Genomic DNA, 134,665 nt, shown 5'->3' with positions numbered 1-134,665 from the left:
GCAGGGGTGGGTGCCCACAGCTCTTTAGCCTTCACCTACTGGCTCCTGTGCAGCTGCTGATTCTGCTCCCGTGCAGGTGATAGCCTGCCTCAGGGCCTTCGCACATGCTTCCCCTCTGTCCACAGACTGCCCACCCTAGAGGGCTCCTGCTCACAGGTGAAGCCCAAGCCAGTGGGGCCCCAAGTCCCCTCTGAGCCCCTTTGTGCCCTCCCCTATATGGGCACTGCCTCCCCACTAGCCTGGGTGCTGCTCTGGGGTTAGAGGTGTTTCTCAGCTGCACAAATCAGGTCTCAGACTGAGCTCTGACCCAGAGACCCCACCTCTGCAGGGGGCCAGCATCACCTTGCAGCCCTCTCTTGGTTGATGGGTGAATGGACTGGTCATCCCCCTCTGCTGTCATGCCTGGCTGGTTCCCGCCTTGGGACCCATTCTAAGGAGTATTTCCCGGTGCCTTCCGTGGCTCGTAGCTTTCAGAGTGCTAAGTGCTGTGCTGCTGTAAGTATCTTGGTCAGTCTCAGCAGTGTGCGAGGTTTGGGTCTCGGATGCCTTTGCCTTCTTCATGTGCAGGGGTATTCTTTCCCAAGGGTGGCTGGAGCCAGCTCAGACCAGCGCACAGGAGCCTGCTGACAGTAATTTTGTGAGCGTGTTGTTGAACAACCATTATTAAAATCAAATTAAACTAATTACATATGTAAAACATACAAATTACATAAAAACAAAGGTAATAAGCACTCACAGCGCAAGCCTTCCTCATGGTTTGCATCCTACTCTCATCTCTGGTCTTGTGTGCGTGTGACTCGGCTGTGTCTGAGCAGTGGAAATACTCTGCTCGCCTCTTCCCACTCGGGTCCAGCAGTCGAACGCTGATCCTCAGCTCCGGGAGCGGCAAAGGCACACCTCGGGGCTCCTCCCACAGGGCTGGCTGCTGGGTTGACTGGCCCACCTTGGTTATCTCGGATACCTACACATTAGAAAGCCCAGATGGAATTTAAGAACATTTATTTATGAAGCCTCGTTAAAAAATAATGCACAAATCCCATGTTAACATAATAACACATGCATCAACATTTTATAAAAAATAAACAGTTCTTGTTCAAAACTAAAAGCTAACTCAGTGCGAGTGACACGGCTGACGTTTCTGCACATCTCTCCAGCGTCTGGCGTGCAGGAACAGGTGGTCCCCCTGCCCTTCAGGCTCCCTCTCACGGCACAGTGTTTGGTTTGAGTGTCGGGAGACGTGGCTCCGCAGACCTGCCACCCTCCCACAGGGCAGTGGGTGTTCTTCCCGGGTGCTGCCCGCAGCAGGCCCTTGCCAGTCTCCCTTGTTCCTGTCCTCTCAGGAGGGATCGAACCCAGGGGCTCTACGCTGAGCCACACCCCCAGCCCTTTTTAACTTATCTTGAGACAGGGTCTCACTGAGTTGCCCACTCTGGCCTCAAACTTGGAATCCTCCCGCCTCAGCCTCTGGAGTTGCCGGGATCACAGGGTGAGTCACCGCACTCTGCACTCCTGCAGCGTGGAATCTGACACTATCGCAGGCTCTTTCTTAGGTTGCTACAGTAATGCACACTGGTCTGTTTTCCACCTCGAATGATCTTTCCCTATGTATGGTTTTTGGAATATGTCTGGTCGCCTGGAAAAGATTGGTTCACTGAATTACGAAGATTTTCCAAATGTCCACACATTTCATTATGTTATCCCAAAATCCTGTCAGCATTACCGCTGACCTCTGAGCAAAGCCTGGTTGCTTTGGAGCTGACAGTCACTGTGGTGGCCTCGAGTCTTGCAAAGTGCTCATTTTCACCTGAGCTTGAATCTGGAAGTCGGCCATGTCAGTTGTCACTTGCTCCTGTGGCTTCCCTGATTTTTGAGGGACAGCCTTGTTTTTTTTTTTTTTTTGAGACAGGGTCTCACTGTGTTGGCCAGGCTGGTCTGGAACTCTGAGCTCCTGGGGTGGCACCACCCCATCCCTGTGAATGTCCATACAAGCAGAAAGACAGCTCTTTTATTAGGAAAATGGTTTGGACCATATGGGTTCTGGGGACCGCAGGGTTCTGTGGGGGACACTTTGGGAAGCAGTGCTGTGTGGCCTGGGACCTGTGCAATGCTCTGATCTTTATCCTCTTCACTCGGCAACATGCTTTCAAGCTCTGTCCCTGTTTCTGTCCCTGACAGCTGCTCTCCCGCTCCAAGTGCCCGTGCCCCTGTGCACCCACTCCCCCTGCAGCAGGCCCAGGCTGCTGTGCATATCTTCCCTCCAAGCGCCCTCGGAAGCCCAGAGTGGCTTTCTCTCCACGCCTGTGCTCAGCCCAGTGACCTCCCTTGCCCAGGTCTTGCTTCCCTTGACAGATGCCCTTCTTCTGTCTCCAGAGATCTGGTGAGTGGAGCCAGCTCTGAGAGCCCCCACTGTCTGCATGGTCCCAGGGGCAGGGAGCTGGGTTCTCTGCTCATACATGCAGCTCGCTGAGCCGGGCAGTCAGGCTCCAACCTGGGCTCCTGCTGCTCGACCAGCTGGCACGAGGTGGCTGAGCTTGCCTGGGCCTGTGGCTTCTCAGGGCCGTCCCAGTCCTGTGTTCTCTGCACCCACTAAGTCCAGGGCTGGGCAGCAGGGCCTCACAGAGTGCCTCAGGATGGGGGAGGTGGGGAGGGCTCTGAGCAGCTGGTGGCTCCTGGGAGAGGGTCCAGCCCTGGGCTCACCCACTACGCCAAGGGCTCTGACTTGCCTCCTCAGTACTGGTTTATGGGCCGTGTTTCTCTGCGCCTTGAGACCAACTCCCAGCCTAGACATCATGGACGGGGTAGGGGTACAGGAAGAAATAGGCTCTGTGTGGGAGCAAGTATCGAGGGGCCCACTCAAGGCCGAGACCCTTCAGGGTGGGAGGGGGCTGGAGTGCGAGACCCTGGCTCCGGGGGCCCGGAGGGAGGTTGGGGAAGGCAGGCAGGCAGCCCTCTTGCTCTTGAAGAGGGTCAGTCCTTGGGGGCTTGAGGCAGCAGGTCAAGGGGGCCCTGCATCAGGGCTATCTGGGCCCCATTAGCCGCACCAGTTGGGTGGGGGTGGGGTCTTGCCGTTTCTGCACCTCAGTGTCTTTCTTTGGGGAATTGGATCTGTCCATGGCCTAGATACCTGGCAGGGCCTGGGCAGGAGGGAAAGGAGTCCTCTTTGACCTTCCCCTTCCCAGAGGCTGGGGCTTCCACCGCTGCCTTTCCCAGGGGGCTTCCCGAGCCAGGGATGCCAGTGAGGGTGTGTGGGTCTGCTTCCTGGGCGCTGACGCCGCAGGTGGGAGGCGGCAGGAGGAGGCTGCAGGAGGGCAGGCTGGGACCTGAGGTGGGCCTCCCTTGCACTCTTGGGGACGCTTCAGGTGCACTGGAAGCATCGGAAACGGTAGCAGCCAAGTGGCCGCCAGGACGGGGAGCCAGCTCAGGACCTGTGGCCTGAGCAGGCACATGTGTCCTCCCTGTGGGTGGAGCAGCGGGGGCCGCCTTAGAGGGGAGTCACTCCGTCCTTTAGGGGAGGGGTCAGCCAGTCTGCCGTGGGCTCACATCCTGGGCAGTAGCCAGGCTCTCAGGGCCTGGGCTGGTCTTCCTGGTTGAGCAAGGAAGGGTCAGGTGGACCTCTCCACCCTGTGCCCGGCTGGACCTGCGTGAGACCATCAGTGAGCAGTCGCCATGACAGGAGCCAGTTCCCCAGGGCTTGAGGTTGGCATCCGGGTCAGGATCCCAGAGGCCAGAGGCCGGAGACAGGAGGCACCCTCTCCTTAGCACAGGGGCCTGGGATCCTATGGGTTGGCCAGAACCTTGTGGTCAAGCAAGAGGAGCAGGCCTGGTCAGGAATGGCCCCGCAACAAGATCAACCAGAGATCCTCCTCCCTGGCCCCCTACCCACATGGGGCTAACCTGCTGTAGGGCCTGGGAGCCGTAGGGCATGGGTGGGAGTGAGGGGCACCACTGAAGCCTGGAATGGCTTGCGGGGCAGGTGGGTGAGGGGCTCCTGGTGCCAGGTGCATTGGGCCTGTGCCAATGGCTGACCTCATGGTCCTCACAGCCACACCTTGGCTTGTGGCGGCCGGCGTAGTGCAGTTGCCTAATTAGGTTCCCCAGTGCCAGCCCCGTGCAGCCCCACGCCTGGCCCGGGCTCTGGCAGGCGTGTCGAGGCACAGCTCCCGCTCCCACCGCAGCAGGAAGCTGACTCTCAGGCACCGGGCAGGCGCCAGTTTGGGACGGCGGCTGGAGGTGGTGCTGGCTGCACGGGCTGGTGGTCGAGGGGCTGCAGCAGTCCAGCTGCCTCAGGAGATCCTGGGTGGGGAGACCCAAACCTGTGGGTGAGCCTGGGACTGGTGCTGGGTCTGGGGAAGGAGGGAGGCCCTGGCAGGGGGCTGGCCTGGGCCTGTGGGAGGCCTGGTGCCCACTCGTTACGCTGCTGAGCCCAGGACCCCAGAGTGCGTGGCTGGCTAATCCCAGCTGACGCTGGAGGAGGGCAGCGTGGGCTGGAGGGCCTGGGGCCTGGAGCGTGTGGGTGAGGGAAGGCCCAGGGATCAGAGGGGAAGCAGGAGCCTGGCTTGAGGAGGGTGTGAGGCTGGGCTGGGAGCCTCCTTCCCACCTGGGCAGAGCATGACTCTGGGCATCTGGAGGGTCCAGGCCCCCGATGTTTGAAGCAAGGGCCAGAAAGCTCTGTCTTGGCAGGTGGGAGGGCTTCAGGCCCAGTGGCTAAGGCCTCTTCCTGGCCCCCGTCATTCTCTCTGTGGCTCTGGGTTGGGGGTAGAGAAGGAAGAAGAGATGGCCAGGAGGGCTCTGGAAGAAACTGGCCTGGGAGAGGCAGCAATGGCCAGGAGTGAGGAGGTAGAGAGGAAGGTCGGCGCGGGGGCGAGCGGGGCCTGGGGCTGGGGCCTGAGCAGGGCCTGGGGCTGGGGCCTGGGGCTGGGGCCTGGGGAGCAGGGTGAGAGGCTGTTTAGAGCCTGGGGTGCTCTGGAGGAGCAACAGAAGTTGGGTTCTGGAGCTCAGCCAAGCAGGCCGCCCTTGGCACATGGTTGCCTAGGAGACCCAGGATGGGGGTGGGGGCTTCGTGCACTGCAGGGGGGAGTGGTGACTGAAAGGGCCGAGACCGGACCTGAGTGACAGCAGAGGGCTGGAGAGAGGGCAGAGGGGCGCCCTCCAAGGGCTCCTGGGGTCTGGAGCCCAGTGGGGTCGTGGGTTTCAGGCAGCACAGGTACCTGAGCTTTGCAACCTTGCTTCTTTGAGGCTGGCTGGCCACTGTGAAGTGACCACTGTCTTGCTTTCCATTCTGGTCAAGCTCTGGGGAAAGTCCAAGCACCGAGAAACAGACTCTGGACACTGGGAGGAAGCGGGAGGCTTGGTCACTGGGGCTTTGTCTTCCTCTGCTACTCACCACCGATGTGAGGTCTTAGCAGGCACCCTGTGGGCCTTCAGGGGCCCTGCTCAGGGGCCTCCCCACTGGCCTGCACCCCTCCCAGGGGGCTTGGGAGGCGCAGTGGAGCTGGGCTGCCATCCAGCCCCCTCCAGCAGGGGCCGCCCTGGTCCACAGACTTCCCGTCCAGGGTTCTTCACCTGGCTGACCGCACTGACTGTTCCTCTTGCTCTCTCTAGGTGTGTGATGAGTGGCAGACCCAGACTCTACCAGACACCAGGGGCCCTGGGAGCAGAGGGTACTGAGAGCAGCTTCCCCTGCCTCCTGCTGACGGCCAGCTTCCTCTGCTAATCCAGGGCTGCAGCACCCCCACCGAGAGTCCTCCATCCCTCTAGGATGGCTCCCCCACCAGCTGGCCCCCTTGTCCCTGCTCCTCCACCTGAGGACCCAGGACCCAGTCTGGACAACAGGTGGCTTTTCCTGAATGCCAATGTCCTGCCTGTGGGTGAGTGAGGCCATGGGCCTAGGTGCTCTGCCCTGAGCTGGAGAGCACAGCTCTTTTCTGCCAAGGGACTGTCCTTATAGCCCAGAGATGATGTGATTCTTGTGATGTCAACTGGGAAGAAGGGGCCTCTGCCAGTTCCCCTAGAACAGGGGTGCTTCCCTGGGCGGGGTACACCGTGCAAGGGAGGCTGGTATGTACCTGGTGCTTCTTGAGGGCAGTCTATCTGGCTGGACACAGAGCACATGCTATGGCCCACCTGGGAGAAGGGTTTGCCTAGCTCCTGGGGTCAGCTCTCTGTCCGTTACGCATTGCCTGGTGCCTGGGCACAGGCAGAGGGCATCTGGCCCTGCGGTGGGGGGCTTCTGGTCAGGTGGATGCTCAGGAGGTGGCGGCCGGCCCTCTCTGCGCCCGAGTTTCTGTTTGCCTGATGCTCTGTGGAGGGGCAGGTCTGCCTCTGCCTGCTGGGTGTGTGCGTGTGTGTGCACCCTGCACCCTGTGCTTGCAGAGCCGGCTCCGGCTTGCTCGTCCCACATTCTCCAGATGTGCCTGGACAGGCCTCTGCACCGGGGGTGGGAATGTGTCTGCCCAGCTGCACAAAGTTCCTGTTGGGCTTGGGCCGTCACCACAGCTCTGCCTGCAACTGGACACCAAAGAAGGGGCAGCTGGATGGGGGAGGGAGGCAAGCAGAGCCCTCCCCATGGCCCTGTGGGGGAGCCAGAGGCCCTGGGTGCAGACATGGGGCCAGGTCCAGGTCCAGGTCCAGGAGGAGGCACTCCTGTCAGTACCACCTCGTCACTGCCCTGCCCCTGTCCCCTCCCCATGCCTGGTTGGCTACTCTGAGATCAGGTAGGTCTGCTGTTGGGTGCCTGGCCCTGGGGGGGGGGTACCCGATCTGGCCTGGAGGTCTTTCCAGAAGGCTCCCTGAGGTAGCCCCACTGAGCAGTGGAAAATTCCCAACTGAGAGGGCAGGACTGTCAGGTGCCCTGGCCGGCCCATGGGCAGGCCAGCTGCTGCCTGGAGGTCATCCTGGGCAGCGCAGCAGCTGCTGGCTTCTCTCTGCCAGTGTGGTCCCTTCTTGGTGCAGACTGAAGTGGGTCCTGGTCGTTGGACAGCACCTGTCCTACTGACGCAGGCTCAGTTTCTGGGCCATCAAAAGGCCCACGTGTGTGCCGGGTGGGGTGGGGTCCGCCAGGTGGGTTTAAATGGAGCCTCGCATGGCTGGGGGCCTGCCCCAGGCGCTCTTCTTGGACTCCTGGCTTCTCCATCCATGAGGGGTCCGGCTGAGGCGGCGAGGCCACTGAGAGGCAGGAGCTGGGCCTCCACCCTGGCCCCTGGCAGGCCACTCCAAGGGGAGAACTGAGCTCTGGGGCTGGGGCGGGGCAGGGGCAGTGCTGGAGGCTGCTCCGCGGTCCTTCAGGCCATGGCCGCCAGGCCCCATGCAATTTGTCCGACCTGGTTCTGGTGTGTGGTGGTCATGGGTTTCATTTAGAGGGGTTCATCCACTGCAGACCAACGGGTGGGGACGTGTGTGAGCTGCTGGCAGGTGGGCAGGTCTGGGGCTGGCAACCCTGCCGTGTGGCTATGGCCTCCTTGCCAGAGGAGCGGGGTGTGCTGCCCTAGGCGGGGTCCCTCCCTGGCCCTGACTGGTCACTCATCAGGCTCTGGGATCATCACCACCTCCTCCTGGCACCCACCCCCTGGTACCACTGGGGTGGTCAATGGCAGAGGCAAAAGTTTGGAACTGGGGGGTGCTGAGTTGCAGAGACATGGGGCACTCCCTGATGGGCGGTGGGTCCCCAGCTGACCTCCCAGGGAGCTGTCAGGGCAGCCACTCTCTTTCCAAGTGGCCTCCTTCCTCTTCCCCAGGGTGGCAGAGGTGGGTCGCCTCTAGGCAGCTGCCCCGCCTGCTGCCCCCTGCCTGTGTCTGCCTGTGTCTGCCCACCTTCCATGAGGTGGGGCTGCGTCCCTCTGAGAGGAGCTCACAGCTGGGTGGCTCTGCAGTGGACAGTGCCCGGTGGGCTGGCGGGGGCTCTTTAGGCTGCCCACATACTGAGCCAGCAACGCAGAGGGCTCCTTCTACTCAGGCCTGCCAGATGAGACCCTGCCTCAGCCGCTCCTGCGCTCCTGGTCGGTGGCAGGTAGGGCTGGCTAAAGCTGCAGAGCCGCCAGACAGTGGCCTCCACTAACCCAGGGGCACACAGCTGACCGGGAGGACCAGCACTCAGACTGCCACTGATGGGACAGTCTCCGGGGGTCGATGGCATGTGTGCCAGGAATGCTGGCCAGTGCCCTCCTCGCCCTGGAAGTGCCAGGGGAGGAGGCTCTGGCCATCAGGGCTGCGGGCCAGCTGGGGTGCGTCCCTCTGTTAGAGCTGGAGCTGGCCCTGAGGCTGGGGGAAGGGAGTCCACCCAGGACATGTGCCCCCAGGGACTTTCCCATTTCAAAGGTGCTCAGATCTGGGCTCCTCGGGCTTCACGGTGGGGCAGCGGCTCTCTCATGTTTGTTTTCTCACTATGAAAGCAAGACCAGCTCAGAGGAGCTGCTCTGGAAAGTACAGAAAAACATAAAGAGCAAATGAGAGCTGCCGGCAGGTCCCCGTTCCTCTGAGCCTTTGTGTGCGGGCCTCTGCTGTGATCTGCCCGGCTTTGCCCCCCTGTTCCCCCGCCCCAGTGCCGGGTCCGTGATGAGCCCCGCCTGGTGCTCAGGATAGGGCCTTGGGTTGCTTTCAACATTCGGGTTTTCTCCTGGAGTCTGACGTTAACAGCTGGCCCTCATCACCAAGCAGCTCAGGAGCTGGTTCTAAGGGAGGGTCCTGCGGGCGAACGGCCCTGCTGTGGTGCTGGCTGTTTCGTGAGCAGCGTTCAGTGCACCCAGGTTCCTTGAAGCTCCACCTTCAGCTTCTCACTGAGGAAGAGAGAGGCTCCTGGTCCAGCGACAGGTAGAGCTTGCTGGGAGGACTGGCCTGGAGCCCGGGGGGGAGCCCCAGCGCCTTTCCAGCGTCAGACCCACCTGGTGGGGTGTGAGAGGCTTTTCTAGAAGGAGGGGGGACACGTGGGTTGATCTGAGGGCCGTCCCAGGGGAAGGTGGCTCACTGCAGCTTTTCAAATTAGTGGCTCAAGGTTTCCTGAGGCTGGAGGCTGGAGGCCAGGCTGGAGGCTGGATGGATGTGTGTGAGGCGGGGGCCACATGTGGAGGGTCCCTGCAGGGACAGGGAAGGGCCTGGGGCCTCAGTGGGATTCTTTGTGCAGGACAGGGCTGGGAGCAGCCTGTGGGGTGCCCGTGTCAGATCACAGCTCAAGGGGCCTCAGCTGTGACCCTGAGGAGGGTCTCATAGCCCTTAGGGGGTGCTGAATAAGGCTGAGAAAGGGCAGAGGAGGCAACAAGCCATCTGGGGGACTGCGGTCCAGAGGCCACTGCAGCAGGAGGCCCGGTCCCTGCCCTGTGCAGCCCCAGCCCTGTGTGAACTCAGTGGAGCGCCATTCCAGGGGGACGGGGCTCACTTGCTGCCTGGGACTAGCGCTCTGAGCTTCTCTCCCTGTGGCCAGGAAGGGGCGAGGGGCGCTCATCCTCCGCTCCGGGCGCTCGCTGGGCTGAGATGGAGGAGGTGCGACTCCCATCCCCTGCTGCTCTGCACCTGGCTCTGGACCAGTGGGCACAGGTGGCTGCCTGCAGGGCACAGCTTCTCCTGACCTTGGCAAAAGGGGCAGGGCTGGCCTTCTGAGGGGTGGGGGGTGGGGGTCTGCTGAGGGGAGGCAGGGGCAGCATGACCATTCAGTTACAGAGCCCCAGAGGGTGCTCCTGGACCTCTACCAGAAGGCGGGGGGGGCTCTGGGGGGCAGGTGCACCTTAGGTGGGGGTGGGGGTGGGGGTGCAGTCCTGCTCAGGTCCCTCCCCAGGGGACCCAGAGCCCTGGGCTTGAGCAGGGCTGGCTGGGGCCTCTGGCCTCTCCCCTGAGGGCCAGGTACACTGTTGGTGCTCAGTGCTGGCTTGGGATTCTCAGGGGCTTAGATGGCTGGGCCCAGCTGGCAGAGGAGGGGCAGTGGGTGCAGACCTAGCTTGTGGATCAGGAGTCTTCAGGACATCTTCTTAGTTTTTGGCACTGGGGATTGAACCAGGTGCACTTAACCACTGAGCCACATCCCCAGCCCTTTTTATTTTTTATTTTGAGACAAGGTCTCACTGAGTTTCCTAGGGTCTCGCTAAGTTGCTGAGGCTGGCTCTGAACTCGCGATCCTCCTGCCTCGGCTCCTGAAGTCTCTGGGATTACAGGCGTGTGTCACCACACCTTGCTCAGGTCTTCTTTCTTTCCAGACTCTGCGGGGTGGTCAGGCGGTAGCCAGGTAGCAGGCTGCACCCCCTCTTCCCTTAGTGTGGTTTCCTGTTCCGCAGATCAGGTTCACCCCACCAGCCCAGCCCAGGAATGCCCAGCTCGGACTGGGAACTGCTGTGGCCAGTCAGATGGCTTTTCCCATCTCAAGCCCCTCGCCATGGGTTCAGACGCTGGCCAGGCAAACAGCACCCTCCCTGCTGATGTCCCCAAGCCGACACCCTGGGGTCAACCTCCCGCCAGGGCACCTGGAGCACTCCTTTGTCTGGCCTGCTTGGCTCCACCTCTGCAGTTGGCCCCATCCCAGCCACCCAGGCTTACACACCCCTCGTGTGTACAGGGACTCACCTTGGTCTCCGAGGCTCTCCATGGCCTGACCCCTGCCTGCCTCAGCAGCCTCCCCCAGCCCCTCCTCTGCCCCACAGCATCCAGGCCCTGCCCTTCTGAAGGTCCCCTGGTGTCTTCTGCCCCAGCTTTGAGGATGTGCTGGGTGCTTGTTTCACGCTGGTCACGGGGCCAAGGCCTCCTCCAGCAGGTCATGCTGAACTCTTAGCTGCCCAACCAAGAGCCCTGGGGACGCTCAGAGCGTACTTGTCAACAATCGCAGGGTGAGTGAGTGAACGGGTGAGTGAGCCCTGGGCCTGGCAGCCGGGCTGGCTGCTGCGTGTGGGCAACAGTTGGTTGATGACGGAGACGCCTCCAAGGGCCTGGCGCTTGGTGTGGGGTGAGGAGATGGGGCAGCCCAGTTGCTGGGTTCCAGGAAGTCTCTGCTCCCGGTGTCCCTGGGAGCAGCTCTGTGAGGCTGAAGGACCTGGGGTCAGCCAGAGGCCTGGGGGACCTGTCCTGGGGATTCCCTCCTGCCCCTGTCCTCAGCACCCCCTGGCAGGAAAGGCAGTACAGGCTCTGGGAGGGGATGTTTCTCTAAAGGATCCTGTCCCAACCAGGGCCCTGAGGTCCTGGCCCCAGTGCACGGGAAGAGGGTGCGCGGGCCACCCGTGGCTTGGGCAGGTGAAGAGCCCGTGCTCTGTCCCCTCTCTGAACCTAAGGTGGCCCCAGCACCACCCACACTCCCTCCCCACCAGCCTGGGTATTGACAGCTCGGTCCTGGACCCTGAGTTCTCTCCTACGTTGGCCTTGGGTTATTGGGTTGGGAGCTGGCCCACCTGCCTTCCACCCATCCTTGAGCTGGGGGGACCTGCCAGCTCTGGTCCCGTGGTCACCTCCTCTGCAGGTTCAGGGGATGGAGTGCCCAGCCCTGGGGCAGCTGGGCAGTTTGCCCAGGCCCAGGTGCCAGTGAGACCCAAGCTGGCCCACAGGAGTGGCCCTTACTGAAGCTGCCCTGTCCCTACTCGGGCTCCCTGTCCTGCAGAGCCCGTGTGGAAGTGTCGCTCTGACAATGAGAGGGCCATCTGGGTCCAGGATGCCCGGGCTCTGGGTACTCTGGGCAGGTCACTTTCTCTCTCTGTGCCTCAGTTTCCCTTTCAAAGAAAATGGGGTGTCAGGCACCAATATTTCCAAGGGCCCACAGCACCCAGAGACAGGGTATACCCACAGGTCCTCCCAGGGACCCTCACTCCTTCCGGGTGGCACCAGCTGGACACAGCAAGGTGCCTGGGGTCTTGGGTAGAAGGTCAGCCCTGCCTGGCTGGAGGCCTATCTCCTATCCCTCTGCTGGTCCCTACAAGGATGGCCAGTGCTGGCCAGGCCTGCCCCCTCCCCTGGTTCCACATGGTCTTGAGTTCTGATTGGGAACGGGACGTCTTAAGACCAGATGCTGCTGGGAAATGAGACACACACTTGCTAAATTCAGCCAGTTGGGAACTGCACACTTTCCCATTAGACTCATTGATTTGGTGGCGAGCACTCGCTCCTCTGCGGCGCCCTGGCTGTGCCACTCGCTGCCTCCCTGCAGACATCTCTGCAGCCTGTGGGTCCACGCTGGTGACCCTGGGCTGCGGAAAGGCCCCTGAGCCCGGCTCCTGCCCTGAGACATCTGTCACACCTGGGGCTGGAGCCTGCCCCCAGCAGGGGGGCGTGTGAGGGCACACAGGCAGGGGACCCGGTCTGGCTAGATCCCTCTGCACTAAGGAGACCATTCGTGAGGTCGCTGAGGCCAGGCCTATCTGCCCAGTTGGAGGAGCAGTGCTATGCACCTCCCTGCCTGTGGGCCTCACCTCAAACAAGGGCAGGTCAGGTCCGGACGAGGCAACCAGGAAAGATCCTCTGAAGGGGACGCCATGCTCCAGACCTTGGAAGCCAGGCAGGAAGGAGGGGGACCTGGAGCAGGGGGAGGCCCCAGGCCATGACAGGAGGGGAGGGGCACACCGCAGCGGGGAGCCAGCCAGTGGCGTGCCTGGGAGACCTGGGAAGGAACCCCTGGGACATGGGGGATGTGGAGGCTCACAGGCCAGGGAACAGTGGTGGCCTAGGAGAAGGCTGTCTGCCCTAGACAGGTCCCCAAGAGCACCTGGCCGACACAGTGGGCACATCCATACGCCACCCTCTGTGTGAGGTGGCTGGCCTCCTCTCCACCCTGGCCCCACCAGAGATCGGGGGATGCTCGGAGTCTCTGCTGGTGGAGATCTCTCTCGAGGTCCCCAACTTGCATTTCAGTTTTGGCTCTGGGTAGGAGGAAACCAGGTTTCTGTGTCTCGTTGCTCAGTTTCTGTCTCCCTGGGTCTCTGGCTCTTGGCTATGTCCCCTGGGGAGCCCAGGGCTTTGTGGGTCCTTTCTCCTGTTGCTGAGTCCCCCATGCTTCAGATCTGCTGTGCCCGAGGGTCTTGCTCCCAGGACCTGGCATTGCTATCCCTAATCCCAGCAGAGCCCCAGACTCTGAGAGGGGGCGCAGGTGGGCATGGCTTGGATGGTGCCACCTACTTGAAGTGCCCGGGAGGTGGAAGGGTCTGGGCTTTCTCTCCCTGCCTGCACCCAGCCCCAGCGGTCTCTAAGTCAGGAGGGAGTGCTTGGGGCTGTCACTTTGAGTAAAGTCTGTGGAGGGCTGGGAAAGTGCAGAAGTTCCCAGCCGCTGCCCGGCCAGTTCCATGCTGTTATCTCAAAGCCAAGAAGCTGCGGGTGGGATCATAGCCTGCCTGCCAGCTGCTGAGAGGGAATCCAGTCCTGGCTCTTGTTGCGTGTGGAAGTCACAGGGCTTCGTCCACTCACTCACGCCCTGCCCATCATCCAGCCGATGCACATTTCTGAGTACACTCACTCACTTTGGGGTCCTGGATCAGTTCATGCTGTCTGGTGGTGGGGGGTGGGAAAGAGGAGTAGGTAGCCCTGCTCTCGCTGGGAGGCGGCTTGAGAATTTGCTGGAGATAGCATTTGAGGACAAGGAGCTAGGGCAGTGTGGGTGCCACGGGGCCCTTCAAGGGGAGCCAAGAAGCAGCCTTCCAATCTGTCGCTGGAGTCTTGCAGAGGCTCCGCTGATCACCTCTGCTCGCCCCACAGCCCCTGTCAAGGCGGCCATAGCTCCTGGGACAAGGCTGTGACACTCCGCCACGATGACGGAGGCTAAGCAGGTGGCTGTGTGGGAATGCCCAATGCTACCAACCTTGGGCAGAGGCTGCCAGAGGAAGCATCCCAGAACCCACACCAGCAGGAGCTTTTGGAGCTTGCAGAGATGGAGCTGGGAGGGGCCCTGTGCTCTTGGAAAGCAGAGAGCCTTGTGTGTGAGGTGGCTGGCCTCCTCTCCACCCTGGCCCCACCCAGAGATCGGGGGATGCTCGGAACCTCTGCTGGTGGAGATCTCTCTCGAGGTCCCCAACTTGCATTTCAGTTTTGACTTTGGGCAGAAGGAGACCAGGATTCTTTGTCTTGTTGCTCAGTTCCTGTCTCCCTGGTCTCTGGCTCTTGGCTATGTCCCCTGGGGAGCCACAGGTGCAGGATTCAGTCCCTCTGGGTCAGCTTTGGTCCCAGGGTCTATGGCACAGCCGCGAGATCCACTGAGTGGCTTTCTGAAAGTCAGGAGTCTTGAAAGAACTTTGGAAACCTCGAATCTAGACCTGGGAAATGGCAGCCCAGGAAGGAGAGCCGAACTCCTCAAAGTCGGTGGAAGCAAAGACCTGAGCTTGTGTCTGGTGTGTCCTTTTAAGTCACTACAGGGCCAGAGTAGACAGGGTCTGCCATGGGGAAAATTGGGGACTTTGGTGACATTTGTCTGCAATGAAACACACCCCTCCCCGCCCGCCCCTCTTCCAGGAGTGTCTCCTCTTCTGTCTGCAGGAACCTAGGCCCTCACTCCAGACTCAGGCTTTCCTTCCCCTGATGGGCAGTGGACCACGTCCTCTTCTCGGGCCTGGCCAGGATTCCTCCTCCCGTTAAGGCCCACGTCAGACCTTAAAGGATGGAGTCCAGAGACCCCCCATCAGGGGCAGAAACATCAAGGTGTGGGTGGATGGGCTGCCTGGGCTAAGTGCTGTGGCTTCCCTAGCAGGCAGGCTCTGAGGGGCCTGGAGCAGGCTGCAGCCCTGCCTGCCCTGTAGCTGGCAAGGTGGCTGACCAGAAAGCTATTTCTTAGTCCTGGCCAAGACAGGCCCAGGAGGGAGTCTAGGCCTCCTGGACACCGGTGTGGGCTGAACATTTTCTCTTGGCTGGTCCCCCTGTCCTCTTCACGGTGGCCTGCTGCAGGTGGGTGATGAGGCAGTCGAGGGTCACTCTGAATAGAAGAACCAGGGCCTGCAGAGAGGCCTGGTTGGCAGGAAGGTTCCAGGAAGCTCTCTGGGGGCTAGGGCCTGTCTCTATTGCTGCTGTGGGCACCCTCCAGCACCTGACTATGGGGAAGGCTAGTGACTGTCCCGGCCCCTGCAGGTAGGGCTTGGTCTTGGTCCTCTTGCTGGGCCTGAGGGGTGGTTTCCAAGACATCCTCACCAAGCCCCTCTCTCAGACCCAACCCCATGGGGCTTCTCCATGAAGTGGGCTAAGAGGTGCTCCTGGATATCAGGGGAGCCCCTTGGGGCTGGGCAATCAACCCTCCCCAATCAGTTCAAGACACTAGTCTCCTGTCATCTTGGTGGGGAGGGGAGGGGGGAAGGTGGCCTAGGCCCCTCTTTTCAATCACCTTGGTGGCCAGGGTGGGGGTGGATTAGGCAGCAATGCCTGGCCCAGCGTCCAGCCTTGGCTGCACTGAGTTGCCTCAAGATGGGGAAGCTCGTCCCCGCCTCCGGGACCCGTCTGGGGCCACGCAGAGGCAGAGGAGGGAGTAGAGGGAACTGCTGGGAGCTGGGAGGCTGCGGGTGCATCTTTGCGCAAAAAGTACTTTGGCTGCAGCGAGAGTGGGGCGGGCGCTGGCCCAGCTGTGAGCTGTGCGCCTAGCCGGTTCCAGATCTGTGCATTGCGCTTGCCCTTGCACCCCGTTGCGCCCCGCTCAGCGCGCCGCAGAGCCCGCGCCCCTGCCCCCCTCCCGGAGCGGGGCGGGCAGGGGGTGTGGTGCGGGCGGCACGAGTGACAGCTAGCTCCTCGCGCGGCGCCTCCACGGGGCGCAGTGTCACTGCGCCCGAGCGCGCCGCGCGCACAGCCCGCCGCGGGCCGCCCGAACCCGCGGGCGATGCCGCCGGAGCCCGAGCCAGAGCCTGGACGCTGACTGCCCGTCTCCGCAGCCGCCGCACCCACCGCAGCCGCGGAGACAATGGACGCGGGAGCCGCCCCGCAGAAGCACAGTAGGTGCCGCTCCTGTTGCTGCGCTGCCGCCGCCGGGGCCGCGGCGGGTGGACGCGCGGGGGCGCCTCTGTCCCTGGCGCGGGTTGGGGCCGCGTCGGGGGAGGGGTCGCTTTTCGTTCCAGTGCGCCCCATGGGGCCGGGATGCTTACAGGGTTCTGATGGAGTGGAGGGCGCTGGTCTTGGTGGGCTTGGGAGAAGGTGCATGTGTGGGACAGCAGCGGGACAGACAGGCATCCAGGCTATCTTGGTGGCCTCAGGTGCTGGGTGAGGGCCACCCTCTGCAAACTTTCCTCCCCTGGTTTTACCTGAATATTTTACTGGGGCTGTGACCCTGTAAGGAGACTGACCCCTGGGAGCCATGCCAGCTCCCCTATGCCCCTGGGAGGGTGCGTCAGGGGCACACACAGATCCTGCTAGAGATGCCCAGTGGACATGCTACACATCTGCCCAAGCTGCAGGTGCTGCTCCTGGCCCTGGCCAGCCTCTCTAGCTGTGTGTGTGTGTGTGGGGGGGGGATGGTGCAGGTGCTGTGGTCACTGCTGGGGAAGGCAGGGATCCTAGGGCCCTGGGTGACCTGCCAGGCAGTGTGTAGGGTGGTGTGAGGTAGCATTTAGAGTCCCCTGCTGAGAGGCACTTCTAGAGGCTCTGGACCTTCGGGCAGAATGATGGGGCTTCCTGGGGGAAGGTGGGCACTCTGGAGCTGGAAGTAGTGAAACCAAGGAAATAGGAGGCCCCCCTCTGTCCTGCCTCTCCCCCCCGCCCCCCGCTTGCTTTCCTCCTACCCTCCCCCCCCACACTGCCTGGTGACCTTTGAGGCAGATGGGGTGATCACAGACTCCCCTGTGAAACAGGCCTTTCTTCCGCTGCCTTCTCCACTCCTCAGTGCACCTGGCTTGTATCTCCTGTCCCCTAAAGCCCTGGGCTCCTGAGGCAATGCCCAGCTGTCCCATGCCTGGGCAGGAGGGCTGGTGGCACTCATACGTGTCCTGCCAGGCCCCCCAGCTGAGGCCTAATCAGAGCTGCAGCCATGAAGGGTGTTTGGTACTGTGAGAAAGAGGAAAGTTCAGAGATCGCAGGTCACCGTCCCACCTCCTGCCCGGTTGGTGGGAACAGGAGCCAGCCCAGGTATCTCCCCTCACACTCTGGGCTTATGGAAGAAATTGGTCCCACAGCCTCCAACCCCATTGCCCATCACATTCCCTCTGGGCTTAACTCACAGCCACATTCTCTATGCAGCCCGTCGGGAGGGTCTGAGTTCTAGAAGGGATTGTGGGGACAGGATTATGGAGGCCACAGGTGCTGCTGGCTGTAATGAAGGTCCCCATGAACCCCTACCAGAGGCCAGCTGTCTAAGGGCCTGCTCTCTGTGCAGGGAGGGCTGGCCTTTCTTGTCATTGCCATTGCCTGGAACCAAGTCACCACTAGGGCTGTTTCCCCAGGGACAGGGGCAGTGAGAAGAGAGGCTGCAGCTGGCCTGGTAGTGGCCAGGGACTTGGTGGGCACTTCTGCTGGCAAGGGTGTGCTGTGTTTGGGGCTCTTGGGGCGTGGGCCTGGTGGTCTTGGTGTCTTGAACCCCTACCTGTTGAGGTGCATGGTGAATGTGAGACTGGGGGCAGGTCTGTCACCCAGGTCTGTAGAGCTGATACACAGCCAGGTGGGGTCCAGAGGTGTTGGGCAGCTGGCAGTGGCTCTTCTAGAGGTAACCAGACAGGGACCCCACTCCCAGCTGGAGCAGGGGCCAGGGCCCTCCTGCAGGTCTTGGTGCCACCCATGGGGCCAGAGGGTAGGGGAGATCCCCTGTAGATGGTCCTTGGGTGCTGCAGGGGGCAGGTGGCCCCGGTTCCTGAGGCTCTTTCCCCCCACTACAGAGAGTTCAGGTTACATAATCCCCCACCCCACACATGGATTGCTGTAAGCGGCAGCAGCCAGGTTTGACAATACGAGTTGTAATTGGATTTTAATTTTTAATGTTTGCAATAGATGAAGAGCTATGGGCCAATTTGTATATATTCTGTTACTCTGTGCCTAATAGGACGACTTCATTAGCCGCTAACTATTACGCCCGCCCCACCGCCTGCTCCCCAGAAGGGCAGGAGCCCGGCCTGGAGCGTGTGCCAGGGACCTGCAGGCTGCCTGCCACCTGCTCCAGTGGAGGGGCGTGCTGAAGGGATGGGATGCCTGCTGGCCTCAGTGGGCTGAGAACCAGCCCAGAGGGTCCTCTCTCTGTCTGACTGGCCTTCCTGTTACCCATCCTGCTCCTATATGGGCTCTAGCCCCTAACCTGTGTGCTGTGGGGTCCTGGCTGCCCCTGGCTGACTGAAGAGATAGCCATTCAGGGGACCCAGGCATCAGTACACCACCCCAAATCCAGCTTCCTGCAGCTGCCTGTTCTTGAGCCATTGAGACCTAGCTGGAACTCTTGACCCCCCAGGCCACTGGGCACAGGTAGCCCTGTATTCTCTGGGTTCCACTCACCACTCCTGGCTTGCCCTGTGAGCTTGGGGTGGGGACAGGAGTCAGGACTCTGCAGCCCAGTCTCCCAGGTGCTGGGAGTGGGGCAGCCCGAGGCGGGGAGGAGGGGCGCTTAGACTCCAGGCCGGCCAGGCTCTGAGCAGCACCAGGACCCTTTGCCCAGCAGTGTCTCACTCTGCCCCAGCTGTAGGGGTCCCAGGGGCGAGACAGCTCCGTCTGCGACCGCCCTCCAGATTATTCTTAGGTCTGTTGTGTAACAGGAAGCTTCGGAGGCAGAGGGAGGGAGGGCTCACGGAGACGTCTCCAGCGGCAGCAGCTAGCCAGCCGGGAGTCAGCTTTTGTCCTTTCTGCTGCCCAGCATAAAGGGACAAAGGAGGCTGCCTCACTCTCTAGCCAAGAGTAGGCCAGGCTGGGCTGTGGAGGGGGGCCCAAGGCCAGTGGGGTCTGGGTGCCCTTTCACCTCTGGGGCTCCCTGAGGATGAGGCTGAGCCTCCTGCCCCTGCACGTGTGTGCACGTGTGTGCATGTGTGTGCATGTGTGTGCACGTGTGTGCACATGCCAGTGCCCATCCCTCCTCCTGGGCCAGCTCCAGAGCAGAGTGGCCTGGGGATGGAGGTGAGGGCACCACCTTGACCTGGACTGCCCGCATGGCTCCTCTTCCTGCTTTCCTTTCCCATCCCCTTCTGTGCTCCCAGCAGCCTTTGGGCGACAGTTCCTGGGTCCCCACCCCCACAGAGCAGGCTCTTCACACCTGTTTTATGAGCTCTGCTCTCTACTAGGCCCCAGTGAGTGGGAAGCACCGGGAAGAGTCAGGCTCAGGGCAAACAAAGAGGGACCTTGGGGCATCTGAGAGCAGGGGACGCCGTCTGTTCTCTGCCAGAGTCTGCAAGGGAAGGATCCGCGTCCCCGCTCCCCTGGGTCCTGCAGCATCGGGCTCCTGTCAGCTCTTCCTCCTCCTTTACTGGACCCACAAAGACACACATGCCCTCAAACACCTGCACACATCCAGGTAGATACCTGTGGCACGTACACACGACCCCCTCCAAATGTCCAGGCTGCCTGGGAAAGGGGCCGGCTGGTCAGCGCTCATGGGACTCTTGTTTTCCCCCCGAGGCTCTGCTGGTGGGATCCAGCAGCGGGGATGGTGCAGGAGCAGAGGAGATGTGGGCGTGCTAGGGACCTGTGGCTCTGGGCTCTTTACAATTCATGACCACGACTGAGCTGCTGACCCTGGAGAGAACAGAAGGCAGGGGGCCTGGAGGATGTGAAGGGGAAGTGGCTGAAGCACCCTTGGTCTGGGGAGGGCCTCAGGAGGGCCCCAACCTGAGCCTCAGCCAAGCCTCCTCCCTGACGTGGCCCCTGGGCCCCAGTGGAGAGCACTGACAGATCTGGGCCCCAGGACTGGCACTGCAGCTCTGGGCAGCTGCCACATTTGTGTGGGCATGCCCTGCCTGATGGGAGGGTTATGCAGGGGGGCCTCTGAGGATGGGGCTCCAGAGCCCTTTGGGCAACCCCGGAGCCGGGGCCCCCTGGCTGGCTGTGGGACCTGGCAGGCCGCCTGACCATCTGCCCTTCCCTTCCTCTGCTGAGCAGCATCTGGAGCCTTGTGCTCCAAGGGGGCCGCGGGGCCTGACCAGATTGTTCAGAGGAAGCACACTGCTCTATGCTGGCCCCAGGGAAGGCCAGGGGTCCCTGTTCCCCTCCTTGTCCGAGAGCCTTCGCCTCCAGCTGGCTTGTCCTCTTCCTGAGCTCCAGGGCCATTCATTCCCTGGGGCTGCCGGGAAAGTGCCACCCACCGATGACTTGAGACACTAGGAATGTGTCTTTCACAGTTTGGGAGCCAGAAGTCTGTGATCCAGGTGTGAGCAGGGCCGCGCCCATCTGGAGGTGCCGGGAGGAGTGGCTGTCCTTGGCGGTCCTGGGCGCCTGGCTGAACGGCTCCTTCTGGGCCTGGGTCTTCACAGGGCTTCTCTGTCTCCTCCCGTCTGTGTGTCTCGAATCTTCTCCTTTCTCTCAGAGGCCACTGGTCATGGGATCAGGACCCACCTGAGTGACCCCCGTTGAGCTCCTCCTCTCAAGAGCCTTCACTTGGTGACACTGCAGAGCCACTTTCCCAGATGAGCTCAGCTCGCAGGGTGCAGGTGGGCCCTCGTGTATTTGGGGGGGCTACCACGCTGCCCCTCGAGGGTCTGCCTTCTCCGCTCTGCAGAGCTACCCAGCTGTGGGAGCCCCTGACTGGCCACATGCCAGGCTCTGCTTAGGCCCAACACTGTCTCCAGAGGGTGCTGGGGAGGGGAGGAGCCCCTGCCACCACTTTGGTCTCCCAGGTCTCCTTTTCGTCAAACCAATAGACACTGCTCCGTTTCCAGTGGCTCTAGAAGGCCCCCAGGACTGTTCTGATGAGGCTCAGATTGGGGCTGGACTCCTCTAAGACCCCTGCCCCCAGTACTGCCCTGCACTGTAGCTGCTTCACAAGTTTACCTCGAAGCAAGCAAAGTGTAGATCTGAACCCCTACCCTGCCAAAGCAGCCATTTCTTCTCTTTCTCTCTTTCATTCTCCCTCTCTCCCTCCCTCCCTCCCCCTCTCTTTCTGTCTTGTACTGGGGATTGAATCCAGAGGCACTTAACCACTGAGAAACATTCCCAGTTTTTTTTTTTTTTAATCTTTTATTTTGAGATAGGGCCTTGCTCAGTTGCTAAGGCTGGCTTTGAACTTGCAATCCTCCTGCCTCAGCCTCCAGAGCTGCTGGGATGACAGGTGTGGCCACCTGCCCAGCAGCCAGGGCTATTTTAATGGGAGCTATGCACTATCAACAGGTGTCCAAAGGACCCTGCAGTCATGCTGGGGCTGGGAGGGGATGTGGGGCTGGGGGAAGTCGGGTGGGGGCCAGCTCTCCGTGTGGCCTCTGCTGTTCCTGGGGCTGTCATCTAGGCTGGACAGTTGTTCTTCCTGGGTGATGGAGGTTCAGATTCTGTCCAGGTCAGTCAGTGGGAGAAGCCATAGCCCTGCCACTAAGCAGAAAGATTGGATCCCAGGTCCACAGCTGTGTGTTCTTAGGTAGTGGCTTGGCCTCAGCGTCCTCTCCTGTCCAGTGGGCTGGCAGTAGCAGGCTGTGGGCAGGACTGGAGGCTGTCATGAAGCTCTGCTCCAGCAGCCTCTACCAAAACGCACTGCCCATGTTCTGGCCTTTGAGTAAGGCGAGGACAGCAATGGAGGGTCTGATGCCCCCTCCTGGCCCCTGAGCCAGCCCTGCTCCTGCTGTCCCCCAGGGCTCAGCTGTTCTGAGACAGAGTTGAGGGGTAGCTGCAGGCGCCTTTGATGCCTAGACAGGGATTGGCACTGCTGGGGCTGCTGCTGGTAGGGTGGGCCTCAGTTTCCCCAATCAGCCTGTCGTCCATGCCATTTCTCAGGCAGTGGGTGAGGGAGGCTCTTGCTCATCAGGGTCTCTGCCCAGCAGAGCCCTACCCGACGCTGGTCCGGGCACAGGTGGGCCTGCCTGTGGCTGAGCTTCAGGACAGCAAATGCTGGGAGCCCCTCCTGGGAGGGATCTGGTCTTCGTTTGCCAAAGCCTCCAGTTCCTCTGGAGACGTTTCAAGTGCTTGCAGTGGCCCTTCACTGGGGGGCGGCCAGCCCTCTGAGTGCCTTGTTAAGGAACCATGAGATGCCCCACTTTCCGAGAGCTCCTGATTGCCTCCCTGAGCCTCCCGCACAAAGCCAAGATGCACCGGCCTTCTGGGATCCCTCCAGCAGCCTCAGCAAACATGAAAAAAGGCTCCCCCCAGGGCCTTCCGCCTACCCGGCTCCCCGACACGGGCTGCTTCCTGCTCTCCTGGGACCTCAGGACAGGCTTGTCGGAGGCTTTCCTGGGTCTGGGAGCTGCCAGCCCGCCTCGAACCATGCCTGTGCCTCTTGCCTACTGCTCCTGGCCTGTGGGTGCTTGGGCCAAATGCTGGCTTCTCTGAACCTCAGTCTCCTCATTTGTAGGAGGGGGTGGTGGTGGCTGAGAGTGCATGGTCACCAGCAGAGGTGACGAGCCTGTCGACAGGTGTGACGGGCCAGCAGTGCTCTCCCTGGCTCTGCAGGTGCATGGGCTCTGGGAGGCGATTTGGCTGGTGGCTTCCCTGGGGCCCACTGCTTGGCCCTTGTCCACCCCGCTGAAGCAGGTCTAGGTGCAATATGGGACACAGCCTGGCAGGGGGCAGCAGACAGCCTTGGCATGCCCTGGAGGGAGGACGCTGCCGTCTCCACCTCTCCCAGTTGAGGGCAGGTTGGTGTGGGCCTGCCCCAGTCCTCGCTGTGGGCTGTGGGGCCAGAACCAGGGGTGCCTGCCCTCCCCTTGCAATGTGCCCCAGTGTCCTCGAGGATCTCTACCTGCAGTGACAGGTGAGAAATTGTAGCTGAGAATGCGGCTAATGAAGATGGATCTCAGGGCTGTGCGGATCAATGCTGGCTCCCAGCAGCTCCAGGGGTAACTTCCATGCACCCCACTTTTAGATCTGGCTCCCTACCTGCTCTTTATTCTCCCCTCAGCCCCAGGTACTAGCTGCAAGGGCCACTGCTAGACCAGGGAGCCTCGACCCCATCACAGGCCATCACCGTGGACAGCAGCCCTATGGGTCTGATACGGGCATGCTGTGGACCCTCCTGGTGCAGAGGAAGCCTGCACACCCCGGAGGTCAGCTGCAGATGGGGTAGACAGCGATCCAGAACTGCAGCCTGGTGTCTATGGTCGCGGCCCCTCCCTGGGGGTCGGGGATGGACCTCAGCCCCTGGAGTCCCCCCAGCCCCGGACGTGGCGTGTTCTGGCTCTCCTCTTGGCTGCCAGGGGAGGCAGTGATTCAGGCCGGAGCTGCAGAGGAGGACTCAGTCTGCTGGTGCGGAACTGTCTGTTCACACGTAGAGCATGTTCCAAGCCCGGGCCTTTGTCCTTCCTTAGTAACGCCAAGCTTGTGGAGTGCGGCTTGTATTCCGCCTCAGGCCCGTAGGGGCTGGGGCTGAGCAGAGCCTTCCATCTGGCCCCTGGTGGCCTGCCTGTGGGCAGCAAAGGTAAAGATCTCGAGGTTTTCTGGGGGTGAGGGTGATGGGCAGCCCTGGCTGCACAGCTGAGCTGGTATCACTCTGCACTTGCCCCCACACTGTGGGGGACCACATGTTCACCCAGGTTTGTAGGAGAGTTGAGGCTGGGGGGTAGCTGGGCCAGGCTACTGGACCAAGGACTGTGCACCCTCAGGGCAAACCGGAGGTTTCCAGGGAGTTGCCCATCCCAGGCTCCCCGCCCCCCGCCCCCGGCCTTGCCTGGTGGGAGAGCAGCCCTGTGGAAGTATTTCATCTCAGCTCAAAGGCAGCAGCTGCTGTCCTGGGGTGAGCCCCACGGGGACGGGCGGTCATTGGCAGGGACAGGGAGTCCTTGGTCCTGTCCTCCTCTAGTCCACTCCACCTGCCACCTTGCTCTCTGCCTATCTGGTCCTTGGGAGTGACTGCTGTGGCAGCAGGCGGCTGGGGCTGGGACGGGTCCTGATGTATCACCAAGCCCTCCCTGAGCCGTCCCAGAGAGCAGCAGATGGTCCCAGGCTGGTGCTGAATAATTCACAGGGACAGGAGACGTTTGGCTGGGGCTCCCAACTCAGGGGCTGGGCAGTCCTGTTCCTGGAAGGGCTGGTGTCTAGCAGCACCCTCACTCGGCCTGTCAGGGTCCCTAGCCAGTTTACCCTGATCCCTGGCATCATGTGCCACCGGTGCCCAATCCTAGCCAGCCCGGGAGCACCTCCTCAGCAAACCCAGAAAGGCTTCCCTCGGGTCTGTCCAAGGGCAGGGCTGTCCAAGGCAGGGCCCAGATGGCAGCCTGGAGGAGGATCCTGCTGGTGGCATCTCATCCCACCCTCCTTGGGTCTGGTTCTGGGGGGTGCCTACTGTGTGCTCCCAGACCTGCCGTCTCCTCGCTGGCATGGCCCCTGAAGGAGCCTCCTGCCGGGTGCAGCTCTTTCCTTGGGGCCTGCCCAGGGCCACTCCCCTGGAGGGCAAGGTGCCTCCTCCACAGCCCCTTCTGTCTACTCCGTTTATGGCCCAGAGCTTCCAGGCTCCGCAGGGAAAGCCATACCTGGCACCCACAACCTGCTGTCCCTTTTCTGGGGTCCTCTGAGCCCCTGGATGCCCTGTCACCCGCGGATGCTAGCAGTGGCCCAGCCAGCACCTTCCATTAGCCAAGTGTAGGTGGGGTCAGAGGGGCTCCGATCTGAGCATGAGTCCCCCACATGGCCCCCGCTGCCTCTGGCACCCCGAGTAGTGGGCAGGGACTGCTGGGTAGCCCCTTTTGCATTTCCCAAGCCGGAAGGGCATTGAGAGAAGCCTCCAGCTCTGGTGCAGGGGAGCCTCTGTGAGCCCAGGGTTTGGGGGTCTGAGGAGCACCTGGGACCCTCAGCAGGAGGGCTACCTTGACCTGGTCTCCAGGAGCCTTTAGGTGGGGGTGGAGGGCAGGAGCCCACAAGCCAGGACCCAGACTCCTTCTGCCGTAGCCCTTGCTGGCCACCTGCCGTGAAGCAGATCCCGTGACTCGCCAGTGTCTGAGCAACCGTTTCTAGGCCAGGCCTGTGGCCCACTTGTCAGGAGTGGGGACATTGGTCACAGTGAAATTCCAGATCAGAGGTGGCCGCTGGAGCCCGGGTGGGTGAGGGGCCAGTGGTAGCCTGTCTGCATCTTGGGGCAGGAGGGGCAGCTCTAGAGGAGCAGAGTTAGAGAGCCTGCTGGGCTGAGCTGGGCCCCACACCCACTGTCCTGAGCCCTGTCCTGTGGTCCTTGTCCTCACCGTCCAGCCTCCCTTGAGTAGTGCCTGCTGTGAGGGCTGCTGTCTGCCAAGCACTCGCGGGCCCTGGAACCAGGGGTGAGCAGGTCCAGACCTGGTCTCCAGTCTGGGAGCCCCATCAACAGCACCCTTTGCTGACCTGCAGGGTGACTGGCGGCCCCATCAGGAGCCATGGGCTTACGGCTCACCTGTCCCCTTCCCAGCAGATGCTTGGATCTCTTTCCATCCAATGTTTAGGATGACACTCAGGGATACCCAGAGAGCTCCCAGAGGGTCTCACGCCTGCTGAGAGGCTCTGCTTCCTGCCTATGGGGATCAGTGGTGCGCTCTATTCTGGCATGAGTGACACGGCATAACCTGGTGTGGCATGACTCCCGCCTGGGGCGGCATAGGAGTGTGGGGGTCCCCCAGCAGCCTCGGCCCATACTGGGGGCTCCCACCTCCCCAGGGGCCCACTCCTTCCCACAGCCTCTCGGGCCAGGTCCCTGTGATGCTGGACAGACTGCTCACACTTGTACCTGCACATCTGTGCCCCCAGTGCCATGCAGGTGTTCTGGGCCACCCCCGCCCGAGACCCTCTGGTGGGAGAGAAGAGGACAGTGGGCACCTGGCACTGGCCGCTTGATGCTGGTCTGGCGTTTGAGCTGCCTGGAAGCCCGTCACACTCTGCCTGTTCTCCCTGTCCCCCTGACCCAAAAGCCTGGGAGCAGCCTGGAGCTGTCCCCCTGAACCCTCAGAGGGAGCCAAGGACCTGCTGCCCCGATGGCACCCTGCCTCCCTTGGGGTGAGTCTCCTCCCTGAGAGCCGGGGTCCTGAGGTTTAGCTTTGGGGTCTCTGGGGTGACTGGGAGACGCATCTGCCCTGCGCCAGCTGCTGCTGGGGCCCCTCCAGCCCCAGGGGTGGAGGGCAGGGTCTTCCTCTAGCGTGTCCCATCCTCACCCCATGTACCTGCCAGGCAGCACGCGGGGGTGGAGGGCTGTGTGTGTTTGTGTGCCTTTGTGTGTGTTTGTGCGTGTTTAGTATATTTTTAAAGCGACTTGCAGCTGTGTTTGAGTCAGTCCCGTTCCTGCGAGGAGCTGCAAGCCGCACACTGTGGGTTATTTTGGGCTTGGCATTATTGGGAATTATTATATTCCGCATCTGTAAGGAGACGGCGTTGCCTGGGGATCATCAGACCGAGCGGTGGGGGACTTGGAAGGACCTAGAGAGCCCACCTGTGCCCCTGGGACCTGGGGCTGCCATTGGGGTCCCCAAGTTGCCAGACACCCCCTTCCAGGCTCCCTCTATTCTGGGCCTCGAGGCTCCCCGGGTGAGGCAGGAGTGGGCAGAGATGCCAGGCCTCCCCTCTGATTCCCAGGAAGGCCTGGCACTTCCCAAGGACACTTGCCAGACAGCAGGCAGGGTCACCAGTCCACCTGGCCAGTGAGCACAGCCACTGCCCGCAGGACCTGGTGGCCAGCTCCTCTAGCAGCCTTAGGTCTGGTCAGGCTCCTGCCCCGGGCCTGGGAGAAGCTGGCAGGTCACACGGAGCCCTCGTCTTCGGCTGGCCCAGCCTGCGCTCTCCGCCTCTCGCTCTTGCATCTCCCCCAAAGAAAATTGCCCTGCGCTCAGCTGAGCCTTCAGGAACTGTGGGCGTGACTCAGCCTCACCACTGCCTTTGCCCCTGGGGACGTGTGAGGTCACAGGGTGGCTTGCCTGGCAGCCCAGCTAGGCTGTGGCCCCCTGTGGTCCCCAGCAGACCCCTGATTCCTGTGGGTGGAGGGGAACACGGGAAGGCACAGGCAGCGTGCAGACCCGGGCCCCCTAAACTTCCCCCCATGGCTGGGGACAGGCCACCCTCCCTCCTGGATCTCAGCTTCCCCACTGGGCCCTCCTCCGACTTCGATTTGGTCAGGGCTCTTGGTGGAGAAGCCCACTTCAACCTCAGAACTGGCCTCCAGTATGGAGAGGACGCAAGAGCGGACCCTGGGGTTCACTGTGACTGGCACTGCAAAAGGTGAAGGCACTCTCCCTAGGCCAGTCAGGCCCTCTCTGTCCAACCTGGGCTCCAGCATGACCCCTCTTTCCTAGGGGGCAGAAGCGATCCCCAGAACCCAGGGTCCGACCTGTCCAGTCCTCAGGTCCCAGGTGTGGCAGCAGGGGCCTTAGGTGGTCATCTCATGCTGAACAGACCTTGTCCACAGTGGCCTGGGGTTTGGGGTACCCAGGGCTCTTGGAGAGCCAGTCTGGACTGGCCCCACCCACCATCCGGCACAGGAATGAGGTCTGGGCCAAGCAGCTGTCCCCACACCCTACTCTCCTCCACTCTCTGGCCATGGGATGGGACCTGTGCTCTGGAAGCCCCCAGGTGGGCTGTGACAACAGGATGTGAAGCCCCTTGGCCCCTCGTGGCCCCTGCTCTGGGACACACTGCTGCGATGAGGCAGGCGGAGCCCACGGGAGACCTGCGGCCCCAGAGGTCAGCCCGGAGGACTCTCCAGGCCGCAGCTTCCTCAGACTGAGTGGCAGTCCCGGCCTCACGCAGCACCCAGACCTCGGAGAGGAGGGGGCAGGGGCGATTCCGGTCCTCAGCAGGGAGCGGTGCTGGGCCGCCGTGCTCAGCCTTCCCCTTGAGCACCCCAGTGACTCACCCTCTTTCTTTCCTTTTCTTTTTTTACTTTAAAGAAAAAATAAACATCGGCTTGCATAGCGCTGGGTCGTTGTGGGCCATGACATAGGCAGGTGGCACGTGGCTGGGGGTGCAGAGGGCAGGGAGGTGGCTGGCACCAAGGGCAGGCCAGTCGAGGTCATGTGCCCAGGGCAGGGCAGGGGATTTGTCCGGGGGGCACAGGTAACAGTCACCATGACGCAGGCAGAGGGGCCCGTCCCACCTGTCAGCAGCCCTGACAGCAGAGGGAGGTCACTGGCTAGGGTTGGGGCCTCGGAGAAGGCCCTGGGCTGCCCAGGGGCAGGAGGAGGACCTGCTGAGCGTCCAGCCCCTGTGAGGCATGCAGGCGGTCTGTACCATGCAGAGACTTTGCCAAGGTCTTTTGTGGGAAATGGGGGCTGGCCCAGTATTTGGCCACTGTGGGGAGGGGAGGGCAGGCAGCGAGGCCCCCACCAGCATGTGCTGAGAAACCTGGAGCAGGGGCTGCCCGGTGGGACCCTCCACACAGAAGTTAGAGGTGGAGCTAGAAGAGCTCCCTGGCAGGCTGATCTGGGCCCCTGCTGCTGGGCTTGGGGGGAAGTGTGGCTTCACCTCTGGTCCCCTGGAGGTGGCCACTGGCTCTGTGGTCAGCCAGAAGAGGCTGATGAGAGGTCAGCTTGGGGAGGCTCATAGAATTCGCATCTCAGCAAGAGCAGGGCGAGGCTCATGGTGACAAGATGCCCAGGACTGAGCCCTCCTGCGGACAGTGCCTGCTGCCAGGGCAGTAGCTCCACTCCCAGTCCACTGCACTGTGCTGGACCAGGCAGCTGCCCCCAGGCCCTGACACCTTGGCTGAACTCTGGCGGGAACCCAGATGAGGAAGTAATTGGTGTCTTTCTCTGGGCTTGAGGGAAAAGGAGGGGCTCCCGGGCTGAGTGCTCCCACCCACTCTCTGTGCTGGGGTCCACACCTCTGGGCACAGTCCGCTGGGATGCGGCTCGCTGCACCTCCCTGCCGGCCCCGTGCATTTGGTGAGGCCTCTGCTCTCTGGCCTCCCTTGGTGGATCTGAAGGTTCGTCTCCCAGGGCAGAGGTGTTGGGACGGACGCCCCAGGGCCTGGCCTGGGGAGACCAGAGTGGGTTGAGTGCTGGGTCATGCAGTGTGGGTACTGGCTCTGTCCTCTGAGAGAGCCCCACCCAGACCTTCACCCCACAGAGGCACAGTCCCTACAATGACTGTGGGTCTGCCCAGGGATGGTACTGCTGCCAGGTTTGACTCCCCTCGACCTCTTGGATCCCAGGGTCACACTGGCCTGCACAACACGACCACTTGTGAGTGTCGGGTGAGTTGGGGCTGGTGCATGGCCACCCCTGAACCTGGACTGTCTCTCCAGAGCCCAGGCAGCGGGGATCTGTGGACGCTGGGGCACTCCAGGTGCTATTGAACCTAGTGCCCCAGCTGCTCTTTGTAAAGAGGCAGCCCTGCCTTGCTCTCCCTGGCCACCAGGCCACGGTCCCCTGGGGGTGGGGCTCTGGTGGGCCTCGGGCCCCGTGGAACCTCATGGCTACCAGCTCACAGTGCAGCTCTCACCACCTGCTGGGAGTTCACTGAGTCTAGGACCGAGCTGCGCTCTGCCCGTGGTGCCAGGTGATGAGCTCCCCCGACCATGGCCCTCTCTACTGGGAGCCTTCTGTTGTTGGGGACCCCAGAGCTCCCACCCAGGTTGGTATTAGTTCTCCTTCTACCAGTAGACACCGAGTAGTGGTTTCTGAATGGAACAAGGGTGTTTGAAAAGCACATTGGGGACACATTTAGCACAAAACTAGCAAGTGAGATGAGATCGTTGTGGAATGCCTCGGGCAGGCAGCATTTGGAGGTAGTTTCAGTTTGGCTCTGGTGATGGAACTGTCCATCTGTGGCACAGTGAGGGGCAGGCGCTGATGGCCAAGGGCAGAGTCCGTCAGCAGTGTCTTGCCACGTGTGCTTCTGGCCCTGATGGTCCGGTCACGTGCGCTGAGCTGCGTCCTGGGCCAGGTGCCCTGCTGGCAGGATCCAGCTGTTTAGGCCACTTCCTGCCCTCAATTTCCTTGCCTCCAGTGCTGGGCCTAGCTGAGGAAGGGGCCCTGCTCCCCAGTGGGGCTGGGCTTGCATACTCAGAGCTATCCTTTGCACCCCAGGCCTCCAAGAGCCCCAGCTCTCCAGGGGAGAGGCCTCTTGTTTCCAGGACCTTCCAAATGCTCTGGGACCCTGGGCCCTACTGCCTAGAGCTCCCCATGGAGCCATGTCAACTGCCATTGCTCTGCCCTCTACCACCAGGTGCTTTCTGGGGTTGGGAACTGCTTCTGATTGGCTCATTACAGCCTCCCCAGTCCTCAGCCATCCCTGATACATAGTAGGTGCTTAATAAATGCTTGCTGGCCATGGGGGTGGGATCAGGGAGGAGGGAGAAGGGCAGGGAAGTATGGCAGGGACTGTCCTGTCTCAGCACTGGGGTAGCTGCTCTGTGGGCCTGCAAGGCCCCCTGGAGCAGGGCTTATTTGCATACGTTTGCATGCAGGGTCCATGTGCTTCTGTTTTCCAAGATTTTTGTGGTTTTAATCCACGTGAGTGACCAAAGGGCTGGAGCAGTCCCTAGGCGTAAAGACCAGCTGCCTGAGCACATGGTACTGTAGCACCGGCTGGGGCGGCCGGGAGGCAGCGCTCCTGCAGGACGGGCTGTTGGGTCTGGAGAGAGGCTGGGGCTGTAGAGCTGGTCTCAGGAAGGGCTTCCAGCAGATTCACAGCCTTGCTGAGCCCTGGCCACTGGTGCAGGTGGGCCCTTGAGCAGTGGGTGACCCTGCCCTCTCCCCTTCCTCCAGCCCTGGGGTAGGGCCAGCCTAGTGGGCAGTGGGCAAGAGCCTCTCAGAGTCCCTCTCTGGGAGAGACCTTGGGGGCCCTGTAGAGGGAGAGACTGGGAAGGGGGGCAGATCGTGGGCAGCTCCCACCGGACCCTGCAGCGGGTGTGTCCTGGGGCCCTGCTGGTAGCTGCTTGGCCGAGTTGGTCCTGGACTCCTGCCCACCTGTCTCAGTGCCAGGCTGGCTGAAGTTCTGCATGGCTGCCGCACTTGGGCACAGAATCTAGGTCAGCCTGGTGTGGGGGGCAGGGAGGGCAGCCAGGGAGCACTGGCCGCCTCAGGTCTGCTGGGGCCGCTGCAGCGCAGGAAAGGACCCTGACCTGCTGACCTAGGCCAGGCCCCTCCCACTGGTGCCTGGGTGGGGCTGTGAGGCCTCCTGGGGAGCGTGGAGCCTGGCGGGTGTGAGTGTGCCTTGGCTGCAGCTTGCGTTGGTAGAGCCGGCTGCCGTTGGCCACGTGGAACCTGGCCCCATACCTGGGTGAGTGGCAGTGGTGATTCAGGCCAGAGCCTTTCCGAAGCTCCCTGACCCTCTGGCTGCCCTGGCCTGCACCCCCTGGCCTCCATCCCCTGGACTCCACCCCCTTAGGCACCTCAGCACTGTCACCCTGTCTCCAGCCTCCACAGCCTTACCCCAAACAGGGGCCATCTGCAGCCCCTGCTCTCTGGCTGGATCTGGGACTGCAGCTGTCCTCCTGCCTGGCAGCCCAGGGTGCTCTGGGGCAGTGATGGTCCAGCCAGAGTGACCCCACGCCCCGTGCCGCCTCGCACTCTGTGGTCCCCACCTCCAGCCTCTTCGCTTTGCTTCTGGTCCCTTCCAGTCTTCTGCCTGGGCGTGGTGAACGCTGGGCCCGGGTGGGCGCCCTCCTCAGTCCGACAGCCGTCACGTGAGGGGTGCTGTGGTCAGGCCAGCTCCTTCCTGGCCCATCTTCCTCCTCTCCAGGCTGTGTGCCTCTGTAGCCGCTGAGCCTCAGAGCCAAGACCTGGGTCATATTCATCAGGGGGCCTGACTCCTTGTGGGGATCTGAGGGTCAAGGCAGCAGGGGACCTTTGTACTGGGGACATGCTGGGACCTGGGGGGGAAGGGTGTCCCCAAAGGCCAGCATCCCTGCCTCACCCAGTGAGCCACTTGCCTGCACCCTCCACCCCCGCCACGTCCCAGGGCAAGAGGCTGTTCAGCCAGTGCCGTGGGGGGTGGGTCTGGCCTCCTGCCCGGCCCTCCGGGGCAACTCAGTCTCCCAGCAGAAGCTGTGACATTGGCAGGACTCTTGTACCAGGCAAGAAGCAACACTGAATGGCTTTGATGTTGAGTGATCAATACAACGTCTCAGACACGGGCTGCTGGCCCTGTGCCTCCTGGCATCGGGGCTGTGAGCACCAACTTGTCACCTGGGGGTGTGAGCACCAACTTGTCACCTGGGGCTGTGAACACCAACTTGTCACTGGGGCTGTGAGCACCAACTTGTCACCTGGGCCCTTGTGCTTCCACCTTTACACACCTGGCACTTTTGAGAGGGAGTCCTGGCGTCCGTGCAAGGCTGATCCTGGGGCAACTGCTTGAGGGTCAGCAGGGCCACTGTGACCGCTGGGGACCGGCCCACCTGGAGGGCAAGCTGTGGGCTCTTGCTTCTGCCCCTGCTCAGCTGTGAAGCTTGAAGCTCTGGGCAGGACCCTTCTACCTCAGTTCTCCTACCTGGAAGGCAGAGCTGGAGGCCTCCTGACTCAGGCATTCTGAAGTGGCTGCAGAGGTGCAGAAACAGACACACGGGGCTCTGGCTGTGCCCGGTGCTGTGCTGGGGGGTAAGCCACAGCACCCTGCCTGCTCAGCTGGGTGGAGCCAGGTGCATCTGGGGCACCCAGCCCTTGGGAGCAGCCTGACTTTCCTGAGAGATCTACCTCTCCAAGGATGGCGTTATAAGTCCAAACCTGAGATGCCCCCAAAGGCTTCTGAGGGCGCAGAGGCCACACTCCCTTGTGGCCTCTTGATTCTGGAGGCTGCTGCTGCCCAGGCACGGGCCTGTGATCCCAAGAACAGCAGAGCTCCTGGCCCTACTCACAGAGGTGGCCGCCAAAGAGGGCAGTGCACTTGGACCTCGGGTGCAAGAATGCCTGGCTCCACCAGACCCCCTGAGAGCCCACTGCCCTCCCCACGGTCCTTCTCCCAGGCTGACAGATGCAGATATGGAGGCCAGATGGGCAGTGAATTCCCTCCGGGTACACAGAGGCCCCCAGGACTTGAACCGGGGTTTCCAGCCTCCTGATGTGGGCACTGCCCGGCGTGTCTCTCTGAGCTGAGCTGGGCTCCTGTCTACAGTGGCATTGGAAGCCCCTTTCCCCCTGACATCTCCTGTGCCACGCCTAGGCCACCCCCAGCTGGCTATACTCTGGACAACCCAGCGGTGGGCTCTTGGGAGTGGGCTTTGCTCCTTGGGCGGCTGCCCCAGAAAGCCTGCAGTGCTGCCCTCTGGTCAGCAGAGGGCTCTGGGACCCCAGGGGAAGGCTTGCAGTCCCGTCCAGCTGGGAGAGGTGCCTGGGGCTCTGTCTCCCTAGGGCTGAAATCCTCCTCCTGCCCCATCCTCTCTGAGGCCGAGTTCCGGAGTCCCACCCCTGCTGTCTCTGGGGCTTACTGCTCAACACAGTGTAAGCGTGGGCCCTGAGCCAGTCGTCCTGATGCGGGCACGGTCACGGAACTCCCTCCAGGTCACCTGGGCACTGGAGGTGGAGGGCATCTGTCCAGGTCACCAGGAGGTCTACTTCTGGCGGACTGCGAAGCTGCAAGTGGAAATCCTATCCTGGGGGAGTTGGGATTGGGCTCCGCCAAGGCTCGGCTGCCTCCTGCTGCTGTGGGATGCTGGGCAGCTCCCTGGCCCTCCTGGGGCCTCTCTCCAGTCCGTAGGGCAAGGAAATGCCCTCCCGGCCAGCTGAGAGAGACTAGAAGGGGACACTGTGTGGGGTCTTGGGTGGGCAGCATGAAGCTGTGGTGGTCACCTCCCAGGAAACACAAGAGAACAGGGAATGGACCCTCAGGGTCACCTCTGCCAGGGAGGACATCTGGGTTATCAGTGATATCCTGGAGGGTGGAGTGGTTGCATGTGGTACAGAGCCTCAGTCTAGGACACGTGTGAACACGTGTGTAGTATTCCCATTGAACGTCGGGGCACAGAGAGGGGATGGGCTCTGTCCACCTGTAGGCCTGGCCCAGAACCTCTGCGCATGTGTCCTTTGGTCCCTTTCCTGGCAGTGCCTGCATAGCAATGGGCAGGCCCAGTGGGAACCCACAGCCAGATCCAGCCTTAGACTGGCCCTGCAGGGATGGGGCAGCCAACGGCAAGGTCCCATCCCAGGGAGTGGGGTCCACAGGGGTGGGGGACTGCCCTCTCTCTGCAGCAGGAGCTTAGGCTCAGCAGGGCAGTGTGGTGACCCTGCTCCTAATCTCAGGACCCCAGAGAGGATGGGGGCCCCTGGTTTGCACCCCATCACCTGACTTCATTCCCGCGGTCCTCTTCAGGGGAGAAGATCCGACCTGGGGACCTCGGTTTCTTCCTCGCCACCGAGCCGCCCCCCCGGGCCTAAGGCTCTTGAAGTCAGAACTCTGCCTACGTGCCCAGAGAGGAGGCCTGGGAGAGAGGATCTTGGCACATTAACATGTACAGCAGGGTTTTAATCACCCCTTTAATCGCAGCCCTGGTAGCGGAAATCATCTCCCGGCTGAGTGCAGGGGGCGGGGCTGGCCACGCAGATGGATTATTCATTAGAGCCTGAACTTGGGTTTCACCCGACTTTTCCAGTGTGCCTTCATCCACCAGGAGGTAGAACTGGGCTGGGCTCTGCACCCCACCCCCGAGACAGAGGGGGGCCTGAGTGTCCCTCGTCCCTGGTCCCCACTTTCAGTTCTCTTTGGCCTAGGTGTTCTGTCTCCTCTCCCTCGCTCCCCCTCCCCCCGCCTCAGTTTCTCCTGCCCTGAGATGTGGTGCCCCTGGCTCTCTCCTGGAGGACTTGCCCAGGTGTGGGGTGGCCTGGATCACCCTCGCTGCTCCCTGGCTTCTGGCCACACTAATGGACTGTTTCCCTCTTCTTGGCCTGGCTGACCCTACCACAGCTCCAGGGCCCTCTCCTGCCCTGGCCAGCAAGGACCCTCACTCAGTCTTGGTGCGCACAGGAGGATGCCCCTTACTACAGTGGCTCTGCTCAGTGGTGTGGACACAGGCCCTGGGACCCTGGCTGGGTGTGGCCTTGAGACACAGGTCCATCAGAGGACAGGTCCCAGAGTTCTGCCAGGGCACCGTGAGTGTCAGTGGAGGGAAAGGCTGCCCTTTAAGGGTGCCAGGCCTCCAGGCCCAGGGGCTTTCCTTGGGCAGACACAGCTGGCAGCAAGACTGGTACTGGCTTCCCTCCCCCTCCGCACCTGGGGACCTGGCTGGGCAGGAGGCCGACACACCCTAAGGTGGTGGCTCTGAGAGCCCAGAGGCAGCCCCGAGCTTTGCTGCTCAGGCCTGTCCTCCTGCCTGGCCTTCCCAACCTCAGGGCCCAGCATCCCTATGAGTGGCCCCAAGCCCCCTGGACCCTGCCAGGCTGGCTGCAGGCAGGGACGGCTGGGGTAAGGGGTGTAGAAAGTGGGGCTGCTGCCTGGCAGCAGGGTAGCTCCCCACAGGTCCTGGGGGTGGCAGGGCTTGATGACGGGCCAGGAGATGGGAGGGGGTGCAGCTCAGCACAGGCCTCAGCCTCTGGTCCCGGGCACCTGACAGGACCCTGTGCCAGGGCAGTAGGGTCCACCCTTCAGCATCCCCTGGTGCCAGAGCCTGCACAGCCAGGCGGTGAGGACTAACCAGGGCACCCCTGGACACGGTGGGGTGGGGGGACTTGATGCAAAAAGGGTTGGAGCCTTTACTAGGAGCTGGCCCTGGGGCCAGGCCCCCAGGAGGCTGGACACCCTCAGCCCAGGGCAGCTGGTGGAATGTCACCTCAGCTACCCCTGAAGTCTCAGCCCGGGGCACTCCTGGTTCCAGCCCACCGGGCCCTGTGGTATTCCGGTGGGTGTTGCCAGACTGGGCTTTTGGCTCCTGCCCCCAGCGGGTGTAGTTATTCCTGAGTATGAGGCTGCCTCCTGGAGGGAGGGGAAGGACGGGCGGCAGGTGCTCGCTGGAGCTGCTGGCAGGAGCGAGCCGGCTCCACCTCCCCTTCTGGCCTCTGTGCCAGCTGGCTTAGTGCCGCCTGAGACCCCGAAGCTGTTGGCGCCCACAGCAGCCTGGGCGGGCCGCCGTCGGGCAGCCAAGGGTTAAGGGCAGGCGGGGCTCCCGCGGGAGGGGCGGTCCCAGTGGTGGCGCCTCGCCCCGCCCCTTCCCCTCCCTTCCTCTGCCGGCGTGCCCGGCATTGGCGGCGCGGGCAGCGGGCTTTGAACCGGTATGGGTGCTGTGTGCAGGGCGCCCCGGCTCAGGCTAGGGCTTGGAGGGTGCTGGGGGCCAGCGCGGGGCCCTGGCCTCCTCGGGCTGTGCCGGTAACAGTGGGGCTGGTGCCCGTGGGCCATGGCAGAGCCCGGGGCCCCCGGCGGGCTCACGCGGGACCAAGGTAAGCAGGCAGGAGGGTTCCTGTAAGGGACTGCGACCCTCCCTGTGGGATTCCAGGGCCAGAATGGTGTTGGTGGACCCCCGACTGCTAGAGCAGTGCTGGACCCCTCCCCTAGGATCTCTAGGAATGCAGACGATGACCCCATTCCCCGATGACTACCCAGCCCCTCGCCCTCCACAGCCCCAGCCGCCATCCTGCAGGGAGATGCCCCCTGCAGAGGGTACGGAGGCCCAGGTGAGCAGCTGGAGGAGGCGATCTGAGGGAGCTGGGGTGTCCAGTGGGGCTGCTCTCCTGGCCCAACCCCACTGCCTCCCGTGCCTGAGCTTCAGTCAGCACCATGGACAGGGCAGCATGGTCCTCCCTGGCGTCAAACATTCTTGCTCAGATCTGTCCCATTTTCCCGACCTGGGGAACGGGCATTGCCCTAGGCAACCATGCAGAACAGCAGGGTGATAAGCCCTGAGGCTGCCCGGCGCTGCCCGCTGAATCCAGGCTGGGCGTGAGAAGGGGCTGCCCGCAGGGCTTCTGAGCTGGTGTCAGCAGCCCCGGCAGGCAGCGCAGAGCCTCCCTGGAGCAGAGTTTCCGTTTGCCCCAAATGCAGGAGTGTGTGGGGGCTCTGGCCAGGTGAGGGAGCGCCAAGGGTGAAGCGGAACGGCAGGAAGAGCTTCCTTCCCGGGCGGGTTCCCGGGAGAGTGGAGGGGTCTCCTGGCACTGTGTTTGGGTCCTGGTTGCTGTGGACCTGACTTGTTCTGACTTCTGATTGGCATGGATGCCTGGGAGGAGCTGGGCAGTTGGGAGGGCTGTGTGGCCTCATATGGAGCACCCACCCTCTCTGAGCCTCCAGGGACAAGAGGGACAGTGTGGGACCACTTCACAGGGTAGCAGGCGAGCACCTGAAGCCAGTGTGTCTGCGAAGTGTTCCACAGAGGGTCCCTGAAAGGGGTTGTGGCCCGCCCCCGTGGGGTTCCAGGCCTGGCCTGTGCCCTGCTCCAGGGTGAGTGTCCCTCTCTCCCTTCCCGTTCCCCTCCCAGGCTGAGATGGCCTTCCCGGAGGGAGGGCAGTGTGGCTGGGCTGATGTTGGTGCAGGTGCTCTGAGGGGTTCCTCCTGCTCTGGGCACTCCCCAACCATAGCCCCCACCCCAGGGGGGCAGTTTCCACGGCAGATTGCCCCTGGGGAGGGCCTGGCTGTCATGTCTGGCCCATCTGGTCCACAAAAGCCCACGGAGGCGGAGTCCTGGACTGGCCACTAATGGGGCAGGGGCTCTCAGCTGCAGGTGATCCCAAGGCCCCAGGTCAGGGAGACCCAGCCTGGGTTTGTAAGCCCCCAAGGGAGGGGACCTGGCCAAGGAGGAGAGGATACAGCAGGGGGAGCTGGGCCCATTCTAAGCCTCCGTCCTCTGGGCAAGGGCCAGGTGCTGCAGGGAAGAGCCACACTGGCCTGGTCCTTTTAGTCACAGTGTGCTGCCGAGGACTGAGCACCATGGGGACATGGGGACACTCCCAGCTCCTGCTTCTTCCCCTGGAGCACCAGGGCTGGCCCCCACCCAGGGAGTGTCTTCTCCTGGGCAGGAGTAGGGTGCCAGGGTCCCACGGATGTGCCAGCATTCACCGTGGTTGGCTGGGAGGGGCTGAGGAGGGGCTGAGTAACTGGACGCATCTGTTGGGATTCGGCTTCCAGCACGGCCCACGCGGGCGCTCCACAGGCTGCAGGACTTCCTGTGTAGGGAACGTGTGGGGCAGGGCGGGGGCTGCAGCCCCATTCCTGGGTGGGATGTTTCCTCTGGCTCCTGGAAAGTCACCACCTGGGCACAGGGACCCCATACCAGCCAGGTGAAGGCCCTAGGGCAGGGCCTTATGTGGGGTGGACAGCCTCAGGGGACAGGAGCTGCTCAGGGGCAGGAGTAGCTGGCCCCAGGAGCCCTCCAGCTCCACCCAGAAGGAGACAGGCAGGTCCTGGGATGTGAGGGTGGAGTCCCACCTCAGGGGAGCAGGCCGCTCATTCCTGGGGCGGGTCCTGTAGCCTGCTTAGGCCTCATAGCCCGTGGACCTCCAAGGGCCTCGGGGCCTTTGACTGCATGAGATGCCAGGAGCCTTTAGGGAGACGGACTGGGAGGGCCACTCTGTCTCCAGAACGCCCCCCACAGGCTACCTGTGAGTGCTGTGGGGCTGTGGAGGGCCCAGGGCTCTCCAGGAAGCTGCTCCCTGGCCTCTCCAGGTGGCCTGGGCTGCTCTGGCAGGGTGGAGTGCCCCAAAGGCGAGGACTCCTCCAAGGTGCTCAGCCCGCCTGGCCCCCCTCGGGCTGCCCATCCCTGGCAGCAGCTGCCCTCCCTCCTGCCTGACCTGGGCTCCAGGCAGCAAGGAGAAACGTAGGGTTGGCTCTGCCCACAGCCTGGAGGACTCTCCCTGGGAGTTTCGGGCCCCCCACCAAGGGCTCCATCTGGTGACCTTCCAGGTTTAAAAGAGCCCCACCCCAAGCCTACTCCCTCTCTAGCTCCTCCTGGAGTGTCCTGGGCAGTGGCGTGGGGACCAAACCTGTCCCCCATGCTGGCCGTGCACCTGTCTTCAGGGAGCCGTGGCCAAGCGTGTGTGCGTCTGCTCAGCCAGGCCAGCTCGAGGGCGAGGAGACAGAACTGAGGCTCGGGAAAGCCAGTTGCTGGTGTCAGGGACAGGGCCCCAGGGACATGGGGCTGAGGGGCGCCTGCGGGAGCAGGGAGCTGTGAAATGGGCTATTAATAGAGCCCTCTTCCTGGAGGACTGTCGAGTGTGATCAATGCCACCACTGTGAGCTGAGCTGCCACATGCCACCAGCTGGGGCTGTGCGGGGCGGGAGAGACGCATTCTCTGGAGGGACCCTCACTGAGGCTGGACTTGGCCCTGGGCTGAAAGGAGGCCCGGGCTCGGCTGGGCAGTCAGAGGAAGGCCTGATGTTGGGGCCTCCCTGGGCTGAAGGCACTTCCCCCTAGGGCCAGACTGCCTGGAGAGGACTGGATTGGGGCAGGAGCCCAGGGCCACCTACACAAGAAGGGCCTTCTCTGTGGGGATGTGCTGGACAGTGGATACCCGGCCTCAGAGAATGTCCTGTCCACTTCTGCCACTGCAGGCTGTGTGGACCATCCCGGGACTGAGAGCTCCTGATGTTCAGCACCTTTGCAGGCAGCTGGACACCTGTGGACCTCTGTCCGTCAGACGGTCTCCATCCCTAAGTCCCTATTGGGTGGTGAGACTATAAGAAGGCCCTGCTAGTGCTCTCCCTGGACCAAGTGGGGCTGGATCCTGGAGCTAATGCCAGGAGCTGAGGATGGCCAGGGTGCTACCATCCCACGCCCAATGCAACAGCCAGAGCTGGCTGCACAAACCCCAGGGACCTTTGGGAGCAGGTGGAAGGTGGGGCTCAGGCCGGGGTGAGCCAGGTGTGTGGTGAATGGAGCATGGATGGCCACAGGGACCCTCTTCCACTCCCTGGGTTGCTCGCTGTCCCTGCCTGGCTCTGGGGTCTGAGAGCTCTGGTGGGAGAAGGCAGGGTGGCCAGAAGCTGCCCAAGTGGGCACAGCAAGACCTGGCCGCCTGCCCTGCGGCTCTGTCCTAGCTGTGGAGCTGCACGCCATAGGGTTGGGTCCTCCCCTCCCCTCCCCGCCCTCCCCAAGAGAACCCTCAGCACCCTGCTGAAAGCCAGTGGCCTGCCCTGCAGGAAGGGTGCTGCTGGGGGAAACTGTGTCCTCTGAGCAAAGCACCTGTCCCTGATGTCTCTTCCCAAGCTTGTTTGGGGCTGACCCCATCAAATGACCCTGGGCTGGCCATGGCCAACGTCTCCCAGCAAGCTGCCCCGGGGTCCCTCTGGGGAGGGCTGGAGGAGTCGACTCACACTCCCTGATAAGTAAAAATAGTTGGGGAGGAGGCGCCCAGACGTGCGGGGGGACGCGCTGCTGCTCTCAGACGTTTAAATTATCTCGGCCATATGTGTGTGGGCCCGTCCCTCCCTCCCTCCCTCCCTCCCTCCCGAGCGGCGCTGGGCAGGGGCCGGGCTCATCCCGGTGGGCGCCCTGCAGGGCTGGGCTGGGGCTGCTTCCTCCTACCTCCTCTCCTCCCCAGGCACCTCCTGGGCACCTCCTGTGTGCTGAGCTGGGTTCGCAGATCGAGAGGTGGCACTGGGAGGGCCAGGGGAGCCTCGGCTCATGTCCCGCCCTGCTGACCCTTCTACTTAGGCAGACATGGGACGGGACCCGGGCCTTCAGGAAGGCAAAGAGGACAATGAAGAGGCCTTGCCGGGGGACAGCCGGGCCTTGGTGGGCCAGGGCTGCTGTGGAAGTCCTGGGAGAGGGCACCAGGAGGGGAGACGGTGCCCCTGTGCCCAGCCTGACTGCTCACTATGAGTGCGTGTGCATCGCGTGCTGTTCCTTGTAGTTCCTGCTCCTGGCTCGTGCAAGGGGCACCGTGGCACCTGAGGGTGGCCCGGGACGTGTGTGCCTGGGCCACAAAGCCTGTGGTTGCAATTTGTGGACTTTGTGGGCTCTCCAGCCTTCCCCAGGGAGAGGCGGAGGTGCTGGACTGTCCCTGGCCTTGTGGCCGCTGCCACGGGGCCTGCTGTGAAGACAGTGCCCATCTCTACCACAAGGCCCCTCCAGCTGCCCTGCCTCCAGCAGTGTGGCCTGGTCCTCCTTCATGCAGGTGCTGTGTGTCCTGCGTGGGTTCGGGGAAGGAGGGCACCGCGGCTGCAAGGGACACTTTCTGAAAAGGGGAAACTGAAGCCCAGAGGTGGAGGCGCCCAGGGCCACCTGTTGCCTGGCCGCTCTCCAGGCCAGGCTGTCGGGACCAGCAGGGGCAGAGCTGAGCTGAGGAGTGTCACAGTGCCCTCTTGGAACCAGACTTGGCCCTGAGGCTCATGGAACTCTCCCTGTCGCCTCTTCCAGCTTCAGATGGTCCTGTCTGTCTGTCTGACCATCTGTCCTGGACATCTAGCACAGGTTCTCTAGGAGAGGGCTAGAGCTGGCCGAGCCTGGAGGGCCGGGAGCCCACTGGCTCCTGCCCCTCCTGGAGCAAGCTACGTGGCCTTGGCCCTCCCCTGTCCATCCCTGGCCCCTTCCCGACTTCCCACAAGGGCAGCTGGGTGCTGGGTGAAGGAGAGGGACCAGGGACAGGTCCTCAGTCCTTGCCTGAGGAGCTCCTGGGTCAGATCTGCGTTGAGGGGTTTTGGGAGCCATGTGGGCCGTGGCAGGGGATGGGGTACCACTGGTGTGTGCAGGGTGCAGCCTGAGGAGGGACCTGGGAGTCTGAGTGGGACCCTGGCCTTCCTGACCAGGGCTGCTGGCCCTCAGGTGGCCTGGACTGGGAACTGGGTTCAGCTCTGGCCTCCAGGTGAGTGTGGCCAAGTGTGGGTGTTTCCTTAGCCCCCGAGCCTGCAGGGCTGGCACAGGACAGCTGGGCCGGTCTGCATCAAGTGTCCTGGATCAGGCTTGAGCCTGGGCCACCTGTGTGGACTACAGTTGGGGTCAGGGCCTTGTGGAAAAACACAGGGCCAAGGGTAGTGTTCTCAGTCCCTCTGGAGATACGCAGGGCAGTTGGTGCCCATGCTGGACAGGCAGGGTGAGTCAGGGTGTGCTGTGAGGGACTTTGGGCCCACCGAGTCCCTCTGTGACTCGCTATGGGGCTGGTCTCCAGGGATCTTCTGGGTAGCTCTCAGGCTGCAATTGGGGTGGGGGCTTCTTTGGTCCCTGGCCTGGCCCTGAGTGTAACTGGTGCTGCTGGGTGGCTCTGTGTGGCTGTGGGGTCCTGGCTGGCTTGGAGGGGGCAGGACGCTCCCTCAACTGTACTGGCTCTTTGGGAGCAGCCTCCCCCTCTGTGTCAGGAGTCGGGTAGGTGACCCTCCTGGCTTGGGTGGTCAGGCATCTCAGTGGGCCTGAGCCCAGAGGGACCAGGGGCCTGGCAAGTGGCCTCTGACTATGCTGGTCTTGATTCAGCTACACTGTGTGGTGACAGAGCTGCCCGGGGCTGGGACTCCCCTGTGACGTCCCCAGCTTGGGACACTGGCTCACTAGCAGCTGCAGGTGTGTTCATCTGTTCCTTCCAGGGTCAGAGGTGGGTGAGGGTCACCTGGTCCCCAGGGCAGCGAAGGGGGCCTCGGGCAGAGCCATTCATCAGGCGGATTAGCTGGGCCTTCCCTCCTGGTCAGAGGAGGATTACAGCCTGGGGCTGCTGAGGAGGTGGCAGGAGTCTGGGGTGCAGGAGCTTCTTCCCTGCTCCCTGTAATAGAAACAGTCCCGGCAACAGTGTGGGGCTGGGGCCAGGCCCACTCACTCTGGGCCCCCTCCCAGAGCCCCTGTCCAGGCGTCCACGTCCCTCCCTGGTCACAGTGGGAGGCCAGTGGGTGACTTGAGGAAGGAGGGCAGGGGAAGGAGTGCTGCCGCCTGGGGGATGGGCCCAGGCCAGGGGAGAGCAGGTGTGTCCGGGGGAGCCCCAGGCCAGGGGAGAGCAGGTGTGTCCGGGGGAGCCCCAGGCCAGGGGAGAGCAGGTGTGTCCGGGGGAGCCCCAGGCCAGGGGAGAGCAGGTGTGTCCGGCGGGGAGCCCCAGGCCAGGGGAGAGCAGGTGTGTCCGGCGGGGAGCCCCAGGCCAGGGGAGAGCAGGTGTGTCCGGGGGAGCCCCAGGCCAGGGGAGAGCAGGTGTGTCGGGCGGGGAGCCCCAGGCCAGGGGAGAGCAGGTGTGTCCGGGGGAGCCCCAGGCCAGGGGAGAGCAGGTGTGTCCGGCGGGGAGCCCCAGGCCAGGGGAGAGCAGGTGTGTCCGGGGGAGCCCCAGGCCAGGGGAGAGCAGGTGTGTCCGGCGGGGAGCCCCAGGCCAGGGGAGAGCAGGTGTTCTTGGATTCCAGGAGCTGGTGGGCTGTGCGGAACCTGCGGTAGAGACACGGCGGGAGCAGGGCAGCAGGGAACCGTGGTGGCCTCTCCCCAGGCCCAGGGCCGAGGAGTGTGGTGGCCCTGGAACACCACGGGTATGGGCCACGCCCTCTTGCCCAGCCTTGGTGTCCAGAGGCCTGGCATCCCTAGAACTTGGCCTGCTTCCTCACCCTGGCTCTAGTCCTGCTGCTCCCTGGGGGTTCCAGGCTCCCCCTCCCCAGGTGGCCATGCTGTCGGGGGCTCCTGCCGCTTGTCTCTCCGGGGACTCTGGGGCTCATGCCCCTTCCTGTCCCAGTGGCTGAAGGTTCCCTAATCCAATTCAAGGCAGAAGGGGCAGGCTGCTGCTGACCTCCAGCCAGCAGATGAGGTAGGGCCTCTGGCCAGGGCTCCTAATTGGAGTCTGGGTTTGGCTTTGAGTTGATTATATCGGATCTCTGTGGCCAGCTTCCTGCTGCCCAGGAACAGGCCGGCCAGGGCCACTCGGGCTGGCTGGGACAGGAGGCCCAGAGGTCCTCATCACAGTGAGTGCTGTGGTCGTGCAACAGCTGCCCCCGGCAGGGCTGGCCTGTGCTGTCGTGTGGGGCCTGGCCAGGGGGAGCTGGCCAGGGAGATGCCCAGAGATCCTGGAGGTGTGGAGGCCTCCATTTCCCTCCTCGGCCCCAGGGCAGCCCGAGCACTGTTTGCTCCTGGACATGTGGCTGCCCTGGGGCTGTCTGGGCAGGTTGTGGCTCCACTGGGACCTTTGGCCACTTGGCTGGTGGATAGGTGGGCCCTCATGGGGCCTGACCCCTTCCCAGGTCAGGAGGCTGTCACGAGGGGGCAGCCTGCCCAGGCAGGCCTGGTCTCAGGGGCACAATGAAGTGGTGACTGTGCCCCTGGAAACAGCTGCCCCATGGCTCAGCCCCGTGGGCGTGGGGAAAGGCCAGGCTGGACGGCCAGCAGGGGCCTAGGGCTGGGGAGGACCTGGGGAGCCACAGACAGAGCTCAAGGGCCCTGCACTCACCCACCTGTGCTGGGGGCTGGAGCAGAGAGGTGTCCTGTGTGACCTGGGAGAATGGCCTGGGCAAGTGGCCTGCAGAAGCTGGTCACTGGGCCATGGGCTTTGGGAAAACATGCTGCCACTTCTGTCCCTGTTCTGGGCCTGCTCCCTCCTGGGCTTTGGGATCCACTTGGAGGTCCCTGTAAGCTTGAGGCATGTGGGGTCAGAGGTTGGGGTGGAGCAGAGAGGAACAGACACAAGCCTTGGGCACCCAGGTTAGGCAGGGCCTGGTAATGGCCCCAGGGGTGGGCCCATGAGAACCACCTCAGGCCTTGGGGTGGTGTCTCTGGGTCCTGGGAGGGGCCCATCTGTCCTGCTGTCCTCCCTTAGTCCTCAGCTGAGGCTTGAGGCCTGGGGCCCAGGACAGCCTGCTGCCTTGCCCATGCCCCCTTGCAGCTGGGCGTTCCCTTGGCCTAAATCCTCTGGACGCTGGGTTGGATCCAAGCAGGATTAGCCGGGATTGGTCTGAGGTGGGGGCGCCGAGGCTGGCAGCTCCCCAGCCCCCAGGATGCAGCTTCTTCTGGTCTCCCGGGGCCCTGGAGGATGGGCGGGCTGGCTGGGGCCTTCTGGGGCTGCAGGTGGCCGTCGGGCCAATGCAGCGGGGCCTGGGGACAGCCTGGGAGAGACTTGGGGCTCTGAGGGGGAGGAGGAAGAGGCGGGTCAAGATTGACAGCACAGAGGAGCCCTCGTGCCCAGCACTGCCTCTGCCCGATCTGCTTCCCCGGGCCTCTCTGGCCTCCGCGAGCCAGCCCCCACCACTGCCATCACTTGGGGATGTGCTGGACCATGGGAACCGTGGCCCACCTGGCAGAGGTGCTTCTCTGGGTTGGAGGGAGTGTGGTGGTGTGGCCATGGTGGCAGGTTGACCCACTAGGTAAGAAGGGCCAGGGAGCAGTTTCCCTGCTGAGGACTGGCCAAGCTCCACAGGGCCATGGGGCTGTCCAGGTGCCTGGGGACAGTAGGGGCTGCTCTTGGACGTGCAAGGGGCCTGGGGTCTCCCATCCCACCCTGCATCAACCAGGTCTCCCTCTGGGGATGAACAGGGTCCCGCAGTGTCGGCTGTTTCACTCTCGGCCACTCGAGCAGCCTGCTGGGTACCCCGGCCTCCTGGGGGCTGAACCCGGGGTGGGAAGCCAGCAGGGCCAGTGCTGGGGCCTGGAGGAATGTGCTGGGGGGAGCTCGGGTGCTCCAAGCTGCCTTCCAGGGGGCCTGGGCACCTTCTGCCCAGGCAGGGTGGGCTGCTATGCTGAGCTGGCCAGGAGGCCCCCAGGGAGGTGAGACTGAACGAGGAGGCAAGCTGCTGCTGGGAAGGCCTGGCATCGCGTCCTGTGGCCCCTGGAGCTGTGGCCAAGGCTCTCTGCCTCTCCAGCCTGCTCTGCTGGCAGAGGAGGCCTTGTCCAGCTCAACCCTCCAAAACCCTGTGGTGGCCTCAAGGACCTGTGTGTCCCCTGTCCCTGCTGCACCAAGCACTCATACCTGTGTCTTCCTGAGTCTCGCTCCCTGTGAGTGCAGAGCCTGCGGCTCCTTTTTGCTTGTGGTCAGCACTAGCTCCCTCCTCAGAGTCCCCAGGTGGAGCTGCCCAGGTCCCCTGCAGCACCCACCAGGGGTCCCTCCCTATGTGCATCTCACGGGGTTGGACACTGTTGAGCATCAGCAGCTGTAGCTCTTAGGGCTTGGGCTTTCTGTAAGCAGGTATGCAGGGCTTGGGGGCAGATACTGACCTGTCCCTGGGCCAGGGCCAGCTGACTCTGGCCTGGACCCCTTAAAGCCTATGGCCCCCTCTCCTGTGGATAGAAAAGGGAGATGACTAGTCCCTCAGACCTCAGATCTGGGCCCTCATGCTTCTGTGGCCTTGGGGAGTAGACAGTGAGTGTCCTTGCTGCCCACTGGGGAGGAGGAGGTTCCTGGGGATGCCACAGAAAGGGGGTGCTGGCTCTCAGGTGTGGCCTATGGGCATGGGCAGCAGCTGCTGGGACTGCCCTATGCCTGGCTTAGGGGTCTCTTCTGCTCAGTGGCTCCCGAGAGCCAGGCTAGCCACTGGGCCCTGTGTCTAGCTGTTCAAGTCTGAGTGGTGGCCCCTCAGGGTCCAGACTGACTGTAGCATCGTCCGGGTGTTTCTGGGATGGGCCACGGCCCAGCAGAAAAGGGCAGGTCCTCCCTGGGGTCTCGCCTGGCCCCAGCCCTGGGTGGGTGGACAGGGGGCAGGTAGGGCACGGGCTGCCGCAGCTCTCACGGTCCTGAGGTCTGTTTCTGCTGTGTCCAGTGGAGCGGTGCATGAGCAGCATGCAGGAGGGGACCCAGATGGTGAAGCTCCGAGGCGGCTCCAAGGGCCTGGTCCGCTTCTACTACCTCGACGAGCATCGCTCCTGCCTCCGCTGGCGCCCCTCACGCAAGAACGAGAAGGCCAAGAGTGAGTGGGCAGCTTGGGGAGCGGGAGGGACAGTCCCAGAGCTCAGGGGCCCTTCCAGAGCAGCTGCTGGACAGTTGGGCGCTGAGCCCCTGCGTCTAGGGTGTCTCTAGACTCAGGTGGCTTTGGAGTTCCAGGTAACCTCTGGACTGCAGGGCGGGAGGGGCCGGGGCTGCTCATGGGCAGGGTGCTGGGGTGAGGTGGGCTGGGGGCAAGCAGCCCGGGGGGGGGGGGGCGGGGAAGAGCAGCCTGAAGACAGGAAACAAGACCTGAGCCAGGCGCCTGGGGTGGGGCTTGGGCACCAAGCACTGGCCCAGGCAGCCGGGGTGGGAGCACAAGGGGAGATGTGGCCAGCTTTGTGCAGGGGCAGATGGGAGAATCCGGACACTGAGGGCGAGGTAAGAGGCCAGGGAGGGACACTTGAGCCTTACAGACCAGGGGTAGGTGTGTCCAGTGCCTGCTCTGGCTTTGCTGAAGGGCAATGTCCAGGTGTGCCAGGGAAGGGCCTCAGTCTAGTGGTCGCCAAGGACACCACCACAGGGCCCCGGAGGGAACACGGTGAGCATGTCCTGGACTGGATGGCTCCTCCAGACTCCTTGGGTCCTGGGAGGTGCAGCCTCCCTATGGCTGCTCAGACGGGAGAAGCCCCAGCTGTCAGGGATGTCCACTCTATGCTGGGCACTGGGCTTCCTGTGGGAACTGAGGCGTGGAGCTGGTGTGGGCATGGTGAGGTGGGCCTTTGCTCACCGTACTGACCACTGAGAAACCCAGGAGAGCAAGGGAGCAGGCAGATGCAGGTCAGGGAGGCTGCCGGGGAGCAGCGGGGGCAGAAACCAGCAGACTGGGCTGGGGCCCCGCCAGCCTCCCCTACCCCGGAGACCCAGCTGGTGCTTGGAGCCCCCCTGGCCATGAAAGCCTCCCAGTGGGGCAGGAGCAGCATGGGCCAGCTGTCCTCTGAACCAATATCCCGCCACATGCCAGGGGTAGAGAAAGGCCAGCAGGCAGCGGGTGGCGGGGGCAGCAGCTGTGCTGAGCCCGGGGTGCCTGGTGCCCAGAGGGGCTGCCTGTGGCCTGCACATCTGGGAGGGTCCTGCTGACACCTGACAGGACCTGAGCCACGCGGCTTCCCTCTGCACCACTCCACACCTGCCAGGACTTGTCACAGAGGCAGCTGCACGGCTGAAAAAGAGCTGGCCTGAGCTGGACGGGTGGACGGGCTCCTGGGAGTCCCGAGTCGGGCAGACGCCTCTCAGGAGGGAGGAGGGGCTGCGGGGCCAGAGCCGAGCCGCAGTGGGGTCCTCATACTCCTGAAAGGGCTGGGGGCCCCGCAGGCTCGGGGCGCTGCTGGCGCTGGGCCGTTTCCGTGAGCGGAGGTCAGAGTCCCAGGGTGTTCAGCCCCGGGCAGGCGAGAGATGCCTGGCCCCTGGGAGGCCCTGACCAGCCCTCCCCACCACCCGCAGTCTCCATCGACTCCATCCAGGAGGTGAGCGAGGGGCGGCAGTCCGAGATCTTCCAGCGCTACCCCGACGGCAGCTTCGACCCCAACTGCTGCTTCAGCATCTACCATGGCAGCCACCGGGAGTCGCTGGACCTGGTCTCGCCCAGTGGGGAGGAGGCACGCACCTGGGTGACCGGCCTGCGTTACCTCATGGCTGGCATTAGTGACGAGGACAGCTTGGCCCGCCGCCAGCGCACCAGGGACCAATATCCTTGGACACTGGAGTAGGGTCAGAACCCAGGAGCAGACCCCTCGATGTCCACCTGGGTGGGGCTCCTGCCCCTGGCTGGGTCGTTTGAGGAAGGAGGATGGGAGGGGCACATGGGCTGGGGTCCTCTCTTCCGGCTGCCTCGGCTGCAGGGTGGGGCGGCGTGTCCAGGCCTGGGACCCTCATTGGCCCCTAACTCGGTGCCCAAGTGGCTGAAGCAGACGTTCGACGAGGCGGACAAGAACCGGGACGGCAGCCTGAGCATCGGCGAGGTGCTGCAGCTGCTGCACAAGCTCAACGTGAACCTGCCCCGGCAGCGCGTAAAGCAGATGTTCAGGGTGAGCCGGGGCGGGCCCTGCCGGACACCACAGGGGCTGCCTGAGGCTGCCGTAGGGAGGGGTCCCGGGCGCACCAGGCGAGCTGCTGCGCACGGGTTCTTCAGCAGAGGAAGGGGAAGGCACTCCCCCAGCTGGGCCTCTGCCAGCTCCGGGGAAGGGGCTGGGCACAGGCCCGGCCCCAATTCTGGGCACTCAGGGCAGGCATGCGGGGTCCCAGCCCCCACGATCCCTGGGTCTCAGAATGCCTTGGCCGGGGCAGGGCCCCCACTGACCGAGAGGCTCCGGTGAGCTGACGCATGCTGCCTTGGACAACCGCCTGGTGCTAGACGTTATGAAAATGCACCCCACAGGGAAGCGGAGGCCTTTGCTGCCTGTAATTAGTTCTTTGCGGAACCTCTGCGAGCTGAGGAACTCTGCTGTCAGCAGGTCCTGTTTGGGGCAGGAATGGGCTGAGCCAGCACCAGGCCCTAGGCCTCCTCGCCTTACTGCAGCCTGGAGAGGGGCTCATGAGCTTCAGCACCACGCCTCCCCCCAACACGTATGTGTACGCGTGTGCGGGCTCACACACAAGCACGCCCATGCTCTTGGCCTGACAGCTCCGCTCTGTCCAGTTTCCTGTGCTCTCCTGCTAGACGGGTAGTCATGCCTGGCTGGAGTGAGGATGGCAGCAGATCTGGCCCACGTCTGTGACGGGCTGGTGCTGTCAGACTGCCCACCGAGGACGGCAGAGGCCCCTTGGGGACAGAGACTGCCTGGGCAGTGGGACTGGCGCATGGCTCACATCTGTCAGCAACCCCCTCCCCCTGACCGCTTGGGGATGGCCCAGCCCCACCCCTTCCAGGCCTCTGGGGGCAGCTCTGGGTGCAGCAGTCCCTTCCTCAAGGTGAGACTCCTGGGACCAGGCAGCAGAACCCCAGGGGAGCCTCACAGGTAGGAGGAGGAGGAGGAGGAGGGTCGGCCCTTGTTGGATGGGCCTGCTGAAGGTCCAGCTCAAGGTCACGGTTTGACCTGTGGCGGACCTCTTGCAGCCCGTGCTTGCCCACTCTGTCACGAGCAACCTGGGTCTCTGGGCACTCGTGGGCTCTCAGGGTCCCTCTGTGCAGTTCCAGGCTGTGCCCTGGCACCACCAGATTGTCTGGAGGAAGCCCTAGGCTGGCAGTGGAGTGGGTAGGAGGGGTCAGGCTCCAGGGCTCTGGAGAGGAGCAGGTGGCACCTCACACCCCAGAACCCACGCAGTTCAGACCCAGTGGCCCTTGTCCATGGAGGTCAGCCAGCCGGGGATGGCCCCGGTGCCTGAGCACCTGCTCTCCCAGCCCACCCATGCAGCAGACCTCTGCTGGTGCTGGAGCCGCAGGAGGGGACGGTGGCTCCAGCCAGGCTCAGGTCACTCTGATGATTACCATCAATTTGTTTGTAAGAAAAAAAATCTTGATATTATTTCCAGCTGCCTGGAACTGCCCAGTCAGAGTGGAGATTGATCAGACTCCAACATAATTTCATTAAACCCAAGAACGCAGGAATGTGGGGTGACCAGTGCCCACCCTGTGCCCGGCCGCCCAGAGCACCCTTGGGCTGCAGAGACCTGGCTCGGCAGAGGGCTGGGGGAGCGTCTCAGCCCTGTGGCCGGCAGCAGCACTGCCCAGGGTGGCCATGTTGCTGGGGGTGGGGTCAGGCCCCCTTTTTTTGGGGGGGGGTTGGGACCTTAAGAGCATTTCACTCGCTGCTGAAGGACAGAGCTCTGTGCTCACTGGTGACTGGCAGATGTCCCGCCTGGACTTGAGGCCATGCTGCTCAGCCCAGTGGGCAGTGGGTGATGCTCGCCCTGGGATGCGGCTGCTTGACAGTGGGTGACCAGCCCAGCTCCTCTCTCAGAAAGGGGCCTGTGGCCTGTAGTGGGCATGGTCTGGTGGTCCTGGGTGAAGCCGTTAGCTCTCAGACTCAGGGCCGCCCTCCTATCTAGCGTCAGACACACGAGGTCGGGCCTTGGGGCCTGTGGCCTTGGGCTGTCCTGGCCTTGGCCTGGGACGCAGCACAGGCACTGGGGTCCCGCTGCACACCCATGTCTGGGCCAGGCCTCAGCCAGGGAGTGGGCAGCAGGGAGCACGAGCCAGGGCCAGCTCGCCCCAGAGCCGTCTCTCTCGGAGGAGGGGACTGCTGGGCTGCCGGGCGAGTGTCCTGGCATGGAGACCTCCTCGGGGGACCTGGCATCGTCTCCTGGCCACACTAGGCTGTATGGCCACACGGGAAGAGGCCGTCCTGTGGCTGGCAAACCCAGCGTGTGCAGCTGTCCATGGTGATGGGCCTGCCTCCCTTCTGGCCCCACCTGTGGACATGGTCATAGACCTAGCCTGGGGGATGGTACCTGTGGTCTGCTCCCTCAGTGTCCACATGGGGCTCCTCCTGGCCTCCCTGAGAGCCCTGGATGGGCTGCTGAGAACCTAAACCCCCTCAGCCCACTGATGGCTCTGGGCAGGGGACCCTGGGCTGTGTCTGAGTGCCTGCCCAGGAGGCCTCAGGTGGCCACGGCTGTGGAGGGGCAGACTCGGTGCACTTCCATCCAGGATGCTCTCCACTTCACAGAGGACTGGACCTGGACGTTTTGTGCAGGCCCAAGGACTCTGAGTTTCTCTGGATGCTGCTGGTCAGGCACCTGTGTGCCCAGGCCTGGGGTGCCAGGGCCCAGGACAGAGCCTGCCTTTGGGCAGATGGTCAGTGGAGGGCCAGGATTGAGGCAGGAGGCTGAGCCGTGGCCTGGGCCCCCAGACGTCCTGTGCTGCTGAGCACCTAGGCAGGCATGTGTCCAGCCCAGGGCCACCCCAGCCCGGCCATGAACACTGCCGCTCTGTGAAGTGCAGGGTCCCTCTGGCCCAGCACTCTTTGGTGAGAGGGCTGGTCTGGGTGCCACGCCAGGGCCCCTCACCTCCAGGCCAGTGGTGGGCTTGACCTGCCCACCCACCCCACCCTGGTCACCCAGCCTTTGCAGGGCCCCAATTCCTAGGGAACAAAGGCCTCAATCAGCCTCTTCCACTGTGGCCTGTCTGGCCCTCCCAGGGACCCCGTGGACCCTGTGGCGCCTTGGGTCTCCTCTGGGCAGCCCAGCTTTCAACGAGGGGGTGCCCTTGCGCTCCAGGTCTGCCCGGGCTGACCCTCGCAGGGGCAGGAGCTCCCACGCCTATGGAGGCAGAGAGGAGGCCGTGCTGGCTCACTGGGCTCCCTTGCAGGATGTCTCATGGCAGCCGTGGCACCTGGGGGAACCCCTCAGGGTCCCTGGGGCTGGCTGTCTGGTGCGTCCCTCCTGCTGCCGAAGGCTGAGGCGCCAAGCCATTTACCTCTACCCCGGAGACCCGAGTCAGGACACTGCCAGCCCCGGGGCCTGGCATTGCTAATCAGTGGGCAGCCAGTAGTAACTGTGGGCTGTGGGGCCCAGCCTGGGTGCAGGTTAGCCCAGTGTGAGGTGGTGGTGACTCTGTGTGGGGTGGCTGGGCTGACTCACAGGTGGACCTTGCAGGTCACCAGGGGTGGTGGTCAGATCTGTATCTTCCAGGGTTGGGGGGCAGCAGGGAGCCCTGTGAGCTGTGTGCCCAGAGGGTCTCAGGCAGTGCTGTGGGCAGGGGAGGAGGGGAGGCTGGGCTTGCGCCTGGGGCTGGACTGAGGAGGGGGGGAGGGGGTGGGCCTGCAGGGCCTCCTGAAGACAGGGGCTTGCCTCGTAGGAAGCGGATACAGATGACTGCCAGGGAACACTGGGATTCGAGGAGTTCTGTGCTTTCTACAAGATGATGTCCACCCGCCGGGACCTCTACCTCCTCATGCTGACCTACAGTAACCACAAGGACCACCTGGACGCTGCCGACCTGCAACGCTTCCTGGAGGTGGAGCAGAAGGTGAGGCCTGGCCGGGCGTCGCGCGGCTGGCTGCGTGGCCGGGCCTTCAGCTCCGCTCAGCATCTGGGCCTGGGGACAGCCCAGCAGCTGAGGCCAGCAAATTTGCTTCAGTGTCAATTTTCCAGGGTGCAAACCACAGCGGGGGCTGCCAGGTGGGCGGGGCCTCTGTCCAGCTCTGTCCTGACAGAGGACCCCCCAAGCCTCCAGATGGGGCCCACAGCTTGCCCATGGCACCAGCTTCCTGTTGGGTATCTTGAGGACTAAGGTTTTGTGGCCCAGCCTTTAGAACTGCCCCTTAACCACAGCGGTCAGCCACAGAGGCCTGCCACAGAGGCCTGACTGGCTCTGGGCCCTTGTCCGCCTGTACACACCTGTTTGTCCAGCAAACACCAGATGCTGCCTCTTTATCTTGACCCAGGAAGTCGGTCCACATAAGAGGCCCATACCAAGCTGAGTGGTCCCTGGGAACTGCCCCACTGGGTCAGGTCTCCTGTCCCAGGCCATGACTCCCTGGGTGGCAGGACTGCAGGTCCAGCCCAATGGGGCAGAGTGCTCTGTGGGAGGGGCTCGGACAGTGTGGGGCCCTGCTCCTGGGCACTGTGAGGACCAACTTCCTGGACCTGCCCTCCTGCCCCCCATAGGCCCTCTCAGGGAGGAGGGCAGGGCAGGGTCACCTCAGGGCGGCACAGCACCTGGGGACAGCTCAGGCCTCTGCTGTGCCTAGCCACGTACTTCCAGTCAGGCTAATGGTGACGGCCATGGGCAGCTGCCCTGGGAGTGTGGCAGGTGGGTGGCAGAGCAGCAGGAGGGGACCCCAGGCAGGACTCGCGAGGGGCCACTGTCGGTGCCCCTCCCCGCCCCTGCATGTCCTCCCCCATCCTGGGTCAGCCTAGGGGCTACCCAGTTCCCCTCCCACCTCACGGTTTGCTGAGCTCCATTTCATAGAGACCACGTGGGACCCCTTTCCCGTCCTCCTGGCAGGACACTTGGTAGTTGTGTCCAGGAGAGAGAGGCTGGCTCCTGGGGCTAGGTCCTACCGTCCTGGGTGACCTGCTCCCGCCTAGCCTCTGTGGGCGGCATTGGTATGAGGCTGTGGGATGTGACCCTGGACAGCAGGCCCTCTGTCCTGGGGGCAGGGGGGCCCAGATAGGGATGGACAGAACTGACTTTCTCTCCCTGACCGTAGCTCCAGGCTTCCCAGAACTTTCCCTGCAGCCTGGGACCCCTGTCCTCTGGGCAGGTGGTTTGAGCCCTTGGCCTAGCCTCCAACTCTGGGCTTCCCACAGGACATGGCTGGTTCAGAGATCTGACCCCACTTCGCCCACTCTGCACTGTTGCCTGGCTCCTGGGACTTCCCAGAACCCCCCTGGGCTTCCCTGGCGGGAGAGCTCCCGGTCTTGACAGCACAGGCTCTGGAGGGCGCTCAGCCTCCGTGCTGGGCCTTCCTGAGTGGGCTGCATTGCTCAGCTTCCCAGGAGGGTCACTGGGCAGGGATGGGCTGGAGCAGGCCAGGGAAGATGTGCAACCTGTGCCCATGGGCCCTGGCAGGTGGGGTATGTCCTCCCTCTCCCGTGCTGCCCACGTGGGCCTTGGCTCCACACCAGGCCCCAGGGCACAGCCAAAGACCTTCTGGAGGAGACCTATCAGGGGAAGCTCTTCAAAAGTCACGTGACCCTCTTGTCCTCTGGTCCCTGAGTCCCAGGCAGTGTGACCTGGGTTTGTCTCCAGCCCACACGTGTTGCTCCCACTGTGGTCAGTCCTGATGTGACCAGAGACAGGGGCAAGAGGTGGTGGTGATGGTGGGTGGAAGGGAGAGCTCCGTGGGGCGCCCCAGACCAGTGATGGCTAGCCTGGGCTCTCGCCCCTGCTCTGGCCTAGATGAAGGGTGTGACGCTCGAGAGCTGCCGGGACATCATTGAGCAGTTTGAACCCTGCCCAGAGAACAAGAGCAAGGGGGTGCTGGGTATTGATGGTGAGTGGGCATTGCCCCGAGGCCAGGGCACTTGGGAGGAGGACGGGCACTTGGGAGGAGGACAGGCACTGGAGGGGTGGCCTGCAGGCCTGGACCATGGCTCTGTGCCCCTTGAGGTGGGGCAGGAGGTGACGAGAGGGGCTGGGAGCAGTGCTGGCCCCTCCCGTCCTCCCTGCACTGTGTGACACAGGTTTCACCAACTACACGCGGAGCCCGGCAGGCGACATCTTCAACCCGGAGCACCACGGTGTTCACCAGGACATGACGCGGCCGCTCAGCCACTACTTCATCACCTCCTCCCACAACACCTACCTCGTGGGCGACCAGCTCATGTCCCAGTCCCGGGTGGACATGTATGCCTGGGTCCTGCAGGCCGGCTGCCGCTGCGTGGAGGGTGAGCCCCTGCCTGCCCTCCCCGGCCAGTCTGGGCCTGGCCGGAGCGTGGCGTCTCCTGTGGGAGGTGGTGGGCAGAGTCTCTGGGCCGGGGGCTAGAGTCCAAGAACAGCCCACCCTGCTTGGTAGCTGAGCCCCAGGCCTGACTGGGGTCTACCTGCTGCAGTGGACTGTTGGGACGGGCCTGACGGGGAGCCCATCGTGCACCACGGCTACACTCTGACCTCCAAGATCCTCTTCAAAGATGTCATCGAAACCATCAACAAATACGCCTTCGTGAAGAATGAGTGAGTGGCCATGCTGGGGGTCTGGCCCAGCAGTGGGCAGGGGAGGGACTCCAGGGCCAGGGGCTGTAGGAGCCAAGAGGCAGGTCTTGTTTTAGGTCTGTCTTTGAGGAGAGAGGGCAGGGAAGTGAGTCTGGGGAGAGGGCTGGCTGGTGCATGCAGGGGCCCAAGAGCCCGACAGGCCAAGGCTTGCAGGCACGTGTGTCTGCAGCCCGTTCGCACACTCGGGGCACCACCCCCTGGTCTCAGCCATCCACCTGCGGTGGCTGAGAAGCCACACTGTGTCCAAGCTAAATTTGTTGTCACTCAGCGGTGGCTGCAGAAACTATTGAGGAAAATCCAATTTAGTTTCTGGAAATAGAAGGCCGCCTCCCTGCCAATGAACTCTCCCCAAGTCCTGGCCAAGAGGCTCAGGCGAGGAAGGAGCTAATGGAGTGGAGGAGGGAAGCAGGAACCCAGCTGATTTAGGAAACAGGAAGGGCGTGGCCCTCCCAGGAGAGCTGGCCTACGGTCCATGTCCAGCTGCGGGGCAGGCAGCAGCGAGGAGGCCTCTGCTGGCAGCGGGACACCAGGGGCTGCAGGCGAGGAGAATGCTGCAGGGCAGGTGGTTGGACACACAGGGGTCCGGTGTCCTTGCAGGAACCAGGCATCTCTGCAGCACCCTCCCCCAGCATCAGGCTTCTCCCTGAGGTCCCTGTGTGCCCCTCCGCATCTCCCCTCCCCCATCTCTTGCTCTGGTCCGTGCCCTCTTGGCCTGGGTCACCTACATTTTCTACAAGGTCATGATCACCTTTTGTAAAATACAAGTAAAATGGCTAAAGGCAAAGAGAGCCAAAGGACTTGGCTGGAAAGTTACGCGCTGTCCTCCCCGCTCCGCGCTGTGCTGGCAATAGCCCTGTCCAACAGCTGGCGCGTGCCAGGCTGTGTCCCCTCCTTTATGGAGCATGTGAGGGCCTCAGGCCCCATAGCCTCCAGTATCCAGGCCTCGCAGTCTGGCCTCTGTTCTGCATTGTTTAGCCCATGTTATTTTTAAACCTTGACTTTTTGTTTTCCTGGAGTTTCTAATCGCCTTTATTTATTTATTTTTCTAATTTGGGGAAGAAGCTCCTGCCTTCTTTATTTGTTCCCAAACCTCCAGCTCCTTCTCTATTAACTCATTGGTTTTTCAAACTTTAGGTGGGTGGCATTTTTCTTCAGTACCAGGGACTAAACCCAGCAGTGCCTAACCATGGAGTCACATTCCCAGCCACACCCCACTCCCATTTTTTATTTATTTTTTATTTATTTTCTTTTCTTTTTTCTTTTTTTTTTCCACTCCCATTTTTTTTAAAATATTTATTGTTTAGTTTTTTGGTGGACACAATATCTTTGTTGGTATGTGGTGCTGAGGATTGAACCCGGGCCGCACGCATGCCAGGCGAGCGCACTACCTCTTGAGCCACATCCCCAGCCCCCGCTCCCATTTTTTAAAAAATTTTTTTGAGATAGGGTCTTGTTAAGTTGCTGAGGGTCTCACTCGGTTGCTGAGGTGGCTTTTCACTCCCCGTCCTCCTGGTTGGCTGTTCCTTGAAGCAGCTGGCAGACCCATCTTCCTGGGCCGGGTGAGGACCCTTTCTCCATCAGTGGCAGAGGTGCCCAGGGTCTAGCCCTCCCGCTGGGTGCTGGCCTCAGAGCATGCTGCTCTTGCCCTGGGGCCACAGGTATCCAGTGATCCTGTCCATCGAGAACCACTGTAGTGTCGTCCAGCAGAAGAAGATGGCCCAGTATCTGACTGACATCCTCGGGGACAAGCTGGACCTGTCTTCAGTGAGCGGTGACGATGCTACTGAGCTTCCTTCTCCGCAGATGCTCAAGGGCAAGATCCTGGTGAAGGTGAGCCGCCTGCCCCCGGGCCCAGCAGGCCTCTGACCTGGGCAGGCTGGGGCGTCTTCTTGCAGTAGGCAGGTCTGGGGGCCGGGCCCCGCTGGGCCTTATTGTCCCCACGGTGCCGTCCGGTCAGGAACCTCACTCCCAGGACTGTTCCCTTCCCATGGCTGCTGCCACCGGAAGTGCCTTGTCTGGCCCCGTCCCGCTGCCGTTCCCAGAGCGGGAGGCAGCTCCCTGCCCTTGCCGGCTGCTGCTGCGGGTGCAGGTGCTGGTCTGTCTCCCTCAGCGGCCCCTGCTCCCTCTGCCCCCAGGGGAAGAAGCTCCCGGCCAACATCAGTGAGGATGCAGAGGCTGGTGAGGTGTCCGACGAGGACAGCGCCGACGAGATTGACGATGACTGCAAGCTCCTGGATGGGGATGTGAGTGGCGGGGGGTGGGGAGCCCTCTGGTCCTGGCTCTGGTGGCGACTTAGGAAGACAGGCAGCCGAGAGGTGGCCACAGGCAGGGGCCGAGCTGCGGTGCAAAGCTGCCCGACTGCAGGGAGGCCTCCCATGGGGGCTGGGGGCCCTGGCGGCCTGCCACGCCCCTCCCCATGAGAAACACAGAACCCGTGTTCCCAGTGGTGGGCCAGCCCCACGCCTGCTGGGGTCCTGGTTGGGTCCCCGCTTCTCAGCTGACTTGGGGTGATATCCACTACCCACCCGCAGTCTGCTTGGCTCTTCAGCAGGTGGGTGCCGAGTCCTGCCAAGCTGGACTCTGGGTGGCCAGCGGTCCTGCTCCACCTCCCCCATGCCCAGTACTGGCCCCATCCAAGCAGTGCCAACCCCAGTGCCAAGAGCTTCTGCAAGACAAGCCTGCTGGCCCGGTGGGTCCTGCTGTGGCCCTCCACAGAGCGCTCTGGCACCTCTTTCTGCAGCCGGCCTGGCCGCTTGGCCTGGGAATTGCAGGGGGAGCTGGGGTCTTTGGGGACCGTGGCTGTGCAAGGGCTGGGGCTCCGTAACTGGCGTCTCTCCTCTTCTGTGCATGGCTCCAGCTGCAGTTGCTGTGAGGCAGCAGGACTACTTCTCCCCCAGGGGCTATTGGAGGGAAGATGTTGTGCAGGAGGCTTCCCGGCCAGGGCGGCTAATTGTCTTAGGAAGCCCCGAGGCAGCAGAATCCGTCCCACCCTGGGCAAGGCTGGGAGTCGGCCTGGCCCCCGGGGGTGTCCACTTAGTGCCCACTCCAGCAGGGCTCCCTCGAGGGGTCCAAGGGCATCAGGTCATGCTGGGGGTGCCCTGGTAGGGAAAGGCACCTGACCAACCTGGAAGCTCCTCTGAATTCCATCCCTTGCCCCCTGTCCACCTCCTCAAGGTTGGTGGAAACTGTGTGGGCTTCTAGATCCTGTGTTGCCCACCAGGTGCCCTGACCTGCTCCCCTGAGGCCCACTGGACAGGGCACCAGGAGCGCCTGCTGCATCCCCAGGGCAGTCTGTACCCTGAGGAATCAGATGGACTTGGGTCCAAGTTCTGCCCACTGCTGTTTGCAGACGGGCCCCAGTCAGACAAATCACGGCCTTTGTGAGCTGGGGACAGGTAATGGGGGGGTGCTGGGGCTGTCACCTGCTCTGCTTCCTGGGCTGGGGATGACACCGAGGGGCCGGCCTCTGGCTCTTGCAGGCCTCCACCAATCGGAAGCGTGTGGAAAGCATTGCTAAGAGGAAACTGGACTCTCTAATCAAGGAGTCCAAGATCCGTGACTGTGAGGACCCCAACGACTTCACCATCTCCACACTGTCCCCATCTGGGAAACCTAGGCACAAAGCAGAGGCCAAAAAGGTGAGAACCCTGACGCCCGCAGGTGCTCCAACAGCCAGCCTGGGGTCTGGGTGAGGGCCCAGAGCATGGGGTCTAGACCCCCCCGCACGTGCCGACACACAGGTACCCTGTGCACACACCTGCACACCTGACCTGAGCCAGACACACCACCCGTGGGTGCACACACACACCTGATCACAGGTGCACCTGAACACAGCTGCACAGGCCTTGCAGGTGCACACGGCACACCTCTGCACACCGGAGGCTCCGTGCCCTGAGCTGCTGTGCTTCTCCTCCGTGGGCTCCCAGAGCTGTTGGTCCTGGTTGGCTTCCTTTGTGAGGACTCCTACGCTGCCCTCATCCAGGAGCAGAGAGCTGGGGCTTGGGCGGCACTGTTCGTGAGGCTGGGGTCCCGTCCTTCTCGCTGCCCCCATTTGACTCTGAGAGCCACAGTCTGGCCGCTGACAGCTTGTGAGTGGGATTGAGCAGGTGGCCCCCGGGGGACCAGTGGCTCCCCTTGGAAGGGAATTTGAGCAATGCCACGTTGGTGAGGGTCCCGTGAGTGACAGGGAGGGCATAGTGGGGTCTCGGCAGCTGTCCAGGTGGGCCTGGCTCAGCCCTGCCTGGAGCGCTCACAGCTGCGTGGGGACGGCCACCAGCGACCTCATGGAAGAGGGACGTGTTTTCAGGGGTTGGGGTGCCAGGCAGGGTGTCCGGGATGGGTTGTGAGGTGCCTCGTTGGGGGCAGTAGGCCTCGAGGAACAGGTGATCAGCCAAGCTGCCTGAGCAAAGAGGCCATGCACTGCTGGACAGTCCACAGCAGCTGGGCAGCTGGGCCCAGAACTGGGCAGGCCTCTGTAGGGACCTGCAGGCCCTCGGGAGGGGGAAGGGAGGGCATCCCCTGGCTGGCCGTGCCCCCTGCCAGGACTAGTATTTTTGGAGGTGGGTGTTTGTGTTCCCGCCCACGGCCCAGAGTCCACTGTGCGGGAGAGTCCACGGGAGCCACGGACGCGCTCTGTGCAGGTGGCTCTCGTGGGTCCCTGCACACAGTCCCGCCTTACGTTTCCTGCCCAGATGTCGAGGCAGCCGGAGGTTGATGTTACCCTCTGCTCTCCTTGACCATGGAGCACCTGGGGGCACCTGTGGCGACATACAGCCCACCGTGGGCCTGGGTGGCAGCTGTGCTCAGAGAGGACTTCCTGGGGGAGGGGAAGGGGCTCCGGCTGAGCTCCGAGGTGGCAGAAGTGGGGGTCCCACCCTGCAGCGTCGGCTGCAGGCTCTTCTCTGTCTTGCCATGACACAGGACAGAGGAGCTGAGACCCTCAGGGACAAGCGGGAGGGACATATGGTGGAGCTAGAAGCAGGGGGACATGGGAGGGCCACAGAGGACTCATTCACCCACCCAGGGAGTTCACAGGGGCCGGGTTGGCAGGCGGGGGGGCACCTGTGGGCACTGTTGTGGAGATGGATGGTCCCGCCATGAGTCACTTGGACCCTCTCTTCCCTGGCTGGGCGCTGTCCCCTCTGTATGTTAGGACCCTTGGGGACATGAGGTCCTGCTCAGGGGTCCCTGTGAGAGGGCAGGGTAGATACCAGGGGAATGGGAGAGGACCCCAGCCCCGGTGCTGGACAATAGCAGGCCTCGCCTTCTGCTGGGGACCATCCCCAGCTCTAGCAAGGTCCAGCACAGGACCCTCCTCATTGAGGGTGGGCCCGCCAGGCACTGTCTGTAGTATGGCCCCCTCGGAGGGTGGCCGGCTGAGCTGTTTCCTGTGGGGACCTGCGACGGGCCCAGTGTGGGCTGTGGCTAGCTGCCATTGCTCAGGACCACCAGCCACCTCGCCTTAGCTGTGCCCAGACTGGGGTCACATGGGGCTTAGCAGCAGCAGCATTCTGGGTGATGCTTGAAAAGGCTTAAAGCACATCAGCCTCAACCAGCCCCCGGCACACCTGGCGCTCAGCCTCCCGCCTCCATTCGTGGAGTAAGGGAGGCCAGGGGTGAGTGTCTCCAAGGCACTTGGGACAGATAGCCCTGAGCACCTCTGCTACTGTGGACCTCTGGGCAGGAAGCCCACTGACTGGAAGGCTGGGTCAGTGAGGCCTCCGGCCACTTGGCATCAGGAAGGGCCACCAGACCCAGCCCTACTCGGCAGGAGAGTGAAGGAGGGAGATGGGCGCAGTGAGCCAGGAGCTGGCGGGAGGTTCCGGCAGGACTCAGTGGGTGTGCCCCACAGGGTGTGGGTGTGGGTGGGGACCTGCTGTGCTCTCCGTCCTGTCTGACAGGGTGGCCCCGGGGTGGGGTGGTCCAGGCCCAGGCTGCTCTTGGGAGGACAAGGAGCTGAGGGCTCTGCTGTCAGATGCCATAGCCGCTCCCAGCAGCAGCCCTGGAGCATCTGTGAGTGCAGGTGAGCCTGCGTGCAGGGGCGTCTGTGTGTGCACGTGTGTGTGCAGGGTGCACACAGGCTCTGTACAGGAGCCCCCCATGTGTGTGCTGCAGGACGCCTGTGGCTTCACTCAGGTGGTCCTCGGATGCAGGACGCCCCTCCCCACCAAGGTCCCCTGGCGCAGGTGCAGGGATCTTTGCTGCACCCTGGGCACCTCCAGAGCAGAGCTGGGCCAACTTTGGGGGCCCAGAATGGACTGGTGGGAGTGGGAGGTGGGGGCTGCAGCAGCCTCGGGGGCAGAGGCACAGCTCGGGCTTCTGGCGGCGCCAGCGTGGATGAGCTCAGGGACGGCTGCGTGGATCTGAGGGCCGGGGCGAGTGCCCCCAGGACTGAGCTCCAGGGGTCCCGGTGGGAAGGCCGTCCTGTGCTTCTGGGATTCGTGGGCATGGACTCTGGCTTTGGGCCTGGCGATGCTTGTCTAGCCTGCACTGCAAGAGGTGGGTCAGGACAGTGGGCTGCAGGGACCTCGAGGAAGGCCTGCACAGGCCGTCACGGCTGGACCTTCCACTCAGGCTGCTTGTCGCATCGTCGCCCTCTGCTGGACGCAGGTTCAGAGCCCGGAGCTCGCGCTTCAGGACCACACACTGTTGTGACCTGGCACACAGGTGCAGGCAGCCCTGGGCCTGGGGTCCTGTCCTCCAGCCCCTAGCCTCCCTAAGGCGGGCTCAGTTCTGCCTTTTCCAGGCAGGCTTCCAGGGCTGCAGGGACCTGCCTGGCAGGTGTCGTCCTGGTTTGAGGCCAGGCTCACTCTCTGTCTCTCCCTTGGGGTCAGAGCAAGGCCGAGGAGGACATGGAGTCTGGGGAGGACGCCGGGGCCAGCAGACGGAACAACCGCCTCCTCATGAGCAGCTTCTCCAAGCGCAAGGTCCAGCGAGGCTCCTGGGCTGGGGTCCCTGTCCGAGCCCACTGTCCTGCCTGCACCGGGTGCTAGCTGTGGCTGGCCTCAGGAGCCCAGGGGCAGGGGCTGGTCTGGGGCAGGTGCCTTGGCCCTTGGGTCACTGCACTCCTCTGGCCCACACTGACTGCTGCCCTGAGAGCCCACTGGAGCCTGGGTGGCCTGGGCACCGCAGACCCTGGGAGAGGCCTGGAGGCTGGGGCTGCCGGGAGCCCAGGGCAGGCCCTCCACGCACCCTCCAGCCTTTGCCCATGGCCTGGCCTGACCTAGGGCTCCACGGGTCATGACTCTGCCCCCTGCACAGAAAAAGGGCAGCAAACTAAAGAAGGCAGCCAGCGTGGAGGAGGGGGACGAGGACGACTCCCCAGGAAGCCAGAGCCGAGGGTCAGTGCAGTCCTGAGGACCTGACGGCTGCGGGCCCCTCTCTGTCCCCTCAGGGCGGTTCCACTGGGGCTGTCCCTCTGAGTGCAGTGGGACGGGGGCAGGTGTGGGGTCCCACTCCCAGCCCCATCTGATGCCCGTGGAAGCAGCGGGGGATGAGGCCGTTCTGCAGAGCAGCCACAGTGGGACGTGCAGACCAGCGTGGTGGCCCCAGGGAGTCTAGCAGGGTCGGGCTTGACACGGGCAGGGGCCAGGAGCAGCGTGACTCTGAGGACCCCCGGATCTCCCAGGCCCAGACCCTGCTCTGCCCACCAACCCCACCCCCTCCTCCTGAGGGCTCCACCCCGTGTTCTCCCCAGGGAGGGCGTCTGTGCAGGCTCCGATGTCCCCACGAGAGCAGCTCCTGCAGGGCCAGGGCAGGCCACCAGGGTTGGCGCCATTCCCGTGCGTCCACTGCTTCTTGTGGCAGCTCTGGGACATAGCACATAGCAGCAAGGAGCGCCTCTCCCCGCTGCCCCTCCCTTCTCCCCACCAGGCCTTGTCCCCTGTCCCTGTCCCTCTCACTGTCACACCCACCCCTCTCCCACCCTGCCACCTATTCATGGCCACTTCCACCTGGGTGCACGAGGGCACCTGCTTGAGACTCTCCTGTGGTAAAACTTCCAATGTCCCTGCCCAGAACCCTCCAGAAACCCTATGGGCCTCAAGTGCTGTTGGCCAGGGTTCATGTCCCTCTCACTCATGCCTGCAAGTGCCCAGGGCCTTGACCTGCCAGTGGCTCCTGGCCAGCCCATGTCCAGTAGCCTGGGTGTGCCCCGCCCCATCCAGTACCCAAAGTGCACAGTCTGGGGACCTGACGGATTTGCTCGAGCCCTGGAGCCTGACTCATGGGGCTGGGCACCCAGAAGGCCCCGAAGGTGGGTGCCAGCCACAGGGCCCTGACCGCTCCTGTGTGCGTCCTGCAGGACAGCCCGGCAGAAGAAGACCATGCAGCTGTCCCGGGCCCTCTCGGACCTGGTGAAATACACCAAGTCCGTGGGCACCCACGACGTGGAGACGGAGGGTGAGGTTCGCAGGTGGGGCGGCACGCTGGGAAGGCCAGCGGCTGGTGTGCCCCTGAGGCCTGGACTCATGCCGGCCGGTCTGCACACAGTGGTGTCCAGCTGGCAGGTGTCGTCCTTCAGCGAGACCAAGGCCCACCAGATCCTGCAGCAGAAGCCGGAGCAGTACCTGCGCTTCAACCAGCACCAGCTCTCCCGCATCTACCCCTCCTCCTACCGGGTCGACTCCAGCAACTACAATCCGCAGCCCTTCTGGAACGCAGGCTGCCAGATGGGTGGGTGGCAGCAAGGAGGGGCCTGCCTGGCACAGACCATCCCTGCAGCCCCGAGCTTCCAGGCCTGCTGCTGCTCCCCGAGTGGGTCCCCAGGGGTCCCCCAGACCTCAGGCAGCCTGGGAAGACAGCCGGCCTGCCCCAGCTCCTGGGGTGTGCGGGACTGGGCCAGGCTTGGGCACCTTCTGCCAGTTCACATGCCCCATCTCATGGCCGTGAGCCTCAGGGCCTGCACACAGAAGGCAGTGGCCGCAGGTTGGGGGACACAGGCATGTGGACAGCTGCTGACCCAGAGGGTCTCCTGTCCCACCCACAGTTGCCCTGAACTACCAGTCAGAGGGGCGGATGCTGCAGCTGAACCGGGCCAAGTTCAGTGCCAACGGCAGCTGTGGCTACGTGCTCAAGCCCCAGTGCATGTGCCAGGGTAAGGCCCAGGGGCTGGGGCAGGCTCCTGCAGGACCCCAGGAAAGTGGGGGTGGGTGCCTCCCTTTGAGGCAGCAGAGACCCCAACATGGCCAGGAATCTGGAGGTTCGTGGGCAGAACTTGTCTGCGCGAGCCCTGGTGGGCTGGACCCCGGTGCAGGCCGGGCGTTTTGCGGAGCCCCCTCCTGTCAACCTAGTTTTCTGCCTGGTGTGCTCCTGTACCCGCGGGCTTTCCCATGACTCCGCCCTCTCTGGACGGTCTGGGTCCTGCTGGACAGTGTCACTGCAGAGCTCCAGGTCATCAACCCTGACAAGCCCGGCTTCCCGGTTGCCGGTCACCCCACTCTTGACGCTGCCCCCACCAGGCCACGGCTCCCAGGGTAGTCTGTTGGAGGGGGCCGCGTGCAGCCTGCGCCCCGGGGTGTGGCAGGCCTCGCTGGAGGCTGTCCCGCTCTGCCTCACACTGTCCCTCAGGCGTCTTCAACCCCAATTCTGAGGATCCCCTGCCCGGGCAGCTCAAGAAGCAACTGGCCCTGAGGATCATCAGTGGGCAGCAGCTCCCCAAGCCGCGGGACTCGATGCTGGGAGACCGCGGGGAGGTAGGGCAGGCACCTGCAGACGGGACGTGGGGGGAGCACTGGCCCTGGTACCATCCCTGTCCTGTCCCCAGATCATTGACCCCTTCGTGGAGGTGGAGGTCATTGGGCTCCCTGTGGACTGCAGCAAGGAGCAGACCCGAGTGGTGGACGACAACGGTGAGTGCCCTGGGCCCGTGACAGCACCAGGCCGTGCCCCAGGGCCCCAGCCCAGTGCTCCCACCGTCTCCCCTCCCGTTGGGCAGAGGGAGTAGCCCAAGGGACTCAGGGTGGGAGCCTGCTGGGGACAACCCCGGCCCCTGTGACCCACCCCCCGCGGCCTGCAGGGTTCAACCCCATGTGGGAGGAGACCCTGGTGTTCACGGTGCACATGCCCGAGATCGCACTGGTCCGCTTCCTCGTCTGGGACCACGATCCCATCGGGCGAGACTTCATTGGCCAAAGGACACTGGCCTTCAGCAGCATGCTGCCAGGTAGGCAGGGGCCCAGGCTGGGGGGTCCCGGGGGGTCCCACCCCACTGCACCCCCAGCAGCCCCCAGGCATGCTGGCACCCCACCCCCCTGGCTGAGGGCTCCAGGGCAGGGTGGGCTGAGTTGGCACTGCTGGGGGGCAGCAGTGCCTGGTGGAGGGGTCTTACGAGGCTGGACTCAAGGCTCGGGACCTTTAAGGAAAGGTGGAGGAGCAGGGACAGGGGAACGTGACGCTGTGCCCTGGCTGCCCAGGCTACCGGCACGTGTACCTGGAGGGGATGGAAGAGGCCTCCATCTTTGTGCACGTGGCTGTCAGTGACATCAGTGGTAAGGTGAGTGTGGCCTGGCGGGAAGGGCTGTGGCCAGGGGAGGGCTGCTCCCGCTCCTTACCCACCCCCACCCCAGCTGTGTCCCTGGGCTGCTCCTCACCCTGGGCACTGTGGCCTGGAGACCAGCTCTCTGGTCCCCTCTACCTGTGACATGGGGTGTGGGGATGCAACCCCAGAGCCTTCCAGCACTGAGCGCAGGTCTCAAAGGGGATCTGGGAAGCCCAGGGCAGGTGTGAGCTAAATGTCCTTGACCCAGGAAGGGAGCGCCTGTGCCCCTCCCTGCCCTCCTGTGTGGCCAGTGCCAGGCTAGCCTCAGTCTCCCTGGTGGCCTTGCCAGGGGTGCCCGGCTGCCTTCTCATGAGGGGTGAGAAGAACTTACAGCCCTTCCTGTGGCTCTCCCTCCCTCTCCCGCCGGCCCAGGGCAGGATCTGCCTGGACTTGCCCATTACCTGGCCCCAGCACATTTGCCCCTGCCCAGACTAGGGCAGGATGGGGGTCTCGGCTTTTGGAGCCTGGCTACTCTGGTTCTGAGTGGGCCTGGCATCCTTAGGGTGCCGCCCAGGGCAGCTGGTGCCTGGGTCTGTGACACACAGCACAGGGTCCTGCCCAGGGCCAGCACTGACCTTCTCTCCTGCCATGTCTGCGGGCCCAGAGGCTCTGCCGGCTCCAGCACTCCTGTGCCACTGTCTGTCTGTCTGTCACGTGTCTGCTGTCTCTGCGGCCCTGGGTCCCCTCCCCACACAGTCGGGGCCTTGCCACCTTCACTCTGTCTCTTTGGTCTTACAGTGGGCTTCTCTGTGTCCAAAGTCTACTTTTAGACGTGCAGCCTTGTTAGGAGTCACAAGGTACCCTGCGCTGCGGGACAGTGTAGCCCGCTGCCCACCTGCATGCCAGGCCGCACCCCATTAGCATCCATAATTCCTGGTAGCATTTTGGAGACTGTCCGTTCATGTGACATGGGTCATGACATGGTTCCGGGGTCCCCTGGGCCATCCTCAGCCAGACAGCGGCATTTACGAGGCAGATCCAGGATTGAGCCAAGGCCACGTGCTTCCCCGCTGTCCTGTCTCTCCACCCGCTGCCCTCTTCTGTCTGGAGCTCTCCTGGGCTCCCTGTGCCCCTTCCCTCTCCATCCCTCCTCATGCTGCGACTTTGCCACTCCTGATCCTGCCAGGGCCTGGGGGGGGGCCTCCTGGGCAGGAGCTCCGAGCTGGAATCCTGGATCTCCTTCTAAATGGCTTCCAGCCACATGGACCAAATTGCACTGGATTTGGGATCTTGAATCAGGAAGCTGATTCAAGTGTGGCCACTTTACTGCCTCTGCCACTGGGGCCCTAGGCCACTCCGCGCACGAGCACAGCCCGGCCGGGGGGAGCGGTGGGTGTTGTCGGGGCCTCTGTGGGATGCAGGGGGTTTGGCATGTGAGGATCCTCCTGGCCAGCCTTCTCCAGCAGTGACCCAGGAGGGGCTGCAGGAGAGGCCTGTGGAGGGACCTTCCAGCCCTGGTGGCCAGGGAGCTGGGCAGTGGTCCAGAGCCCAGGCTCGAGTGAGCAGAGAGCAGTGGGAAGGCTACCTGGGGAGTCCAGGAAGGCTTCCGGGAAGGGATGGCCCCTCCAGGCAGGAGCACCCCTGGGAAGCAGGTGGGTCGGGGCCTGTGGTCGAGCAGGCCTTGGCCAACCCAGGGACTGGCTTCTGTGGATGCTGGTGCCCACGACGGGTGGCGTGACCCATGACCCTGAAGGCTTCCCTCGAGCCAGGGCTGCAGGTGTCAGGTGTGCTCGCCAGGTTCTAGAGTCAGAAGTCTCTCCTCTCAGTCCCCCTGTTCCCGCCACCTCCGGACTCTACCCAGAGTGGGAAGGGGCTGATGCTCAGTCTGGACGGCGGGGTCCTGCCATGCTGGCGGAGTGGCCACGTGGCCTGCTCCTGTGGCTCGCGTCCCACGTGCACTCCTGGCTGGCCCCAGCCCACCGTGCTTGAGCTACAGCTACACTGGGCTCGGCACCCCCAGCGCCAGCTATGCGGGCTCCTTCTCTTGCAGGTCAAGCAGGCTCTGGGCCTAAAAGGCCTCTTCCTCCGAGGCCCAAAGCCAGGCTCACTGGACAGTCATGCTGCTGGGCAGCCCCCACCCCGGCCCTCCGTTAGCCAGCGGCTCCTGCGGCGCACGGCCAGTGCTCCAACCAAGAGCCAGAAGCCGGGCCGCAGGGGCTTCCCGGAGCTGGCCCTGGGCACACAGGACACCGGCTCCGAGGGGGCAGCTGACGACGTGGCAGCCCCCAGCCCTGGCCCTGCTCCTGAGGCCTTGGTGTGTGAGGGTCCCAGCAGTAGCAGCCCGCGAGGTAAGGCGTCGCGGGAGAGGAGCCCAGGGCAGGTGCGGCCCCCGTGTGCCCCTGAGGGCCCCGGGCCTGCCGGGATGGCCGCCACATGCATGAAGTGTGTGGTGGGCTCCTGCTCCGGTGTGGACGCTGAGGGCCTGCCGAGGGAGCAGCTGCCCAGCCTGGGGCCTGCTGGAGGGCACACGGCCATCAGCCAACAGCCCCAGGCCCGGGCAGACTTGCTAGGGGGCCCCCACTGCAACCTGGGCCCTCAAGCCACCCCAGGGAGAAGCAACGAGGCCTTCAAGGGCCCCGGGGCCTGGCGGCAGGGTCTAGGCGGCAGCGGCTCCTTGTCCTCGGACTCCAGCAGCCCGGACAGCCTGGGGAGCCCCAAGGTGGCCCCCTGCCAGCCTGAGGGTGCTCACAGGCAGCCGGGGGCCCTGCAGGGAGAGATGAACGCCTTGTTCGTTCAAAAGCTGGAGGAGATCAGGAGTAACTCCCCCATGTTCTCCGCGGGTAAGGCAGCTGCCCGCCGCCCCTGTGTTGACACCCCGGCATGCCTGGGCCATGTCCCCTGCCTTGCTGCCCCCTTGCTGTGCTCCTGCATCTCTGCTGGCTTGACCTGCAGCCCCATCTGCCCCAGCCCTCCCCCTTGAGCAAGAGGCCCTGGCACTTTGGAGGGTGGGGACCTGGGGAGTTGGAGTCACCAGTGGCCTACTGAGAGCCTGGAGATGCACGTGGAGGGCTGGGCCCCCGTAGGCCTCAGCAAGGGCTCCCGGGCTGAGCCCAACCCCCTCCTGGGTCCAGGCAGCTTCCAGCCCTCAGCTGACCGTCCTCCAGGACGAGGTTCAGAGTCACCCTGCCACAGACCCTCTCGGGCAACCTGTCAGTCAAGGTACAGCCTTAGGACAGCATCCAGGTTGTCCCCATGGACCCTGAATGATGCTCAGAGCCTTGAAGTAGGGCCTCGGAGTTTGAAAGTGCAGAGGAGCAGGAGCAGGTCCCAGTGGTCCCTGGGGCCCTGGACCTTGACTGTCAGATGGCATGGAGCCCTCCAGGTGCGCAGCCTTCAGGCAGACAGCTGCTGGCCTGCCCTTGCTCAGTTTGCTGAGCCCCAACCCAGTGGGAGGGACGTGCACCGAGCCTTCCCCTGCCACCATGCTCCTCCCTCACCTGCCAAGCCTTGCTGTCCGTCTGTCCATCTGCCAGACCCACCCCGTGCTGACCACGTTCTCCTTTCTGTCCCTGCACCCCGTGCTGCCTCCGTAGTTAGGGACTGAGAGCTGCAGTGCCAGGTAACAGGCCCAGCCCCGTGTGCCCCTTGTTGCCCTGGCCCCAGAAGACCTGTTCCTGGCCTGCCAGCCAGACCCCTGTGGACTCTGCACATGAGTGGACACAGGACCGGGCACCTTGCCCATTGGCCCCCAGCAGCGGTGGGGAGGGGGCACTGGCACTCTGAGCAGGCTGTGTGGGGTGTGTGCAAATGGACCAGCCTGGTTGCTGGGGATGCCCTGGGTGGGGAGCCGGCCCGACTGCCCCTTGGCACAGAGGGTCACGGGACACCATTTCTTGACACGGCTTTTCCTCCTTGTCCCTCCCTGTTTCTGTCTCTGTCTCCCTGTCTCTCTCCCTTCCCCCGTGTCCCCCATCTCTCTCTTCTCTCTGTCACTCTCCTCGCTCCCTCTTCCCCCAGATGTCCGCCCCTTCTCTGTGCAGCGGTCAATCTCCCCTCTGTGCAGCCTGGAAACCATTGCCGAGGAGCCGGTCCTGGGCCCTGGCCCCCCACCACAGGCAGCTGGCCCCACCAGCTCCCGCAGGGAAGGGCCCCAGTCCCCTGCGGGACCTGGAGCCAAAGTGGCCAGCACACCACGGACTGCCCTGGGAGCCTCTGAGCCCCTACAGCTCAGAACCAGGCATGAAGGGGACCTCGAAGAGCCCCCCAGGGAGCCGCGCCATGGTGGTGCCAGCGGGGCATGCCCAGGGTCCCCTGTCAGCCAGACGCACAGCAAGAGCCACCCCCAAGCCCTGGGTCACCTGCCCATGGTCAGAAGAGCCAAGAGTGAGGGCCAGGTGCTGCTGGAGCCCCTGGGTCCCTGGCGGCCCCTGGCCGGGCCCTCCCCGACCCCAGCCATGCACTCAGACGCCACAGGCAGTGACCGGCTGTGGCAGCGGCTGGAGCCAGGCAGCCACCGTGACAGTGTGTCCTCGTCCTCCAGCATGTCTTCCAGCGACACTGTCATCGACCTCTCCCTGCCCAGCCTGGGCCTGGGCCGCGGCCGTGAGAGCCTCACTGGGGGCCCGCTTGGACGTCTACCCCCAAGGCCCTGCTCAGCCTCGGCCACTCGCCCTGACCGGCCTCCTGTGACCAAGAGCAAATCGAACCCCAACCTGCGGGCCGTGAGTCAGCTGCCTCCTGCGTCTGACGAGCTGCGACCCCGGCCCCTGGCCCCACGCCCGCCCGGCCTCCACGCCCGGTGGCCCTGGGGCCGCCTCACCCTGGTGGGCTTGCAGGACTGCCCCGCGGCTGCCAAGTCCAAGAGCCTGGGGGACCTGACTGCCGAGGACTTTGGCCCCAGCTGTGAGGGGAGCCCCTGCCACCTGAGCCGCAGCCTGGGCGCCCCGGGCCGGGCCGGGCAGGAGGTGCAGCCGGACGCACTGACGGAGCAGCTGCGCTGGCTCGTGGGCTGCGGGCAGGCTGGGGACATCACATCACCCACGGCTCTGGGCCCAGCTGGGGAGGGGTCAGTGGGGGGTCCGGGCTTCTTGCGGAGGTCCTCCTCCCGAAGCCAGAGTCGCGTGCGAGCCATCGCCAGCAGGGCCCGCCAGGCCCAGGAGCGGCAACAGCGGATGCGGAGCCTGGGCCAAAGGGGCCCCCCGGAGGAGCGGGGCACCCCTGAAGGCGCCTGCTCCGTGGGCCACGAAGGCTTCACAGACACACCCGCCCCCTCCAAGGGCACCCTGGAGCAGGTGTCCAGTGCGGCCGATGGCTTGCTCCTGCTGAGGCTCTGACCTGCTCTGGGCCAGCGCCCAGCCCCTGACCTGCTGTCAGCTGGGGGCCCCAGGCACTGGCTTTGGTGTCTAGCGTTTGCTCAGGAAATGGAGCAGCCAGGTCCCCCAGCGCTCGCCTGGCGTACCCAGCAGCGTGCCCCTGGGAAGAAGGGGCTGCAGCTGCCCGCCAGGGCCCCAGAAGATGGCCTTGAGCTGGCCCTGGCAGGCAGCGTTCTCACTTTGAGCGTGGAGATTTACACTTTTAGAAGTCCATCTATACCACATTAAAGCGACCCGAGCCCCTTCCCACCATTCCAGCCAGCTTCCCCCTGTGGGGGTGTGGGGTGCGTCTGCTCTGGCTCTCCCGCTGCTGTCCCTGGAGCGGCTCCAGGTCTGTCCTGGGCCCACCCTGACTGCACTCGCTGCTCTGTGCAACTGTCCTCTTCCCTGGATATCCAAAGACTCCTTGTAAACTCCCCACCACAACTCCCAATAAACGTGTCCACGCCACTTCTGCGTGGGACCCACCTGCTTCCTGGTCTTTCTGGGCTGCTCCCGACACTGCCCCAGCCCAGTCCCAGAGGCTCAGTGCACGGGCTCCCAGGGTGGGACTAGAAGGCCCAGTCCTTGCTCTGGGTGGGGGCCCTGGCCAAAGGCCCCAGCTGAGGAGGCTGTTGTGCCTCTGAGCCTCACAGTGTGTCCCTCCCTTGGAAAGCTGGGGTGCTGACCAGGCCATGGGACTGTGCTGGGGCCTGTCCTCCACCTGCCCCCAGGGGAGATGGATGTGGGACAGGAGTCCCGGGGAAGCCAGGCCTCAGTGTCTGCTGTTCCTCGAGACTTCACAGCCTGCTGCTGACCCAGGAAGACCACCTGACCCCCAACAGGAAAAGCACTGTCTCTGGCTGGGACCCTTGGGAAAGTGGGCACTGGGCACAGTGGCTGCAGTGTGTCAGCTGGAGACCTCTGAGGCAGGTATCTCTGCCCTGTGTCCCCTTGAGCAGGAGGTGTGGCCAGCCACAGGGGCTAGTGCCAACTTCTCCCCAGCTCAGCAAGGCCTGCCACACCCTGCTTCCTCCAGACTTCCCAGGCCTGGCCAGACCTTGACCTCCTTGACCCTGGGGGCATTTGCTTGTGGGAGCTGAGGTGCCTGGAGGGTGTCCTGTCTGTCTGGGGCCAGGGAGGAGCCTGGCTGAGGAACCTGAGCTCTTCAGACCAGGACAGGATAGGGCCGGTATGGACACTGCTGTGCCAGGCTGTTGACCAAGGTCTTACAGTGAGGGGTGGTGGCCACCCGCAGGGAACAGGGCAGGGAGCTAAAGCCTTTCTACTCAAGATGGGAAAAGTCAGGTGGTCACTGGGCGGGGACTGTCGTTGGCATGCAGGACAGTGGCTCAGGACAGCCCTTCCATGCAGAGGACACAGGCAGGCCCCGGGAAGGAGGTGTGCTGGAGTGTGTCCATAGCTTGTGCCCCTCAGCCTAAGGCCCTCCAGGCTGCTGTCCACTTCCCCACCTCCTTCTGAGGGCCCAGCCTGGGGAGGTAGGAGACCCGGGAGCCATCAGAAACCCCAGAGGAGCCAGAAGCCAGCTTGAGCCAGGCAATGGGGGCCTCCGCAGAGGACCATCTCCCCATGTGGATGTGCTCCAGGACCCAGCAGGTCAGAACCCCACGGCCAACAGGGCCAGGCTGTCAGAGGGCAGGAGGCCAGAGGCTGCCCTGTCAGAGCTGAGGCCTGGGGAGCGCTGACCTTTGATGGGGTCAGTAGGAGGCTCCAGGCAGCCTGGCCTAGTGACTTACGACCCTCTGGGAGGAGCTGGGGGCAGGCAGGGCCCCTGACCTGGGGAACCAACTTCAAGATGGGCCTGGATGTCACTCAGGCTGCCCAGTGACACTTGCTGCCCCCTGGTGGCCACCTGCCAGCAGCCAGGTCTGGAGCTGGTCCACAATCACCCGCGCGTAGGGCTGGGTCCAGGGTGGCGTCACTGAGCACTGGAGTCACACAGCAGGCCTGGTGGGGCCCACACTGAGTCCCAGGGCAGAACACAATGGTGGGTACCTGGAAGGCCACTGGACACCCCTGGGCAGCAGGTCCTAGCCCCAGGCAGGGAAAGGAGGTGGGGCAAGGCTCGAAGACACCTGGCCTGGACTCAGTTTGGGGTGTGCCCGGGCGTCTGCCCTCAGACCCCTGCACACAGCTGTCTGGGCTCTTCCTGGCCTGGGGTCCCACTGGAGCGTGAGGGGAGGCCGTGAGGGAGGCAGAGCAGCAGTCATGGCCAATGGCAGCCACTGGCCTTGTCCCTGGTGGGGCCCGTTTCCCAACCTGGGGGTCTAGCAGAGCTGGCAGTCGCTCAGGTGCAGGAGCAGCCCAGCATGGGAGGCCAGAGCCCAGGGGCCTGCGCCCACCCCCACTGAGCTTCCCTGCTGTCCTGGGCACCCTGCCTGCAGTAGGCTGGGAGGGTCTCTGGCCACATCTGGGCGAGCCCTGCTGAGGGAGGGTCCCCGGCCTTCAGTGCTCCAGATGCCCTGGGCTCGAGGCCACAAAACCCAGAGGATGCTCCGCTCTGCCCTGGCTCCCGCTGAGAGCCCTCAAGGGCCAGAGAGGCCACGGTCTCCTCCTTGCATGCTCCTGAGGCAGGAGGCTGCTCCGCACCTCACACTGTCCACAGTCCCCAAGGGCAGAGGGGTGGGAGGGACAGTGAGTCTGCTCCCTGTGCCAGACAGGAAAAGCGGGGACCAGTGGTGGAAGTCAGAAGCCGTGGGGAGCTCAAGCACTCAGTGCCCAGCACCTCCCCGAATGGAGGAGGGGCGTCAGCTGAGCCCACACCTCTTCCCGCCAGCCCGTGTGCCCAGGCGCTGCACCCAGCAGGCGCATGCGGAGGTATTCATATATTTATATGTGTGTGTGTATATATATATAAAAGATTATTAACAGTTAAATACATTCCACTTGGAGCGTCTCGAGAGACACACGTGGCAGTGGCTGGCACAGCAGCACAGTGCGGACACTTGGTGGGCGCAGGTCCCTACTGCACTGAGAGCCTCTCCAGAGGGGCCAGGCCAGGCATCTGGCAGAGCCGGGCCTCACTCGGCTGGGACCTCGTACTTGAAGATGACGCTGAAGAGCCGGCCACCCAGGCGCTCGGCCAGCCAGGCGTTCTTGACCACAGCCAGCTTGAGGCTCTCGCAGCACAGCGCTGCATGGTAGTTGGTGTGCACGGCACGGCCCATTCCCTCGATGACCACCAGATCCGCACCCCGCTCCCGAGCCAGCACGGCCAGTCCCTGGTCCAGACGGCTTCAGGGAGGAAGGCACAGCAAGATGAGGCCAGGGCCAGCCGAGGCCTGTGCTGACCACACCCAGGAGTCCCAGGCCTGCTTCCCCCAAAGGCAGTGCCTGGCGAGAGCACGGGAACCCTGTCCCTACTGAGTGGGGTCTGCCCGGCCGCTGCCCCCCGCCAGTTGCTACTATTCCACTTGGACGCTGCTGCTGCCAGCCACCCTCCTGAGCTTGACCATGAAGACCTCAGTCCTTCCCACCCTTCATGCACCCTTCCTGGCTGGCTCCCAGCGGTGCCTCAGCTCCAGGGCCAGCAGGCACAGGAGGCACTGCACTTGTCCAGCCAACCCACAGGGAATATGGGGCAGACCCTCAGCACCTGCCTGAGGTTGCTGAGGCCCAGAAACCAGCATGCTCCTGGGGTTGCCTCAACCTTGAGCCCACTGACTCCAAAAGGTTCCAGAAAAATATGGCTACCCAGGTCTGCAATTGGGGCAGGGGACAGGCAGTGCTGGCTTCTGCTGTCTTGCAGAGCCTGGCAGGGAGGGGGGCCACTGGGGTTACCTGAGGTCGAGACATGGGGAGCTGGAACCCGTCTGTACCAGCAGCAGCCGCTCCTCTTGGAGTGCAGAGCTGTGGGTCACCAGGAGGTCACTGCCCAGTGATGTGGCAGACAGGCACTCCCCTCTGTCTACCTCCCAAGACCCGCCAGACCCGCCCCTTGCCAGCTCAGGGCTGCAGCCGGCACCTACTTACTGGACAACAGGGTCCATGGCTGCAATGCGGTCGGCCACGATGAGGGACTCGCTGTAGGTCACATCGTTCAGGGCGGGGCCCGAGTTGCACGCCAGGATAACCTGTAGGGGCCCAGACTCTTTGGTGCCTTGGCCGGGGCCCAGCATGGAGCCAGCCTGTGATCCTGTGTTCACCCAGGTCTTCCCTGTCCCAGCGCCAAGAGGTCAGCTGCTGAGGAGCAGGGCCCCAGAGTGACCGCACCCGCTCCATGGCCTCTGGGAAGGAGCAGACGCCCAGCAGCAGAGCTGTGCTCCGAGTGCGCCCTCGACCCTCCCTGCCTCTGGGTCAGGGTGATGTCATATTTTCCCCGTCCAGCACCACAGCTTTTCAGAGGACTGCGGGGCCATCCCTGGGTATGAACAGATGGATCCAAGGCCCTGGGTGGGGCCAATCCACCACAGGCCCAGGCCCTCCTGGCCTCACTGCACCTACCCCACAAGAGCGAGCAGAGAGGCCCGGGGAAGGGTCCCACCCACACGGCCTCCTCACTCACCTCTGTCCCTCTAAAGAGTAGCTCCCTGACAAAGGGGAAGACTCCCAAAATGATGTCTATTCCACTGTTATCTGCGAAAATTAAGGCACATTTATGAGGGGGCCCCTGCAAGACAAAACCAGGACGTTCAGTTGGGAACAGGCGCATCAGAGCCTTCGACACCACTGCACTCACGCCCCCTAGGGCGGGGCCCAGGGCTGGTCCCAGCACATGGCAGGTGCTGGGACAGGCAACCCCAGGGGCCCCGCTTCTTCCAGCACAGCAGGCCCAGAGGACTTTTGTACTAAGGCCAGCTGACCTGAAAAGTGGTGGCTGCAGGTCAGGCAGGGAGTGGGGACATTTGACATTAGGTTCTTGGCTGCGGAACTGTGAGTTCTAAGAGGCAGGGCTGCGTGCACTGCCTGCGTCCTGGGCTAGCCAGGGCAGCTCCACACCCACCTTCCAGGGCCCCATGCCCCATCTGACTACCCACCTGGGTCCCACCTGAGGCCCCAGACTGGCTGTCCCCAAGGGCAGAGGCAGAAGGAAACTCCACATACCTTTAATCTCTGAAGCCACTTGTTGTAGGAGTCCACGAGCCAGGGTCGCTCTGTGTGGAGAGAGGGGAACATGCTATCAGGAGGAAGCCGGGGAGACGCTGGCCAAGGCTCCTCCAGGGACAGCTTCCCCACTCCTGAGCCCAGACACAGCAACCACTGAGGGATGCACCCAGCCTGACGCTGACTGCAGCACCCAGGACAAGAGCACCTGGGATGTCCCTACCTTGTAACTTCCTCTTTGCCTCTTCAAACCCAAACTGGGGATCAGACTCAAGGACACTAAATGGAGAAGAAAAAGAAGAAAAGAAGTTAGAAAATGCAACCAAGAACTTGGGTCCCTACTGCTTAAGGAGCTCGCCCAGAGGAAGCGTCTCCAGTGCGAGCAGGCCAGCTGCCCCGACCCTCAGCAGCACTTGCCAGAGCCTCGGCCACCAGCTGGCCCGGGGCCCAAGAAGCAGCTTCTGAAATGACTAAGGTGACCACCACAGAACAGCTCCCTTGAAGCCACCCCAGGTGGAGCCCCAGGAGCAGAGGCACGCCCTCACAGAGGGGCAAAGACCCTCTGTGCTCCAGAGGGAAACGGTGCCGAGCCCCGCTACAGTAGCGTAAGACTTTGTACTCTGACCACTGAATGCATCAACCTCAAATTTCAAACAGAGGCCCCCAGGTCCCCAGGGCACATGCAGGTAGGGAGGGCACAGCCTGAGCCCCAGGCAGCACCCTGCCCCTGCTATGGAAGTAGGGCTGGGGTGGGGCCCCTAGAGCAGCAGGTAAATGGATCTGAGCCACTTCAAGACTGAAAAGGAAGAGGCCAGGCCAGGCTGCGGACACCTACTCAGACACAGCCTTGGCCCCCCAGTCGAAGACGTTCCCTGCCAGCAGGCCCTTCACCAGGGCCAGTTGCCTCTCCTCCCAGCCCAGCGAGTCCAGGGCGCGCACCACACCCTGGAAGTACTTCAGCGCGATGCCGTTTTCTTTCTGCTTCACCTGTGGAGAGATGAGACACCCAGGCTGAGCATGGACATGCTCCGCGGCCAGAGGCTCCACGCCAACTCAGCAGGGCGGCTGAGCAAGGAGGCCCGCTGAGGAAACCAGGGCACTGGCCAGCCAGAGCCCGCTGAGGGATGAAGCTCTGAGCTTCCACACTCAGGCACATGTCAGGGCCGTGCACATGTCCCCGCAAGCCTGAGGCCCAAGAAAACTTGGCCTGAAACCCTTGACACGGTGGTGCAGGGCGAGTGGGGGAGGAGACACACCTCCTGGCCAGAGGGGTCCAAGGATTGCTGGCATGCCACAGCGTGGCCCCACACACAAGGAAGCAAAACTGGCACTACGACGAAGCCAGTTCTGCAGCCTCGGGAGCTGGGAGAGGAGAGGCCAGCGAGGGAGTGCGGGAGGGGGCAAGGGCAGGGCCCACTCCCACCGGCTCCCGAGGGTAGGCTCCAGGGGGCAAGTGCTCCCTCAGAAGGGAGGGCTCGCCCAGCCCCATGCACCTGCTCCCTCTCCCTTCGCACCTGCCCACCAGCCTGTCTGGCTGCTGGGTCAGCCCTGGAGTCACCCAGCTCTGTGGGTGTCCGCAGAGCTTCCTGGCAGGTCTGCTGAGGCTGGCAGGCAGGATGCTGCCTCAGCTCCCAGGCCCTAGTGGGGCTCACCTTGGAGTAGGGGTCTGGGAAGCTGAACTCGTTCAAGCAGTGCTCCCGTGTGTCCAGCAAGCTACGCACCGTCAGAGTCCCGTAAGCACTAGGGACAAAAGCAGGTAGAGTACAGCTGACCACGGTAGTCGTATAAGGTCTAGGAAGCTCAGCAAGACCCAAGCTCAGGCCATAAGGAGTGGCCCCAGGAGACCACATCATCTGGGCCACCTGGGCTGCCAGGCCAGTGGGGACCCATGCACGCAACGGTGTGGCCATTTTCTCAGAGGTGTCATGGTCACCACCAGATGATGGCCACTTACAAGGGCTGGTGTCGAAGTGTCTGCAGCTTGCTCCAATACTTCTGCCGGAACTTCTCGGCCCTCTCAGCAGCATCTGCAGACTCAGGCTGGCTGGCCACAGCACGCTTCACCACCTACCAGGCATGTGGTTGGAGAGGTGCCTGCCTGACCCCCGGCAGGCCCCTCCGCAGGTAACCCCCTGGGGCCCATCTGCCCTCCCACTGCAAGACCACGGCATCAGCAGCGATAGTGGCAGCGTCCACCTGCGCGTTCCCCTCCCCAGCCCTCAGGGACCGACTGTCAGACCCGTGGCCCAAATCCACAGCCTCAGCTTGGAGCTGCTCAAGGTCTGGGGCTGGTCCCTCGTGCAGGGCACAGCTGTCGTTCTGAGGCTCTGTGGAGGGGTGGGCACTCCCTATGCAGCCCCCAGGCCCAGGTGGAGGAGTCGAGCACCTTAACTGGGTGCTTGGTCCCCACTGCCAAGAAAAGAGGCTCCTGGTGGGCCTCCGAAAAGTGGAAAAGGCACAAGCACCCCCTGCCCCGGGTGCCTGTGAGCACAGGGCCAAGGGGCAACAAGACAGGCCACCAAGCGAAGCCCAGAGCCATGTGCAGCCCCATGTGACAGAAGCGGGGACACCTGTCAAGCTGCTTGCTTTCTGGAGACATCATGGCCAGTGACAGCAAGGGGCCACAGGGGCCACTTCGACACGGGGCACTCATGACCCCCCATGCAAGCAAGGAGTGGGGTTTGCCTGAAGAGCAAGTCGCCCTTCCCACGTGCAGCTGAGCAGGTCGGGCAGACGGAGCGCTCCTGGGAAACACTGCCCACCCTCCTCCACCTCCTGGGCACCAGGACCTTGAGGCTGGAGCCAGCTGAGCTGGAGCCAGGCTGCCAGGGGCCTCTGGTCGCATCTCGTGCGCTCACCCCATCCAGGGCCTCCTCAAAGCAGGTGAGCCAGTACTTGCGGGCCAGGGCGTCATCAGTGAGGTCCACCGTGTCAGGCACATAGGAGGAGGGGTCCAGGAGGAGGGGGAGGTTGACCAGGGGCCTCTCCAGCCGGTCCATCTCCAACAGGTCAAACTGGAACACAGCAGAGAGGACGGAATGTCAGGGAAGGGGTCAGAAAGACCACACCTGCTGTCTTGAGCTGCGCTTTCTCTGAGGAGCAGAGAGATCGGCTTCTTCACCATCTCTGGGCCCCCTGCCCCTCCCCAAGCCGCCCAGCCACCTGGACAGATTCCTTAGACTCATCCCCAGGCTTGGCAGTGTGGTAGGTCTCCCCCAGAAGATTTCAAGTATGCTCCCTTCCCACATCTCCTCCCCTGGCCACACTGGGAAACACAGTGCCCTGGAATGACCACCTGGCCACCAGCTCTCCTGAGGTCATGCTGGGCAGAGGTGAAGCAGCTGCCTATAGCAGACAAGGTGCCCGACACTGCTGCGTGACACAGCAGCTTTGTCCAAAGGACCATCCTGGGTACACGGTGTGGCCTGATGGTGACCTCCATGCCCAACCTTGCGATGGCACACATCACCTGCTGGGAGCCAGGCCTATCTCTGCTGGAGGCAAAGTGGCCCCTAACAGGGCAGAGCAACAGTCATATTCCAAGCAGGGATGCCTGAGCAGTGGGGTTCACAAGAAGTACTTCGGAAACACAGACATGTGCCGTGTGACCGGGTTCAGCAGGAAAGAGTGAGATGGTTGGAAAACATGAAACAGAGATGCAGGGACCACCCACACCGACCTCCGCACTCAGCATCACCATGGCTCTGTGTCCTGCTGTGCGTGCCCTGCGGTCCAGGGCTCCACCTGCCTTCCTGGAAGAGGGTGCAGGCCCTGATCTGCTTCTGGGAATGAAAACCCAAGCACCCATGTGTGCCAAAGGCTGGGCAGCGCCAGCACTGACTGAGGCTGCTTGCCATCTGCTCTGTGCTGCTGCAGAGCCATGGGGCAGGAACTGGGGCAGCTCGTGTTCAAGCCGCAGTCCTGGCCCGTATCCCGCCGAGGGAAGGACTAGCATGGCGCAAGGCGGGAGAGCTCTCTCCTGTGAAGGCACGCTATGGCCAGGCACCAGGAAAGACCCAGGCGCACCCCTGGAGGAAGCCATCTCTGCAGCCAGCCAGGGGCTCTCCATCAAAAGCACCTCAGATGCCCTACAGCAGGCTGTTCAGAGGTGTGCGTCTGACTAGCTGCCTTCACTTTTCCAACCTGTCTTTACCACTCAGCCCAGGGTCCCAAGAGTTGTGAGTTAAAAAAGTAACACACCAATTGGGACACTGTCAGCCTGACTCCCAGGAAATGCCGGTTCCTGCCCCAACAGCCACTAGCTGGCACAGGCCCCATAGGGTTCGGCAAAAAAGAGTGGCAGTCCCAGGCACGGTCATACCAGACTCAGCCCCATGGGCACTTGAGGGATGGGAAAGCAGACTCTGTAACCCACAGGAAAGCACCAGCAGGGAGCAAAGGCCAAAGGAGCTGCCCAGGAGCGGGGCAGTTCCCGAGACCCTGGCCTACCTCAGGCCTGTGGCAGACCTGCTCCACTGCCCTGGGGAGAGGACTTGCCTCCCTGACCTCAGCGTGCCCTGCACACAGGGGCTGGACATGGCTCCCTGCTCACACTGGCAGTCTCAGAAATCAGCCCAAGGTCCTCCTTTTTCCTCGGGTCAACCCTGTGCACTCTTGGCTAAGCTCAGTCTGTCATGACAGGCCACAGCAACAGGGGTTTCTCTCTGGGACATCAGAGTGGCCAACACATGCTGCCCAGGCAGGCCCTGCTACTCACGGTGCCGCTCCTCGTTCGCTGTGTAGGGCATAGCTCAGGGGAGGTGCTCATCAGCCCAGAGCTGCCCGCATAGTTCTCTCCCCAGCTGTACTGGTTAGGATCTGCAAAAGCGAGACGCCAGGTGTGCGTTAGCCTTGCCCTTGATTCAGAAGGAAAAATGGGGAGGAACAAGGTAAATCACGTGCCTACTGGTCTAAAAGCACCCACTCCTGAGGCTTCCCAAGGCTTCTCCCTGTCCTGCCCAGGCCACCCTGACCTGGAGCACAGGCCACCGGCACAGGCCTGGGGCTGCCTGTGGAGCATGGGGATGTTACTTACTGTCTTGCTCAGCTCCTTTCAGAAACGCACCAATGGCACCCAGGTAGCCTTCGTGCCTCAGGAATAGCGCCTGGACTTCTCCCTGCCATGGCCCAAGCCCCCATGAGGCCAGTCAGTGTCCAGAGTCAGTACTACTTTAAGCCACTGCACCTGTGGCCCGACCTCTGAAAAGCTGACCAGCCAATGGTCTGCCTATGTGAGCGGCAGGGGTGTCTGAGCCGCCTAAGGAAAACTAACAACCGCTCAGCTGGTCTGGCCTGGAAATCAGCCTCACCAGGGGTGACAGGTGGGTGCCCTCAACAGGTCCTTGCACCACCCAACCCCAGTGTGCCACCCTGTGGCCACTGGGCAGTCCCCACAAGTGCTGTGAGCCTTTGAGGCAGTGCAAAGCCTGCTGGAGCGAGGGCTATCCCTTGACTGCCTACCATGGTGAGATGCTCACACTCAACCTGCAAGACACTCCGTGAGACAGGGGCAGGACGCAGCAGAGGCTGGGCTGCTGGGCACCAGGCTCCTTGGTGGCTCATCTCCTGAGGAACCCAGCTACCAGGGCACCAGTGCAGCCTATCCCTGCTCCTCCACATGGTGCCCCAACTATCTGTGCAGCTTCTGGTCAGCACAATGCTATTTTTGGAGACCCTAGGGATGGGTTAAGACTGATTGGGACAAACCCGGTCCAGGGCAGTGGTCCAGGGAGGGGAAATGAGTCACAGTCACCTTGGAGAAGAAGTTAATACTGTAGGTGATGGTGCGCATGGTCACAGGGTGGCCTCGGATGAAGAAGCCCCCAAAGTACACCCTGTCCAGACAGTGGAGCCTTGCGTATAGACAGGCTAGCTGCCCAATGTCATTGCTGATCATGTGCAGCAAGCTCTTGGCCATGTCTTCTTTGGAGAACTCTAAAAGGGGGACAAAGGCAGGATGCTCCTCAGTCACTGAGTCCAGGGTGTGACGGGAGTCCCACTGGGTGTGGGAGGCATGGTGTGGGGTAAGCAGCAGGGAGTTCTGGAGGGTGAACTCAAGCTGGACATGACCCAGGTCACAGGTGCCCCCCCGACAGGGCCAGAGGCCTGACCAGTACCTCTGTCAGCAGTGGCCGACTTCCCAAAGCTGCTTGCAATGAGGTTGCCACTCAGCCCCAGGGTCTGGTGGGCCCCTCCGTAGATGTCCTGTACCAGCATGTCCACGTTGGCATGTTGGCCCTTGGAGGCCAAGTGCAATAGCTCATCAAACTTCTGCAGAGGCAGAGCACAGTAGTGAGGTCCCCGTAGCTGGTGGGATGCTTGCCACCCCAGAAACCAAGTTCCTAGAGCAGGCAAGTCAGGTCAAGCCCTGAGAGCCCTCCCTCAGCACATGGGCCGGGAGGGTTGGGGGAGAGGCAACCTGGGTGCCGTGGGCCACTAGCTGAGTAGCTGAGGGTGCTTTGGCAGCCCCAAGCTTTCAGAATGCAAACGGCTCAGGCACAGGGTCCCAGGACCTCGTAACAGTCAAAGCAACCTGGCCACAGCCTTCCCAAGATGGGCTGGGAAGCGGAAGATCCAGTCGTGCCCTCTATCACACTGAATACCTTTGTTTTGGTGAGGAGAGCCCCAAGCCCCCAGAAGGTGCCGCCTCCAATGGAGCTCCCACCGATCCACTCGAACCTGTCCTCTGTCTCCACCTGGAGCAGAACCAGGGCAGTGCGTCAGCAAGCAGACCCTCACCAGGCAGGCCCTGAGCACCGTGGTCAGGGCTGGGCCTGCCCCTCCTGGAGAGCTGCCACAGGGACCACGCTCTCGACGGCAGAGTCAGGTGGCACTGATGTTGGCAGCGGGGGCTCGACTATTCCCCCCGCAGGGCCTGCGAGCTGGTGGCCTCATTGTGGCACATCAGGTCTGCCCCACACCCAGTGCTGCCTGTCACCATGCATTTCCCAAAAAGCCGCTGCTGCACTGCCCACTGGTCTGCTCTGAGGAGTCTCACCTTCACAATGGACACTCCAGAGCCAATGTTAACCAGGAGATAGGGGAAAATGTTGGGGTGGTTTGTCTGAAATCGGAACTCAGGGTCGGAATCTTTCTGATACATGAAGGCCTCTTGTGGGATGTTCTTCAGCACAAAGTTGCACCCCTTTATCAAGCAGGTCATCACGTCCTCCTTGTCTACTCTGAAAAGGAAAGAGCCCAGTCGTCTGAGGCAGTGCCAGTCCCGAGGGACACCTATGATCCTTGGTCAAGGATGCACAGTGCATCTGCCGGACAATGGAGCCGAGCAGCCACCGTGCTCAGGAGGTCCCCTGGTGTGCTGTGCTCTGGCTTCCCATGCTCTGGGCAGACTTGCTTTTGGTAGCAGCCACCGCCAGGCAGTGCCACGCACAACACCAGCTGTGCCCTACGCCAGGCCCCTTCAGCTGGGCCACACCACAGAAGTCACCGTGGTGGATGTCCCTGCCTGGGCCCCACTTACTTCAGCCGCAGCTTCTCCTCGATGAGGTCTTTGAACTTGTATGCCCCACCCCCGGTCGCCTGGATGACCTTCGTCTCTGTGTTGACCAGGTGGTCTTTGATGAAGTCCAGGCAGGCTTCAATGTAGGTGTTCTCAAACTTGACGAAATGCAGACGAGCCGTGATCTCTTCTTGGACCGAGATCTCGTAGGGTGGCTCATGGTCCTGCTCTGCATCCTGCAGATAAGTCACAATCTGCATGGGGTGCAGCACACAAGCCCCCTGGTCCCTGAGCATCCCAGCCCCAGTGGTGCTGAGATGGAGGTAGTGTAAAGTGGGAGATGCTTGATGTCAACAAGGGGCCCAAGACCTTCCAGCCGCCCAGCCACGAAGGATGGTCCCTAAGGGGCAGGGCAAGTAATGCTGCCAATGTGTGAGGATGGCCTTAGGCCTGAGCCTAAGGAACTCCATTTTTAAAACTCCAGTTGAAACCTGCAGTCTCACCAGGCACACCCAGAGCCCTCCATGTGGCCTCAGACAAGTCACTTTCCCTCACCCTGATAAACACAATGAAGCCCCTGGCAGGCTGTCCTCGCCTGATAAGAGGAAAGGGCGAGAAGATCAGGGTGGAGACCACCAGACCAGATCTTTCTGACCCCAGGGTAAATGATGTCACTGAGAAATCTGGTGGTAGCTGATAAGGACTGAAAGGGGGGGGGGGTCAAAAGTCCCAAAATTTAGTATAAATAATAGAACTGATGAACAGGGATTCAGCCAGCTGAAACAAGGATGCACTCGAGCTAGAGAGCCTGCTGAGGACCTGACATCCCATCACTTGTCATCCTTCCTGATCTCTGTATGGTCCTCACCACTCTCAAACTCTACCGCCTCATCTGGACCTTGGTGAGAGCCACAACTTCTCCCTACAACCCTCTCCTCAACCAGCCGTCCACTCCATGCCAGAAGCCTGCCTTAGATCCAGACCTGATCACCGCAGTCTGAGTGAGTGTACATCTGCTGGACATAAAGCCTAAGGCTTGAGACTTTTGAACTCAGCAAGCAGAGGGAATGTCTGTCATTAGCCTGTCGTGATTAAGTGTGTTTGCAGTGCTTAGAATTAATCTAGAATTGTATGCTGTGAACTGATTATGTCTACTGCAGTGCCCAGCATTAAAAACTGTCATTTTCTTGATTAAGAATTTATAGAGTGAAATTGTATTGAGTAAGTTGAGTGAATACAACATTGAAAGGGGCAGAAGAGCGTGGACATTCTTTATTTCTCCCCTCAACTGCATACGTCAAATTTTGCCCCCTCGAAACACAAGATTAGGAAGAGAAACTGAGCAAAGAGTGGGGGGGTGGGGACACAGACACCTGCGACTTGCAGGACAGCTGAGGTGCCTCTGTGAGCAGCAAAGGGTTAACCAACAAGCAGCAACAGCACCAAGCCAGGACCTCAGCAAGCAGCCACCTCGCCCCACGGTGCCACCTGAGCCCAGGCAGCCATGGCAGGCTCACCTTTCCCGAGTGGTCAAAGGACCTCACTTTGGCCACCTTGTGCTGCACGGTTGAATAGTAGGCCAGCTTGGTCAAGGATCCACCTGCAAGGGGCAGAGTCACAAACTAAGCAATACTCAGAGCCAGGCAGAGGGAACCTGGGGGTCCGACCTCCCATGAGCTCTCCTAGCACTTTGACACTTCAGTGAACAGCCTCCTCCTGGGACTGGGGTCTTGGCAAGACATTTGGTGCTACAAGAACTTAAAATCTCTATGTATACAGAACAGGGAAGGGGAAAAGAACTACCAGGATGCTGGGGGACAGTCCCTCCCTGTGAAACTGTCCCCCAGTATCCTGACCCCTTCTGTAGGAAGCCAAGGCCTCGCCTTGATGGGCTTCTCAGGACTGGGTACTGGGTGGAGGTGGGACTGTGTTTTGTAGAAACCAGCCTGCCTGCCCTCCCAATGCCCTACAGTTGATATGAGTTAAAACCAACACCAAAACCAGGATCCGCAATCTGGGAGTTTGTAGTAACTTTTGATGAGTCTCTTAAAATATATTTCATCCCCTTTGCATCATCTGTTTCTCTCTCTTTTTAAATTTGTTTTTAGTTGTTGGTGGACCTTTATTTTATTTATTTATAAGTGGTGCTGAGAATTGAACCCAGTGCCTCACACATGTTTGGCAAGCACTCTACCACTGAGCCACAGCCCAGTCCCATCTGTCTCTTAAAAACAGTTTATTCAGAGGCGATTCAGGCCAGTGTTCTGGTGAGACTCTCTGAGGCCCAGACCAGAACTGGGGTTGGGGGAGGGGTCAGGAGGCTCAGCACCTTGGGCCAGTGGAGATTAGGCTCATGCCCCTGCACTAAAGCAGGCATGGGCTTGTCTGTGGCAAGGCCCAGGACTGGGGCAGGCAACTTGCAGCAGACCACCTGTGGTGAGCTCAGAGGCCGTGGCTTGCAGAGACTTTGGTGTTTCCAAATCTGTGTGCTGACTTGAGTGTCCTCCTGTGATCCCTTAGTATTTTCTCAAAACAGCCCTTTGACAGTGACTTTAGTTTTCTTTCTCTCCTGGTGAGGACTTTTGCCTCATTGCTGTCAAGGTGCCATAAGAAATGCAGTAAAGGTCACTTTGTAGCTGGTCTGGTCTTTTCATTTCTGCTCTGGTTGCTCACGGGCCTTCAGATCTGTGAGTAACCTATAACCTGGAGAGTTCTTCTCTGCCTGTAAGGGCAGCTGGGCTCATCCTTTTTTTTATTTTTTAATTTTCGGTGACACAACATCTTTATGTTATTTTTATATGGTGCTGAGGATCGGACCCAGCGCCCTGAGCATGCCAGGCGAGCGCGCTACCCTTGAGCCACATCCCCAGCCCTGGGCTCATTCTTAACAGCACCTTCTCTGGGACCCTTCGTGGCTTCCCCTGAAGTGAGTCTTGGTGGACAGAGGCCTCTCCTGTTTCCCAGTTTCCTGGTGTTGAGCTCAGCGTTTAGTTGCATGTAGCATTTAGGAGAATTCGGAGACTTAGAGAGACTGGCCTGTGGAGTCTGACTTCCTTCGGGGACTTTGGGGGCTTGGGCTGGCTCCACCAGAGCTAGGAGCTGCTTTCTGGCCCTGATCCCTACCTGTTGGTGAATCCTACCTCCTGTCTGCATGCACCTGAGAAAATGTTCCGGTAGTGCCAGGCCCGCTTGTTAGGACGAATGGTCAAGTGTGAGCTTCTTTAAGCAAAAGACTTCTGGATGTGTCAGCCTACATCTTTGGGTCACTATCAAAATCAGAGTTTAAAATTAAAATTTCCTAAAACCTAGTGATAGCCAAGTGCACCCAGAGGCAGACATCTCCCTTTCTGCTTTAGGGTTTCATGCTGGGAGGAAATTCTTGTACTCAGATTGGCTAAGGACCTGAGAGGAACAGAAGTACTAAAAAAAAAAAGATGTTCCAGGGGCTGGGGTTGTGGCTCAGTGGTACAGAGTGGTAGAGTGCTTGCCCGGCATGTGTGGGGCATTCCATCCATTCTCAGGGTCCCTTGGAATCAGAACCCAGGTGAGGTTTCCCGCACACTGTGAGTACCAGCATGCAGCTGGGCTGGCTGGACACAGAGACGTTTGCTCACTGGGGCTCTCGAGTCCAGCCCCAGGCTGGCAGCAAAGCCTGACAACTGGGAAGGAGCGTCCCAAAGGTGCAGTCACCCATGACCTCTTCAGCACCAGAGCCACAGCTTCTGATCCATTCAGGCCCAGGAACTAGTCTCTTGCCAGGGCTTTCCACTTTGGGCAGCAAGGAAGGGCAGGAAAGCAAGGTGCACACCACTTCCTTGGGGCCCCTTCCTGCCCAACATGCCCCCTAGGAAAGTCTCCCCCAAAAGCCTTCAGAAACTTAGTGAAGTCAAAACTTCAAGGACATTTTCATAAACAAAGTGTCCCTGTTGCATCCAAAGAGGAGAATCAACCCAGCTGACGTTGTTGTCCCCATCCAAGAAAGGGAAAGGGCTGGCCAAGAACACAGAGCAGCTGAGTTTCCTGGATCCACAGACTGGGGTGAGGGAAGAAGAAATGGGAGAAGCCTGTTGTCACACAACACTGCTGACAAGCACTCTGGCTTCATGAGTGTCTGGGCAGAGGACCTCCACCATGAGCTGTGACCCCCTCTAGCTGCAGTAACAAGGGTCTGTCCTCACAAACAATAAGCTGTCCTGTACCCTGGGGGGAGCTCTCAAAGAGCAGAAGTGAAGCCCAACCCTACAAACATCCCCTAGGAATCCTTCTGCCAAGAAACCCAGGGCCTGGCCTTGGGCAGCAGGACCTTCCACAGGCCTTCCTGAAGTGAGCCCCGTTGTTCCAGCTGTCCCCCAGTGACACCTGCATTTGATCTCGATAGCTTTTCAGATGCATTTAGTGGACTTGTTCCCACTGACAGCACCCTCACCAGGGTAAGTCCACAGAGCCTTTCAGGGCATATGCCCAAGTGGGGAGAAGCTCTTGGAAGACTCAGCCTCCGGAGGGCTCCTCACTTCCAAGCCCAATCAGGAGTCCCTTAAAATGCTTCTCCCGCACTCTGATGTCCGCCCCTTCAAGCCCTCCGGAATCACCACCCCTCCTGAGCACACCACAAGGTGAGCAGTCAGGACAGGTCATTGCGTTTTACTTCCCTGGGGGACTCCTCCTCCCAGGATAGGGCACCTCGAGAGGCTGATGCGCCCAGTCCATGATTCAAAGTGACCAGAGAACAGAAAAGCAATGAATGCTCTCAATGCCCCAGATGCAACAGCTGCGGGGGTGGGAGTCCGTCTCTGACGGCCCAACTTTTGCAAAGAGATGAGAATTCGGCGGCACACGTGTTCTTTCCAGGATTTACGGAGTGGCCTCCGGGGACGGCCACAGGACGCCACAAACTGTCCTGCGCGGTCCCTGAGGGCATCCACAGGGCAAGAGGCCTGCAGCAAATCTTCCAAGTCCTCAAGAAGCCCCCGACGGCGGCGAGGGTCCTCTGAGCGCCGGTCCTGGCGGCCTCTCACCCTCATCCGGGGTGACTCCGCGCACCGCACGCCTCGGAGGCCAGGCGGCAGGCGCGAGCCGGGAGCGCGCCGCCGCCGACTCCCCCGCCCTCCTGCCGCCGCCCCGCCCCCGCCGCCGCCACCCGCCCCCCGCGACCCCCGCGCGGCGCCTGCCGGGAGCGCAGTGCGGCCGGTGAGCAGCGCGCAGGCGCCACGCGACGCGGCCCGAGAGGCAGCGCGGCCCGCGCCCCCGCCCTTCGTCCTTCGCCGCCCCCGCGCCCGCCCGCCCGCCACGGTGGCCCTCGCCCCGGCTCCGGCCCGCCGCTACCGATATCGATGGCGAAGCGCTTGGCGTTCTCCAGGTTGCGGAAGATCTCGTCAGGGGGCAGCGTAATGCTCTTGTCCAGGCTGTCCCCGCTGCTCCCGCCGCCGCTCGCTCCGCACTCCGCCATTTTGAAAGTGCCCGGCCAGCCTCATCAGCCATGGAGATATATGCGCATATATTTGACTGCTAAACGCCCCCGCGCATAGATTATGCTAATGAGGTCCAGGCCACGCCCCGCCTGCCTGGGCCGGAGGGCCAGCAGGGGCCAGTCCTGCCTGGGCCAGGGTCTGAGAGGCCGGTGCGGTCTGCAGAGGGGTGGGCCATTGTCCTCCAGAGGTGGAGCATCTACAGAACATCTGGAATGTTCTTTTTATTTTCTCAAGATGGCCAGATGTTAACTCCAGTGTTATAAAGAGGCCACCTAGATCTGGTGCTTGCCTGGGTGCTTGCCTGCAGGTGTTCACGGTGAACAGGTCCACGGGTCCGTGAACGTCTCTGCTAGGGTGCCCCACCCCTGCATCCAGTTCCCCAGAATGTGGGATCTTAAGTGCTAAAGCCCCACATGAACTGGAAGAGTTGACCCTGACATCAAGGAGCCCCCTGCCAGAGTGGCTCATGCATTCCCACCTGGGGATGGTATACTCTTAAATGGCAATCTTCAGAGAACAGGGAGGCTACCCAGAGGAGGGCCCCTTCTGGCAAGGAGGGTTCTGGAAGGAACAAGCTGAGGAAACAGCCCAAATGGAACAGGGATACCTGTGGAGGCAGGGTTTCCGGGTGAGTCACTGGGGGCACCTCAAAGAAGGGTGTTACTCAGAGGCCCTGGTGTGTGGGGAAAGAACCTAGTGTCTGGAGGCAGACAGAGCAGGCCTAAGGTGCTGCACTTGCCTCTGGTCACGGTGGGACCCAGGCATGCATTCTGGAGGACTCCACGGGGTGGTGGCCTTTTCTCCTACCTTCATGTACAGTTGCACATTCATTAAACACGCAGAAGGAATAGGGACCTCCCATCCTCTGCTCACCACAGCCACAGATTGGGCAGGGACCCCGAGAGGCACTGAACTAGCCTGGGAGGTGCCCCATTAGATATTCCCTCCAGAGTGGGTAGGAGTGGAAGGTGGAGAGGGGTGAGAAGTGGTCAGTGGGAAGGGTAAGGGCAGGGCCCACATCTGACTTGTCATTCAGAAATATTGCTCCTTCCTAGATTGGTGGCTTTTGGTTCTAGGTTCTTGAAGACTCACAACAACATGTGGTGGCCTGCCTAAAAATAGGTGCCCTTCTGAGGCAGAGGATTGCCCCTGGTAGGTTCCTGGCTAGCACTGTGTGGTTCTGCAGTCAGCTGGTTCACAGGGAATCACTTGTGGACTAGCCAAGCCCCTTTTGCTGCAGCAAGAGGTCTACTGTAGTTCTCAGTTTTCTGTCTGTGGACAGAGCCCTCTTTTCCCCGAAACCCCACCCTGCAGGGAGCCAGCGAAACACTGGGGCAGAAACATTTGAGTCAACAGTTCTGCAGGTCCCAGTCTCTCTGGCCTGCCCCTCCCCTGCCTCTCTACCTCTCTACCTCTCCTCCCTTCCTTTTCCTGCACCCCTCCTCCCTCTCTCCCTTCTTCCCTCAGCCAGGACCCAGCCCTTTTTCCTGTGTTCAGAAGCCCACTGGCAAGTGCTCCTCCCCACTGTGGTTGCATATGACAGTAGTGCCCACTCCCATTCACCGCTGAAGACCTGCCCCCGTGGATGGCAAAGACATATGCGTGGCACAGACAGTGAAGAATGATAGATTTTATTAGAAGCTTTCAGAGCAGTCCATGGGCTCTCACGTGACAAAGAGTTTAAATTCTAAGTACAAAATCATCCCACGGTGCACCCACCCGCACAAAGGAATCCTTTAAGGATCATAGTGGAGACCCCTCTCCCCAAACAGCCCACTATGAGCCTCCACCAGACATCCAAGCCATGTGGACTTTAGAACCACCAGATTGTGGTCCAGGCACCCAAGCAGGCTGAGTACTTCCTATGAGGATACACCTGGAGTTCCGCCTTCACAAAAGGCAAGCGTGCCCCCGGCACGGCCTGCCTGCAGGGGCCCTGCCCAGCAGCAACAGGCCCTGAAGAAGGTCCTCTACAGGATGGGGCTTCGGCAGGCCCAGCCCCTGACCCTACAAATATCATAGAACCCCGCAAATGGGGACTTCCCAGAAGTCACTTGCTGAAATGCAAACACAGAACAACCCCTTGGGGTCAGACACTTGGCAGAAAATGGGCCCTGATTGTCCTAAAATGACAAGGACATTGTACACACATTCTCTTGAGAATGACCCTCCTGCTGGCCTGCCAGCCTGGGGAGGGAGCCTTCCGGAGAAGGGTGCGTTCCATCCGGGGCCGGACTGCGGCTGGGAAGGTCTTCCCTACACTCTAGAGGAACGGCTCGCCCTCTGGTCCTAGACCGGGCGGCCCCGCAGTCGCCCGGTCACCAGGGCCGCCAGAGGCCACAGGCGGGTTGGCGCGCGGCGGCGGCGGTGGCCGCTGCCTTGACCGAGGAGCGCACGGGCGGGGCCACGGCGCTGGACGCCTGGGGCTCTTTAGCAGGCGCCGTGGACCCGGCCGGGGGCCGCTGGAAGTGGTAGAGCAGTTTCATCTGCGTGTCGCTGGCGGCGTGCAGCGTCAGGAACTGCACGGCCTCCTGCAGGCACCACGAGTAGCCCTCGCTGTAGTCCTGGTGTAGGCTCTTGGGGCCCGCGGCCGCGGCGAAAGCTGCGGGGATTCAATAGGGAGACAAGGCGCCTTGAGCCGGGCACAGGGGCACAGGGGCGCGGCGGGGCGCGGCGGGGCGCAGGGCGCGGGCGCGCGGCTCACCTTTGCTGTGCTTCAGGTAGCTGACGGCCATCTCCAGGATGTCTGCCTTCTCCAGCTTGGAGTTGGGCTGGTGCCGCGCGAACTCCTGTTCCAGCAGCAGTTTCAGCTGCTCGATGCTGCTGTTGATGCGGTCGCGGCGCATCTTCTCCACCACCGGCTTCCGCAGCTGCGGAAGGAGGGGGCGTCAGGCGGGCAGGGCTAGCTGGGACCGCGGGGGACAGGACCGCGTGCCGGGCGGGCTGGCACTTACTCGGTTCTTCTCTTTGGGGCTGAGCAGCTCCACGGCCACAGTGCTGGGGGCCATGCCTGGCGCGGAGCGGGCGAGCGGGCGAGCGGAGCGGAGCGGGTAGAGCCAGGCGTCCCGGGCTGGCGCGGACACGGACCCGCGCGCCGGCCCTATATAGGCGCGGGCGGCGGCCTGGCGCCTGGGGCCCGGGCGCCGCGGCCGTTCCCACACTCGGCGGCCAATGGCGGCGAGGGCCGCACAAAGGCGCCGGCCCATTAGCGCACGCTAAATTGCCTGTGAATTGGCGCGGGCACAATGGGCGCTCCCCGAGGAGCAGGTGGGCCGCGCGGCACAATGTCCGGGCTGTGGGAACGCGCTCGCCCTCATTAGCATCCCGGGGCCTGATGCTGGGAGCCCCGCGCCTCAATATGCTGCCTTTTCCCAGGCCGCGGGGAGGAGGAGGGGGCAGGAAGGAGCGGCCTCCTCCCTCCCGTGTCCTCCCCTTCCCTGGCGACTTTCTACTGCTGGTTGGCAAAGGCCACAGGCGCAGATAGGGGAAAGCTTTAGAATTAACAAGAGCAATGGCTTTCAGGGATGGGCACCCTCCCTGACAGGGACCTGCTGCCTATGCAGAAGGGAGACAGAGGGGACCACACTCTCCTGGACAGATGCTTCTGTCACCCTGTCCACAGGCCTAGGGTAAGAGCCAGGCCCATGCTCTTAGGCTCAGTCCTTCTGGCCTCTGTTGCCAGCGCCCAGTCTGTCACCTGGGGCTTAGAACTTCCCCAGAGCTGCAGTTGGAGGTCACATCTCCCCTGCCGACTTTGGGCAGCTTCAGGTGGGCCAGGGTATGTGCATACAGCCTGACACAGGCGGCCCCCAGAAAGTGGTATTTGGGCTGCTGTGGAGCCAGCAGGTGCTCCTCAGGGTCCTCTCCCACTCGGGAGGAGTGGCAGGAGTCAGATGCGGAACCCTGGAGCTCAGGAGGGCGCATGGCTCCCACCATCTCCAGGAGGTCGCCGTTCTGCATGGTTTGTGGGAAGTCCTGTCTCCATTGGCTCTCTGCGCAGCAGGGGCACTAGGATCGGCTTTCCTCAGGCGTTTTGCCAGTGGGCAGATTGGGGGTGCCAGGTGGCACACAAGAAGATCAGCCGAGCTCCCTGGATCCCCTTAGGATATGCTGGTAACCCTGGTACCTGGCCAGTTGCAGTGGCAGCTTTGGGACAACTAATCACAGCCTGGACCCTGCTAGAGGAAGGACACCTAGAAGTACCACCCCTTCCTGCATCAGTTACTGTCCCCTGATTCTCGGTAGCCAGGAGGAGTCCCATTGTCCTGCAGGAACTGAGGGAGGGGTTGGAGCCTGGGCCTTCTCCTAGAGACAGATTGGGACCCAAAGCAGTCCGAGCAGGAGGCAGAGCCCAGCCCTGGGGGCCAGGGGTCTGTGTCAGGACACTCTGGCAGAGTTTAATCCAGGAGCTGGGTTCCCTGGATGGATGGCAGCCACATCTGAGTGTGGCTGGGAACTGCAGGCCTTAACGAGGGTCTAGTCACAACCCTCCTCTGCCCTGTCTTGGCAGTGACCTGCACTACATGGCCTGCCCGGTGGGCTCCAGTAGTCCCCCAGCCTGAGGACCATGTGGTTGCTATACATGGTCCAGTCCAGGGTAGCAGAGGAAGGGTTGGCTTCTGGCCAGTGCTGGTGGCCTTCCCATGGGCCAGCTAGTCACCCATCAAGACTCACCTTCCCCCAGACTTCCCATTACACACCTCCCCGTGAGCAGGTGGGACCCTCCCATGACACTCTGGCCCTTGTTTGAAGTGAAAAAGCAGGACCAGGACAGGGTATCATGGCCACATGACTGTGCTTTGGCTTCTGCAGTCTAAGCACTGTCAGCGACTGGCATTGGGGGGTGGCCAGTTGGGCCCCACAGGCTTCAAGGGGAACCCAGTGAGGCTCAGTGGGGCCATTTTTGCACTAAAATGGAGTTCAGGTTAGGTGGCAGCCACATTTGGCATGTCCTGGGTAGGGGCTCCCTAGGGTGGGCTGGGAAGAGGAGGGCAGGAGGACTTAATCCCCTGTGCGTCTGTCACCTATGTCCTGCCAGCCCAGGGCCCAGCACCTAGGAGGTGCTCAAACAAGGGCCGAGGGCTTCAGAAACAGTGGAGCAGGGTGAGCCTGGAGCCCAGCCTGCCCTGGCCTGGGCATCCACCAGCTGGAAGTGGGGTGGACCCACCACCTGGCTGCTGCCTGAAGGGACCCAGGCTGTGGCCGGGATGGGGGAGCGGGGGCATGCAGGCTTGCTCCCCCAGGCTGGAGGGGCTGTTGGCCGGGGCTTGTGTTCTACCCTGGTTCCCTCCTTGAGCTTGCTCTGTGCCCAAATGAGACGCGTGCCAGGAGATGTGGTCCAGCCCCCACCCCACCCCAACTGCCTGCCCACCCGCCGTGGGCCAGGACAGCGGCCTGCCGGAGGTGAGGGTGGTGGGTGGGCCCGGGTGGGGGCTGCCTCCTTCTCCCCTCCTCCTCCCTCCGCTGGACTGGAGCAGCTTTGATCCCATTTTCAGCTGTGGGAAATATGAAATGAATGGTGTCAAGTCCCAGCCGGATGAAAGGCCGGTTCCCTCCCTGAGTGCGGGCCAGATGGCAGCTCGGGCGGCCTCCGAGGCACACGCCTGGCCTTTGTGGGCCGTTTAACACTGTGAATGGGGCCAAAGTGTGGGAAACTGGCTGGGCTCCTGGCTCACACCATCCATGTGAGTAGCTGGGGAGGGGGAGGGCCAAGGCTGCTCCAGGCTGGTGGGCTTTGCCCTGCAGAGCACTGGGTGGGGTGGAGGGCGTTGGATCCTCTGCTTCATCTGCTCCCAGCAGCTCTGGATGGGAGGTACTTTGAGGAGGGAGGGAGGGAGGGAGTTTGTCCTGCCTGCAACTCCCAGAACCCCCACCCTGGAAAACTCAATAAATTTGAGGGGTTCAGTAACTGGGGTGGGTCAGGCTGTCTGGAGTTGATCCCCTCTCACTTAGGGGTGCACTTTACTGTGGACATACATGGAACCTCCTGGCAAGACCTACTAGTCCAGCACAGGCATGCTTGCATCCAGCATGGAGGACCCAAGCCACCTTGCACAGCCCACAAGACAACACCACCCTTTTCCCAGGCTGACTGGGGAGGTGGGGGGAGAGACCCTAGACAGGCACCCAGAGGCTCTGGAGACCAGGGGAGGACTTCTTGCTGGTGGGAATGTGAAATTATGTAATGCTGTGGTAGACAGTTTGGAGTCTCCTCAAAAAGTTACACATAGAATTACCAAATAAAGGATGGGGATATGGCTCAGTTGGTAGAGTGCTTGCCTTGCCTGCACAAGGCCCTGGGTTCAATCCCAGCACCACATGTAATCTAGAACTTGTATTTCTGGTTCTGTACCCCAAAGAATTGAAAGCAGGAGCTCAAAAAGATATCTTTACACCCATGTTCATAGCAGCATTATTTGCCAACGCCAGGAGATGAAACAATCCAAGTTCCACTGGTGGGTGAACAGATAAAGAAAATGTATTATAGCCATACAATGGAACATTACACAACAATTAAAAAGAAGGAAACTCTGACACCTGCTGCAACATGGTTGGACCTTGAGGACATTCTCCTCAGTGTCCTGTATGATTCCATTTGTGGGAAAGACCTAGAGTCACCAAATTGACAGAAAGTAGAATGGTGGCTGGAGGACTAGAGGGAGATGGGGAGCCAGTGTTTAATGGGGTCAGTTTCCACTTGGAAAGATGAAAAAGGACATTGGTGATGGTTACGGTACATCGCGAGTGTTTTTACAGTGCAGAGCCGCACTTAAACCAGGCACGGAGGTGCACAACTGTCATCCCAGCAACTGGGCAGGCTGATCGGAGGATCACAAGTTCAAGGCTAGCCTCAACAGTTTAGTGAGACCCTGTCTTAAAAAAACGAGGGGGCGGGTTCAGTGGTTGAATGCCTTGGGTTCAATTCCCAGTACCAAAAAAGAAAATGAAAATGAAAAAGAAAGCAACAAAAAAAGATGGGAAAAAGAAGAAGATTGATAGGTTTTATGTTGTGTGTATTTTGCCACAACCAGAAAAAGGAATCAATTTACTTTTATTTGAAGAGCCACCAACTCCCTCCTGCAGCACAGGACCCTGCAGAAGGTACTGGTCTGGGAGAGACCCTGCCACGCCCATCCTGCCTTCTGCTCAGAGGCACACTGCCCTGCCCCGCCAGCCTGGACTGTGGTTCTCAGGGACTTGGAGAAGTACGTGGAGTAGGCGGGGCTACTGGGCCGGTGGAAGTGCTGGCCTCCCTGGCCTCTGCTCCTGGTTTCCAGTGGAGGATGTGAGGAGCAGGCAGACCTATGAGGGTCAGAAGCCAGGCTCCAGGCTTCTGTCCTCTGACCCCACAAACCCGAGCTTGGGGACAGTAGGGAGAAACTGCCTGAAAGGGGCGAGGGGAGGCAGGGAAATGGCTCTTCTCCAGATTGTGGGGACAGTGTCCCCCACGTACAGGGCCACTCCACGGCACAGTTGTTCTGTGCTGTGTGCCCTGCCTGGGCTCTTTGTCAGCGCCCAGCTGCTTGCAGCAGGACAGGCAGGAGGCGTGGGCTCTTCCCCAGGTGGACTAGTATCACTCACCCAGTTTCAAAGGACACCCGGGCACTGGGGGAGCAGCTGTCAGAGGGGGCAGGAGGCATGTGGTAGTTGTGTGCTGAGTCTGCCTGGGCCTAGGACGGGCTCCGGGCAGGAGCTGCACTGGGGAGGGTGTAGGAGTCCTCAGTTATTGCACATGTGCTAGGCCCGCGCACGGAACTCAGACCCGTGGCTTCTCCGGCCAGCCTGATGGGGCTGAGGGCTCCGAGGTCAAATGGCTTGCCAAGGCCCTGAGTGCTGCTGGTCAGCCACCCCGACGGCTCCCAGTACAGACTGGCTACCTGCAGGAACGATGCCCCTTCACAGGCATGCCGGCCCTGAGAGGTGGCTGAGGCCATGCAGGAGGTGGGCTGAATTGGAAGGCACAGCACTTGCTCTCTGTCCTTCCTGAGCGGCAGGGGGTGATGGGAAAGGAGGAGGGTGTGGGGCTAATAGGAGGGGGGGTGTTGTCCCAGCCCCCGCCCCAGGCGCACCCTGGAGTGGGACTGAGCGGAGCTGGGAGCCTGCACTCCAGATGGCGGGTGGCCTGACGGAAGGACAAAGGGTAGCCACAGCGCAAAAGCGGCCAGTGGTGCACGCGCTGCCCTTTGTTACCAGTCAAGGCTGCCGGGGGCATGGAGTGTGGGAACTGTCGGCTGTGTGGCCCCATCCGGCTTGGGGTGCTCTGTGGGGTCCTGGAGGAAACACCCAGGCCCCTCTCGTCCCGGCCCCCTGCTGAGTACCTGCACCCTCCCCTCTTGAGAACCAGACTAAGGAGCTGGGTCCAGAAGGGAGGTGGTTCTTGTCTCCCCCAACTCCCATTCCTTTGGATAGCAGAGGCCTGGGCCCACGGGCTGGGCAGAGGACAGGCCTGGCCATGCACTGGTGGGCAGGGGAGTGCTGAAGGGGCTGGGGAGACCCTAACAAGTAGGAGGTAACTCGGTGGATGCAGAGTGGGCCCAGCACAGAGTCAGAGCACGGCCCTGAAGGCCAGCACCATCAGGGGCCTGAACTCGGCACTCTTGCTGCTGTTTTCTTAAATGAGCACTTGCCACTTGTACAATGTTTTCAAAGAGCTCCCAACACAGACACACCCCTCTACACACACGCACACAGCACTCAGAGACCAACACACCCCATACCGCGGCTCCCCAGGGAGCTCACTGGCATCCGGGGGCCTGGGGCTCTCCTGGCCCCAGCACAGTGGGCCTTGGCAGGTAGAACTCCCTGAGGTGGGAGGGAGAGGGAAGCTGGGGACAACCAAGGGGCGCCCTCGGTGGGGTGGCACCTGAGGGGGTCCTTAAAGGAAGTCAGCGCCGTCCAGGTGGAGTTCCAGGAGCCCCTTCCAAAACAAGAGTGGCAGGTCACAGGTCAGGGGAGCAGGGACCCAAGTCGCCAAGTCTGTCCAGAAGGAGGCTTGAGCGTGTGGCTTTGTGCACACGCGGGTGTGCTCACCTCTGTGTGTCCAAGCACTGGTGCCTGCACGTGTGTGCTCATATGTGTGAGTCTACACACACATGCACGTTCAGCTCAGGGCTTGATTTGGCCCCTGTGCCCTGCTCCCACCTCCCAGAATGCCCAGGTCGGCTGGGCACCGTGCTACTTCCACAGTTGCCAGGACCCGGCATGAGAGTGGGGAAGCCCTCCTCCCCGGCACCACCTCTAGCAACACGTAGAGGCAGGTATTTATTTATTTATTTATTTACTTATTTTTTTTTGAGAGAGAGAGAGAGAGAGAGAACTTTTTTTTTAATATTTATTTTTTAGTTTTCGGCGGACACAACATCTTTGTTTGTATGTGGTGCTGAGGATCGAACCCGGGCTGCATGCATGCCAGGCGAGCGCGCTACCGCTTGAACCACATCCCCAGCCCCAAGGTATTTATTTTCTGTGGTGCTGGGGTTTGATCCAGGCCCTACACACACTAGGAAAATGCTCTACCACTGAACTACATCTCTAACCCTCCCCCTTTCTTTCTTTTTTGAGACAAGTGCTCACTATAAGGCCTGGAGCTTGAATTCCTCCTGCCCCAGCCTCCAGAGCAGCTGGATTATAGGACTGGGCTATCATGCTGCAGCGGAGGCAGGAACTCAGTCTCTGCTGTGTAGGTGGTGAAGCTGAGGCTGGAGGGAGGAGCAGCTGGCCTGCTGGCTCCTGGCCTTCAGCTTCTCAGCTGGTAGCTTGACTCTGCTTGGGGGGCTGCTGGGGGGCTGTGACTGGAGGTGACCCAGTCAGTCCCTTAGGATGCCCGAGCCCCAGGATAGAATACAGGTCACAGGCGGTCTCTTGGGGAAGGAGCCCTGTCTGTGCACCCTGACATGGAGGGATGTGCTCTGTCAGAGGGCAGGCTGCAGACACCCCACCCCTAGAGGAAGCTGGGCAGGCCCCTTTTCACAGTAAGTCAGATGAAGCCAGCAACTCCTGACCCCCAGCACATGCAGAGCCCAGGGAAGGCTTCACACCTGCACAGGTGCTCTTAAGGACGACTTTCATCAGACCCACTGTGCAGAGGAGGAAACCGAGGCTGCCCCTGAGACCTTCACCTCGGTCAGCTGCTCAGCTTCGCTGGGCGGCCACTTCCCAAGCTTCCAGTTTCCAGGCTGGGAGCAGGTACCTGCTGAGACCAAATCCCTTGAGCTTCCGCCTCCCCTTCCAGACCTGCCTCCAGCCCCAGGGCACCCTCAAGAGCCACACAGTGCCCAGGCAACAGCCTCCCTCTATGAGGCTGGCTGGGGGGGATGTGATAGATGTGGGTTGGTTGGGTCCAACTGCATAGCCTGGTCCCACAGTTCCTCTGGTTGCCCTGACCCTGCCTGTAAAGACACAAACTGCTCTTCCTGCACAAGTCTCTGTGACATTTCAGTGGTGCACTGGGGCACGGAGCTGGGGTGCAGAGCCTGAAAGTAGCTTGACTCTGTGCCGTTCCTCCACAGCAAATCTAGTTTTGGAGAGGCCCCAGGATCAGGCCTTGGGTGGGCTTGTGGAGGAGACAGGTCCAGGCAGGGCTGGGCTGTACCTTTGCTCTCTCCTGCAGAGACTGGTGAACACATTCGGGGGCTTCCTGAGCCTCAGTTTATATGCGAGATGGGCTTTTTTTCTATCCAAAGCTCACCTGGGTCTCCAGGAGCTGGCTCCAGGTAGTGAGGAGCTGGTAGTAGGTGCTCTCAGGGGTGGCTGAGAAGAGCCCCATCATTTCACCCACTTGACCTCAGCCCAGAAGGATCATGTTCAGCTGAGCTGAGCTGATAGCCCAGGATGCCAGCCATCCTCACCCCAAACAGCTGCTGTGGCCCACACAGGTACCACAGTTCCAGCACTGCACAGAGCTCCTAGCCAGAGCCACCAAGTTAAAGGACAGGTCCTCTGCCCACCTCCTGCTCTTACACAACCCTGACCCTTGAGAGTGAGGAGCCAGCTTTGAGGGCTAAGCAGGGAAGGGCCTCAGTGAGAACTCCCATAGCCACAGTGTGCCATTTTCCAAGGTCCACCTTAGCTCCGTCTGGCGTAGTAGCTGCTGCAGGTCACAGGCCTGCTACTGGTGAGTATGATTCAGGGAGTCCTGCACCCTTGTCCCAGAAGCTGCTCTGAATTCCAGGGTCAGCTCTTGCTCCCTGGGTGCAGAGGGGGACAGTGATTCTGCTCTCAGAGCTGAGGTGAGGGTGACGAGGACAGTCACCTCCTAGAGGCTGCTCCATCCTCAAGACCCCTTTGCTTGTCTGGCTAGGGTAAGGCTCCACCTGGGGCCTGGGACTTGGGACCAGGCAGGACACCCACAGCAGCCTCAACCCCAAAGTTAAGCATGTGCCAGAGCCCAGGGATGGCACCCAGGTTGGCGGCCCACAGCCCACTGGCCACTGGGGTTTGGGCCTGGTGCCTCCAGGTCTCATGGGGCTGGGGTTGGCATCCCCTTGGCTCTGTCCAGGGTGCTCCATCCGCTCCAGGGGCAGCCATGAAGCTGGGACTCAGCTTCTGAAGCTCAGAGAGTCTCCTTCGGCCTGTGGGGGTGCCCCCACGCACTACAGCCCGAAATCCCAGGCCAGACTTGAAAATTCCCAGCTTCTGCCGCCAAATCGGGTCCCAAGTTCCGGATGGGCTGGGCTCCAGACCCCAGGGATGCAGACGCCAGCCTCCATCAGCCTGGCCTCCAGGGCCTCGGCTTTCCCTGCGCACAGCCGGCTGCCCCAGTGGCCGCGGGGACACGCGGGCCCCGTGGGGTGGGCTCACGGCGCGCGGAGGCGGCGGTGGGAAAGCCGGAGGCGCGGGCTCTCTGGGCGCGCGGATTAGGGCCGCCGGCCCACGTGGCCACGCCTGGCCGCCCGCCCCCCGCGCGCCGGGGCAGGGCCGGGTCGCCGTCCCAAGCTGGTTAAAAACCCCGCGGTGTCAGAGAGCAGCTCGTTCCCACCCCCTGAAAGGCAGACGAGCCCTTTATTGCTCTATTATAACGCGGAGCCAGATGGTCTTTTGGGAGTTGCCCCCCCCCCCGCGCCCCCCGCCGCCGCCCCCACTCATTCAGAGGCAGGCCCCGGCACTAATGCCGCGCGCAGGCACGCTTCCCGCCCGCTCGGTGGGAACCTCGGTGTCCTCGCCTGTCAAGTGGGGACAAGGGTCGGCCCCTCGGGGGTCTGGGGAACCAAATGAGCTGGTGCAGGTAGAGCTTCCAGGCAGGCGTGAGCACCGGCCCCTCGGTTGCCTACCCACCCCCGAGGTGGCTTGTACAATTTAAGATAACAAACACCCAAAGCAGAAGAGGGTTTCCTGACTTGTGAACTCAAATGTCAGCATCCGTAAATAAGATGGAGTTGGAGCAGAGCCAGGCGGTTCCCCGGCTGCTGGGGCTGCTTTCCCCAAAACGCCAGAGAGCCTGTAGAGGCTGACCGCTCCCCACGGCTAGTCCACATTCCCTTCTGTGGCGGCTGGGAGCTGGTATGTGTGGAGTGGCCACCTCTGGAGGCCAAGCATCATCCTGTCCACTACACAGGCAGGCAAAGAGAGGCCCAGAGAATTCGAGGTGAGGCTGCCAGCTGGGGGCTGGAGTGGACTCTGGGTAGGGGTAGGTGGGCAGCGTCAGCCCTGAGGAAAGGATGGAGGGTGGGCTCACTTCTGTGTGCTGACCACCCCCTCACCTGGCCTCAAGCACTTCTCACAGGGCCCTGGGAAGACAGATTCCTAAGGAGAGGCAGCCCAGTGCCCTCCCTGCTGGACTGGCAGGGGTTACCTTCCACCCTAGCACTCCAGCTACCCGTGGGCTGGCCTGGCATCTCCCAGCCTGGGCGGGTCACTGGAAGTATCCATAAACAAATATGCTTTTTTTTGGGGGGGGGGTGGTAGAATCCAGGGCAAGGAGCAGCTCACAGACAGCAATGAGGCTTTGGGTAGCAGCAGCCAGTGGCCCCTGAATGTTGAGCCTGAGAGAACCAAGGGCCCTCCTGTGGTCCACCAGTTGCCTGAAGGAGGGCTGAGAGGCCCTGCCCAGCTGTGGACTCCAGCATTGGAAGTCCCTTTTTGTTTGTTTGTTTTTAATCCCACTGGCCTGCAGAGTGTTGGAGCCCCCAGTGCAACAGGCCTGGTGGACTGCCCCCACCCAGCCAGTCCCCATCTGCCAGAATCCGAGCTCTGCCAGCTGTCCATCATGGGTGGGAGGACCCTCTTGCCTATGAGCCTCTGCCATCTAGGTGTTGGGGGGGACCCAGGAGATTATAGATGGTATAATCTATCATCCGTGTGGAGTGGCCACCTCTAGAGGCCAAGCATCATCCTGTCCACTGCACAGGCAGGCAAAGAGAGGCCCAGAGAACTCGAGCCTGAGAGAAACAAGGCCCTCCTGTGGCCCATCAGTCACCTGCAGGCCTCATGTCCCCAAGGAGCATTATCCCTGATCTCCCAGCCCCTCCCCTGATGCCCCCTAGGACCAGGACCCTGCCCAGCTCCAGCATAAGGGGCCACCCCTCATCAACACTCTCTTGGGACATGGCACCCACAGAGGCTCCCACGTCTGGCAACCCCATTACCACTGTCCAGTCACAGCCAGCTATTGGGGAAGGGGGTTTCCAACCCATGTTGAAGGTCACCTCAGTGAGTCTTGGTGGTGGCCAAAGGGAGGACCCACACTCATGACCCCGCCAGAACTGGTGCTCCCTGCAACCACAGGCAGGGGTCTTCTGGGACCTGAGTCAGATGGAAAGAGTGGAGGGAGTTAGAGGCCAGTCAGCTCTGGGACCACAAAGGCTGAGCTTCAGAGGAGGCTGGTTAAGCTGCCCACCCTAGCAGGGCAGTAATCGCCCGTGTTATTAAGTAGCTACTGTGTGCCAAGTACCATGTGCTCTGGTCTGGGGCTGGCATGGCGTTGTGGAGGGAATGGGTGAGCCACTGGGCAGCGGAGGGGCTCTGAGTCCAGCTCACTCTGGTTACTCCTGAGGTCTGTCAGTGGCCCCACCTTTACCTTTGCCTTATCCCCCAGCATTGAGATGGGTCTGGCCTCAAGCAGGGGAAGAGCGCGGCACCCCACAGGTGACTACACTCTGTCCCTGAAGGTCCCCCAGCAGATCCAGAAGGTCCTGCTCCCCCAGGAACCCTGGGCAGTGTCCAGCACTCCCCACACCCTGGGCAGCCCACCCCACCTAGAGGAGAGTGGCAGCTCTCAGCCGGCCTTGGGTCCTGTTTCTCTGTGTGAGGGAGAGGAGTGGGCCTCCGAGATGTCCATGGCCATGGAGCCTGGTCAGTCTGAAGCCACACGTAGGGCCCAGAGTGCCGGGCAGAGCTGCAGGCTGCCAGGGCAGAGCGCCCAGTGCTGGCTCCTCAAGCTTTCCAGGCAGCCGCCGCAGGCCCGCCCCCTTCCAGAGGGGAATTTGGGCGGGAGGCCTGCTCAGGGTGGGTTCCCACACCCCGCCCCCTGCCAAGGACATTCATCTTGCACAAAAGGCGCGTGTGCGGCAACAAACTCCTTCGCCATGGGGCTGCCTGGGCTTTGTGTGCCGAGCTCGGGGCCCCAGAGGCCATCTGGGGAGCAGTCGTCCCAGTGGGCGGGGTGGGGGCTCCCCTAGGCGGCCTTTCAGGCCCCGGGAAGCAGCTCCCGGGCAACCGCACTGGGGGCTGCACATCTGGCCCTCCAGCGCCTTCCTGTTCCCACAGCCCCGCTGTCCCCTCTCGCGGGCCCTGGCATGGCTAGGTGTGAGAGGAGTGCTAAAGGGACACCTGCCTTCCACCCCATCCCTGCCACAGCAGGGCCTGGTGGGGAGGGCTGCGGGCACAGGGCTGTGGCTCTCTGGGGCTCAGTGTCTGCAGCTGTGAAATGGGGCTGTACCAAGAGTGCACAGAGGATTCAAGGTAGACTGGGCGCCCAGCGGCCAGGGCTCTGGAGCCCCAGCCAGGCGCTGCCAACGCTCTGCCTCTGCCTCCCTCTGCCTTCCGTTTCCTGGCAGGTCCACGTTCGGGACTGCCTGGAGTCTGACCAAGGGGTCAGGGCAAGGCCAGAGTGATTTCAGGCAGGCAGTGCGGTGTGGTCCTGCCCCACTCAAGACTCTGAGCTGAGAGATGTACATCCTGTTCAGCTTGTATGCAGTAGGTGCTAAATAAGTTTGCAGTTCCCTGCCAGGCCTCTAGCCCTGAGCACCTCGTGTCTGACCACGGCCCAGGACCTGCCTGGGGTCTTCCTGGCTGTGGACATATGGCATTGGGGGTGGGGTAGAAGAGAGCCCCCAGGAAGCCTTTCTGCTGAATGCCCCCACCACAGGGCCAGGCCTGGAGAGTCAGGCAGCCCGGGGTTCTGGGCAGTCCTGCCTGCCCTGGTGGGCCTTTCTGAGTCTGGGCAAGGGGGGTGGTGGAGCAGGGAGCAGGGTGGCCAAGGGACTTCTGGGGCCAGAGCCTGGTGGACAGGACCTCTGTGGGGTGTCTCTGCCCCCATCCTTGCTGGTCGGCGGTCCTTGAGAGGGGTCCTGCAGGCCCAGAGATAATCCCAGCTTTGAGAGGCTGTGAGAGGCTGGCTCAGGGACTTTCCCACAGCCCCACATAAAGGGCCGGCGCCAGCTGCTCTCCCACAAAAGGCGCCTGGCCATTCAGGGTCTCCAGGTGGGCGGGGCCAGCAGAGCAGCGGCCACAGGCTACCTGGCCACCCCCAAGCCAGACTCAGTGGACAGCGCGGCGCCTCCTGGCCTGCGTGTCTCACTGCTGGCGCACTTCCTCACTCCCAAGCCTCGCCTGTCACGTCTGCCACTCACTTCCACTTCTACCCACCCAGCAGCCCACCCTGCCCCTCAGTGTGAGGGACAGAGAGGGACATGACGAGGCTGAGACCTGGGGAAGACCTCCTCCCTCTTCTCAGCTTCCTCACTTGAGATGTGGGACAGCACTGCCCCTTTGGGGGCCAGTGGAAGAGGCTCTCTGAGGCCAGCTGTTTAAATCCCCAGGTCATGGGAGGGGCTGGAGTGGAGGGCTCTGGGGTCCCTGCTCCCAGGAATTTGGAGCATCTACAATGACAACCTTAGAATATGAGGACCAAAGCTGGGTGTGTTGTGCACCTGCAATCCTAGCTACTCTGGAGGCTGAGGCAGGAGGATCACAAATTCCAGTTCACTTTAGCAATTTAGTGGGATTCTGTCTGGAAATAAAAAGGGCTGTGGGTGAAGCTCAGTGGTAAGGCATGTTGCCTAGCATGTGCAAGGTCCTGGGTTCAAACTCCAGCACAAAACAACCACCACCACCACAACCACCACCACCACCAGCCTGGAGGAGGAAGGCAGAGGGGGCTCCCTGGAGGAGGTGGCTGCTGGGGCCTGCACTCTCAGAGGTGCAGGAGGTGGGTGGGAATCTCTGGGAGCCACAGTTCTAGCCTCTCCTGGTAGGGTCTGGTGTCAACGTCCCATCCCAGACATTTCTGGGACTGACCTGTCACTCTGTAGCCTGACCGCCTCGGTGGGGCGGCTGGGAAGACCAGTCAGAGGTGGAGATAGGTCAGAGGGCCAGAGAGCGGCCGGCGGGACGCTAAGGGCGGGCAAGGAGCTGCTCTGGAAGCAGGCCCAGGGGATTACCGCTTCCCCTGTTCTGGCGCCGGGCTAGGCCACGGGGACCCCCTGCCGGGTGTTGGCGGGCTGGACTCCTGGCAGGAGCCTCGCAGACAGTGACCCACGTGTCCTCATTCCCCGCACCAGATGGGGGCGGGGCGCACTATTATTCCCCTGAGCTGGGGAGGGGGCGTTGTCTTTCCCTGGCCACCGATTGGCTGTTGGGCGTGAGAAAGCGTCCAGGCACGCCCCCAGCCTCCTCGCGGCCTCCGGGTCTATAAAGGCGCCTGACCTCTGGCCGCGGCCCCCAGCACAACCCTCAGAACCCGCCGGCGACCTCCCGTGTGGTCCAGTGCCGCGGCAGCTCGGGGTCCGCGGGCACTCCTTGCCCGCCTGCTGCCCCTCCGGGCACCATCACAGCTTGATCTGGCCGAGGAGCAGCGTCCCAGGTGACCTTCGCGCCCAGACTGGCCGAGGGTGGTGGTCAGGGCTTGGCCCTGACTGGGCAGGGTGCGCGCCCGCGGGCCTCCTGCTCCTCTAGTCCGCTGCTCGGCCCCCTTCCCTCTGTCGCTGACCGCCGCAGCGGCGAGGCCTTCTAACCCTCTCCCTGCACGGAGTGCCCAGGAAACCGAGGAGCGACTTGCCAAGAGACCTGCACGCCCCTGAATGGCGCGAGCCTCTGCCCCCGGGAACCAAGCGGCCGGCTGTGAACACAGCGCCAGGGGCCTGGAACCAGGGGAGAGGGCCCGGGACATGGCTTCTCAGCAGCCATTTTGCTCCCCACCTGTTTCGTGCCCAGCTTCAGGGCAGGGGTCCGGCAGTGCATCCTGTGTACAGGTGCACAGCAGTTCTCAAAAGGGCGATAGACTTCACACTGAAGGAAGGGGTCCTGGGGCCGGGTTCTGTGCGCTGGGAAGGCTGCATACTGCCTCTTGTGCCTGCGGGGGGGGGGGGGGGGGGGAGCTGGGCACAGGCTTCTCAGCCAGGCCAGGGGCTGGATCCTGCTCCTTCCAGGCTGGTCAAAGGTTCTGTGCTTTCTGTTAAAGCGGGGCTGGGTGGGAAATGCTACGCTGGGGGCCTGCAGAGGCTGCTGCTGGGTATTGAGGGCTGTGTGCATGGTGTGTGTCTCAGAGTTGTAGCACCACGGAGTTTGAATAAAGATGCTGATCTCTGCCTGAATCTCTGGTCCTCACTGAAGCTGCCTGCAACCTCTGAGGTGGGGAACCCTGTCCAGACCCTTGTGGCCCTGTGCCAAGGACTTCCTGGGCTGGACCCCTCCCCTGCTGGCCTCTTCCTGGGTCCTGTAGTGAAGGCCCAGCACCATCCCTGGATCCTAATGACCAGGAAGACCCTCAGGGATGCTCTGAGCTGGGGACCATTCTATCTCTCCCCAGGTGTGTTGGAGGAGACTTACTTTACCCAACACAAGCCCGACACTGTCTCTTCTTTATTCCCTGTGTAAGCACTGCCCTCTTCAACTTCCTGGCCTTGCCCAGTGTCACTGTTGACTATCAGGACCCAGGGTAGCCCTTGCACTTCCCCCTGGGTGCACTGGGGGGAGTCGGATGTCCTTAAAGGTACCCAGAGAGTGGGGCCCATCCCATCCCCAACACTGGAAGCCCCACCCAAGGAACTCCCAGACTGACAGCTGGGGAGCAGGGCTGGGTTTTGCTGCCCCCTGGTGGCCCCTGGCCTGGTCCTGCAGCCTCCACAGCAGGTAGGACAGGTCTGGAGTCTCACATAAGCTGCAGGTGGACTGTCCTAGGGGTCTGGGTCCATCCCAGCTGCACAGTTCTCAGCAGCCACCAGGGGTCACACTCTGGCACCTGGCTGAGGGTGGTGGAGAGGATGGCAGGAAACCCAGGTCTGGGCGGGTATTTCCGCAGATTCTGGGAAGTTGGTCTGGGAGGCAGAGACCCAGACGGGAAGTCATCTGTCTGGGAAAACCCTAGGTCCAATGGAGGTCCCCGTGCAGGTTGTGCCCTGGCTGAGGCTTGAGGCTAGGCAGGGGCAGCAGTGGGTGACCACCCGAACTGTCTGTGGCTGTCTGTTGACGTCCCTGTTCCTTCATGCCAGGTGGGCTCCAGCCTGCAAGGTCTGAGCTGTACCTTCTTAGTTAAGGGTGCATCACGTTCACCCAGTAGCACGTCTCCTCTGAGGGCAGGGCAGCCTGGCAGGCATCCTGTGCCCCTTATCCAGCATTTAGGAGGTGCTCCATAAATGTGGGCTTGACAGAGCAGGATTCCTGGAGCCTGAGGAGCCCTGGACTTAAGGTGAGGCCCAGCTGAGGTGGGGGTGGGGGCAGGCATTCCACAGAGCAGCTCCTCCCCGACCCAGCTACACTTGGGGCCTCTGGTCAGGGCCAGGGAGGGATTGCCTGGTTGAGCTGTGGCTTCTTGAGCTCTCTGCTTTCCTGGTCAATAGGGTGGTTGGTCATACGGAAGGCCAGTGGCCCCAGGAAGCTCATCTGCCCCAGCAAGCAGTACTGGGGTTCCTGATGACAGACTTTTTAATGGCACTGAGGATTGAACCCAGCCTTGCTTATGCAACCTACAGCCTCAGCCCTTTTTATTTTGAGGCAGAGTCTTGCTAAGTTGCTGAGGCTGGCCTCAGACTTTCGAGCCTCCTGAGTCACTGGGGCCACTGGTGTGGTCACCAGGCCCAGGTTGACAACATATCTTGTTCAGGGCCACTCTCACTGGTGCTTGAGGACCTTGCTGGGAGCCCAGGACCCAGGCCTGGGGGTGAGCGGAACAGCCTCGCTGCAGGGCGCCCCCACTGTCCAGGACTCTGAAGTCTCATAGCACCCCTATGCTCAGACACAGCCAGTGTGGGGGTCTGGTCCTTGTTCTGGAAGCACTGGACATGCTGATGGGGTAGGCCGGGCAGAGTTGGCAGGCCCAGGTGAGTGGCCAGCAGGTCAACTCACTGGAACAAGAAGGAAGGGGCCAGAGTATCCCCAAGGCACCCCCCTGCCAGACTCCGTCCACTCAGCCCACAGAGGAGATGACCAGCTGTCTGGCACCTCCTATCTGGACATTCTGAAGCCCACTGGAGAGTGTGGCCACCGCACTGTCCATCTCCAGAACTTCCTCATCAGCCCTGCTACAGCCCCACCAGCCTCCCTGACCTCTGTCTGCCCTGTGTGTCTGTGGGCCTCCTGTCCAGGGCCCCCTGGGAGTGGGGTTGTACAGCACAGTTACATGTGGTGGGTGTCAGTGTGTCACTCCTGTGGGGACATGCCACATGTGCCACATGTGGGCAGATACTGCGTTGCTGAATCGGTGGGCACAAGCCCAGGAGGTGGCCGCTGGGCGCAGGGCTGGACTGAACACCAAGTCTGTGGCTGAGGGGTGGGAATGGGCTGTGCAGCCAACCTGAGCCCCTGACAGGGAAGTTGTGTGTCCCCTGGGGCTGCCTGGTGGTCAGGCCTTCAGGGCCATGCGTGCTTGCCTATTTCTTGAGAAGGCACCATATTCAAAAGATGTGGAATTGAAAGTAGACAGCCGGTGGACTTCCCTCGACCTGCCTGGGAGCTCACCAGCACTCTGAGGACTCAGAGGCACATGTTCACGCACAGGCTGCTTCTCACAGACATCAAACAGAACCCGCCATCTCCTGCGTGGGTTGCATGTGTGTTTGACGGTGGATGCCCGTGTGCACGAGTGTGCGAGCCCCTTAGCCAACCACCTCACCAAAGCTGCACACATGTCAGCAGGAGAGGGAGCGCTTGGGTGTCCGGAGGCACTCTGCTGGAGGGACCCCCGTGTCCAAGCCCTGTCCTCAGGAACTCACGTCTGACCGGAGACAGCATGGACTGAAGTGTCCTCCCCCAGTTTCCACCTTCACCCCAGGTGCCTGGAGGTGGGGCCTGTGAGAAGGGCTGAGGTGGAGAGAGGCTCTTGGGGCTGTGGGCGCCCTTAAATGAAGCGAGGACACACGGGAGCGCCAGGGGTCTGTGAAATGTGTCCTGGGCGGGCAAGGAGGGGCCCCAGGAGAACGGGCCCTGCACACCTGCAGCTGCCAGGGCTGTGGGCATAAGGTCTGGTGCAGCTGTCCCGTCTGTCCGTGCTGCCCGCTCAGCCCTCCCAGCCAGTGCCCAGCCCGGGCATGGACCCTGCTCTGTTGGCTGTGCTCTGCGGTCTCACATAAGCACAGCCCGGCTGCCTGGCGTGGGGTGTCCTCACTCGGCTCCGCATCCAGATTCTTGTGGGGTACTGAGCATGCCCACAGCTCGCTCTTCCCTTACTGCTGAGCAAACGGGTCAGTGGTTAACCCCTTCTCTGGGCTGGCTCTGGGGAGGTTTCCAGTTCTCGGTAATTAGGAATCACGATGCTGCAAACTCCTCCCACAAGTCATTCACCTGCTTGTTTGCGTGGGAGCAGTGGAATTGCTGGCTCAGACAAAGGCGGGTCTGTGAGAATTTGCCAGAACATTGCTAAAAGCCGCTGCACCTCTTTACATTCCACCAGCAGCACCTGAAGTCTCCCCTGCGCCACACCCTTGTGACACTCAGATTCTGACGCACATGGGAGTGTCGCGGTGGCTTTGATTTGATTTCCCTCCTCACCAACGGTGTGGAGCCAGAGTCCTGAGCTCTCTGTGTGTCTTCTTCAACCTTTTGCCTATTTAAAAAAATGGTCTGTTTGGATCTGGAATGGCCCCGAAAGGTCACATGCTCAAGGCTCGGTCCTCAGGGAGGTGCCAAAGGGAGTGGTGGACCTTTAGGAGCTGGGACCCTCTAGGAGAGAGTTGGGTTGTGGACATGTGCTGTAGAAGGGTATGGAGACCCCAGCCTTTCCGCTCTCTCTTTGCTTCCCAGCTGCCGTGAGCTGAGAAGCTTCCCCTGCCACGTGGTCATCCCATGATGGACTCTCACCACAGACCCAGAGCAACGGGGTCAACCGACCATGAACTGAAGCTTCCAGCCAGAAGAAAACTTTCCTCTTTTTAAGATGATTATCTCAGTTATTGTATTAGAGTAATGCAAGTTGACTAGCATCTCTTCTCATTGAGCTGTAAGAGTTTGTTAAATATATATTTTTTTGGATACAAGATTTATGAACTGCATTCCCCCGCAATGTGTGGTTTGCCTTTCATTTCTTTAACATCATACTTTGAAACCCAGAAGCCCAGCTCAGCAGTGTTTCTGTTGCAACTCACTTGGGTTTGAAGAAAGTCTATTTACTTGCAATGAAAGTCTGCAGGCGACGCAGCAGCTTCTGCTTGAATCATGAAGCCCAAGTCATGTGTCTTCCTCTAGCTCCATCCTTGACCAGCAGGTGCACCGTGTGCAGAATTCCAAGGCCGTGTGTGGCCTCTGGGGAAGTCCCTGCGGCCTCATTGCATCTCGGCTCTGGGTGTGCAAGTGGCCTGAGTGCTGTGCTCAGCGCTTGCCTGTCGCCTGTCTGGCTGTGCATTCCTGAATTTGTCCTTGGCTGGTGGGTGGTGAGTTTCTTTGGTTTTAGAAAAATCACTGCTACTGTTGTTTCTGGTGGTCTCCCTCCCTTCCTGGGGGGCGGAGGACTCCAGGCCCACTGGTGTTCCACACCCCACCTTGTCCAGGGGCTCCTCCAGGACGGGCCGCTTCTTCCTTCTATTTGCAGTTCATCTTGGACGGTTCTATTCCTCCACACTGGCCCATGTCCTCCTGGATGTCCACCTGGTGTTGACAGGTGGAGGCCTGAATAGGGGAGAGGGAAGGCTGTCCTAAGAGGCGGGGGCTTGAGAGAGGTGATGAAGGTCAAAGGTCACATGCTCCTGGAGAAGAGGAAGGTCAGACAAAGCTGGGGGGCAGGGGGCTCAGACAGCAGGCAGTAACAGCAGGATGCTCAGCCCTGCTTCATGAGCCTCATCCTGGACCTCCTGCCTCCAGAACCACAAGATGATAAACAGCGCTCTCCAAGCCACCCACCTGGGGGCTTTTGTTACAGCAGCCATCAAAAACACATGTGCACACTCGGCACTAAGACACTAATTTATGCATGTTTACCTATCTTTTTTTTTTATTGGTTACTGAGGATCAAATCCAGGGTGCTCCACCACGGAGCCACACTCCCAGCCCCCTTCATTCTGCATTTTGAGACAGGGTCTTGCTAAGTTGCCCAGGCTGGCCTGGAACTTGCCATACTCCTGCCTCAGCCTCCCGAGTTACTGGGATGGCAGGTGTGACCACCCGGCTCAGCATAACTTTCAGGTTTTAGGAAGTTTCACTGAGTTCTTTTTTAATAACTCCCATTTCTCTCATCCTATTGACCTTTTTCTTCAAAGACTATTTTAATTGTCATTTCAGGGTCCTTGTCTGTCATTTCGGGGCCTATTTCTGCTGACATTTGGTTACATTTCCCTGGGTTCTAGTCTGTGGGTGGCTTCTGTGGCGAACGCTGTTTTCTTGTTCTGTTAACCTGGCCCCAGGGTGGAGCTCCGTTTAAAAGATGACATCAGTTAGCGGCTCACCTTGATCTTTTGTGGATTTTTTTTTTTAAATAAGTTTGTTAGAGCAGATCTCTAGTGACTTTTGCTCTAGGGACAGTTTGGCTGCCCTCCAAGGACTGGCCACTGTGGGGTCTCTACTGACCACCTGAGTGGTCCCCATGGCCTCCCACAGTGGCTGCTGGGGGCTGGAGCGGCCCTGAGTTCCTGGGGACGGGCAGCTCTGTGGCTCATCCTGCCGAGCTGCTTCCTTCACCCGCAGGGCCTAGCAAACAGGAGACTCTGGGACTAGAGGAGCCTCTGGTCCCTGGGGTCCCCTCCTTTCTGGAATGCTGCTTAAGCAGTCCCGAGCACCTGGACCCCGCATGACTCCCCCCGGCTGCTCTGGGCCAAGGTGGTGCAGTCCAGAGCTCCCTTGACTCTGGACGCTCCTCCCAAGGCCACGTGCCCACGTTGCTCAATTTGTGAAAAACAGTTGATTCATACATTTTCTGTTTCTGCCTCTTTGAGGCAGGAGGGTAAACCCAGGCTGTAACCCCAGCACAGCTGGAGCGAAAGGAACCAGTTCCTCTTCTGAGAACAACTTGGGCTGTCTCTGGGGTCCTGTGCTGCCCTGGGCAGTAATGAGCACTCCTGCACACACCCCTTGGCTCCCCTGAATCTTCCTGGACCGGATTGTGCCACGATTTATAAACCTTCCCTACTTACCTCCAAATCACTGCCCAGTGGGCAGTACCCTGACAGCGTGCAGGGAGTCCCAGGCCACAGTCCACCTCAGGTGGGTCCCTGCTGTGCAGCTGGCCGGGGACACTCCCCTCTGTGCTGTCCTGGCCCTCCTCCTGTGGCTTTCTCTTCCTCTGTCCACAGGGACACCGTCCCCTTGGGCACAGGGCAGCTGGCTGTGCCTGCCCAACTCGGAGTCCAGGGGCCCCGAAGCCCAAAGAGTCTTCCTTGCTGCAGCGATCTGTGGCTCTCCCCTGTGCCCAGGTCCTGTCCACAGCTCAGGAGTCCACACGTCTAGTAAGGAGGCAGGAGGAGCCTGCCCTGGGGCCCCTTCCAGTCCCTCCACCTGCACCCAGAGCTGCCTCCTTGGGTGAGCCTGGGGTGGTGTGGAGCAGCTGCTTGGCTCTGGAACCTCTTCTCAGGTCCCCCTGGGCGGGAAGGTCTGGGCCTCCATGTGAGGAGGGTGGTGTCTGGCACCTAGGGTCACGGCTGTGTCCCGACCTGGGATGCGGGAGCTTGGGTGTTCACCAAAGGGGAGTGTGAAGGCCCTGCAGCGGGTGTGGCAGTGGGGCCTGAGCAGAGGAGAGCCCAGGGCGGCCAGGGGCAGGAGCTCCTGAGAGGCCCCTGAGGGTCAGGGAGAGGGCAGCGTGTGGCTGGAGTCACAGCTGGGACTCCGGAGAGTAGAGCAGCAGAGGTGGGGACAGGGCTGGTGGAGGGCTGCCCTGGGGTCAGGGGGGTGGGGAATGTCCTGCAGGTGGGATCCTGGAGCCCAGAGGTGGCAGGTGTGGGGGGGCTGGTCCCTGGCTCCCAGTTCCTGCCAAGGGACAAGCAGGGAGAGGAGGGCCAAGGGTCTCCGAAAAGGTGAGCTTGAGACGCAGCTGAGCTGTCCGAGCTGGCAGACGCCGCCCTGACCTGGAGCTTGGGCTCCCCAGCTGGGAACCGGCCTGCGTCACCGCTTTCCGCTCTGAGGAACAGGCTGGGTTTCCAGCAGTCGCCTGACCGCGGGGAAGTCCCAGGCTGCCCCAGCTCTCAGAGCCTCCTGACCATGTGTCTTGCACCCCCGTCCCTCTGCAGAGTCAGCTTCTCTGTCCACCTCTACCCTCTGCTGTGGGAGCTGGACGGTCCGCTATGGACATCCTGGAGCTGCCCTCCACCCGCTGCCTTGTGTCTCAGCAGTTCCCACCTGGGTGGCTGGACTCCTCCGCCAGGTCCACCCTGGTCCATCCTCCTCTACAGCCTCCAAGCTGGACCAAGTCTCTCCAGCACAGAGGGGGTTGGTGCTCTGGCCCCCATGGGCACCAAGCACCCCTCTTAGGGCCGAGGACTAGTCGTGCCTCATCAGGGCGGACCCTCTGTCTGCTCCACCCCTGCCCTCCCACCTTGAAGGTACCTATCTCCCCTCCAGAGCCCCAGGTGGCATTAGCTGCACATACCAGAGCCCACAGCACCAGAAGTTGACCTTTCAGACTGTGCTCCTTCACTGAACCGTGGCCAGGAGGGAGGAGCCAGGCCTGTCTCTCAGCCCCACTGGGCAGGCGTCCTGGGCTGCACAGAGCAAGGGAGGTGGAGGCAGAGGAGGGGAGGGGCCTGGGTGCCTCAGGACCCCGTTCAACCACCTGGGTTCCAAACACTTCCCGCCCACCCACACTTCCCTGGATACTCCCTACAAGAAGAAAGGGGAAATGTCACAGGGGACTTCCAGACAGGCTGCTGGAGACTCTCTTGTGGGGAAGCTCCATCTGGGGATGACACACCTGAGAGTAGCACCCTGGAGACTTGGGTTGCAGAGGGCACTGGGCAGTGAGGGCTCAGCTCTGGGAGGCTGCCCTCTTGGATTCCTGCTGCTGCCACAGAGCTGGGGTGGGGAGTAGCTCGGCCTGGTCTTGGTGGGAGACCTGTGTCCTGTGTCTGTGACCACCTGCCTTACCCCAGCCCTGAGGCTGTGCTGAGGTGGGTGGCCAGCAGGCCTTCTGTAGACACAGGAAGGAGGGGCCCAGGGAGTGGACTCCTGGGCCACCCACAAGGAACATGAAACCCAAGAAGCCCCCGGGAGCCCCAAGCCCCACCTCTCCCTGCTGATTCCTGTGGGCCAGGGTGGAAGGGGGTGGGGAGTCCCAGCAGGTGACAGCTAGGGCTGTGGGCGACCTTGGGTAGGGAAGAGCTGGGTCCAGTCTGTTCCCCAGAGCCCTGAGCATGATGGTGATGCTGAGGGACCGAGCCAGGGGTGAGCTGGGACGGGGCCTGCACTTCCACTTCTTGCCCTGCCGGACTTTGCCCCCAAGTGGGGAGGGGCGGCAGGCACAGCCTCCCACAGGGGCACAGGGTTCAAACAGCAATCAGAGACGGCCTTGGGGAGAGGTGGCACGGCAGCAAAGATCCAAGCACAGACGGCACTGGGTGCTGGGCCGGCCAAGGAGCTCCGGTGGCTCCTGCAGCCTGCATGCTGGGTGCAGGTCCTGGCCCTCACCGTGCCTCAGTTTCCCCACTTGTGGGGGAGATGGCAGATGAGACGGTCTCTGAGGGTGTACTTGCTGGGTGTGGTGGACTGAGGGCCTGGGTGGGGGCCCTGGGGGCTGGACCAGGTACAGGCCCTTATCTCCCTCATAGGAACCCTTTGGCCTCATTGAAGAGTGTCCCTGGGGGCCTGGGGGCCTGGGGATGTCCCTGCAGCCCAGAACCCACTGTGTACTCTCCAGGGCTCACTAGGGTCGGAAGAGCAGGGGGTGCCCCTTCCCCTTCACTGGAAACCCCCACATGTGCCGTGGCAGGGCCCAAGTGCCTGGGAAACAGTTGGCCCAGGCCCAGCTGTGAGATGGGTATGGGAGCTGGGGGTGTCTCACCCTGCTCCTGCTGCCCCCACTCAGCCTCGAGGCAGTTGGAGAGCTTTGCCCCTTGGTCTGCTCTGCTCCACCCCCCTGCAAGCCTGTCCCTCCTCAGTCCCGGCTTTCCTCACCCACCATGTGCAGTTAGGTAGTGACCATGAGGACATTGGTGGCTGTGGCCCTGCCAGCCAGTGTGTCCTCTGCTAGGGGAAAGTCCTCCTGGGGACATCTGGACACCCCAGCTGACCCCAGTGCCCACAGCCAGTGGTGCTGGGAGCTTCCTAGTGCAGTGTCCCTGTCCCCAGGGCTCTGCTTCAACTCTCTATGCCTAGGCACTTATGGAATGTCCTCCTGCAGACTGGAGGCACAAGGGGTATGTGGGAGATAGTGCCTCTGGGGACAGGAGGGCCTGGGGCTGGACCTTGGAGAAGGACCTTGGACCACTCAGGACCTGGAAGGGCTCCAGGTCAGCCCAGGGCTGAGGGTCCTGCAGACTGGCTCATTGAGTGGCCTCTTGTCTTGTTAGATGGAGAGCCACCTTTGACTGACCTCATGAGGTCAGCAGAGGGGTGCTAGGGCCCATCAGGGAGGCATGAATGTGGGGGGTGAGGGACCTGGAGGGGTTGCTGGGCTGCCTCTCATGAGCCCCTCGCTTGGAGGGTGGCAGTGGGGGAGGGCATCCCAGTGGGGAGGAGGTCAGGGTCTGGTGGAGTTTCCACATGGGAGTCCCGAGCAAGGCTCTGTCATGCTCCGTGACCCCAACCCAGCCCAAACTGCCCAGTCTGCTTGCCTCCCAGGGACGAGTGGGGGCCTGCTCAAGGATGGCAAGGGGGTCAGGCTGGACCCTGCTCCCAGGTGCTGATGGAGAGTCACCCCTTCCAGAGCTGTGCCAGGGGAAGGAGCCGGCAGGAAGTGTGGGGAGGAGCCTATGTGGGGAGTGGCCTGTTGGAGGGAGCACACTCACAGCACTAGGCCAGCAGCAGGAAATCCTCAAGCTCCGGTCACTGCAAGTCGCTGGGAGCTACGGTGGGCCTGGAAAGGTAGGCGCTCTCTAGGGGGCATTGGGCACGGGGCAGGAGAGGACTTTCTGGGCACCCCTGAGGCTGGTTCAGTGGCTCTGAGGCTCCTGTCCCATGGGTTGCCTGCCGGCTCCTTCCCAGCAGTGTCCACACCCTCTGCTTTGCCTCCCGCAGGCCCACCCTGAGCTTAATCAGACCTCAGCTTGGTCCTCTCCATAGGCTAAGACCCTCCCTTCTCTGCAGGAAGCTACCCTGGCCCCTCCAACCAGTCACTCCTGTATCAGGGCAGCAGTGGGCAGAGGGCTCTAGTGGGACTGGAACTTGCACTTAGTTTCTCTTTCTCTTTCAGATGTTGGGGGTTATGAGGAAGGCCGCGAGTCCTGGCCCTGAGCCTAGTCCTGCGGGTGGGGCTCCTGGACCTGAGGAGCCCTGACCAGGGACATGCAGCCTCTGCCAGGCTGGGGGCTTCCCTGGTGGAGCCAGGAGCCTACAGCCAATGCCCTGAAGCTGGTGAGTCCCCAAGCTCTTCTCTGTCCCCATGACGTCCAAACCCCTCCTGCCCCAAAGTCACCCCCAGCTGTGTCCCCTCCCCTGGCCGCTGCACTTGGCCATGTCTGGGTCCCAAGCTCACATGGGCCCTTGTGTCCCAGATGTTCAGCTTCCTGGAGCTGACCCAGGTCTCTGGGCACTGCCCTTGTCCTGGGGTTGGGGGCAGGGTGAGCCCCGAGGGGATGGGTACTTCCCGGGCTCTTGGCAGCCGAGTGAGCTGTGTCTTTGTGTGGGCCCTGGAGCAAGTGGAGCTGATCTCCCCCCAAGCTCTTCTGCTGAGAAGCACCATGTGTGTTCAGGGCAGATAGATAGAGTCCAAGGGCTGGGCGAGGACTGGCTGGGCAGATAGAGTCCAAGGGCTAGGCGGGGACTGGCTTCCTGTTAGGGTGGCTTTCCTGCCTGCCCAGATGGGTAAGCCCAAGGTCCTAGCAGGGCCACTCTCTCCCAGGCCCTGACCAGCCTGTCTGCCCACCCCAGGGTGTGACTTCCCCGGGGGCAGCAGGCCTAGCCCAGCCCAGCAGTGAGGTTGGCAGGGTGTCTGTCCAGTGGGACCCGTGGCTCCTCAGGGAGGTGTGGGGCTCTTGGGGTCCCACACTGTCAGGCAGGGGAATGGAGGCTGGAAGAGTGTTCAATTCCATTCCACTTGAGGCTGCGAGGGTCTCTCAAGGTCTTTCCCTGAGCCCTGCCAGGGCCACCCAGCCCTAGGGTGCTGTTTCCCCACTCCACAGAGGGATATCCAGGACATGCACAGCCTGGGGGAGCCCATGGGGCAGCATGGCAGTGGGGCAGCTCCTCTCCAATGCCCGTCCCCTTCCTGCAGGCCCTGTGTCTCCTTCTCCTGGGATCCTCTCCGTGTGCCCTTGCCCAGTTCCCGTGCAGAGAGGAGGAGTACCCTGTGGGCACCGAATGCTGCCCCAAGTGCAGCCCAGGTAGGAGCAGCCCTGAGCCCAGCTCCCTGAGCCTCTGTCCTCTGCCACACTGAGGGTGGCAAGAGACCCCTGGCCCAGGGGCATAGACAGTAGGGGCAGTCCTCTGCAGCCTGGCTCCTCAGACCGTGGGATTCTCGCTGCTCTACCACCCAAGTATGGCCCTGGGGGACAGAGCTGGCCTGGATGGCTGCAGGCTGAGGCTTCGAGGGGGACAGGACCACAGCCAGGTGAGGTGTCCCAGGAGGCTCCATGTTCTGCCAGGACTCCCAACCTGCTCCCACGCAGGCCCAGCCTTGGATTGGAAGAGCTGGGGTCAGCGTGTTCCCCGGGGAGCAGCTCAGTGTCCCAGGGTCCTGATGGTTGGTGTCACACCTGCTTGGGGCTCAGGTGGGTGTGAGGGGTGGGCTCCCGCCTGGCCCTCTGTGGCTGAGAAGCTGTGGACACCCTGGGCTGCAGGTTACCACGTGAAGCAAGCCTGCAGTGAGCTGACAGGCACAGTGTGCATACCCTGCCCCCCGGAGACCTACACCGCCCACCCCAACGGCCTGAGCCAGTGTCTGCCTTGCAGAGTCTGTGACCCAGGTAGGAGCCGAGCAGCTGCCTGCCCCATCACACCCACCTCCATGGGTTCTCCCTGCAGGAGCTGCCTGCAAGGGACCCTGGGGCCCGTGTCCCCCTTGTCATGCCACCTGGGCCTCCCTGAGCTCAGGCTCTGGCCCTTCATGAGGGCACCACCAGCCGGGGGCAAACCCCCACCTGGCCATGGGCCAGCCTGCCTCCATCAGTGAGGCGTTCTCAGGGTCACGTCCCCAACTCCTCATCCCTGGGGTCCCATCTGCACAGCCATGCGCCCTGGGTCTGTCTTCTTCCTGGGCCTTCTGTGTCCAGCACCTCAGATACTGGCAGCTTTCTGGGCTGAGGCAGAGTTGGGGCCCCGAGTGCTCCTTATCCCCAGCCCTCCCCGGGCCTGGGGCCGAGCCCCTAGCCCACCGGAGCTGTCCAGTTCCACCCTCCCATTGGAAAGGACACTCCTTGGCCCCGGCAGCTTCCCGCTCTCAGAGGCTCTCTTGGGTTCCAGCCTTGGGCTTGGACACCAGGCAGAAGTGCTCCAGCACGCAGGACACGGTGTGCGGCTGTCGCCAAGGCTACTTCTGCGAGGCCGAGGACAGGGACCACTGTATCATGTGCTTTCCCCACACCATCTGCCACCCTGGCCAGAGGGTTCAGAGGAGAGGTGAGCCAGCCGGAGGTGTCTACCCCAAACTCACCTTCATTCCCAGCGACCCTGCTGCCTGAGCCCCTGATGCCCTGGACATCATGGCCAGCTTGGGGGTCTTTAAAGGGACAGAAATCTTGGCCAGACCAGGCCCAACCCTCCCAGCCCTGCCCTGGCAGCAAGAAAGGAGGGAAGCCCTGCAGCAGGGGAGAGCAGAGCGGGGAAGTGGGCCCTGGTGGCTTCACCTCGTGGTCAGGCCCTGAGTCCTCCCACTTCTCTCACACACCAGGCGGGGAGCCCAGGTGGACGGGGTGGCCTGTGGTCAGTGCACTATTCTCCCTGAGTGTGAAGTGTGACCCCCAGGTCCCGCCCAGGGCCTGACCAGGGCACCACCCATATCACTTATGGAAGGAAGGCCCAGGGGACCCTGGCATCCGATTCCCTGCCTCTGGATGGAGGCAACGTCCAGGACAGTTCCAAACACCATCCCCGCTATAGCCCAGTCCTTCAGGAAATGGAAGGTCCCAGAAGAGACAGACCCCAGGCCCCGCCCCCGGGAAGCCCAGTTTCCGCCTGGCCTGGAGCCCATGGCCCCTCTGCCCCTCCCTCTCCACCCCCAGGTACAGACAGCCAGGACACAGTGTGTGCCAACTGCTCACTGGGGACCTTCTCACCCAACGGGACCCTGGAGCAATGTCTTCCCTGGACCACGTAGGTGATCCCAGGGGCCTCGGCTTTGCCCAGGGAGAAGGGGCCCCTCCAACTCCCCCGGGAAACGAGGGCCCTGTCCCCGCAGGCAGTGCCTCATGTCCCGCACTGGGTGGGACCTCTGTCACCAGCAGAGCAGCTAGGGGCCTGCACCCCACAAACAGGCCACGTGAGCCTGGAACGCAGCCTCGGAACAGCTGCGTTGTTGGGTCCTCATCTGGCAGCCATGCTGACCTGGCTCCTGCAGGTGCAGGTGGGTCCTGCCTGGAGCAGCCCAGCAGAGATGCTGCTCACCATCCACCTCTGGGGGCCTGGGTCTCGGGTGTCCAGATCGGGGGGCTGCCTGCACTTCTGTAAGGAGCAGTTCTCAAAGTGAGGACCCCACTGCTCCTGAGCCAAGTCCCAGGCCCCGGTACTGACCTTAGTCCTCGGGGTCCCTGTGGTGAGGTCTGAGTGCCCCAGGGAGGGAGCAGGCCCTGCCCATCCGACACTCGCTCACCCCCAGGGCTGTCTTTTCCTTCCCAGCTCAGGCTCCCTCCCTGGTCTCTCTCCCTCTATCTCCCCAAAGGGCTTGGGAGTGTGGGACAAACCTAAGGTCCCAGTCTAGAGCTGCCACCCACAGAGCTGCCCTGAGCCACCCAGAGCAGGACCCTCCGGGGGTCTGAGGGCCTCGGCTGACATACTGCTGTCCCCTAGGTGCAGGGGACCTTTTGCCATGGAAGCCGAGCGGGGGACCAGCAGCAGGGACGTCTCCTGCTCCCTGTCCTGGTGGGTCTATGTCTTTGTGTCCGTCCTCCCGCTCTCCGTGGGGATCGCCCTGGTGACGTGGGCGAGGAGAAAAGGGCTGTGTGGTAAGCAGTGTTGCTCTCCCTGTCAGGGTTAGGGCTCCAGCGGGGGCTGCTCAGGGACGCCACAACTGTGTCCCCACAAGCCCTGGGTGGCAGCCACCAGGACATCCCCGGGATTCTTGGCTCTTTTCCGAGGCAGCGTTAGCAGTGGGGGCTGGGTTTCCTGCTTTGCCCAGGGCCCAGGTGTCAGGCGGCTTCCCTGTGGGGACCCAAGGGTCCTACCTGCTGCCTACTGGAGCAGGGGCCTAGCCCCCATCTGCCTGTGGGGCCTGTGGGGAGGGAGAGCCTGGGGCCGGGGGTTGGTGGCTGGCCACCAAGGACAAGGCTGTGTCCCCACTGGGCAGCCCAGGCGTCGTCCACCTACTCACAAGCCCTTGGCCAGCGTTCCACTCTCCTCCTTGGTTGTGCCAGGCTCAGCGCAGAGTGTGCAGCCCTGTGCACAGTCCAGGGGAGCAGGCGCCCCACAGAAAGCCAAGGGGCCAGGTGGGCCACACCCTCGGGCTTGGGGTCAGACATCTGTGTCTCACCCCTGGGCCTCTCAGGTGCAGGACCATATGGGAGCCTCAGGCACTGAGGCAGGCCAGGAGTGGCTGGTCCCCCTTCTCAGCCCAACCCAGGGGCTCTGCTCCTGGGAACGGGGCCTCCTCTGTGAAGTGCTGTCCTGCTGTCAGGGTGATGGTGGGACTGCAGCGAGCCATGGCCTGGGGTGTCCCAGGCGTGGTAGACAACTTTTTCTCTGTTGTGACCCAAAGATCTCACAAGAACTATTTTTGAGGGAGAAAAGCTTATTTGGGGCTCATGGTTTCAGAGGTCTCAGAACACAGGTGGCTGACTCCACAGCTCTGGGTCCAAAGTGAGCCATGGCAGAAAGTGTGGGGGAGGGAAGCAGCTCTGGACATGGAACCAGGGAGCAGAACCAAGCTCACCAGGAACAGCACCCCTGCCCACCCCTCCTGCATTGAACCCTTATCCCTGAACCGATGCTCTGATCAGCGTCCATCACCCATCTTACCTCTGAACACTCCTGAATGGTCTCCCATATGGGCTTTGGGGGCGACCTCCCGTCTAAGCTGTAGCATCAGGCCAGGGCCTGTTTTTCCTGTGTTGGACCCGGGAATGAGGCCTGGTAAGGAGCTACGTCCCTGGGCCATCTCACCTTGTCTCAGAGAAGGTCATTCTCTGGGGAAAGGCCACAGAGCAAGAGGCCCAAGATCTGGCTGCCACCAGGTTCTGTGGGCCTGTGGGCCCTGGTGGGGGCTCTGGCCCCTCCTGATGGTGTCTTTGTATTACAGGCTCTGAGCCCAGCGAGATGGTTGTGCTGCAGGTATCAAGGCTCACCCGACCCTGGGGCTGGTGCTCTAGGATGGTGGAGGGTGGGAGGGGTCTCCCAGCTGGTCAATGGCCCTGGGTCCTTATCTTGCAGCCATGTTGATCCCTTGAATGGACTTGGGTGCCCCTGGGAACCAGGAGGCTGGGGGTGGGGCCCTGAAGGCAGGTCTTCACCCTGCCTCATTCCTTGCAGCATCAAGTAGAGGAGGAAGCCGGTGAGTCTGCAGTCACCCAGGCTCCAAAAGTCACCACGGTGGCGGAGGAGGAGACAGCACCGGTGTTGAGGGCCATGGGCCCCCATCGATGAGCCACAGGGCTGGGAACCAGGTGACTCAACCTACCGGAAGCGGACGCATACCTGGCATGAGTGCGGCACCTGCCCTAGGCTAGCTCCAGCTGCAGCAGCAGAAAAGACAGGGCTCTGGCTCAGGGCACTCAGGGATGTCACAGCTGTCCCCATCCATCAAAGGGGGTCCAGAGCCCCCCAGCAGCCCTGGCGCAGCTTCCTGCAGAGACCCAGCACCATGAGGACACAGTGAGGCTGCCTCTGGCTCCAGCCCTCCCAGCCTCAGACTGCTCATTTGGAAGGTGTCTGTGGACGCCATCTCACGGGGCTGGGACTGCCAAGAGTGTGGCATTAGTGACTATTCCAGTTTGGGATGATTTTGTAAGTGGTTTCTGTCCTCTTGCTTTTGTCATAAAATACATATTCTGGTTAGATGCCGCGCCACTGTGTGAATCTTGCTGAGCACTGGACTCCCCTGCCGCACGCGGTGGCAGCAGCACCTCGTCACTGTCCCAGCATCCTGCTTTTCCCTCAGGGAGTGGCAGGAGGGATGGCAGGATGTCTCTTCCCCTCTGCACTGACACTGCTCACCTGCCCCCCAGGGTTCAAGTCCGTGGCTCGCATCGCAGCATTCCTTCGCCGTGTCCCCACCCCTCAGTGACAAGGTCCCTAAGTTCCAGTTCAGCAGGGTGCTCGGGCTTTTCTTGCTCTTTCCCTGCCTCAGTCCTGGATCAGTCACGCCTCCAAAGAGCCTTGGTTGCTTCCTGAAGAACGGAGTGTCAGACCAACCCCAGGAGCCACAATGACGGGCCAGCCAGCTTCCAGGGTGTCAGGGGGACAGACCTAGGATCACTCCCCTGCACGTGTGTGGCAGATACTGATGTGTGCGTGCAGACCAGGAGCCAGGTGTGCGGGTGTGTGCGTGCGGGTGCACCGAGAGGTGTAAGCTGAGGTCCACGCGGGTCTCTGGCTCTGCTTGCTGTTAAGGTCTGTAAACAAGTCAGGATGGCGCCTGGCATTTTGCAGAGGGAGTGGTTTGTGAAGTGACGCCAGGGAGCCATTCAGTGTGGAGATTCCCTATTGGTTGACTGCTGTATCTAGTTTATGTTAATTAAGATAAGCTGTGTGGAATGTATGTATACCCCTCCTGTCCTACAATAAGCTCCCACTCCTGCTGTATCAATCTACACAAGTTGCTCTCACCCGCCCCCCCGCTTGGCCGGCCCCTCTGCCTGTGCAGCGCCTGCTGATGGACAGCTGGCTCCTCCATCCAGAGCCCCTTGCAGGGCGACCCAGGCTCAGAGCTGCTGCCTGCCCGCGGGTTCCGGGAGCTCGTGGCCTCCTTTCTTTAGCTCCATGTTCAGCCCAGGTGTGCAGAGAGGGATGTGGGCTGCTTTTTATTTCCTCTCCCTTTTATTTTTTTTGGTGTGGTCATTTTTTTTCATGTGAAATATAATTTCCTTCATTATTTGAGTTTCAATTCTGTTTTGCAGAATTTATACCCTATTCTTGTGGATTCTCTCTGTATCTGACTACCCATTTTTTAAATCTGTGGAACATTAATAAAGACTTAAATGTTAATGTCAGTGGCCCAGGCAGTGACAGTGGTCCTGTCAGTGACAGAGAGGCAGAGAGTGGCAGATTGTGGAAGAATATGCCATCAGCGAGAATCCCATTCTGAATATCTGCTGTGGGTAGACTGGGCAGGCGTGAGGGAGACCGCATTACCACAGAGACACCACCACCAGGAGTCCACAGGCACAAGGAGGGACTTTCACTACCATAGGGGGGCTCAATCCACCAGAAAGCCACATCCACTGTGGGGACCCCGCCTGACCTCAGGCTGCTGCCCTAGGTGTCTTGGCCACTGTGGCCTCTGAGCACCTGGCCTGCATTCCCCGGATGATTTCCTAGCAAGCTCTAAAGGGCAGGCCATGGGAGTGGGACGTGGGCTATCGTGCAGCCGTGGTCCAGAGGGGGGCCTGCCGACCTGCACGTGGGCTTGAGATAAGCCACGGACCTTTGGGCTGGGTGACACCCCCTCCTTCTGACCCAATCATGGGACAGACCCTTCTTCTGCTGCCAAGCTACTTTGTCCCTAAGTCCCCAGTAAATCTCATTCGGCACAGAGCAGACTGTCTGCCTCTGTTGGGTCCCCCAGCCCTGGGGCACGGAAGGGCCCTTCTGGACTGGCCGTTCTGGATTATCACCCAACGGCAAAGCTCCAGATTAACTGAGCAGCACCACATGACGGAACAGAAGGGCACTCCACCCACGGCTCTCAGGTTGGCAGAAGGAGCAGGCCAAAGACCTCAAGCACAGAGGTGACTTAGCCCTGACACAGTAGCAGAACATGCTCTTTCCAGGGCCCATGGAGCTCGATCCAGAGCATCGCTGTGAGCTGAGATGTGGCGAGCCGTGGGGGACGATGCTCACAGCAGCTGGCCAGAGCACCTGAGGCTGCTGGAGGGCTTCGTGGAGGTACATCCTGGAGCCCCCTGGCCTTTCCCAGAGGTGTCTCCTCAAGGGCCACACCTACCTGGGCTGTGTGAGGGTCTATGGGAACAGCACGGTGGCAGGACGCCTGTCTAAAGAAGATGGTTTTATTCTGCTATTTTAATTTCAGACAGCTTCTTCACCCTGGGGAGAGTGCCCTCCCCAGAGAGGCAGGTCCTGCATTGGGCAACGAGGGACAGTCCCTGCCCCCCAGAGTCCACTGAAATGTCTCACACTGTTGGTCCTCAGCCCACTCACCCTGCCTCACCTGGCCTTGCCCAAGCGGCTCCTCACATCCTCTGCCTCCTACAGACCCCCGGTGCTTCCCCACATGGCCCTTTGTGGCACGGGTCACTCCCTCCTCCAGGGACCTGAAACCAGCCAGCTTCTCAGTGGTGGAGGGGAGGGGGGTTCAGTCTGCTGGCCTTGCTACAATCTGCTGGTGAACTGTGCCGTGGAAAACAGGCCACTGGACAGAAGTGGGTGTCTGACCAGGGAGGGCCCTTGGAGGGACAGGGCCTGGTGGGACCTCAGTGCCAGGTTCTGGTGCCCTGAAGAGGAGACACTGAGGTGGAGACCAGGGCGGGGGGGGGGCTGCTGGATGGGGAAGAGGAAGGTGCCATCCTGCCACGTGGCCTCCCGAAAACCTCAGCTGAGTCACCTTGACCCTCCTCCGCCAGTCACTGGACAGCAGCTGCTCCAGGTAGCTCGGGGTCAGCCCTGGGAGGGAACACGGCTGAGCATGGAGTGATCAGGAACCCATCTTTCAGGTCACCTGGACCCCTCTGCAGCAGACCCTCCCACCTGCGCCCCCCTGAGCACCATGCCAGGGCCGTGCCCTCAGGACACTGGGCTAGGGAAGCATGCAGAGAGGACACAGGCACCAACAGGAACTGGCCAGCCGGGAAAAATGCTGAGAGCCCAGTGTGGAGTCAGAGGAAGAAGCGGGTGGCCCTAGCTCTGCCCTGCTGGGGGCAGCCCTGGGGGCTCAGGGTCGGCTCTTAGGGCCAGGAGTCCACCAGGGAAAGATGGCTGGGAGGTGGGACCTCCAGGGCGGGGCTGTGGGTTAGGGCCCCCCCCTCATTGCCTCCATCCCACTGTTGCCCTGACCAGTCTCCCCTCCAGCTGTGGGGAAAGAGGTCTCACCTCACCTGGCAACATACAGACACGGACCAAGGCGCCCCGGTGCCCTCTCGGGGTTCCTGGGCCATGCTGGCACCATGTGGACTGCACACAGCAGGTGTCTTTGCCGCTGAGACCCTGAGCTGGGGGGGTCCACTGTTCCTAGCTCTCTGCTCCCATTCCTGGAGGGGTCTCAGGGTGAACTTGAGCCAAAAATAAGTAAAGCTGGGAGACTGTCAGGAGCAGACCTCAGCAGGATTACCAGACTGCCACCACCTACAGCCTTGCCGGGCGGACCCTCGTGTGTCCCCCACACAGAAACCCCTCCCCTCGCGCAGGCTCCGCCTCAGTGGCCCTATAGAGAGGGCGGTCGCTCAGAGGCCTCCCCGCGTCTTCTGTGGGGCAGTCTTCCCTGGCAACTGTCCATCCAGTCCCTGGTCAGCATCACCCCGGTTACTCATGCTGGTGGCTGAGGATTATTGTTTCAACGTATCTTAAGTCACCCTCCACGTTTTGCCTTCAAAAGTGTCCCCTTGCCTCAGCCTTCTGAACAGGCTGGAGCTCATTGTGACATGCGAGTTCCCGTTGCAGCACTCCATTAATCCCAGATATGGGTCATTATTCTTTGGAAAATCCTTCCTTGATTGTTATTAGGTTGAGAGAGTTTGGGCAAAAACAGGCAGTGAAGAGATAAAGAGGCGAAGACCGGGTTGAAGGATCCCAGACGCGCAGCTGTGGAGCTGTGCGCTTGGTACCCAGACGCGGCAGAGCTTGTAAGCTCTCAGGGGCGCTGGGGGGTCCAACATTCCTGCTGAACTAGTGACCGCTTCCTGGTGGGAAACTGAGCTCAGGGGCCCTGGCCATCACGGCCACTGAGGGGCTTCTTGCCCATGCAGGGAAGCAGCAGGCATGGTCCTTGTCCTGCTGCAGGGGCCACCTTGGCACAACACCTATTCTTTGGCAGGGCCTGGGCTTTGCCCCCCTGCTTGAAGCAGGCTGATGACAACCCAGATGTATTTGGACTTTATTTTTTAGGGTAGTTTGGTTTACAGTAAAACTGAGCAGAAGGTATGGAGAGTCCCCCGATGCTTGCGGTACATTTGATTTTTAACCTCCTCTTCCCAGAGGTGAAGAGGCCACAATGCCCTTTGGAAAAATACAGGCAGGACCCTGTGGGTCCACCCGCCAGTTGAGGAGCAGGGCCCTCAGGGGGATGTTGTGGATCTCCATGCTTGTGTGGGATGCACCATCACAGCGGAGGAGGAGGCACCCTGCAGGTGCACCCCCGAGGGCTATGGCAAAGAACCGGCTCTGCAGGGGATGGGTGGTACTGCTGTGAGGTTGAGATGTCTGTGGGTCTGCGTGTGGACAGTGCGTTGGATGTGGATTCAGTTTTTGATATTCATTTGGCGCAGTTTGAGTGAACTGCGAGCCCCTGACCCCATTCGGCTTTCAGAGAGTCTGACCCCAGAGGGTCAGTCCCGCAGCAGTGCTGGGGGGCAGCCCGCAGGCAGGGTGAGTGCTGAGCTGCTCTGGAGGGAATGAGGCACACTGGGTCAGGGCTGGCAGTCTGCCTGGAAAGCAATGGGGTCAGTGTGTTAGGGATTAAACCAGGGCTTTGTGCACAGGATGTCAAGCAAGTGTCCTACCCCTGAGCCACCGGTACCCCCAAGCTCACGGGCGGTGTGTGGACTGCAGGACTGGGCAAAGTCAGCTGTCCTTTACCAGGGGCTCTGGAGTCATTGCCTGAGGCTCGCTTCTCCTGGTGCACATCTCAGGCCTTGCTGGAGGGGACAGGCAGGATGGCATGGGCAGGGTCCACTTGGGACGCAGCTGCAGGCCTCAGCATCTTCTAGCCCACAGGTAAACTGGGGTCTCCGATTCCCAGGGTGTGGAGAGCATGCTCCCGGAGGCTGAGGACATACTGTGTGGTCAGCAAAGGTGGACATCAGGGTCTGAGACTCAGACAAGGTACAGGGGGCCCATCCAATGTGACTCAGCAGGACCTGTCTTGGGTCCAGAGATCCCCACCCCATCAGTGACCCTTCCTCAGGCACATGTACGCATCTGGGTCCTGGGCAGACCTTTCCCAGTGTTTGCAGAACTCGGGGCAAGAGCAGAGAGGTGACATTTGGGGAGGCAGGAAGCCGTGTACAGCAACCAAAGAAAAGGAAGCCAAACCACAGTGTGAGGCAAACGTGGGAAGATAGCTCACCCTGTTCACAGAAAAGCAGATGAGGACTTCCTGTTGCACTGGGACCCAACGTATTCATTTGTTTATTTATGGCTTCTCAGAATAAGGAAGGAGAAGAGGAGGAGATGAGACAGCATCGTTGTGACATAATGGCAACCCAGTGCCCAACGGAGCAAGATGCCAGCCATGACACTGCTGGTCCCCATGCTGTAACTGTACCCAATCACCACTATCTGTCCCCCGCCAGTGTGATGGTGTTAGGAGGGGCCTCTGGAACTAATGGGATCACTGCCTTTACCTCAGAGAGACTCTTCACCCTCTGTCCACCTGGGAGGGGCCGTCTGTGAACCAGACACAGGCCCTCACCAGACACCGAATCTGCTGGCACCTTGACCTTGAATCTTGCAGCCTCCAGAATCGAGGAGGAAAGTGTCTGTTGCTTATAAGGCACCCCAACTATGCTCAGGGTGAGCGCCAGGAACGGGCTCAGGGCCGGCCACCTGAGACCACTCTTGTCAAACATCCGACAGCGGGCAGACTGGGCTGTCATTCCAGTGTGAGCTCATCCTGAAGGGTCACTTGTCTGAGGGCCCTCTTGGGTCTCCACACACTGCTGAGGGTGTCAATAATGGAAAGCCCTCAACACTGTCCACCCAGCAGCTGCTCAGCGTTGAGTTTGTCCTGAAAACCCTCGAGGGGAAGAGCAGCAAGCTCAATGCAGTTCCAGAGACACTGGACTCCCCCAGCTCAGGGCCCCCCAGCAGCAAGGATGCCCACCGTGTGCGCAGCCCCACCTGGCCCTGGAACGTGGGGACGACACACAATGGCCCATGTGATCGGCACTGCCGTGAGGAGTCGAGTCCCCTGTCTCCGACCAGGAGTCGTGGGTCTCCTGCCAGCATCCGTGCCACAGCCGGCCAGCTTACTCTTAGACCTGACACCCTCCGAGACACACAGCGAGCTCTGGCTAGCAGCCCATGAGCAGAAGTGACCTGCCGCAGATCTGCGTGGCTGTAAGAGCCATGACATGACCTCTGTCTCCTGCCCTCACCTGCCTGTCAGGAGATTGGCACGTTCCAGACGGCCACCGCCGACTCAGCCTGGGTCCCAGAATGAGGGTGGCGTGAAGAACACAGCCACACTGTGCCAACAGGACACATAAGCAGGGGTCAAACACAGCTGATCGGCTGGGGCTTGGGGCTCATTTGTACCTGCAGCAAACACAGCAAAGCTGACCAGCAAGCTGTGGATGGACGGAGTCTATAAACAGACGGTAGGAGCTGTCCTTGAGGATGGCTGCCCTGCTCAGATAAAGGCAAATGCATCTGTAGGTTTACCTCCAGTTTTGTGTCACATAAGAATGGAGTTCAGGACATGGCCCTCCAGCATACGCAGAAGACTGTTCTGACCCCCTTTCTGTTTCTTAAAAGCAGAAAATGAGACTAGGGCTGTGGCTCAGTGGCAGAGCACTTGCTTTGCATGCACCAGTCCCCAGCTCTGAAGCGCCAGGTCCTGGCGCTCACCTAAAAAGGAAAACAAGAAACCAAACAGAAGGAGAGTTTGCTATGTGAAGTTCCTCCCTCCCCCGCCCACTGGAAGTAAAAGCAACATCCTTATCTTCATTCAATGAGAAGCTGCAGCCATCGAAAGAATTCTGCACTGGCTTTGTTAAAACAACTGCTTTCTGGCCTGTAATCCCAGCTCAGGAGGCTGAGGCAAGAGGATCGCAAGTTCGTGCCAGCCTCATTGGGCAATTTATAGAGGCCCTAAGAAACTTAGCCAGACCCTGATTCAAAAGCAAGCAAACCCTCTGACCTTCTCCCTACCCTCAATTTAGTTAACCTCTTCCTAACTTCCTATTCTTTGTCTAGTGAAGTGAAGAAGACCGGCTTCTAACTGCTTCTTTGTGTTCTTTATTTCCTTGGGAGGGAGGATTCCTGTGCCCAGGCTCCAAGTCCACTCACCTGCTCTGCGCTCCCCGTCCTCGGCCCCGCCCCCACTCTGCCCCGCCTCCCCACCCTCCACCTCCCCGCCCTCCTCTCCTCCTCCCCGCCCCGCCCTCCACCTCCCCGCCCTTGGCTCCGCCTCCCCGCCCCGCCCTCCACCTCCCCGCCCTCCACCTCCCCGCCCTTGGCTCCGCCTCCCCGCCCCGCCCTCCACCTCCCCCGGCTCCGCCCTCCTCTCCACCTCCCCCGGCCCCGCCCTCCACCTCCGCGCCCTCCTCTCCGCCTCCCCGCCCCGCCCTCCACCTCCCTGCCCTTGGCTCCGCCTCCCCGCCCCGCCCTCCACCTCCCTGCCCTTGGCTCCGCCTCCCCGCCCCGCCCTCCACCTCCCCCGGCTCCGCCCTCCTCTCCACCTCCCCTCCCTTGGCTCCGCCTCCCCGCCCTTCTCCCCGCGGTCCCACCCCATCCCCGCCCCCACAGGGCCGCGCCTCTGCTCTCTGCGCAGGCGCACCGAGTGTGGCAGACTGACAAGCTCCGCCATTGGTCGCCATTGGTCAGCGGGCTTATGCATATGTAAACGAAGTGATCCAGTCCCGACCAGGCTTCGGCTTTGGGCCCGGAACCAGGGGCGGTGCTAGGGGCGGTGCTAGGGGCGGTCCGGGCAGAACCGGGTCGCAGGGCGGAGGCGGTACCGGGACCCGGCGCTCTACCCTAGGCGCAGCCGCCGTGGGAGAGGATCGCGGCGCCAGGACCTGGCGCTTCGGAGCTCGGCCGTGGCCATGAGTCCTGTGGACCTTTCCCGCGTGGGCGCTTGTGTCCTGAAACACGCAGTGACTGGGGAGGTGAGCGTGGGGCAGTGGGCGTCGGATCCTGCCGCGGAACCCCGTTCCTGCTGCGCGCCCTGGCAGCGCTCGAGGCTGCGGGTGGGGGTCTTTTGGGGGCGCTGGCTGGGCGTGGCGGGGCGTGGGGGTGGGCGTCGGTCCGGCGCTTCTTGACCTTACGGCCCCGCAGGCGGTGGAGCTGCGGAGCCTGTGGCAGGAGCAGGCGTGCGTGGTGGCCGGGCTGCGGCGCTTCGGCTGCATGGTGTGCCGCTGGATCGCCCGGGACCTCAGCAACCTCCAGGGTGTCTTGGACCAGCATGGCGTGCGCCTGCTGGGCGTCGGGCCGGAGACCCTGGGCCTACAGGAGTTCCTGGACGGTGGTTACTTTTCCGGAGGTGCGACCCTTCCCCAACTCTGGGCGTTTGGCTGTCGCTCTGCCCAGCCCTGGCCTGGAGGTGCTCTCGTGTCGGAGTCCTCCTACTCCTGCGGCATCCTGGTCCCCCCGGTTGTGCCCTTGCATTCCTGGCCTTCCGATTCCACCGGTCACTTCTTTATCTCAGTCCCTCTTCTCAACAATGGGGACACTCACCTTACCTTGGCCCTCCTGAGCCAGGATGGATGAGCTGGGCACGGTAATTGGTCAGGAGACAGGACAGGAGGCAAGAGGGTGAACCTGAGTGGACCAGCATGGGGCCTGGGACACGCACCTGTGCTTTCCTTTCCAGAGCTTTACCTGGATGAGAGCAAGCAGTTTTACAAGGAGCTGGGCTTTAAGCGGTAAGTGTGTTGGGGTCCAGGGGTCCAGGGCGTGCATTATTATTCCTGCTGCCCTCTACTGGCTCTGCCCTCAGTAGGCTGGCTGTGTTGGCACTGGCGGCTCCAGCCAGCTCCTCCGTCAGCCTGTTTCTGGGGTGTTACTTGTTCTGTAAAAGGCTTCTCACCTGGGCCTGCCTTTAGCAGGCTGCAGTGTCCAGACTGCCAGAGAGGGTTTTGGAGTCCAGTGCCTCCATCAGGGGCCATCCCAGCCTTCTGGTGCCACAGGCTGCCTGCCTGCCCTGATTGGCAGGGCCAGCTGAGCAGATCGTTGGGCATGCTCAACTTGGGGCCTGGTCCCCACACTTCACACCCTTGGTGGGGCTCCAGGCCATCTGTCCCCAGGCTGGGTGTCCTAGGGCTCCAGTAGCTGCTCCTGGCTGGGGTGGTTGCTGATCTGATTGCCTTGTGCCGTCTCTGAGCCTCTAGTGAGATGAGTGGGCAGGGCAGAGCTTGAGCCAGAGCTGGGCTGTGCATCTGCTGGAGGGCCGGAGGGTGGGCTCTGGAGCTCGGGCTCCACCAGAGTCTGGGCTAGCAGGCTGTGTGTTTGCAGGTACAATAGCTTGAGCATCCTTCCAGCTGCTCTGGGGAAGCCTGTGCGGGAGGTCGCTGCCAAGGTACTGTGATGGCCAAGGTCAGCAGGAGTAGGGACAGTTCCTCCCTCTAGGACTGACTTCAGCCTGTTCTTTTCCCTCCAGGCCAGGGCTGTTGGCATCCAGGGGAACCTGTCTGGAGACCTGCTGCAGAGTGGAGGGCTGCTGGTAGTCAGCAAAGGTGGGCTCGGGGGGCTCCAGGCCACGCTGTCAGTGGGCAGGCCTGGGGAACTGGGTGACTGTTTTTGGCTTTCCATCTACCCCAGTTCCTCCCCGTGGCGTGTTCTGGCCCTCAGTGTTGGCTTGGCAGGGTGGGCTGTGGGCAGAACAGCTTTCTTGTCTAACTAGGGGGAGGTTGTGACTGGCCAGGGTTGCCAGGGTCAGCTGGTCTCCTGTCACATGAGTGCAAGGTTCAGGTGGCCTCCCAGTGTGTCCTGACCATCTGTCTGCTTTTATAGGTGGTGACAAAGTTCTGCTGCATTTTGTCCAGAAGTCCCCAGGTGATTATGTCCCCCAGGAGAGCATCCTGCAGGCTCTGGGCATCTCTGCAGAGACCTTCACCAGCGAACCCCCTCAGGTGAGCCGAGGCCTGCCTGCTGCACACAGCACACCCCTCCTCTGGGACAGCACTGGCATGGCCAAGTGCTGAGCTGCAGCCTCTGGGGATTTGTTTTTTCCTGCTCATGGTATCCCAGGATCTATGTCATTGTGACCCCACTTGCAGAAGGGATCAGAGTGTAAGGGACTGAGGGGCAGTATGACTAGGTGGACAGGCATATCTGGACCCACCCCTATGGGTGGTGGCTCTAGGGCGGAGAAAGGGCTCTTTTTTGAGCCTTGGAGGCTGGGGAGGACCTGGGTGTTTCCAAGGCTCCTCTGTTGGTCATAGTGTGGTCTTGGTGGTCAGCTTCCTGTGCCCCGGGTGGAGGGGTGAGTGCTGTTCAGGTGGGTGGCCTCCTGCCTTAAGCGTGCCCCTTTCTGTATGTGGGTGGGTGAGCCCCACTGTTCTTGGCACCCGGGGAATGTGGCTGGCCTGACAGGACCCCTGCTGTCCTTGCAGTGTGACGAGGAGGTGTGTAGGAGGTGATGACCCTGAGCTCCTCTGACCTGGGAGGCGTCTGCTGCCTTGGGTGTGCTGGGAATCAAACCAGAAGAATCGTCACAGAGCTGCTGGGCTAGGGTGCTGGACTGTTCTGCTCCTCGGGCAAAAACAAGCCATTAAAACTGCAGCTCCTAGGTCAGCCCGTTCCTGCACTGGCTCTGCACCTGTGTCCTCTGTGGCCCCCACCTCCCTCTGGACTGGAGAGGCAGTCCCCGAGGAGCCAGGGTATCATCTTCCCACCATGCAGGTCCTTGCCCTTTGGAGGGGACACGTCCTGCAGTCTGCAGACTTCAGGCCCCTGGCCCATGTGGCCCTGAGGACAGCCCTTGCTGTCCTATCATTTCCTCCCCGGGTGGCCTCATGCGCTAACCCACCTCTGACTGAGGATGGAAGTAGGCCAAGGGTGGGGAGAGGAGGGTTTGGTCAGGCTCTGGCCCCAGGCAGTGCTTGTTTCTGAGGGTCTCCTGTGGATAGCTGGGTTTTCAGGGTGGAGATGGTAGTCGGGTGGACAGAGACTCGGAACTGGTGTTGTGCAGAGGCTCTCCGACTGGAGTTTCATCATGGCCACCCTGCTAGGGCTGCTGGCCTGGGACCGCCATCCCTCCAGGGCCCACCAGGTCTGCAGCAGAACTCCAACGCCCCTCCCACTTCATTTCTCTCCTCTCAGGGGCTCCCTTATCCACATGGCTTCTGATGACCACATCAGCACCTCCTCTGTCTCCCTAGTTCAAGCTTGGGGACCACAGTGTCCTCCTGCATGGCCTTGTCCCCCACCCACACACCAGTGGTCATTTTGCAAAAACAGGGCAGGTGATACGGCCCTTTGCAGCCTGCTGACTCCTCTGGCTTCAAGTTACACAGAACTAAAATTTCAGTGCCAGGCTGAGCTCCGCAGATCCCCTGGGCCACTGCCCTCCCGACCTCAGCTCCTGGAGTCAGTGGCCCCTGGAGGTGGCTGTCCGGCACATCCTGGCCACTGCCAGGTCCCCACTAGGATGCTGGACGCTTGTTCAGAGACCATTTCCTTGGCAGCTCACTGGGGTGTTTGCCGCCTGACCTCGTTTGCCCAGGCCACTGCCCCGACCCCCACCAGCCCGTCCTGCACACACGAGGCTGTAGCCTTCTTTCAAGCGTTTACTCGCTCGTGTCTGAAGCTCATAGACGTCTGGCAGCAGCGAGCT

General features: G+C 61.9%; 5 protein-coding genes across 6 annotated transcripts; 3 read left to right on the top strand and 2 right to left on the bottom strand.

Annotated features, from left to right (window-relative positions):
* The first annotated feature begins 44,915 nt into the window (after positions 1-44,915).
* Positions 44,916-70,959, top strand: Plch2 (phospholipase C eta 2). 2 transcript variants are annotated; one of them, XM_076863437.2, is made up of 22 exons: positions 44,916-45,000; positions 46,390-46,536; positions 47,994-48,236; positions 48,447-48,577; positions 52,288-52,458; positions 54,337-54,430; positions 54,621-54,824; positions 54,990-55,110; positions 56,808-56,979; positions 57,285-57,392; positions 58,629-58,772; positions 61,983-62,075; positions 62,410-62,489; positions 63,452-63,549; positions 63,640-63,822; positions 64,136-64,243; positions 64,717-64,841; positions 64,913-64,997; positions 65,165-65,311; positions 65,562-65,641; positions 67,677-67,974; positions 69,644-70,959. In XM_076863437.2, exons 2-22 carry the CDS (start codon positions 46,401-46,403, stop codon positions 70,957-70,959), a joined length of 4,137 nt encoding a protein of 1,378 aa, XP_076719552.2. In that variant the 5' UTR covers positions 44,916-45,000; positions 46,390-46,400. The 2 variants fall into 2 exon arrangements, with proteins under 2 accessions (XP_076719552.2, XP_076719551.2); XM_076863436.2 differs by having other exon boundaries at positions 44,928-45,000; positions 58,629-58,787; positions 61,953-62,075.
* A 2,857-nt stretch (positions 70,960-73,816) lies between these two features.
* On the bottom strand, positions 73,817-88,959 carry Pank4 (pantothenate kinase 4 (inactive)). Its single transcript, XM_076861470.1, has 19 exons — positions 88,823-88,959; positions 85,018-85,100; positions 83,522-83,736; positions 83,039-83,222; positions 82,644-82,736; positions 82,158-82,311; positions 81,794-81,975; positions 81,077-81,158; positions 80,759-80,859; positions 78,900-79,055; positions 77,996-78,108; positions 77,694-77,781; positions 76,877-77,028; positions 76,265-76,320; positions 76,042-76,091; positions 75,503-75,607; positions 74,971-75,071; positions 74,779-74,847; positions 73,817-74,232 (listed from the first exon to the last, which is right to left on the bottom strand). Exons 1-19 carry the CDS (start codon positions 88,944-88,946, stop codon positions 74,019-74,021), a joined length of 2,322 nt encoding a protein of 773 aa, XP_076717585.1. The 5' UTR covers positions 88,947-88,959; the 3' UTR covers positions 73,817-74,018.
* A 2,327-nt stretch (positions 88,960-91,286) lies between these two features.
* On the bottom strand, positions 91,287-91,976 carry Hes5 (hes family bHLH transcription factor 5). The gene is made up of 3 exons (XM_076863465.1): positions 91,923-91,976; positions 91,673-91,838; positions 91,287-91,570 (listed from the first exon to the last, which is right to left on the bottom strand). Exons 1-3 carry the CDS (start codon positions 91,974-91,976, stop codon positions 91,287-91,289), a joined length of 504 nt encoding a protein of 167 aa, XP_076719580.1.
* Positions 91,977-116,465: 24,489 nt separating this feature from the next.
* Positions 116,466-123,822, top strand: Tnfrsf14 (TNF receptor superfamily member 14). Its single transcript, XM_076863435.2, has 9 exons — positions 116,466-116,556; positions 116,885-117,045; positions 117,905-118,013; positions 118,470-118,595; positions 119,092-119,247; positions 119,850-119,940; positions 120,634-120,788; positions 122,078-122,109; positions 122,308-123,822. The coding sequence occupies exons 2-9, from the start codon at positions 116,977-116,979 to the stop codon at positions 122,419-122,421; spliced, it is 852 nt and encodes a 283-aa protein (XP_076719550.1). The 5' UTR covers positions 116,466-116,556; positions 116,885-116,976; the 3' UTR covers positions 122,422-123,822.
* Positions 123,823-130,828: 7,006 nt separating this feature from the next.
* Prxl2b (peroxiredoxin like 2B) lies at positions 130,829-133,617 on the top strand. The gene is made up of 7 exons (XM_076863434.1): positions 130,829-130,997; positions 131,167-131,371; positions 131,702-131,753; positions 132,343-132,406; positions 132,488-132,563; positions 132,841-132,959; positions 133,443-133,617. Exons 1-7 carry the CDS (start codon positions 130,935-130,937, stop codon positions 133,467-133,469), a joined length of 606 nt encoding a protein of 201 aa, XP_076719549.1. The 5' UTR covers positions 130,829-130,934; the 3' UTR covers positions 133,470-133,617.
* The last annotated feature ends 1,048 nt before the right edge of the window (positions 133,618-134,665 follow it).

The sequence above is a fragment of the Callospermophilus lateralis genome, chromosome 7 (genome assembly GCF_048772815.1).
Source record: "Callospermophilus lateralis isolate mCalLat2 chromosome 7, mCalLat2.hap1, whole genome shotgun sequence".
In the NCBI taxonomy this organism is placed as follows: Eukaryota; Metazoa; Chordata; class Mammalia; order Rodentia; family Sciuridae; genus Callospermophilus; species Callospermophilus lateralis.
Note: the sequence above shows the minus strand (reverse complement) of the source record. Positions and strands in the feature narration are given on the sequence as shown.

Excerpts from the sequence above, each read along its gene's own strand:
- Plch2 (XM_076863436.2), top strand. The coding sequence starts at position 46,401 with ATGAGCAGCATGCAGGAGGGGACCCAGATGGTGAAGCTCCGAGGCGGC. Across the intron at positions 48,578-52,287 it reads GCGTAAAGCAGATGTTCAGG|GAAGCGGATACAGATGACTG; the intron begins GTGAGCCGGGGC and ends CTTGCCTCGTAG. Across the intron at positions 62,490-63,451 it reads CCAGGAAGCCAGAGCCGAGG|GACAGCCCGGCAGAAGAAGA; the intron begins GTCAGTGCAGTC and ends TGCGTCCTGCAG.
- Pank4 (XM_076861470.1), bottom strand. The coding sequence starts at position 88,946 with ATGGCGGAGTGCGGAGCGAGCGGCGGCGGGAGCAGCGGGGACAGCCTG. Across the intron at positions 82,312-82,643 it reads CTCTCCTCACCAAAACAAAG|AAGTTTGATGAGCTATTGCA; the intron begins GTATTCAGTGTG and ends CTGCCTCTGCAG. Across the intron at positions 74,848-74,970 it reads GCCATGGACCCTGTTGTCCA|CTCTGCACTCCAAGAGGAGC; the intron begins GTAAGTAGGTGC and ends GGTGACCCACAG.
- Hes5 (XM_076863465.1), bottom strand. The coding sequence starts at position 91,976 with ATGGCCCCCAGCACTGTGGCCGTGGAGCTGCTCAGCCCCAAAGAGAAG. Across the intron at positions 91,839-91,922 it reads GCCCCAAAGAGAAGAACCGA|CTGCGGAAGCCGGTGGTGGA; the intron begins GTAAGTGCCAGC and ends CTCCTTCCGCAG. Across the intron at positions 91,571-91,672 it reads CTACCTGAAGCACAGCAAAG|CTTTCGCCGCGGCCGCGGGC; the intron begins GTGAGCCGCGCG and ends GAATCCCCGCAG.
- Tnfrsf14 (XM_076863435.2), top strand. The coding sequence starts at position 116,977 with ATGCAGCCTCTGCCAGGCTGGGGGCTTCCCTGGTGGAGCCAGGAGCCT. Across the intron at positions 117,046-117,904 it reads CAGCCAATGCCCTGAAGCTG|GCCCTGTGTCTCCTTCTCCT; the intron begins GTGAGTCCCCAA and ends CCCTTCCTGCAG. Across the intron at positions 122,110-122,307 it reads GCGAGATGGTTGTGCTGCAG|CATCAAGTAGAGGAGGAAGC; the intron begins GTATCAAGGCTC and ends CATTCCTTGCAG.
- Prxl2b (XM_076863434.1), top strand. The coding sequence starts at position 130,935 with ATGAGTCCTGTGGACCTTTCCCGCGTGGGCGCTTGTGTCCTGAAACAC. Across the intron at positions 130,998-131,166 it reads AACACGCAGTGACTGGGGAG|GCGGTGGAGCTGCGGAGCCT; the intron begins GTGAGCGTGGGG and ends ACGGCCCCGCAG. Across the intron at positions 132,564-132,840 it reads GCTGCTGGTAGTCAGCAAAG|GTGGTGACAAAGTTCTGCTG; the intron begins GTGGGCTCGGGG and ends CTGCTTTTATAG.